Here is a 124,765-nt window from a genome sequence, read left to right on the forward strand (position 1 = left end):
CACAGAAGTGCCTTGGGTCACTTCTGTGGTGTGGGTTCGATCCCTGGCCCAGGAACTTCTGCATGCCGTGGGTGTAGGCAAAAAAAAAAAAAAAAAAAACCCAAAAACAAAAAACAAAGGGTGGGGGGAGGAACAAAATAATACTAGCCTCTCAATAAATGTGAGTTTTCCCCACTTCCTCCCTCCCTCCTTCCTAACAGCAGTGCAAAATCTGCTCATAGAGAAATGTAAATTTATTTATCCTTCAAAAATAATTTGTGAAATAGAAATAAAAATTCATTGTTCAAGTTCATGAATAAAGAAGTTTAAAATGGGGAGTTCCCATCATCATGTATCGGAAACAAATCCGACTAGGAACCATGAGGTTTCGGGTTTGATCCCTGGCCTCGCTCAGTGGGTTAAGGATCCGGCATTGCCGTGAGCTGTGGTGTAGGTCGCAGATGTGGCTCGGAACCAGAGTTGCTGCAGCTGTGGCATAGGTCAGCAGCTGTAGCTCCGATTCGACCCCTAGCCTGGGAACTTCCACATGCCGTGGGTGCTGCCCTGAAAAGACAAAAAAAAAAAAAAAAAGTTTAAAACGAGTTGAATACACAAGACACAAGGTGATATTTTCATTTACCCACGTTGCCATTCTGTGAATGTCTATTTAAAATCAAATTATCAAATACTTGAGAATATAACATACATAAAACACTCTCAATATACTTATACTATATAATTATATATTTATGTAACCACAGTATATAACCAGAAAACTTGTTTGTTCATCTCCAGTGAGCGATATTGTCACTCTAGTTAAGCGGGACATATGTATCAGTTTGGCTGGACCAACACAGTCTCTTCTGGGAGGCAAATCTACTGGGAAAATCAAAGTATCAGAGTATTCTCCAGTGAACATAAAGCCAGAACACAAGGCATTAGTTATGTAATCCCCGTGCACCCAGTGCCTGCAATGGGTATCTGCGACTGGTTATCAGAAAACTAGACACGGCCTCTCACATCTCAGGATGACGCTGTTTTTAACTATGGGTGGTAGACTCTGGCACTCAGCTTGTTTCTGCTCCTGCGGCTAAATTGTCCTCTCTCTACTCTTGTGTTGCCTTCAATTGAGGATCTGAAACTATCTTGTGAAGAGTGAAGTATAGATTCTGAAGCAGAAGAAATGTCCAATGGGACACGCAGTTTTCCACATTCTGGTGTGGAATCTGTCCTCAAGAATCTGGAATCTGTGGAATCTGTCCATGATTCTTGAGGAGAGTCCTGAACATGGGAAGTAACCCCCCAGCAGAAGTCTGACGTTGGGCTGAGCATTCTGCTCAGAAATATAAACCTGGTGACTAGCAACACTGCCTCCAGAGCTAAAGTTTCCCTAAAATCTCGATTCAGTCTGTCCTCTACCTGAAAGTTACTTCTTTGTTCTTAGAAGTTGTTTATAATTTTCATTCAAGAACTGGCTCCCAGGTGATGAAATCCTATTACATGTGCAGTTGAAACTTTTCTTTGCCTCATCTTGGAGGCAAGGCTGAAAGAGTTGGGCAAACACGGGAACAATTTTGAGCTGTTGGTGGAGTCAGACCCCATTTGGGAAGGATGCAGGTTATCCCCTGATAAGAATGGAATTATGGCATTTTCTCACCCATATGCACTGTGCATGTGTGTGTGTGTGTGTGTGTCTGTGTGTGTTAGCACAGGCCATAAGGAAGTATGATGGGTGTGAGGCAGGGACTTGGACAGGTGGTTGGGCTTTGGGTTTGAAGAGAAACTACTCATGATAGCAGCTGTTAATCAATGTTTTATAAACCAGTGGCCCACAGTCCTGTTGAGGGCCACAAAAATGTTTGATTTGGCCATGCTGTGATTTAAAAGGAGGAGAAGAGGACTCAGGTGTCAGTATTGAAAAATAAGCTTTCACTTAAAAATATGTCCCAGACTTCTCTTACAAAATTAGATCTGGCAAAGCAGTGTTTGTTCACACAGGTGGACAACCGGTTGGCTCTGAACAGCAGCTTCTCCCTTTAAATGGGGCATGTGCTAGCTAGTTTACCGCCACTCTCACATTGCCTGTTATTTCCTGATATTGCAGCCAAATGTCCTGGCCATTTTTCTAACACCACACAGCTTTCACACGTTTCCATTACCAGACAGAACTCTGTGGACTTTTGAGTTTTCTTTTTTCTTTCTTTTTTCTCTTTCTGCTTTTTAGGACCGTGAGTGCGCATATGGAATTTCACAGGCCAGGGGTCCAGTCGGAGCTGCGGACAGCCACAGCAACACCAAATCCAAGCCATGTCTGTGACCTGTGCCACAGCTCACGGCAACCCCAGATCCTTAACCTACTGAGTGAGACCAGGGATCGAACCTGCATCCTCATGGATACTAGTTGGCTTCGTTACCACTGAGCCACATTGGGAACTCCCAACATTTGAGTTTTCAATTGCTCTGCCACCCAGGCCTTGAAAGGGTCCTAGCAGGGTATTAGCCATCTTATGGGGAATTACAAGAATGGTATCTCCTCCAAGGAACTAGGCAGTTATAGGCAGAGCGGTGGTCTGATCAGCATCTCTAGCAGCAAAAGTAACAAACACCCTCTTGGCCAGTAGGATGGGGAGGCTGCAGGGAGGGACCAGATTGCAGCAAAGCTCCTAGCCACATGCAAGGCAATGTCTTGGAAACTCTCTAAGCAGTGTGATAGATACACAGGTAAGATAGACAATCTGGGAAGTGGATAGACAGTCTTTCCTGTAATTATGTAGACACAAAAATAAAAGAGAACCTCAATTTGTAATGACAAGCTGCTAAAGCTGGAGACACGGGTTATACAAGTTCTTGGGGCAGGGGGTCACCTCTCAATTACCTCTTCACATTTACCTACAACCACTTTCTCACTTGTTTTTCATTCTGTTTTAACTTCCCAGGAAGTTGTGTTGGCAGGCTTTGGGCTTAAATAGAACAGAAATCAAGCAGTTTTCTTTGGAGTCAGTAAGTAAGGAAAAAGATAAAAACAGTGATGTGTTTTAATGGCTGCAGAGAGAGTATCATTGATTCAGATGCGAGTCACACCTTCTCACAGAAGAACATATCTTAAACCTTATACTTTCCTCCGTTGTCGTGAATGTTTGATTAGCATGAACATTTTGCACACATGCGTAGTGGAACTGTATAAAAGTGAGTTGTATATATGAAGGAGTTGAAAGTATATGTCTGTGTGGTTGTATTTGGGTTTGGAAGGATCTGCTGCCCTGAGATTGAAGACTGAGAATTTTGACAGGAGAAGAAATAATTGGGATTGGATATGACATGGTAGTAGGGTGGATGCCTTCTGTTTGGAAGGAACTGCAAAATCATAAGAGGGGAAGACTTTGTCTTGTGGCACAGTGGGTTAAGAATCTGACGTTGTCACTGCAGTGTCTTAGGTGGCTGCTGGGACACAGGTTCAGTCCCTGGAACAGGAATGTCCACATACTGTAGGCTAGGTGAAATAAGAACAAAGATAAGAAAAAGAGTGAAGCTCCAACTGAGTTTCATTATCCAAGGAGATGTGGTATTTTAGTTTTTTTGGAGAATCGCTAGAGAATCACTGTCAACTCAAGCTGTTTGATGTCATACAGACTATGAAGTATCAGAAAAAAACAAGAGACGGTATTGAGGCTTCCCATGTTGGGTTATTTTTAACAAATCCATTCTACTTATGCTAATAATTTTATTTCACTTTATAGTTATGAAAGTACCTATACAAAATGTCCACTGATTATAAATTTTGTATAATCCATGTGGTATGTTGTAAATGAAAGTGAAGCAAATTCAGAGAAATAAGTGCTTTTATAAGTATAAACAGAGATAGATAGGAAATGGCTGGATAATAGGAAATGTCCATGTGCAACCTTACAAAATGTTGTATTGTCAAATCGCTCCCCAAATGTAGTTTACCAGTTTACACTCCTGTTGGCAGTATGAGCGAGTGCCTGTGTCCACCCATGGTTATTTCTGTCACTCTGTCTCAAGGACCTAGCACAATGCTAAACACATAATAGGAATGTAAGTGATGTTTGATGAATGAATGAATGAGGACCACAATTTGTTTACCATTGAGACAGTTCAAAATACAGGTGTAGCACCAGCTCCATCTAAAGGCAAGTAGGCATAGACCCAGCCTTACAAAAGCATCTGCTCAGAGAAACAAAGGAGAGCACACTACCCAGAAAGAATAGTGGCAAGGAAACAATTGAATTCCAGGTGAGGGAAATGTAACCGAAGGAGTTCCCGTCGTGGCTCGGTGGTTAACAAATCCAACTAGGAACCATGAGGTTGCGGGTTCAATCCCTGGCCTTGCTCAGTGGGTTAAGGATCTGGCATTGCCCTGAGCTGTGGTGTAGGTCACAGATGCAGCTCGGATCCCACGTTGCTGTGGCTCTGGTGTAGGCCGGTGGCTACAGTTCTGATTCAACCCCTAGCCTAGGAACCTCCATATGCCGCAGGATTGGCCCTAGAAAAGGTAGAAAGAAAAAGAAAAAAAAAATGTAACCAAAGATGGATAAGGCATTCAGGAGGGCAGTCTGCCAGCAGGCGGTAGGCACAGTCCCAGGCAGCAGTCTGACTATCCTAGCAAATCCTTATTGTAGAAACCTTAACTCCGAAGGCTAGACCCCAGTTTCTGGAAGGCAGTATCAGAGAAACTATTTTATGGGGAGAAAGATAGTAGTCAGTGCAAAGAACTTTAAGGAGGATGGGGCATTGAGTGGAAACCAGAGAAAATCCCAGAGCTAGAAATCAGAGCAGGTCTTCAGACCATCTGTGCTTTAATCTCAGCCCGACCCACAGTGTTCATAGATGTCAGTATGTTTTGAGCTGTAGTTCAGGATCTGTGGTGTCAATCCTGAAATAGACTTTTTTCCCTGCTGATAATTCACCCTACCCTGACCACTCCTCAATGATAGCCATCATCTGTATTTCATTCCTTTCTCTGTCTGGTCTGTCCTGCTCTGTAACTCAGTCATTTGCTCCTGGTTGCCACCCTTTAATACCAAACTATGGCTTCCCAGTATTAGCTCAGTCCTCTAATATGATTATTCCAAGGTAATCTGCTAGTGTTGACTGTCCTCCTCACTGCTTTTATTGTTTATTGAATATTTCTCTATCATCTTTCTATAGAACTCACTTCAGGAAGGACCATTTCCCAATACAGTGGAGAGGGAGGAGGAAATGAAATGATGACCAGATATTGGGAACACAATAAGTACAGCGATGAGGAGTTCTAAATTTATTTAAAGGTGTTAGTGAAAGAATACCTATAGTAGTGGCTTGACAGTCATTAACTCCAACAGTGCTAGGTGTATGTATTCCAAAGGAGTGGCACACGGTGTCAGGAAGTCAGCACACAGTCAGGGCACATCATGAGGGGGAACAATGCAGATGGTAACATGGTCCCCAGTCTTCCATCTTTATCCCATGTTTCCTATAATAAGGATATAACATAATAATGTTCTGTGTGGTCCCCTAGTGTCCCTATATGCTGAAGAGATAGGACTAAATTTTATTCATTAATCTGATCATATTAATTTTGAATGTGATGCTTAAAAATTTCAAAGGATGAGCAATGGAGAACCATATTTAATAAATACATAAATATCAGTTAATTTAGGGAGAAATTTTACTTATTTCTGGAAACACTGCTGATTAAGCTTAGGGGTTTGGACATCAGCTATAATCAGAAATAGATAGTATAGTGTGAGACTGGATGCTGTGAACTATTTCATGAATTTCCCTAAAGGAATTGTTTTTGGAATATTGACAAATGAAATATTCTTTACCTTCACTCCTTTTCTGGCACTCATAGGGCATATCTGAAGTACTGGACAAGTATTTGTGCCACCAACACAGTGTAACACATCTCAAACATTAAGTACCTGGAATGCATAATTAAACTGAGAGTCTCTGATCAGCCCTGTTCTACAAAATCCAAGCTTATACAAGCTACCAAGCAGTAGGTACTATTTGGGATTCAGGTCTCAGTCTCCCCTCAGTCTGTGGAATCTGTGAGCTACCATGAGGTCCTATCGTAAGTGTCTCTTTAGGAGGCTACTTCTCTTATCCTTTTCATTGCTGAGATTATCCACTGAATGAATGGAACAGAACCTGGAACACACCAAGCTACTGATTCAGTCATTTATTCATGCAACAAATATTTATTCTTAGAAATGTTTCTAATGTGGGGTGAAAAAATTATGGTCTCCGGAAGAGACAGTTTGGGGGGTGGGGGACGTGCTTGGGCTGTGGGATGGAAATTCTGTGAAATCAGATTGTTATGATCATTATACAACTACAGATGTGATAAATTCATTTGAGTAATAATAATAAAAAAAAGAAATATTTCTAATGCAGAGACCTAACACGACAGTTTTGTGCTTTAAACCAGTCTCCTAAAACTTTACATGCAAGCCTGTGGATATACAGCTCTATCTTTCTATTGAGAGGAGAATGTATATTCTTCTTAGGACTAGAATATTTTGTAACCATTGCCCCTGGATATCGCAGAAATTATTTGAGGAAGGGAAAGAAGAAATATGAGGAGGGGGAAGTGAGAAAAAGAAGGAGGAAAAGAAGAAAGAGGAGGAAACTTTAATCCAATGATATTTTGACATCTTCCTATTTATTTTCTATACAGTCTGGGTTTTTTTGTTTGTTTGTTTTGCTTTGTTTTTGTTTTTGTTTTTTTCCTAGGAGTGCTAGGAAACCCAAGCATTCCAGTTTGGTTTTTTTTTCCCCCATCTTCTCAAATTTTTCTAATGTATAACTTTAGAGATTATGCAAAGAAATAGTGGAAAAACTGAAAAAAGAAAAAGCAAGATAATTTGAGGTTATCCATTACCACAGGAGCCCAGAAGGGCCCTTAGATACACTTGGTATACAGGCCTGGAATGGTAATCTGACCTTGGCAGCTAAGTGTCGGTTGCTGCCAGAGGCACAGGCATTGCGGGGTAATAACAATGGGTAAAATTAAATAAGGGCATGCCACAAAAACAAATGGGTAAAATTAAATAAGGGCATTGCCAAAAAACAAAGACAAAACAAACAAACAAAACTCCTGCCACTTAACAAAAAAACTCCTTCCTGATACAAAAATTTACAATATCCTTCAAAAAAACAACAACAACAACAACAACAACAAAACCCTTAAAAAATTTCACCAAGAAATAGGTGAGCTAGAAAAACATCCCAGGATAGTTTCAACCTACTAAAAAAGGAGTAGGATAAATGTTAATAATTACAGTCCATGGCAAAATGTCTTTTGCTCTCAAATGAAGCACAGCTAGGAACCAGGTAAATCATTAATAAGTCTTGTCCAAGGAAAAAAAAAAAGCAATTCAAGTCTCTTTCACTTGAAAACTCTCTCTCACCTATCCTGCATGATTTACTCATCAATTTACATCCTTATCTGGATTTCAAATAATTTGATATCTTTTATTTCCACTGGAAAGAGATATATATTAAAATTTTATGCCTTGCCCCCTCCCACTTTTTTTAAAAAGCAGTATAGCAATATTTTTAATGGATTAATTGCCAGGTGGTCCTGACACATCTTCTTGTGTATACACAAGCTCTCATTAGGCATGACAAATGCATAATAATCTGTAGAAACTAACTTTGGCAAATATTGCAATGTGTGGCATATGCCTTTACAGGAAACTTGCCTCGTACAGCACATATGCAATGAGCGACTTGGTCTTAAGTACTATGGGTACATATATTGTGCTATTTCTCCTGAAAAATGATTTGAAAATATTCATTTATATCAAACAACAAAGGCTTGTATCCAGAGAAATATGTCATAGTAAATTATGCGTTAGAAATATTTGCCATCATGTAGGCTGGCAGCTACAGCTCCGATTCAGCCTCTAGCCTGAGAACCTCCATATGCTGCCTGCAGCCCTAAAAGAAACAAAAATAAAAATATTTTAAAAAGAAAATTGGAGTTTCTATAAATATTGCAAATCAGAGTGGCAGACTTTTTCTATATTAATATCTCTCATCTGGGGTGGGAGGGGAAGCCTTAACCATCTATCTGAGTGCTGCAAAGAAGGCACTACTTCACTTTTAGTGGAGACAATGAAACCTGCTTCATCCAGATGACCACTTGGAGAGGTTTTTATAAAAGGATGCTGTTTAAGCATCTGAGACAATCAGAAATAGAAAAATCAAATTGACTGATTCCTAATGAAAAGTTGAGATATTGCCAAGCAAGCTTGCTTTTCTTAAAAGAAAATGCGTTCCCCTACTTCTATAAATGGCATTTAGGGAATAAGTTTAGCAAATAAGTCCCCTAAACCTTGGAGGTGATAGCCAGCCTCTAGTTTTCCATTTCTAGTATTAAATTCTTCATCCTAAAAACCATGCAAATGTTCACAGTTTGTTGGTTGAATAATAGAAGATTGAGAGGAAATCCTTCCACCTATTTTTACGACTCCTCAATTCTAGAATTATTGTCTCTCCACAAGGACAGACTTGTGGTTGCCAGGGAGGTGGGGATGGGGAAGGGATGGAGTAGGAGATTGGGTTAGCAGATGTGAGTTCTTATTACACAGAGGGCATAAACAACAAGGTCCTACTGTACAGCACAGAGAACTATATTCAATGTCCTATGATAAGTCATAATGGAAAAGAATGTCGAAAAAAGAATATATACATATATATATATATATAAAGAGTGTATATATACCCCAACATGTGGCATATGCCTTTACAGGCAACTGAGTCACTTTGCTGTACAGCAGGAATTAATTCGTACAACAATGTAAATCAGTTATACTTCATTTTTAAAAACAGTGCAAAATAGAGTTCTTATCTCTTTAACCTCTTCTTTCTACATGACGTCAAGGCCAAATGCTTTCCACCTGGAGGTCTCTTTTAATATCCTCATAATCCTCTTATTCTGATCTTAGGATGGGAAGGAAGAAGACAGAACCCATGGTGACATAACTTTATTGCAACTCAAAAGTAGAAAGGTAGTTAAGTCAAGAAGAATCTTGCCCTCAGATGTACCTTGCAAAGAGGCAGGGGTGTGGAACACAGAAAAAAGCCTCACCCATGGTCAGTGAAGCTGATGAGTACACGCTCGGCAGCTCAGGAGCCTTTGTCGCCAAATCTGCCCTGACACCTATAGCAATTGCACCATGTCAAAAAGGATTATTTCACTGTCGTAATTTATTAAGGACCAGCCTTGTTATGAGACAGTGTAGGCTTGGGCTTTTATTGAGGTGTAATATTTATCTTATGTAATTTAAAAGTAACATTTCACAAATTTGTGTCATCCTTAGCAGAGGCTATGCTAATTTTCCCTGATGCTTCCAAATTTAGCATTTTTACAGTGGAAACAAGCACTAGGCTTGCTTGCATTTTTCTTTGGAGTGTTTGTATTTTTTTTTTTGTCTTTTTGCTATTTCTTTGGGCCGCTCCCGCGGCATATGGAGGTTCCCAGGCTAGGGGTCGAATCGGAGCTGTAGCCACTGGCCTACGCCAGAGCCACAGCAACTGGTGATCCACGCCGTGTCTGCGAGCTATACCACAGCTCACGGCAACGCTGGATCGTTAACCCACTGAGCAAGGGCAGGGACCGAACCCGCAACCTCATGGTTCCTAGTCGGATTCGTTAACCACTGTGCCACGACGGGAACTCCTGTATTTTTTTAATTATTATTTTGATATTATTTAAATCTGAGAGTTCCCGTTGTGGCTCAGTGGTTAACGAATCCAACTAGGAACCATGAGGTAGCAGATTCAATCCCTGGATTTGCTCAGTGGGTTAAGGATCCAGTGTTGCCGTGAGCTGTGGTGTAGGTCGCAGACGCAACTCGGATCCTGCGTTGCTGTGGCTGTGGTGTAGGCTACAACTCTGATTAGACCCCTAGCCTGGGAACCTCCACATGCCATGGGTGCAGCCATAGAAAAGACAAAAAGACCAAAAACAAACCCCCAAAAATCTGAAAAAATCAAATCCCAAATTAATAGAGAGAGAAAACAAAAATACTGCACAGTAATATAACAGTGGATATTTCTACATCACATCTAGATTATTTTTTAACTTCTTTTTGATGATCAGTATTGTTCAAAGTTTCTACAATGAACACTTATTTACTATTTCTAGGTTAAGAACAAACACAAATTTTTTTTCCTCCAAATAACATGATTATGTCATATCAAGTGATTTTTCTTCCATTTTATTCTTTCTATTTTAATGTATTTTTCAAATGTTTATAATAAACAAGAAAAAGTAATAGTTATTTTATTTCTAAGAAGACCTTGGTGATGAAATTTTTGGTTTTTTTAGCCTGAGTGCTGGGAGTACATAAAGATGGACTCTGTGACAAGAGCACAATAAACAGGCCTAAGTACACCATTTAAAAACGATGAATTAAGAGGAGTTCCATTGTGGCTCAACGGTAATGACCCTGACAAGTATCCATCAGGATATGGGTTCCATACCTGGCCTAGATCAGTGGGCTAAGGATCCCGTGTTACCATGAGCTGTGTGTAGGTCGAAGATGCAGCTCAGATCTGGTGTTGCTGTGGCTGTGGTGTAGGCCAGCAGCTATAGCTCCAATTTGACCCCTAGCCCAGGAACCTCCATATGCTGCAGGTACAGCCCTTAAAAGAAAAAAGAAAAGAAGATGATGAGCTAATGAAAGCAAAAGTATTATCATACTAATATAGAAGGATGTTCTGGGTCCAGGCAAGTAAGCTTCTGGCAATTCACCAATTCTACTACTACAGGGAGCTGTCACCCAAGTGCCAGCCTCCACCTGGCCAGAAAGATAGACAGCTTGAAAGCATGCGATATGAAAAGGGAAGCCCAGCTTATTCCCAGTATCAAGGGCTGTTCCATGAAATGTCTGATCACTTATATAATGTTAATGTGAGTTAGAAATTAAGATAAAGGGCCCAGAAATGACTTAAGGAAATTTGCAACTCCTATGTAATCAGAATGTGCAAATCACTTCATCTCCTGACCAAATAATTTATTCATTAGTAAAGTCAAGGAGCTCCCATTGTGGCTCAGTGGAAACAAATCTGACTAGCATCCATGAGGACGCAGGTTCGATCCCTGGCCTCCCTCAGTGGTTTAAGGATCTGGGTTGCCGTAAGCTGTAGTGTAGGTTGAAGATGCTACTTGGATCCTGCGTTGCTGTGGCTGTGGTATAGGCCAGCAGCTACAGCTCCGATTCAGCTCGTAGCCTGGGAATTTCCATATGCCATAGGTGTAGCCCTAAAAAGACAAAAAAAAAAAAAAAGAAACTATTTTTTTTAAAAAAAGTAGAGTTGATATCTTTCTCAATTCTAATAATCTATGGTGTGTGTTGTTTCATAATTGATTTTACATATATGCAGGAAATTCCTTTCTTCTAATTTCATTCTGGGAAATATTTGACTAAAGTGAAAATAGAGAAATAAATTATTGATGTCTAGTTATCATCATATAAAGACATAATAAAGCAAATACCAGATTTAGCTGTGATTCTTTTTTTTTTTTTTTCTTTTTAGGGCCACACTGTGGCAATATGGGAGTTCCCAGGCTAGGGGTCAAATCAGAACACCAGCTGCCACAGCCATAGCAATGCCAGATCCACGCCACTTCTGTGAACCATGCCACAGCTCGTGGCAACACCGAATCCTTAACCTACTGAGCGAGGCCAGGGATTGAACCTGCATCGCCATGGACACTGTGTTGGGTTCTTAACCCAGTGAGCCACAGCCGGAACTCTAAGCTGTGGTTCTTAAAGGAAAAATTATTTAATGTCCACCCAAAATACTTCATGATGTTCTTTTGAGGAAAAACCCTAAAGTAGGTAGCATGCAGCTAAGGCAACAACCCTGACAAATCTCTTTAATTTTGTTCTGAAGTGCCAAGCCAGTAGCATTATGTTGATGTAACCTTCAAACTTTGCCCCTTGATGCCATCATGAAAAATAAACATTTTGACAATGTGGTCATCTGTGTAACTTCCCTAGGAGTTTGCCTACTCATCTTACCACTCACTTAAACAGTTGTGAAACTGTTGATGTGTGTAGTTATTTTTTTAAAAGCCTCAAGAGAGTAATTATAACGTAAGGGTGGATGGATGCATATAATTTGGGATTTTAACTCAGAGATCCTTATCTAGAAACTCCCTGACAATGAAACTTTGTCAGAGAGACAAATGCTTATATATATATATATATATATATATATATATATATATAAGCATATATATATATATATATGAGACTACAATGCCTGGAAAAAAAAGGGTGTAGTCACCCCCAAAAGAAGCGGGTGGTGCTTTGGTTACAAAGCCCCGGGGCGGATGTCGAAAACAGGTGTTTCTCTTCAGCTTTCTTCACTTTTCTTATAATCTTCTAAATGCTGTGCAAACACATTCACAGTAATCTCTGGAATCTTTAACCTCCCTGGGAATGAAATTGAGAAATTAACAGTTTCTCATTTTCGATAGGCAAAGAAATCTTATTAAGAAGAGGCAGTCATTTTTCAGTGGCTTCACAAACCATTCCCTTCTTACCTGGAAAGGGCTTCTTAGATGGTGTGTGAGCTTTTGTACTCGTTTAGCTAAACTGATCAGTTGAAGGTTGCTGTATGATTTAGACATCTTGTCTCCTGCCATTGGACAATGCCGTTGACTCATTTTGTTGCCAAAAGCAAGTCCTTATGCCTGACGCACAGTGAGGCCAGGTAAACCAAAACATCAGAGCTTGGAGCAGAGAGAGGATTGTGCAAGGAGAATGGGTGGCTTCTGCCCAGAAGACCTGAACTCTCCTTTTGTTTTCGGGGAAGACTTTTTATAAGCAAAGTTGGGGGGAAAGGCTGCAGAGTATGTGACCTTCATGCGATTGGTTGGTGGTGGGGTGACAGGGTGGTGATCCAGGGATCTCCATCATCAGCCTGCTGGTTGCAACCAGTCTGGGGTCTCAGCATGCAGTTACCATCCTCCACCCCAGCAGAGACCTTAGTTCCTGTAGAACTCAGAAATATTTCTATTTATATTCCTCGAGTAGGAACTAGGACTCTGCTTTCCTACTGCTCTGCTGTTTCTTAACTTCTTTTCCTTTGTTTCTGCATTCCCTCATTTTCCTGATTAGAAAATGTTTGAATCTGCACTTTGGAACTCAGGGAAGGTCTAGGAGATTGAAATCTTTTTCTTGCAAACAAGAAACTGGGGGTGATGCTGGGGCATGAGGGGACATGGCAAAGCTTTGGTATCCACCATGAAACCCTCACGTGAGTTGTTACTCCTAGGTTGAGCAAGTTTTAAAACTAGTAACATGGAGAGGAAATGTCAAAAATGTGAGTCTGAAACCAAGCAGGACCTCGTGGAGCCCTCCTGGGTACAAAAGACTTTCTGTGCCCCCCACTTCTAGTTTATAGCAAAAAGGATTCAATCTCCTAGACCTTTCCTGAGTTCCAAAAGGCACAATCAAACAGTTGCTAATCAGGAAAGAGAGGGAATGCAGAGACAAAGAAAAAGCAGTCAAAAAACCATAGTGCAGGAGTTCCCTGGTAGTCGAGCTGATGAGGATTTAGTATTGTCACTGCTGTGGTTTGGGTTTGATCCCTGGCCTAGAGAACTTCTGCATGCCTTGGGCACAACCGAAAGAGGTGGGGAAATAGTGCAGCCATGGGGCACAGTCCTGGTTCCTCCGCTAGGAATACACATAATAATATATCTTTGAGTTCTTTAGGAACTACGGCCCTGACCAGGGTGGAGGATGGTAACTTTAGGCTGAGCACAGGAGTCCTGGAACAGCCCTGTTACCTCACTACCAACCAATCAGAAGAAATTCACACACCTTGCAGCCCTGCCCCTAAATTTTCCCTATAAAACCTTTCCTGAAAACCATAGGAGAGTTCAGGTCTTTTGAGCACAAGCTGCCCATTCCCCTTGCTTGGCCCTGCAATAAACCTTTCTCTGCCCCAAACTCTGACATTTCACATTGTTTGGGCTCACTGTGGGCCTGGCATATGAACTTGGGTTTAGTAACAGATTTTTCTGTTATAGTCATAGTTTATATATGTAGTAGTTGTATGTGCTAGACATTGTTCTAGGTTCTTTAGATATGTTAACTCAAACTTCAAAATAACTCTCTGAGGAAGGTTCTATTATTATCCCCATTGAGCAAACAAATGTTAAAGAACTATTCATAGGTCTTGCACCCAGTAAACTAAAAACCTGGTTTGGAACCCAGGTAATTTGGATTAAAAGTCTATTCTCTTAACCACTATGCCATTTCACTGGATTATAACAGTATCTTTACATATCTAGGTTGTCGTGATGGTATGATTTATAATAAGAAATACATATTTGGTCTTCATCCCCAGACTTGGTACAGAGCTTTTAAAACCCTAAGAATTTCCTCAGTGGCTAGAGCAAAAACAAACAAACAAAAAAACCTGTCTTTTGTTATGTTAATCAGTGACTTTTAAACTACCCCTAGATCTTCCAAGGATGGAGTCTAGTTGCCAGGGGAACCCACCACAGGATTAGAGGGTTAGATGCTTTTGTCCTACCTCCTGCCTTCCAGGGTGGGGAGAGGGGCCGGAAATTGAGTTTAGTCATCCAAGGCTAGTGATCATTCATGCCTCTGTAATGAATCCTTAAAAAAAACCCAAAAGGAAAGGGTTGGAAGAACTTCCAGGTTGCTGAACCAAAACATTTCCACATGCCACCATGCCAGGTACCAAACTCCAGGACATCAGGAGTTACTTTGAATCTCTTCTTCTGGCTGTTGATTTATATTTTTAAAACAATCCTTTATAATAAACTGGCGATCTAGCGAGTAAATTCATTTTCTGGGTTCTGTAAGCTGATCTAGCAAGTCAATCGAACCCAAGGGGGCATGGGAACTTCTTATTTATAGGCAGTCAGTCAGAAGCACAGGGGCAACCTGGATTTGGAATTGGCATCTGAAATGGAGGACAGGCTTGTGGGACTAAGCTCATAACTTGTGGAATCTGATGCTATCTCTGGGTAGATGGTATCAGGACTGAACTGAATTGCAGGACGTCCAGCTGGTGATAGGAACTTGCTTGGTGGTGTGGGGAAAATTCTGCACACAGTGGAGTTGAGTAAAGAATAATAGCCCTACTAAAGAATTGACTGTTCACTCCTTGAGGGTGTGAGCTGTAACTTACTTATCCTTCTAGCTTCACTGCTGAGTACAGAGATCACTGCTATGATACAGATTTTGTTTAAATGAATTGCAAACTCTTTAAAGACTAAAATCTTTGTTCTTTTCATACTCATAGTATACAGTGTACTTGGAGTGCTCTACACACTAGGAATGACAAAAAAAAAAGGAATAAATTTATCTCCTTATGAATGGGATACATTTTAAAGGGAAGGGTGGCAAGTGTCGTGAAATATAAAATATGTGTGGAATTTATTTCTAGAGAAACTGTTAAAGATGAAAAAGTCAGCAAATCTGACTCCCTTTCAAAAATTTGATTCTTCTTTCTCCTCAAACTTTCTAATAATTCACTTCCCTTAAAATCAGATTTCTATCATGTTATGCACTGACTAAAGTTTTTCCCTTGGAGTTCTTAACCACTCACGTCTTAGATGAGCAATTCTGAGCCTCATGTTCTCCTTGGTCCTGAAGCTGTTCCTTCAGTAAAACAGCTGCAGGTAACACATAAGTCCCACCCATGGGACTCACTAAAAGTCCCTTCCCCTCCACAGATTTTTTTTTTCCCAGTCACTTCCATGACTTCCCAACACCTCCCTTCATCCCATCCCAAAGCCTGGGGATCCCTAAGACTACTTCTTATCTTCCCCTGGCTTGTTGCTGGTTTTTATCCTGTTTTGAAGAGCTAATTCTTCATTTCCATTTTGCTATCTGTCAACTGGAAGAAAATGCCCAACCTAAAAGTTGAGAATTATGTTTTATTTAGGGACATTACTGAGGACTATAGCCTCAGACTGCTCTAAGGAAACTGCTCCAAAGAGGCAAAGGAGGAGCCAGGATATCTAGAAGTTTTTGCTGGGGAAAAAAATAAAGGGGTCAAACATCAAGACTACTGCTAATCATAAAAAAAGGCAACTCAAGTTAATGATGTTAGAGCCTTTCTATATATGGGAAGATGCAAGAATCCAGGTTCATTGAAACTGTTCCTTTGCTATGTATCTTAACTCTCTAGGGTCAGTATCCTGTTTTACTCCATCCTGAATTACCCTCAGGGTGCACTGTTGGGGGCAGTTCCAGGGGCCAATGGCTTTGATGGAAGGTAATATTCATTCTTTACTGGAATGGCAGGTGACATTCTTTGTCCACAGTGTCTATTTCTTCACTGGCAATTCTATCTACACTTGGAAAGTACTCTGCTATATTCCAAGACATTCAAGAATCCCCTTTAATATGATCCCCGTTCTTTTCCAACATTCCAACAGAAAAAAAATTCAGACTGTACAAGGATTACTTATTACTATCTACATATTTTTTTAATGTGCTCACAAAATTTCTTCTGTATTGTACTTTTTCCCCCTTGCAGGGTGCAGCAGCTTTAATGGGGGATCTCAGTTCCCAGACCAGAGGTCACACCTGGGCCCCAGAAGTGAAAATGCTGAATCCTAAGCACTGGACCTCCAGGGAACTCCATGTATTATATCTTTCAATCTGACAGCTACTGTCTTTGCCATTTCAAAATCTAAGTGACCTGACAAAGCCACAATCCAAAGTTAGTCTGGCAGCTCCCTTCAGCAGCTCTCTTCCAAATGTTGATTCAGGAAAGTTCCACTCTCAGAATCCTTTGCTTACAGACTTGGACCAGTGGAGAGCGTGCATAAACAATTATGAAGGGCAGCTTAAGGAGCCTGGTCTCCAAGTAGCACAAAGGGCTTCTGTCCACATTCTATAATTAAGCAAAAAGGTATTTATTTGGGATCAAAGGATTGCAATTCAGGAAACACAGACACACAGAGTCCGGTAGCAACCCTGTGTCCATAGGGAGGAAAAGTCAGGATTTTTTAAAGGCAAAGAAGGGAGGTTTGCATTACAAAGAATTTTAAGAAGCGCTGAAGGCAGAAGCTAGTGTTGGCTAAACATGACTGAGTGCTAAGGCTGTACCTAGAGAGGGAAAAATCTGTTATTGTGACAAGTCACATGCATTCTTGCAGAGTCTTTGGAATATTTGTGGTTTGGCCCAGTTCAAAAATGCCTTACTATGTAAATTTACCTCCTTACTGGACTCCTAGCTCCATTGGAAAATCCCTTGAGGAGTTCTCACTGTGACTCAGTGTTAATGAACCTGACTAGTATTAATGAGAATGCGGGTTCAATTGCTGGCCTCGCTCGGTGGGTTAAGGATCTGGCATTGCCATGAGCTGTGGTGTAGGTTGCAGACATGGCTTAGATTTGGCATTGCTGTGACTGTGGCATAGGGCAGAGGCCTGCAGCTGCAGCTCCAATTCCACCCCTAGCCTGGGAACTTCCGTATGATGTGGGTACGACTCTAAAAAAAAAAAAAAAATCTTGAAATAAGTGAGTCCATTTTGTTTCACATTTCACAAGTCATATGGCTTCAGTCTAGATGATCTAACCACAAGAGACAATTTGAACTATAGCGCTCCCATAGTCCCAAGAGGAGGAAATAAGATTAGTGAGCATGTAGTCAGTGTCTGCTGCAGTCCTCCATTCTGGCCACTCATTATCTGCTTTAGTCATCCTCCCACACATGAAGTACCTTTACCCCCATCACTAACCTAGAATCTTTCATCACTAACTGCATTATGTCACAATCCAGGCTCTCCAGTGGACATGTAGTCCTTCTTATCTAATTAAGATGTGATGCCCCGGGCTCTGGAGACCTGTGAATTAAAAAGACAAGTAAGTGATCTACACTCAAACACCTTTGTAGTTACAATGGTGGAGTAGGGAATAAGATAACCACAACGAATTTTCCATTCAAAAGGAGAATAAGAAATAGCAGTCATGGTTTGAACATATTTTGTGTTTTTGGGTTTTTTTGTGTGTGTTTTATATTCTTTTTGGTTCCATTTTTTAAAGTGTTATTGAAGTAAAGTTGATTTACAATGTTGTCATAATTTCTGCTATACAACAAAGTATTCAGTGATACACATAGACATGCCTATTCTTTTTCAGATTTCTTCCCCATATAGGTCATCAGAGAATATTAAGTTGAGCTCCCTGTGCTATATAGCAGGTCCCTATTGACCATCCATCCCATATATAATAGTGTGCACATGCCAGTCCCAAACCCCCAATCCGTCTCTCTCCCCCCACTGCCCAACCTTCCCCTTTGGTAATCATAAATTTGCTTTCAAAGTCTGTTTCTGTTTTGTAAATAAGTTCATTTGTATCATTTTTTAAAAGATTCCTCCTATAAGTGATACACAATGTTTGTCTTTCTCTGTTGGACTTACTTCACTTAGTATGATAATCTCTAGGTCCATCCATGTTGCTGCAAATGGCATTGTTTCATTCTTTTTTATGGCTTAGTAATATTCCATTGTATACATGTACCATATCTTTATCCATTCCCCTGTCAGTGAAAATATAGGTTGCTTCCATGTCTTGGTTATTGAAAATAAACATTGGGGTGCATGTATCTTTTTGAATTGTGGTTTTCTCTGGACATATGCCCAGAAATAGGATTGCTGGACCATTTGGCCATTCTATTTTTAGTTTTTTGAGGAACATCCATACTGTTTTCCACAGTGATCGTACCAATTTACATTCCCACTAACAGGGTAGGAGAGTTCCCCTTTCTTCATACCCTCTCCAGCATTTGTTGTTTGTAGACTTTTTGATGATGACCATTCTGACTGGTGTGAAGTGATGGCTCATTATACTTTTGATCTGAATTTCTCTAATAAAAAGATGCTCAAAGATGTTGAGCATCTTTTCCTTTTTTGCCATCTGTATGTTTTCTTTGGAGAAACGTCTATTTAGAGCTTTTGCCATTTCATTTCATTTCATTTATTTTTATTTTTATTTTTATTTTTTTACTTTTCAGGGCTGCACCTGAAGCATACGGAAGTTCCCAGGCTAGGGGTTGAATTGGAGCTGCTGCTTATGGTCTACACCACAGCCACAGCAATGTGGGATCCAAGCCACATCTATGACCTACACCACAGCCCACAGCAATGCTGGATCCCTAACCCACTGAGTGAGGCCAGGAATTGGACCCGCATCTTCACGAATACTAGTTGGGTTAGTTACTGGTGAACCACAGCAAAAACTCCCTCTTGGAGTTCCTGTCGTGGCTCAGTGGTTAACAAATCTGACTAAGAACAATGAGGTTGCAGGTTCAATCCCTGGCCTGCTCAGTGGGTTAAGGATCTGGCATTGCCATGAGCTGTGGTATAGGTTGAAGACACGGCTCGGATCCCATGTTGCTGTGGTTCTGGCATAGGCCAGTGGCTATAGCTCTGATTAGACCCCTAGCCTGGGAACTTCCATATGTTGTGGGAGTGGCCTTAGAAAAGGCAAAAAGACCAAAAAAAAAAACAAACAAACAAAAAAAGAACTCCCTCTTTTGCCCTTTTTTTGATTGTGTTGTTTGCTTTTTTAATATTGAGTGGCATGAGTTTTTTGTATATTTTGGAGATTAATCCTTGTTGGTCTCTTTGTTTCCCCCATTCTGTGGGTTGTCCTTTCATTTTCTTTTTAATTGTTTCCTTTGCTGTTAACAAGCTTTTAAATTTAATTAGGTCCCATTTGTTTATTTTCATTTTTATTTTTATGACCCTAAGAAGTGGATCCAAAATTATATTGCTGCAGTTTGTGTCAAAGAGTATTTTGCCTATGTTTTCCTCTAAGAATTTTACAGAATACAATCTTACATTTAGGTCATTAACCCATCTTGAGTTTTTTTAATATGGTGTTAGAGTTTTCTAATTTCACTCTTTTACATGTAGCGCTCCAGTTTTACATAAGTGCTCTACTTATTGAAAATTCTGTCTTTTCTCCATTGTATAGTCTTATCTCCTTGGTTATAGATTAATTGACCATAGATGTGTGGGTTTATTTCTGGTCTTCTATAGTGTTCCACTGATCTATATTTCTGTTATTGTTCCAGTACCATACTGTTTTGGTGATTATAGCTTTGTAGTATAGTCGCAGGGAGCCTGATTCATCTAGCTCCATTTTTCTTTCTCAGGACTACATTGGCTATTAAAAATCTTCTGTGTTTCCATACAAATTAAAAAAAATTGTTCTAGTTCTGTAAAAAATATCATTGGTAATTTCATAGAGATTGCACTAGAGCTGTAGATTGTCTTGGGGGTATGGTCATTTTGACAATATTGATTCTTCAAATCCAAGAATATGGCATATCTTTCTATCTGTTGGTATCATCTACCATTTCTTTCATCAGCATCTTATAGATTTCAGAGTACAGGTCTTTTGCCTCCTTAGGTGAGCTTATTCCTAGGTATTTTACTCTCTTTGATATGATGGTTAATGGGATTATTTCCATAATTTCTCTTTCTGATCTTTCATTGTTAGTATATAGAAATGCAAGATGGAGTTCCCGTCATGGCGCAGCGGAAACAAATCCGACTAGGAACCATGAGTTTGTGGGTTTGATCTCTGGCCCCGCTCAGTGGGTTAAGAATCTGGCGTTGCTGTGAGCTGTAGTGTAGGTCTCAGATGTGGCTCGGATCTGGCATTGCCATTGCTCTGGCATAGGCCAGCAGCAACAGCTCCGATTAGACCCCTATCCTGGGAAACTCCATATGCCACATGTGCAGCCCTAAAAGGACAAAAGACAAAAAAAAAAAAAAAAGAAAAGAAAAAAGAAAAAAAAAGAAACACAAGAGATTTCTGTGTATTAATTTTGTATCCTGAAACAATGGGAAGTTCCTGAGCCAGGGATTGAACCCATGCCCCAGCAATGACCTGAGCCACAGTAGTAGCACTGCTGGATTCTCAACCCACTGAGCAAATAAAGACCTCCAGTATGAGCCTATTTTGAAACCTCATTGGGCAGAAATGGCCCTTCGGGCAGGGGCAGTGTTTAATTAGGCTGTGATTATGTTCCCTGGGAAGAACTCCATTTTATAATGCTCTCAACTTCTGTAAGGCTCCTCCTCATTCGTTATTCTCCTTGACTGAGAATAGGCAGTTCCAGGGCTTACAGGCAGAGGGGCAAAGAGGAATCCGAGGGTGCTGGGGCCTCAGCAAACAGGGGTAGTGGGGAACTCCTGGACCCAGATGGAGGTGGGGCCCCTAATACTGAAAGTAGGAGGTCGAAGGGTCCCAGGGTCTGAATGCAGGTAATTACAGCCCGTATCATGGGTGGAGGAATCTGAGACCCACAAAGGCCAGAATGTCCAGGAAGTCTGTAGCCCCCCTACAGACTGTAGCCCATGATGACAGAGGCTCCCTTGTTCCTGGGCTTCTTCCAGGTCTGAGAGGTTCACACTTAAGGCCTCCTCTGGGTCCTTCTGCACCTGCAGCTCCTTCTGCCTTTGCAGCTCCTCCTCAGGGACTGAAGCTCTGCCACTGCAGCCCCATCTGTGGGCATGGCCCAGGGCAGAGAGGCAGGCCCAAGAGTCTCTCAGCCCTTGCTCTTCCCTACACCTAAGATATGGGAGCCTGGATTTCTGACCTCATATGTACAATACCATTTTTAGCCAATAACCTTTGATGAATATTAGCAGACATAACTTCAAAGCTACAAAAATACAGTATATGTGGATGTTTCTATAGTTTCTCTCAAACTACTGAAGCTATAGTTCCTAATCTAGCAGAAGGATCACCTGTATTCATATAGAGTTATGTCAAACAACTTTAGGGGATAAAAAGGTAAACAAAATTTTTAAATGTTTATTTTCGGAGTTCCTGTCATGGCACAGTGGAAACAAATCTGACTAGGAACCCTGAGGTTGCGGGTTCGATCCCTGGCCTCCTTTAGTGGGTTAAGGATCTGGCATTGCCGTGAGCTGTGGTGTACATCACAGACACAGCTCGGATCTGGCGTTGCTGTGGCTGTGGTGTAGGCCAGCAGCTACAGCTCCGATTAGACCCCTAGCCTGGGAACCTCCATATGCTTCAGGTGCGGCCCTGAAAAGACAAAAAAAAAAAAAAAAGTTTATTTTCTATTGCCCATAGAGATTTTGGAATTTCAGATGTTTCATTAAAAAAAAATTACCTTTCTACATTATGATGTAGAAGAACTGTGGATCTCTGAAGAGTATTTCCTCCTTTAGAGAATAACAAAGGAAATGTCTCTCCAGGGTTCCATTAGTAATTAACATTCACTGAGTTGAATGATTGATCTTCTGAAAGAAAATACCATATGTCACTCCTAGTTACCTGCTTACTGTGGCAGTAAACCAGGGAATTTGTGTCTTAGCCTATCTCATAGGAATGGATCAAAATCAGAAGGGGTGGGGGAGAGTTTACATGTGGCTCAGTGGTAATGAAACCGACTAGTATCCAACAGGACATGGGTTTGATCTCTGGCCTCATTCAGTGGGTTAAGGATCCGGCATTGCCTCGAGCTGTGATGTAGGTCACAGACTTGGCTTAGATCTGGTGTTGTTGTGGCTGTGGCGTAGGCTGCAGCTCCAATTCAACCCATAACCTGGGAACTTCCATATGTCACAAGTGCAGCCCTAGAAAAGAAAAAAAAAAAAAATCAGAAGGAGAGGGACCAAGTCTCACAAATTCTACTTCTTTGGGGAACAAATGGTAAGAAACAGTAACAACAATCAGCAACCAGAAGGCCGATGCTAAGAAAAATAAGCAGGACTATATAATTGCAACACAGTCAGATCCCAAAGGGTTAGCTCATTCATCTGTCTTTAGATTTCAAAATTCTAATTTTTCCAACAGCCAAATCATTTTGAAATGCAGATGTATAAAAACTTACATGAAATAACTAGAAAGAGTAAGCACAGCTATAATGAAAACAGAGAGGAAAGCAACATCACCATCTATTTATAGAGTGAATATAAACAACTTATCATAATTATCAATTCCCTTAAGTAATCTTTCTGAACCTATTCATTCTCAGTTCAAATAGTCAAAGAAATAAGTAATCTAACCTTCATTAGTTAGAAGATGAAAAAAACAGATGACAGCTGAAATGTAATCATCAACTCTGAGTGATAGGATAAGGATTTTTCTTTCTCAAATGGTAACATCTGTCCTTCCTCACCTTAAACACACACACACACACACACACACACACACACACACACACTTCTTTTCAAATTTTTCAGAAGCACTTCAATCAGCAGCAAAGACCTTCTTCAGACTCCCTGAAATGTAAAGTTGGCATTTTGTCACATGACAGACATTCGCTACGCCATCGATTAAGGAGCAGTCAGAGATCCTAAAATACATAAACACATCGAATGTAGTGAAATGTTCTACGTGGAAGTACAATATCTTTTCTTTTTTCTGCACCCACGGCATGTGGAAGTTCCTAGGCCAGGGACTGAACCTGCGCCACAGTAGTGACCCCAGCAGCAGCAATGACAATGCTAGATCCTTAACCCACTGGGCTGAAAGGGAACTATAATATTCTCTTAATATTCACATTCAACAGTTAATAAAATATTATATCAGGCATTTCCTTTAATAGGATTGTATACTCTCTTGCCTTCTTTTTCTTTTGTGATTGTTCAAAGGAAGCAAGACAATAAGAATCTAAAGCAGAGAGTAAGCACAACACATAATTTTGAGAGGCACTGAGTTCCAAAGATATTCCTCATTTGAGGTCATGAGTAATAATTAAAGACAAGATGATAGCTTCAATTGAATTAATTTCTAATGATAACACATTAAAATCTGTGAATGTGGAGTCCCTGTCTTGGCACAGTGGAAACGAATCCGACTAGGAACCATGAGGTTGCGGGTTTGATCCCTGGCCTCGCTCAGTGGGTTAAGGATCCGGCATTGCCGTGAGCTGTGTTGTGGGTCACAGATGCAGCTCGGATCCAGCATTGCTGTGGCTCTGGTATAGGCCTGAGGCTACAGCTCTGATTAGACCCCTAGCCTGGGAACCTCCATATGCCATGGGTGCGGCCCTGAAAAGACAAAAATAAAACAAGGTAAAATAAAATCTATGAGTTGTGTGCTTTTTAAAAATTCTTGTTTGGTCTGGTTAGTTCATTTGGCTTCCTTTAAAGATGCTGTTGGTTTACTTTCTTTTCCTAGTATGTGTGTTCCTCCTACTTTGTTATTTTTCCTTGTGTCCCTGAGAATCCAGAGTAACACCCAGATGATTTAATAACCAAATGTCATGGATGCCAGCTAATCCTAATAGAAGGCTGAACACTTTGGAACAGACAGATGCCCACTATAACTACCCCATGTGGGCTCAATGTGAGTGTCAGCTTAATTTGGGACTACCTGGTACCTTTGCTGGTTATACATACCATCATATCCTGATTAATAGCCCCAGCTTGCAGAGTTCTTGTACCAAAAATATCTTGTCCGAGTGATCCAATTCTAATTTTGATTTGTTCTAAATTGCTTGGCAAAGTATTTTCTAAATTTTCTCCCTGCAACAACTAAGGACAATTCATTACTTTTGTAAAAATTATACAAATTTTTTTTTTTTTTTGGTTGTGCCCATGGAAAGTTCTCTGGCCAGGGATTATTGAACCAGAGCCACAGAAGGAACCCAAGTCACAGCAGGGACAATACTGTGTCCTAGAGTCCTTACCTACTAGGCCACCAGGGAATTCCCACAGTTAAGATTTTTAAGGTCATAAATTATTTAAAATGTTAAGAAGAAACGCTTTGAAGAAAAGGCCTGTAGTTATGAATATTCTGTTTATCACCCAGCATGGGTTTTTAATTTCCAAATTAGATGACCTGACACAATATCAAATTATAGTCATAGATTATTTTACATAGAGTTTTTATTTATATCAAAATTTAACAGAACGGTGGTGAGGTTTATTCAGTGCTGTACCATTTACTGTTCTCTTTAAATATTTGGCTCTAGCACTCGTGTCCTGAATTTTCTTGCTTTCAATTAACCTATCTTGCCACTAGATGGAGAGTAATGACAGTGTATGGCCTTGTAAACACAGCTATTAAAGATAATTGTTTAAGTATAATGCATATGTATGAATGTCTTGGATTAATCTGGTGAGAAAGTAATATTCTAGTTTCAAAGGTGAATTTAGAACAAGTTCTTTCCCCTCTAAATCACTAAGTATGAATAAAACAAACTTTGTCTTTAATGCCTTCTCTAAATCTCCCTATGCTTATTTTGGGAAGAAAAGAGAAGCTCTTTATCCTCAAGAATAGTATACAAATCAATCAATCAATCTCTTAACATTTCAGACGGGGTGCTCTACATGCTGCCTGCCAGAAGAAAAAGATGTGGGAACTACTGGGAACTCATCAACCCACATTAAGTCAGAGAGGGCTAGTGACTCCACCAGTGGATTCCAGTGATGGAGTGATAGCTGTACATTTGGACCTTTCAGACTCCCTGAGCCAGAGAGCTCTTCCTCACAGAGCTGTTTTTCCATGGCTCTCACTGTGGATGGCAAGAAATTCAGAGCTTGGATCCATGTTCATATAACCCACAGATCTCATAAAATTATGCTGATAAATATTCAGAGACTTACAATTCAAGTCTAGTATTTGCACCTAAATTAAAGTAGTTGCATCATAATCAAGTTACATAATCTTACTTCTAAGTTAAGGCCTACAGGGTTCAACTAAGTTCCACTTTGAAGACAGTCACAGAAGATAATTTCCTTGGCATTCTCTTGAAAGACCTAAAGAGGATGCTTAACCTACCACACAGGGCTATAGTAAGGGGTCACTAGGTCTTAAAGTTATTTATTCAACTAGTAGTGATTATATGTGGATGAAGAAAATAAATGTTTCCTATCCTTCAAGATAATGTATGACTGCATGATTGAGAATACTGGGGAAATGTAGTCTAAGGACTTGATTGTATTTCTCCTATAGCGGGAATTAAAACGTTCAAACATACTAGCACAAGAAATTTGAAGTTTTTAAAATGATGTGTCATTTCCTTTTCAAAAGGACAGACAAATGCATTAACCATGACTGACAAAATGGAACAAGGACGACTGGAAAGAATAGAAAGGAAATAAGAAGAAAAAAAATAAAATTTAAAGAATGACTAATTCTAACACAATGTTCTCTTTGCATTCCAGTCCACTTGTAATATTCTTTCTGTGCCTTTGAGGTTGGAAAATAAAAACTACATTTCCCAGATGCCCCAGCTGTTAGGGTTGCCAATAGGTTTGGGTTCTACCTGTCAGGAACCTGAGATCAGTGAGCACGGACTGCAGTGGAGCTCGGTTTTGATGCTGAGAACCTAGGAGGAATCTGTATTGTTCTGGCCGCTGCACCCTCGCGGTTTGACGACTTCCTAGCGGCGAGGATGCTGCTTTGGGAGTGAGGGTTGGCAGTGTGATTCTGGCGAGTGGAAGTCGTTCCCGGAAGCTCCGTAGCGCCTGCCATTACCAAGAGTTAAGCCATCTAATGCCCGGTAATAAATTCCTTCCTGCTTGAGCTAGATAGAGTCGTGTGCAACTGAACCTTAGCATAGCCAATGGCTTTTTCATACGATGGAATGCGACACGGCAATTTAAAAATCGCATTGTCGAAATTAATATTTCATGATATAGGAGTAAATTCTGTAATTATTTTTACTGGCTCAGTTTTTCACTGACGTATATACCACAGTCAGTTATGCTGAAAACTATTTTCTTAAAGGGCCTCTGTATCTTTAAGAACAAACAACTGAACACGTGAGTAGTTCAACGTGCTAGTAGGGAAAATTAAAAATGATTTCTTAACACAGCACTCAAAAAGATTTCCCTTCTGCTTTTCAGCTAAGCTATGATTCTGTCGCTCTACTACCCAGTTTCCCTCAAAAGCCTTAGTTTTTAAGTATAATCCAGTTTTCTACTGAAGTAGTCTGCCCTGTATTATTCAAAAAATTTGGCTCAAACCCACCTAAATGGTAGAATTCCTGCATTCCTCTGGGTTTCAATTACTCAGCCAACTCTTGTAAAGAGTTAGGAGTGGGAAGGTGGCTTTGATTTTTTTTTTTTTTTCTGGAGCAATTAGTGATTTTCTGCTTTTCCCTCAGATGAGTTACATTAATTGAACAAGGAGGTGGCTCTAAATACACTGTCAGCCTATGTAGCAAACCAAAATCTATGGCTTTAAATGCCAAGATTACCAAATCAAAACCTAAGAACAGTCCATTATAAACAGCTAATTGAGCCTTAAACTGTAGCCAATCAATAATGTTCTTAATTTGTGCTCAGCCTTCTCTGTAAGTCTTGCCGGAGCTCCTGGGGGTGGAGCACTCCTAATGACTTCTGCTTTGGCACTTCCCATGTGATTTGAGTTTTGCTGAAATAAACTCTTAAAATGTTTAATATGCTTTAGTTTATCTTTGAACAGAAGATAAAAAAAAAACTGGTCAATTTTAATTTTTTTTTTTGACTTCCATTCACAAGACTTCTAAATCATCCCATTTTCACTTGAAAACACTTCTGTAAGCCTGAGAACCTACCCATATGTTCTGTGTATGTGCCTTCCTCATAGGGTGACTGTGAAGAGTCAGTGAGATAACGTATGCAATTAAATTTTAGCATTTAAGAATGTAAGGCCTGGAGTTCCCATTGTGGCACAGCAGAAACGTCCCACTAGGAACCATGAGGTTATGGTTCCTGGCCTCGCTCAGTGGGTTAATGATCTGGCATTGCCGTGAACTGTGATATAGGTTGCAGATGCTCGGCTTGGATCCTGTGTTGCTGTGGCTGTGGTGTAGACCAGCATCTGTAGCTCCGATTCGATCCCTAGCCTGGGAACCTCCATATGCCTTGCTTCGGCTTTAAAAAAAAAAAAAAAAAGGCAAAAAAAAAAGAAGAATGTAAGGCCCGAGGGGTATGTAAGTGGTGAAGAAATGGACCCAAACTGAATTTACCTTTTTTTTTTTTTTTTAACAATCCTGATTCTTCTTCTATATTCCTTATCTCTCTGTTAATGACATTTTTTCATATGCTCGTCAAAAGCAGATATTATTTCCTTCCCTGGACTAGTTATACTTTTGGTTCTTTTAAATTAAGCAATGAGAAGAAAATTTGAAAGCACCAATAATGGTAGCACATTCTACCCAGGGATTTAATAAGTAAGTAAGTGGAAAGTGTAAAATAAAGTGATAGTAGGTAACACAATAATCTGCCTTATTCCTAGGTAGTAGAGTCAGTTAGAACCCTTCCGTCTTTGGAAGCAATTGTCTGCCTAGTCATGCCCCAGGAACACAGCCACTTATTGTGGCCAAAACTCTATGTCCTACTCCTCTTCCTTTTAAAAAATAAAGCTGTGATAAAACTGCTACCAATAATAACAGCAATACCTTCCCTTTTATTGGGAGGGGGAGCACACGACATGCAGAAGTTCCTAGGCCAGGGATTGAACCCAAACCACAGCAGCAACCAGCAACCGAGCTGGTGCAATGATGTGGCCAGATCCTTAACCCATGATGCCATGAGGGAATTCCCAATAATTTCTATTTTTTATTTTAATTTAATTGTATTATTTTATTTTTGTCTTTTTAGGGCCGCACCTGCGGTATATGGAAGTTCCCAGGTTAGGGTTTGAATTGGAGCTGAAGCCACTGGCCTACACCACAGCCACAGCAATATGGGATCTGAGCCATGTCTGCGACCTGCACCACAGCTCATGGCAATGCTCACAGCAACACCGGATCCTTAACCACTGAGCAGGACCAGGGATCAAATCTCATGGATACTAGTCAGGTTTGTTACTGCTGAGCCACAACAGGAACGCCTATAATTTCCATCTTTATTTTTTAATTTTTATTTATTTATTTTGTCTTTTTAGGGTTGCACTCGAGGTGTATGGTTCCAGGCTAGGGGTCGAATTGGAGCTGTAGCTGCTGGCCTACAGCACAGCCGCAGCAACACAGGATCCGAGCCAAGTCTGCAACCTATACCACAGCTCTGTCTGATCCTTAACCCACTGAGCAAAGCCAGGGATTGAACCTGTGTCCTCATGGATGCTAGTCAGATTCATTTCCATTGAGCCTCATGTCGGGAACTCCAATAATTTCCATTTTTAAAGTACTTACTGCTATGTTTCAGATGCTACGTGTGCTTTACTTGCTGAATCTCTATGGTAACTCTCTGAGGCAGGTACTCTGATTCCCACATACCCTCAGATTAGGACACAGAGTAGAAAGAGGATAATTTGACCAATGGCTCCTAAGTGGCAGAGTCTGGATTAGAACAGAGAGCCGGATTCCAGAGTTCTCAGAGGAGAAAATGTATGGAATTAGGCTCAACACAAACCAAATTACTAGATGCATAGAGAAGCTGATAGAGTTATCATATTCGAATGGTCCAATCATGTAATTCCCTTCAATTGCTTAAGATGTCTGTTAAAATGGTAGGTCCCCAGGCTTATAGCAAGCCCTTGAATCTGATTTCTGGCTTCAAGACAGGAATCTTCATATTCAGTAGATTTTCCTTTTGACTCTTATGCATGGGTTAGTTTGAGAACTCCAGACCAAGAGGATCAAATTCGAATTCCTTATTTTGGCGCATAAACCGGTGTCTTGGACAGTGCCTGGCATGTAGTAAAGGTATAGTTAATGCTTGTGAAAGAAAACCCAAGCAGCAAGAAAGGGAAGACCTTGAGGGAGTAGGTCAATTTAAGTAAGTTTTGGATCAAATTAAGGTGTAGGGTGGAAATAAGGACGATAGATGAGATTTCTTACAGAAAACTCAGCACCTATTAATTCCAGCCTTCAGTCTGTTTCCCGCCTTGTTTTTCTTTCTCTAAAAGGTTAGGTAGCTCTTGAAAAACAAATGGCAATCATTGACTAAGAGTAAATGTGACTACTCAGCTTTGAAATGCCTTTCATTCGTTCCCTCTTTTTATGACACCTTTCTCTGCTTGCCCTGTCCCTGAATTGGTCACTCTGGTCAAATGAATCAGTTTAAATGGAAGCATCAATGATAGGAGCACAGCCTGTGTTGACGTCCTAGTCGCATATGCACAGAAGTTGTGGCTTCGCATCTGTGTTCCAGTCAGCCCACAACATTTCTAAAATGTTCCTGGAAATTTGGTCTGAAAGCTGTTTCAGAAAGTCTGGCACAATTTAAGTACAAACTTACCCAAGCAAAAAGTTTCTTAATGATTGTAAGACTTTATTATTATTATTATTATTATTATTATTATTATTATTATTATTATTATTATTTTAGCATAGTTTTAAGAGTAAAAGCGGGAGAAAGGTGTAGAGATTTCCTGTGCAAACCCCACACCCTGCCCACGGGCGCAGCCTTTTTATCAGGATTCTCCACCAGAGGGTGCATTACCTTATACTCGAGGAACCTGTCTTGACACATCATAATCATCCAAAGGCCACAGTTTACCTAAGGTGAACTTTTGGTGTTGTGCATTCTTTGTGTTTGGACAAGTGTACAATGCCATGTATCCATCATTACAGTATCCTACGGAGTTCTTTCACTGCCCTAAAAATCCTTGGAATTCTTTCACTGCCCTAAAAATTCTCGTGATCCACCTCTTCATCCTTTCCCCACCCTCAACTCCCGACAACCACTGATCTTTTTACTCCCTCTATAGTTTTCTTTTCCGGAATGTCCTGTATTTGGGATCACACATTATGGAGCCTTTTTGGATTAGCTTCTTTTAGTGACTAAGATGCATTTAAGACTCCCCCGTATTTTTTCATGCTTAATAGCTCATTTCTATATAGTGCTGATTAATAGCTCATTTCTATATAGTGCTATATAGTTCATTGTCTGGATGTGCCATAGTTTATATATCCATTTACCTGCTGAGGAGTATCTTGGTTGCTTTCAAATTTTGGCAATTATAAATAAATCTACTATTAACATCCATATGCAGGTGTTTCTGTGGGCATAAATTCTCAGCTCCTTTGGGTAAAATCTGAAGGTGTGATTGCTGGATCCTATAGTAAGGGTGTATGTTTAATTTTGTAAGAAATAGCCAAACTACCTTCCAATGGCTGTGCCATTCTGCATTGTCACCAGTGTTAAAAGACAAACTGAGGTATACTAAAATTTTTAGGAGTTTATTTGAGCAAAATGGGATTCAAACTGGAAGCAGTTATGAGCACTGTGCCGACAGTATCAAGGGAAGAACTTTATATAGGAAAGCATAGAAGTGAAGAAAGGAAAATATTTGACTGGCTACAGCTTGAAGCCTGTTTGGCTGTTTGTGATGGGTTGTCCTTAGCAGTTTGATTTCATAACCTTGAGGTATTTACAGGCTTAGGTTTTGGTTTTCTTACATCAGCTGCCATGGAATTAAAGCTGTCTCACTGTAATGGCCTCCTTCTTTAATTAATTTCATAGATGGTTAAGGCTATCTGTCTAAGTCTGAGATAAAAGTGCACCTATGTCTCAGAAAGAATTGCAGCTGAAAACTAGAATGCTGTAAGACAACCAAGTTGGGTGCTTTCCTTTTCAGCTTTCCCTTTGCATCTCTTTTCGGGAAGATCAGTCTTGCCTGCTACTCATTCCACATTATGGTGGAAAGGCGATTAGCTCAGATATTCATGAGTTAGTCATAGCTTCAATCACACAAAGAAAGTGATTCTTGGTCTTTTTTTTTTTTTTTTTTTTCTTAGCTGCACCCATGACACGTTCCCAGGCCAGAGATTGAATCCCGGCCACAGCAGTTGCAACACCAAATCCTTAACTGCTTGGCCACTAGGGAACTCCAATTCTTGGTCTTAATTCATGTCTAAATTCTACATTACTCTCATTAGCTGTGGTCAGGGGAGACTATAATGGTATACAAATATGACTACTGGGAGCTGTGTAGCTGAGGGCAGTGGTGTGCTGGAACTGGCTCATAATGACTTGTGAGAGCCATTGTGAGATTTTCAGAAATTATGCCAGCTGGTCGTTAAATACAGGGATTATTAAAAATTAGGTTATATTAAGTTATAGTTAAGTAAATTATATTAAAAACAAAAGCAATAATTTTGAAAACTCACCACTTCCTAATTTTCTCAACTAAAGTTCAGTATTATTTATGTTCTTGAGGTTATTTACATTTATATCTGTTGCCGTCTATATGGTAAAAATACTAAACACTAAGTGTACCACACACTTCTCAACTTTGTTCAGTCATATGATGTCACATTGGTAGCTTGAAATAGGTCATGATGGGAGTATTTATGCCACAGAAATTTGCAAACACTACAAAAAGGTTTTTCCTTCTGGGGAGCAGGTGGTTAAACATCTAACAGCTCACCACCAATTAAAGGAGTCAAAATGCCTTTTACACTACTCTCTACTATCTCTACTGCATTAGAAAATAAGGTCTTTCAAACTAACTATAACGTTATTGATAATGATACAGTTGCTTCCTCTACAATTTTTAAAATATCTTTTAAAATTGAGATGTAGCTGATATACAGTATTATATCAGGTATACAACACAATGATTACAAGTTGCAATTTTTAAAAGTTATATTCCATTAACAGTTATTATAAAATATAGGCTAGGGGAGTTCCCATCGTGGCGCAGTGGTTAACGAATCCGACTAGGAACCATGAGGTTGCGGGTTCGGTCTCTGCCCTTGCTCAGTGGGTTAACGATCTGGCGTTGCCGTGAGCTGTGGTGTAGGTTGCAGACGCGGCTCGGATCCCACGTTGCTGTGGCTCTGGCGTCGGCCGGTGGCTACAGCTCTGATTAGACCCCTAGCCTGGGAACCTCCATATGCCGCGGGAGCAGCCCAAGAAATGGCAAAAAGACAAAAATAAATAAATAAATAAATAAATAAAATAAAATAAAATAAAATACTGGCCATATCACCACAATATATCCTTGCAGCTTATTTGATACAAAATAGTTTGTTTCTCTTAATTCCCCACCCCTGTATTGCCCTTTCATCCTCCTGCTCCCCACTGGTAACCACTAGTTAGTTCTTTATATCTGTGTCTGCTTCTTTTTTGTTATAGTCACTAGTTTGTTATATTCTTTAGATTCTACATATAAATTATATCATACAGTATTTGTCTTTCTCTGTATAACTTATTTCACTTAGCATCCATGTTGCTGCAAAATTTCCTTCTTTTTTATGGCTAATATTCCTGTGTGTGTGTGTGTGTGTGTGTGTGTGTACCACATCTTCTTCATCCATTCATCCATATCTTAGCAATTGTTGTAAATAATGTTGCTATTTTGTGAGCCCCACGAGAAGTCCACTGCTATGAATATTAGGGTGCATGTATCTTTTTGAATTTGGGTTTTTGTTTTTTTAGATTTACACCCACCAGTGGAATTGCTAAGTAGTAGTTCTATTTTTAGGGTTTTTTTTGTTTTGTTTTGTTTTGTTTTTTGTTTTGCTTTTTAGGGCCACACCCACAGCATATGGAGGTTCCCAGGTTAGGGCTCAAATTGGAGCTGTAGCCGCCAGCCTACACCATAGCCACAGCAATGCCAGATCCGAGCTGCATCTGTGACCTACACCACAGCTCGTGGCAATGCTGGATCCTTAACCCACTGAGTGAGGCCAGGGATCAAACCCACATCCTCATGGATTTTGGATCCATGGATCTGCTGCTCCGCAATGGAACTCCCTATTTTTAGTTTTTTGAGCTACTTCCATACTATTTGACATCTCACCAGCCATGTATGAGAGTTCCCTTTGCTCCATAGAAACGCTTTGTGGTGAATTATTTTATTTTGGCACTCAAATTATATGCATCTCAATTTTGGTTCAAAAAATAGGATGGTGGTTTTCAAGGTAAGTTACTGCTAAGAGATAACTGTGAGTTTGGATAGCTAGATAGCAGCTCAGATATCCATTTTCACAAGTAACCACAAGGAGAATAGTAAGCGTCATGGGACTATGGATCAGGCAGTGGTTACCTGAGTCAGGCTGGATGATGTCAAAAAAGAGAGATGTACAAATAAATACATAGTTTTCCTTTCTATAAGATGTACATACTTATAGGGCATTGATTAAAATTAAATTCTATTAAAGAAAAGTAGAAAAACATGTCATGGTTGCAAAGCATGTTGGACGCAGCAATTCCCAGCCTTTTAGGCAGGTGCCACCGAAATAAACAACTGGAAGATGACTTGGGACACAACAGCTTTAATTGTTTCACAAGTTTTGCTGACTTAAAAACAGCACAAGCAAATATGTCCCAGAAGTGGGAATTTCTTATTTCCTTCTCCAGCAGTCAATCTAGCATTATGATGAGTTAGTTTTTATTGATTTTTGAATACCCTTTATGCTGCTAAGAGCATACTGTATTCTGCTCTTGATTCTAAGGCTTTCTAAAAGAAATTTATGGCCTCTAGCTTCTCTTTCTGTTTCTCTCTTTTTCTGTCTACCTTAATTTTTTTTTTAATTGAGACATGATTGACATAAACATTGCATTAGTTTTAGGTATACAGCATAATGATTTTATATATGCATACATTGTGAAGCAGTTGTCACAATTAGTTAACCTCCATCACCACATATAGATACAAATTTTTTACTTGTTATGAAAACTCTTAAGCTTTAGTCTCAGCAACTTTCAAATATATAATACAATATTATTAAATACAGTCACCATCTGTATATCATATACCCATGGCTTATTCACTTTATAACTGGAAATTTGTACTTTTTGATGTCCTTCACCCATTTCACCCACTCCACCTTCCCCCACGTCATATTCATGAGCTCGGTATTTTTGTTTGGTTTGGTTTTTTTTTTCTTTTCTTTTCTTTTTTTTTTAGATTCCACATGTAAGTGAGAACATATGGTATTTGTCTTTCTTTGATTTATGTCACTTAGCACAATGCCCTCAAGGTCCGTCCATGTTGTTGCAAATGGCAAAATTTCCTTCTTTCTTTTTTTCTTTTTCTTTTTTCTTTTTTTCTTTTTTTTTTTTTTTGGCCACACCTGCCACATGTGGAAGTTCCTGGGCCAGGGATCAAACCCACAGCAGTGACAGCGTTGGATCTTTAACTGGCCATGCCACAAGGGAACTCCCATTTTCTTCTTTTTTACATGACATTTTCTTTATCCATTCATCCATTGATGGGCACCATAATGCATAATGGAATGAACTTGGGAGTGCAGGTATTATTTCAAAATGATGCTTTTATTTCCTGTGGCTAAGTACCCAGAAGTGAAATTGCTGGACTCTATGGACTATTTTTAACTTTTTAAGGAACTTCTTTATTGTTTTCCATAGCGGCTGCATCAATTTACATTCCCACCAACACTGCACAGGGGTTCCCTTTCTCTACATCCTCTCCAAACACATGCCATTTCTTGTCTTTTCAATAGTAGTCATTCTAACAGATTTGAGGCGTCTCTTGGTGGTTTTGACTTGCTTTACCCCAATGATTAGTGACATTGTGTATTTTTCATGTATCTCTTGGCCAATTGTCTATCCTCTTTTGGAAAAAAAAAGTCTCTTCAGTGCTTCTGTCCATTTTTAATTGGAATGTTTGAGGGTTTTTTTGCTATTGACTTTTGTGAGTTTTTAAAACATATTTTGAATACTAAGCCCTTATCAGATATGATTTTCCCATTCCATAGGTTACCTTTTAATTTTGTTGATGGTTTTCTATGCTGTACAGGTTTTTTTAGTTTAATGTAGTCCCATTTGCTTGTTTTTGCTTTTGTTGCCAAATCCAAAAAATCATTGTCAATACCAGTGTCAAGAAGCTCATCCATGGAGTTCCCGTTTTGGCTCAGAAGATTAAGAACCTGACATAATGTCCCTGAGGGTGTTCAATTCCTGGCCTCACTCAGTGGGTTAAGGATCTGGCATTGCCACAATCTTCGGTGTTGCTGTGGCTGTGGTGTAGCCAGCAGCTGTAGCTCTGATTCACCCCCTAGCCTGGGAACCTCCATATGCTGCAGGTGTGGCCCTAAAGAAAAAAATATATGTTTTCCCCTAGGAGTTGTGTGGTTTAGGTCTTACATCAAATTTTTAATCAATTTTGAGTAGATTTTTTTTTTTTGGTTGCAACTGTGGCACATGCAAGTTCCCAAGCCAGGGATGGAACTGGCACCGCAGTTGCAGCCTGCAGCATAGTTACAATGATGCTGGATCCTTAACCCACTGAACCACATAGCTTCCAATCCTGAGTTGATCTCTGTGTATTGTGCAAGATGGGATCAGGTTTCATTCTTTTGCATGTGGAAGTCCAGTTTTCCCAATACCATGTATTGAAGAGACTATCTTTTCCCACTTTATTTATTTTATTTTAATTTTTAAAGTTTTTTTTTTGTCTTTTTAGGGCCGCACCCGTGGCATATGGAGGTTCAGAGAACAGCATCCAGATGGCCAGGCAGCTCCAGCTGGGCTCAATAAACCTCTGATAAGCTGAGCAGTCTGACATGGGAATAGACGGGGAGAGGGAAATGGAAAGCGGTGTGGGCAGGATATATACCATCCCTGCTGGAAGCAGAGTCTGAGCACTGATCTGACTGTCCCCACGACCTGAGACACCAGGTCCTACCACCTGGTGGGTGCCTTCTTGGGCCAAGGGAAAAGGGTAGGAAGAAAGTTTCCAGCTGCTGAAGATAGCTAAGTTTTTATCCATCCAAAGAGGGAGAAGGGAACATTCTTAGAGCACCATAGGGCATATTCTTTGGACTTCTCTGATCTGGAGGACTGAGCTGGTTTCACACCCTGATTGACAGATTTAACTCTGTAGAAACATGGGTTTCTAGGTTTTGGTTCTTCATCGGTCTAGCCCTACACCGGTCATGTGAGGCTCTTCGTGCCTCAGGTTCCCTTTATCTTTTTTAAGCTTGTGCCATTCACAGCACTTGCTACTGATTTTGTAGAGCTTCCAGAATCCTCCTCCTCAACTGTGCTCTAGATTTGTCAGCCTGGATTCCAGTACAGACCCCCCAGAACAGCAGGAGAGTAAGAATGACACTGAAACACCTCCATTCTGGTACCTAGGGGCTGCCCCTGGGTTCTGCAGGACCTCACTCCAAATATAGTCACATTATGAGTTCAAGCTTCAGTAGATGAGTTTTAGGGAGACACAGTCCTGTCCAGAGTCCTACCCTCAGCCAGAGTGAGCAAATGAAGGTTGGAGTTACTAGAACTCAGATAGTGTAATTGCACAGACAGTGTGGACTGCTAGGAACCGGGGCCCTGGGTAGGACAGAGCCAGTCTCTGGTAACCCTGCATAGGGGTTGTCAGGAAAAGAAATGTTCAACTCTTCTCTACTCTCAAGTCTTCTGTTTGTGCCTTTCATTGCCTGCCATGAAAAATGGATCAGGGCAGCCAGAGAGATCCAGCACACCCCTGTGCCAAGATGCCACCAGGAGAGGAGAAAGAGAAGAGGAAAAGAAGGAAAACCCTGAAATACTAAGCATTTACTCAAAAGAAACTTACCTCCTCGGTAAAATAAATAGAACAGTAAAGTCTCGTGGGCATGGTTTGAGTGAAGTAAAATGCAGGCAGAATTCAGAACAGACTGGGCTCAGAGTCAGTACTCAGTAAATGTCTGCTATCAACGTAAAAGTTTAACTTACGTAAAAAGTGAGCAGAACAAGTTTGAAATTCCAGAATTCTTTAAATATCCCAAAAGCAGATAAGTCTTTAATTAATTAATTAATTGTCTTTTTAGGGTCACATCCTCAGCATATGGAGGCTCCCAGGCTGGAGGTCGAATCAGAGCTGTAGCTGCTGGCCTACACCACAGCCACAGCAACGCCAGATCTCCAATTTTATTGGAGTAGAGTTGATGTTAGAGTTGATGGAGTTGAGTTAATGTATTAGTTTCAGGTGTATGGCAAAGTGAATCAGTCATACATATAAATATATCCATTCTTTTTTCCCATATAGGTTATTACAAACTACTGAGAAGATTTTCCTGTGCTAAACAGCAGGTTCTTGTTAATCATCTGTTTTATATAGCAGTATATATTACTCCCACCCTCCCAGTTTTTCCCTCCCCCCAACAGTTTCACCTCTGGTAGTCATAAGATTGCTTTTTAAGATTGTTGTGGTTTTTAAAGTTCTCTTGTATCATTTTTTATTAGATTCCTCATATAAATGATACATATTTTTCTTTCTTTGTCTGACTTAACTCAGTATGATAATCTCTAGGTCCATCCATGTTGCTGCAAATGACATTTCATTCTTTTTTATGGCTGAATGATATTCCACTGTATATATATACCACATCTTCTTTATCCATTTCTCTGTCGACTGATATTTAGGTTGCTTCCATGTCTTGGTTATTGTAAATAGTGCTGCAATGAACGTTAGGGTGCATGTATCTTTTTGAATTATGTTCTTCTGTGGATGTATGCTCAGGAGTGAGATTGCTGGATCCTTTGGTAGTTCTATATTTAGTTTTTTAAGGAACCTCCATACTGTCCTCCATAGTGGTTGCACCAGTTTATATTCCCACCAAGAGTGTAGTAAGGTTACTTTTTCTCCACACCCTCCTCGACATTTATTGTTATTGTTATTCAACATTTTTGATGATGGCCATTTTGACAGATGTGAGGTGATATTATAGTTTTGACTTGCATCTCTCTAATAATTAGTGATGTTGAGCATCTTTTCATGTATGTTTTGGCCATCTGTCTGTCTTCTTTGGAGAAATGTCTGCTTAGATCTTCTGCCCATTTTTACTACATTTTTGGGGTTTTTTTGATATTGAACTGTGAGTTGTTTGTATATTTTGGAGATTAATCCCTTGTCAATGCTTCATTTGCAAAGATTTTCTCCCATTATGTGGGTTATCTTTTCTTTTTTTTTTTTATGGTTTCCTTTGCTGTTCAAAAGCTTTTAAGTTTAATTAGGTTCCGTTGGGGTTTTTCATTCGTTTATTTTTTTTGTTTTCATTATTCTAGGAGGTGGATCAAACAAGATATTGCTGTGATTTATGTCAAAGAATGTTTTTTCTATGTTTTCCTTTAGAAGTTTTATAGTATCTCACCTTATGTTTAGGTCCTTAATACATTTTGAGTTTATTTTTGTGTATGTTGTCAGATAATGTTCTAATTTCATTCTTTTCCATGTAGCTGTCCAGTTTTCCCAGCACCACTTTATGAAGAGATTGTCTTTCCTCCATGTTTGTTCTTGCCTCCAAGAACATGTTTATCTTGTTGACAGACATAGATTAGTCAACCACTGGTGCTAGGTTTCTTTCTGGGCTTTATTCCTGTTGCACTGATCTATGTTTCTGTTTTTGTGCTGGTACCTGGTTTCAAATCAAAAGATTAACATATTTCCAATTTAAAAAAATACCCCTAAAATATTTAAATATTCCTTTTTTGTTGTTGTTCTTTTTTAGGGCTGCACCTGCAGCTTATGGAAGTCCCCAGTCTAGGGTCGAATCAAAGCCATATCCACCAGCCTATATCACAGACACAACAATGCCAGATCCGAGCCACATCCACAACCTACACCGAAGTTGAGCCCCAATCCACTGAGTGAGGCCAGGGATCAAATCTGCATCCTCATGGATACTAGTCAGGTTCTTAACCTTTGGATCCACAATAGAAACTCCCTAAATATTCCTATTTTGATTGAGTTTTTGAATTAAAAATATAACTGCTGTTTTTATAGACGCTTGTTAAATCTAACCCAGAAGCTGGTTGTGAAGTTTAATTGAGATTATATATGTGAAAAAGAAGTTCTAGGTAAACAAGCTAGTATGTGTTGGTTATTTTAAGACTACGTAATATCCTAAATTGCTCAGGCAGGAGTTCAGTGCTACATCGAGGAATCTGCTAGATTACACTCAACAGTTCAGCACTGTTTATGTGATATATTTAATGTAAGTTTTCCTCATTTCTGGGAAGTTCTGGAAGAGCTTGAGGCAAGTCCAATACCAGAAATGACCCAGTCTTATTAGGAGCCAAACATGCATTCACTCGGATTCTAGAAGGTGGTGCAGAATACATATTTAAATATTTTTAATGATTCCTATCAAGATATCTTAAGTCTTTATAACCTGTTTTAAGTGGGTTAAGGAAGTTCCCTTCTCTAAGGCTCTCCTTCAGACTCTCTTTTCTAGCCTTCTGTTCTCCTCAGAATTTTGAGCCCTTTGGCCTCTTTATCTCTAGTGAGCCCAGAGAGACGCACTTGCCTTCGAAAAGCCTAAGTCCTTCACAGATCTTTTTTCAGAGTGGAGCAGCTACAGTAAAAATGAGTCCTTTTTAACTTTATTGTTTCCCCAGCTCTATTGAGGTCTAATTGACAAATAGAAATTATATATATTTAAGGTGTACAATGAGATGTACATTGTGAAATGATTCCCACAATCACGTTAATATACACATCCATGGGAGTTCCCATCATGGCGCAGTAGAAATGAATCCAACTAGGAGCCGTGATGTTGAGGGTTTGATCCCTGGCCTCACTCGGTGGGTTAAGGATCTGGCGTTGCTGTGAGCTGTGGTGTAGGTTGCAGACGTGGCTCAGATCCTGCATCTCTGTGACTGTGGTGTAGGCCGGCAGCTGTAGCTCTGATTGGACCCCTAACCTGGGAACCTCCATGTGGCGAGGATGTGGAAAAAGAAAATACACATCCATCACTTCGCAGAGTTATAGTTACCTTTTTTATTTTATTATTATTATTATCATCATCAGTGTGGTGGGAACTCTGAAGATCTCATCTCCAAACAAGTCTCCAGCACATATACGATACAGTACTATTAACTATAGTTATTATGCTGTACTTTAGATCCTAGAACTTAGGCATCTTGTAACTGAAAGTTTATAGCTGTCCTAGTATTGAATTCTGTTATCATGGTAAACCTCTTGATGTGTTATTTGATAAAGATGCCTCAGCCTTACCAGGCATGGGTGAAGATGAGAAAGTATACAGTGTCTGGAGCAGCAAATCAGGTCCGACCACATTAGCCCACACTGTGCTTTACAGAGGCCCTCGGGCAGGCAGTGAATAGAAGGGAGGCTGGGATGTGAAGCAAACTAGGATTTGTGTATCTGAGGTCCAGGTAAGCATTTTATTTTATTTTATTTTTTATTTTTTTTGTCTTTTGTTGTTGTTGTTGTTGCTATTTCTTGGGCCACTCCCGCGGCATATGGAGGTTCCCAGGCTAGGGGTCCAATCAGAGCTGTAGCCACTGGCCTACGCCAGAGCCACAGCAACGCGGGATCCGAGCCGCTTCTGCAACCTACACCACAGCTCACGGCAACACCAGATCCTTAACCCACTGAGTGAGGGCAGGGACCGAACCCGCCACCTCATGGTTCCTAGTCGGATTCGTTAACCACTGCGCCAAGACGGGAACTCCCAGGTAAGCATTTTAATTAAAGGATACAGTGTCCTAGCTCCTGCTCTCCTCTCACCTACACACACTTGGTTAAAAATAGAAACTGTTAAGTCTGCACCTAGCTCTTCAGAATGAGCAGAACGAGGCCCCTAGTAGAGAAGGCCAGGAGGCAAAGACCATAGGAGGCTCAGTTTCTTTACTGCTTTGAGCAACTATTTTAAACACAACTGCATGATGCAGTGATGAGTTCTATTTAAAAATGTGCTTAGAGAGTTCCTGTTGTGGCTTAATGGGTTCCAAACCTGACTAGTATCCATGAAGATGCGGGTTTGATCCCCGGCCTTGCTCAGTAGTTAAAAAACCCCAGATGCCCCTCAAATCTGGCAGCTGCTGCTCTGATTCAACCCCTAGCTGGGAACTTCCATATACTGCAGGTGTGGCCCTAAAAAGAAAAAAAGGTGCATAAAATTCTTCAGGTGTAATTTTTAAAAATGAAATATTTCAAAGACATAAAGACAGTAATGTAATCCTCATGTGTTCACTAGAGTTATCCTTTGCCACGTCTTTCAGATCTGCCTTGCCTTGTGTTTGTTTTATTTTGTTTTTCATTTGTTTCTTCTTTCCTTGCTTTTTTTTTTTTTTCTTTCTTTCTGGGCTTTGGTTTTAATCTCTGTTTAAGTAGGTCCCAATTAGAGTTTACTTTGGGCTGAAGTCCTTTTTCTTATGGTGTGGCTTGCTGGTGTCTTCCTGGATATCTGGAGTGTCATGAGGTACAAATGAAATCTTCCCCAGAAGAACTAGATCTCTAAAGTTCCCTCCCACCGCTCCTCCTCCAGCTTTTCCTCCTCTAGGAGCTCCATTCTGATAGTAACCTCACAGAAACTGAAAGCTGGTATCAGTCCTTTCATGATTCTCTCTCACATATATATCTGGGCACTTTCTTGCACCTAAATTATTAATTTCAGTTCACAATTCATTACCAATTTAAAAGGAACATCCTCCCTTTAGAAGCTGTACTGTATTTTTAAAATGATATTTTGATGATCCTTGAGGTCTAAAGAGAATTTTTGGCTATATGTTTCTATTTTATTCATCTTTACTGAGGAAATCCTATGCATCTGTAGATGGCTAAGCTAAAAGTCATCTGGTGCAACATAGTCTGGTGAAGTTCACCAACAATTGATAAAACAAATCATCTTCCCTAAACTGTAGAAACAATAAAAGTAACAGTAGCTCCAGCTCATTGAACATTTAACTGCCCTTTTCTAACCATTTTAAACATTATAGCAACTCTTTGAAAATGACTTCTAAGTTTTCATTCATAAAGGCACTAAAGATTAGAGGTTAATTTCTCTAAGATCTCCTGCTAGTGAATGGCAGAGCCAGAACCTGTACCAGCTCATTATGACTGCAAAACCTGTGGTTTTAATAACTGCACAATACTTTACTTGAATGGACCAGTGTTCCACAGATCTAGAGTTCAATTCGTTAAAACCCCTATAACTTTTCCTTGGTATTAACATGACTGAAATAAAACCAGCCTATTTAAACAGTTATGCTTTTCTTCTCATATAACTCTATTTTAGTAGCAAGTATTTAAAAATAGAATTCTCCCATCCAAGTACTAACCAGGCCCGAACCTGCTTAGCTTCTGAGATCAGAGAAGATTGGGCGTGTTCAGGGTGGTATGGCTATAGACTACATAACAGAATTCTAATTGCCTTAAAGATTATTTCCAGTTACTTCGTATTAGGGAAAATGACATTTGGATATTTCAGTTTATTGAATGGTTTCTCTTGCTCTGACTTACTTTAAAATTATTGAAGAAAATCTCAATTATTAAAAAAATTAGAGAGGAGAGTATGTTTTTCCATGAATGCATCACCTGTCTTCAGCTCATGAGTAGATTTGTTTCATACATGATACCACCCCAATCCTGCTACCCTATGCAAGTTTATTTTGAAACATGTCCCAGATACCATGCCTTTTCATCTGTAGATATTTTAGTGTACATTGAAATTATAAGAATTCTTTTTTAAACACAACTTAACTAAAAATATTAATAGCAGTTCCTTCAAAATCATCATTCATGTAGTATTGTTAAGTGTGCTGATACAGATACGCATGTGTATGTTTGTGTGTGTGCAAGTATATCCATGTATTCAGATCAGGATCTAAATAAGGCCCATGGAAATAGTTTCAGAGGGCTGCTGTAACAAAGTACCAGAAAGATGGTGGCTTAAAACAACAAAATTTATCTCCAAGTTCTGGAGGCTCGAAGTCTGAACTCAGGATGCTTCTGGGCTGTATTCCTCTGGAAACCTGTACCAAAGACTCTTCATTTGCCTTTCCTAGCTTCTGGTTTTTGCCTGTAACCCTTGGAGTTCCTTAGCTGCATCCCTCCATTTGTCCCATTTGTCCCATGGCCAAATCTTCCATGAGCTTCTGTCTCTGTGTCTCTTCTCTTCTTTTAAGGACACCAGTCATATGGGATTAAGGGCCCACACTTCTCCACTCTAAGCTGATCTTAATTAGTTACATATGAAATAAGCCTGTATCTAAATAAGGTTGCATTCGGAGTTCCCTTCATGGCTCAGTGGTTACCGAACCCAACTAGGGTCCATGAGGATGCCGGTTTCATCCCTGGCCTCGCTAAGTGGGTTAAGGATCCGGCAGCTGCAGCTTTGATTCGACCCCAAGCCTGGGAACCTCCATATGCTGTGGGTGTGGCCCTAAAAAGCAAAAAATAAGTAAATTCTGAGGTACTGCAGGTTAGGTCTTCAACATATTATTTTTGGGAACATCATTCAACTCATAACATCCATGTGCCATGATTGGGTTTAATCACTATGTTCAATCATTAATATTTTTAATATCTCATAAATTTAATGTATAGATTACATCTCTGTTTTCTTTCCTCCTTCATTGCAACTTATTTTTGAAGACAGCTGCTTGTTTGTCCTATGGTTTCCTATTGTTTGGACTTTGCTAATGGCATTTATGTGGGATTGCTCAACATCGTCCCTTGTGCTCCGCCTGTGCCCTAGAGCATGATTTCTCAGCACAACAGCATTGGCATCTGGGTCTGATAGTTCTCTGTTACCATTAGGGGTGAGGGTGGGAGGCTTTCCTTGTCCTTTTAGGTTGTTTAACACCATCCTTGGCCTCTACCCACTCTATTCTAGGAGCATACTCTTCCTTGGGGTAACTACAAATTTCTCAAACATTGCCAGATGTTCCTAGGGGCAGAATAATTCCCTGATTGAGAAGCCCTGACAGAAGTCTTTAGAAGATCCAGGTTTAATTTTTTTGGCAAGATTACTTCATTCATAATGAAATGTAAGATAGTGTACTTCCCCTAGGAGGCATGTAACATCTGATGGCTTTTCTGCTAATACAGATTAGCAGCCATTAATAACCATTGTCTTGATCTGCATGTTTTGTTAATGGTTATAAAATGATGATGTCTTACTTCTATCATTGCTTCACCCTGGCCCCATATTAGCTGGAATACTTCCCTAAAGAGAAACTTTCCTTCATCAATTACTTGCTTGGTAACTGTGAGATACAGTTCTATTTGGAAAGGCAGGACACATGATTTCTCTTTGCTTATTAGTTTTCAAAATAATGAACAGGTTCCCTAGCATCACTCAAATGGGATTGGTGCATTTTTTGAACTATTGTGAATTTAAAGATTTAACCATATTTGATATGTTTCACTCCAATGTAATTTTATCTTGTTACACAAAATGTCTCATATTTCGATAGGACCCTATCATTCTCTGATTGCTGCTTTCAGCTATGTAATATGACAAGATGTTCTAGGCTCATATTGTATATTCCCTTTATTAATACTCCCTAAGACTCAGGACTGCGTCTCCTCTACTTCTCACTCTACATAACTTTCTTGGTGCAATAGAATCCAACCACCATTTTTTTTTTCTGAATCTACACACTTGATTATATATATATATATTTACGCACACACTTTAATGTTGGTCAAGGATAAGGCAATTGAGAGAGATGGTGGAGGAAATGTCATATTGGAAAGTGTATGCTCTGATTAAAGGCATTAAGCTTTAATAAAAGCACACAAACACATTTTTTTTTTTGTCTTTTCTAGGGCTGCTCCCGTGGCATATGGAAGTTCCCAGGCTAGGCGTCCAATCGGAGCTGTGGCCACTGTTGAACCTACACCAGAGCCACAGCAACGCAGGATCCAAGCTGCGTCTGCAGCCTACCCCACAGCTCATGGCAACGCTGGATCCTTAACCCACTGGGCAAGGGCAGGGACCGAACCTGCAACCTCATGGTTCCTATTCAGATTTGTTAACCACTGTGCCACGACAGGAACTCCACACAAACACTTCTGATTCAAGGAAAGTCTTAGCGAAGCAGGCACCCATTTGCAACCTGTGCTATATGACCTAGCCCTGACCTGATTTTATATTGAATATTTTGAAAAATATATTTCAGAGATTCCAGATTTTGTTGTCTTTCTCTGAGGAGTGCTGATCTCCTTGAACTTGCACATTTTAAATGTGTGGGTCTGTAGAAAGCCTGCGCTGTTTTCCATTCCCACCCTCCAGCGGCCTCAACTTTGCAATTCTGTCTCCCTGCAGATCTTGTACCACGATGTTTTAGGCTGGGTCCTGACCTGGCCCTTACTCAGATTCGACTTGTTCCTCAAACATTACCTCACCACTTCCTCTTGCACTCGCACTCGCTGGCTTGTGGCAACTCATTGGTGCTCTCCTTAGATCCTTGACCATGCCCAGGCCTCTTTCTCCCTCAGAGCCTTTGATCCTGCTGTTGTCAGCCTGGATGACTCAGTCTCAACTTCACCTCCTCAGAGATGATTTAGTTTTTCTATGCAAAAAGCCTCCACCTGTTCCTTCCACCTTGCCCTATTAGCCTCTTATTTCTTTCATAGAATTCATCATAACTTTTAATTGGCTTACTTATGCTTTGTCTCCCTCACTAGAGCACAAACTTGAACTCCCTGAAGAGAAACTGGGATCAATACCATATATGTTTTTTAACCTTGGCACCTATTACAACATTTGGGGCAAAATTTATTAAGTATTAGTTGACTGAAATAATGAGTAGAACACATATAATGCTTTTCTTTTCTTTCTTTTTTCTTTTTTGTCTTTTTAGGGCCACACCTGTGGCATATGGAAATTCCCAAGCTAGGGGATCCAAGCTGTGTCTGTGACCCACACCACAGCTCACCGCAATGCTGGATCCATAACCTACATATCGAGGCCAGGGATTGAACCTGTGTATTCATGGATAGTAGTCAGATTTGTTTCTGCTGAGCTCCAGTCTAATGCTTTTCTTGATTCAGCTTCTTCTCACATAACCATTGAGTATGAACCCGAATTGAACCATGGGCAGTGCGGCCACCCAGGACTTTTTTTTACATGAAAACCATTCTTTTGCCCACCACCCTTCCCCCTTCTACCTAGGCTAAGAGGCTTTTAGAGCTCAACTAGGCTTTATTTTCCCTTCTACAGAAAGCTTTCCTTTACTCTGTATTCCTCACTGGTCTGAGTAACATGCACCTAAGGGTTCCAATAACTTCTCAGCTTACTCTACATAAGGCAGTGTCATGAAGTGGGCGGTGGCTGCCTCCAAATTGCCTGGATTAGAGCTATGCTCCTTACTACCACTTATCATTTGGGTACTTTAATTTCATATTACTTTACTTTCCTTATCAGTAATAGAGCTAGGAATATACTAGCTAAAAAAAATGGCAGTTTTGGAGGATGAAGTCAGATCATATAGGTCATGTGCTCAGACCTGTCACAGAGTAAGAACACACATTTTTTAGCTATTATTTTTACACACTAATTGCCTGTTATCTTGTCTCCGCCCTATACATATTGAAAATTCCTTAAAGGCAAAAATATTGTTCTATTCACTCTTGATTCCCAAACATCCAATACATAGGAGGATTTTAGATTTACTGAATTGATTTCCTTTCTCCCTTCAAACCCTCCAAATGACTCCAAATAACTGTTTATTCATCTCTGTTTATGTTTTCACGCTGCTTAATTCATCCCGTTGCCTTCAGTTTGGTTTCTATGTTAAAAGGGCAATCAAGGACCAAGACATTGTAGACTACTTGTTTTTCTCTAAACTTATCATTAGTGTGTGTGCATATATATATTTATATATATATAACAAAATTACTTTTTTTTCCTTCAAATTTTCTTTTCCTCGTAAAACTCGGTTATGGAGCAGTGAAGCAAAACTACATTTTTTATTCCTTTGGACAATGAACTTTAAGCAAGTTTCCTCTCAGATCTTTTTGTATTTTTGCCTTTTCTAGGGCTGCTCCTGTGGCATATGGAGGTTCCTAGGCTAGGGGTCTAATCGGAGCTGTAGCCATTGGCCTACGCCAGAGCCACAGCAACGTGGGATCCGAGCCGCGTCTGCGACCTACACCACAGCTCACAGCAACGCTGGATCGTTAACCCACTGAGTAAGGGCAGAGATCGAACCCACAACCTCATGGTTCCTAGTTAGATTCGTTAACCACTGCGCCACGAGGGGAACTCCTTTCCTCTCAGATCTTTACATATCATCTAAAGTAATTTTTGGTCCCTTCCCTAGTTTTAATATCTAAATAGTATGTTTATATCAACTCTTTCCCAGGACCTTGATAAACGTTTAAATCAAATTTATTGTGTGAATTTACAAAGCTATATTAAAATACAATGTAATTCCTTTCCCCAATTAAAAACAAAACTGGTAGGGTTTTGTGACAAGTGAACTGGTTGCACTCTGCGCCGCGTCTGGAGCACCAAATAAGAAAGTACATCTGGTACCCGGAGCAGAAAGTAGTGGCTACAAAAGGACCCGCCCAGACTTGTCCTAAATAGGTCTCCGATTTCCAGAACTGAATCAGCTGTCAGCCAAAGCAATAGGAAGCATCTTTGGATAGACATTTCGGGTGAGAAAACTAAGCCACTTGGGAGCAAGCAGCGCAGCTGGACGCCGAAAAACTAAGTAGAGAGACTTCACCGCTGGAAACAAAACTCTTTGCAGGGACTTCCGCCCTACAGGGGGCGGGGCGACGTGATGACGTTACCTCACGTTCCCTTCCCGCCCCTCTCCGCACTGTGACGTTCCCAGGGAGGAACGAAGCGTAAACAGCGCAGGGCATTTCGGGAGCGGGATTGTTTCACGCAGGAAGCAGGCTCCATTTTAGCGCCGCCCGCCATCGCCATCTGTTTCCCTTCCCTCCCCCTGACCCCTCCCGTCCCCAAGCCCCAACGGGAATCCTGGGCCTAGGACCCGAGACGCCGGAGTGAAAGGAGAGAAGGGGGAAAGGGAGAAAGGGAAGAAGCGGGGAGAAAGGGCGAGTCAGGAAGGGTAGAGTGGCGGAGACTAAGGTGCGAAGCGTGCAGCCCAGCGGACGGACTGACGGACGCGCCTGTGCATCTGCTGCCGCGGCTGCGGCGCCCGCGCGAGTCGCGTCGAAGCGGCGGCGGTGGCGGCTGCGGCGGTGGCAGCAGCGGAAACAAGAGGGGAGCAATGGCGGCCGACAGCCGAGAGGAGAAAGGTTAGTGCAGAGCAAGGTGACGGGCGGAGGCGGGGCTCGGGAGTAGGTCGACGGAGCTGGGGTCGTCGTTGTGGGTTGGGGGTGGGGAGGTTAGCTTGCCCCGCGCGGGGCCGGTCTCCCCTTCGAGACGTTTGGACTCATTGGAAAAGACCAGGCCTGCCCTTTCCCCTTTCGTCCTCAATCTCTATATGACCTAACACTTCATCTAGCCATGGGTTTTTCTTTGATCCTAATTCTCTTTACTTAACGTTTGTCTGTTCTGGGCGCGGCTGAGACTAGGCCTGTTTTGAGTTTCAGGCCCTTAGGTTTATTTCCTGGTAGTATTATGCGGATGTAATGCGTATTTTCAGAACAGCCTTATTTGTTAGGCTAAATTTCGAAAACCCTTAGTGCTACAATTAATGATGGTAGTTTAGTAAGCAAGCATCTTTAAGAAGTGGTATAGGTTAGGTTATTAATCTCGAGAAATGTCTACCAATAAATTAACTTATGCCCGTTCTTGTTAACTAGGCAAAATGGCAAGAATGGCCTCTTTGGTTCCTCAAATGCTTATTTTGGAAAACATGTTTGGAAAGATGATTATGTGACTTAGGCCAGGCCAAGCCAAAAAAAAAAAAAAAAATCCTAGCCACTGTTCTGATAGACACATGTTGTGCGTACCCCCCCGAGGTACAATCAGAAACAAATGGATGTAATTCATAGAGAGTCGGAGGGATACAATTACTTTAAAATATGGGAAGAACTGATGTTGCCAGAATGGAATGTCATGTCTTTTGAAATACCGACTTCCCAGGCCCTAGAAATGTTAAAAGTAGATCCCCATCAATACATGGCTGAAAGGTGGTTTAGACTGGATCCTGCAAGGTTTTTAACAACCCTGTGGTGGTAGTTTTGGAAAGGAAATAGTTGATAAAAATATGGCCAGCTGCTGTCCTGTATTTCACAGATATACTCTTTTGTGTTGATAATTAATTTTAGGTGGTGATTTGTTAAAAGGGCTAGAGTAACATTAAATTGGACTTAAGAAGAGTCTCCAGTGAACTGCTCCAGGATTGGAACAAGCTCAGGAAATGGAGTGGACAGGAATGTATTTAAGATACTGCTCCTGTCTGAAGGCAGCACAATGATTAGGTTATAATAGTTTAATTTTCTTTCCTTAAACGAATCCTAGAGATACTCCCTCCCGCTTTGATAAATCCAGAAGGAATATGAAAATAGGATTGCATGGTGTTAGTGGAAAAAAAAAGAAGTGCTTTTAATTAGTGAAGTAGTGTTAAATAGATGACTTGTGAATTCAGTCAACACTGTATTGTGTTAGAGTGTAACAGATTGTGAGCTGTGTGGTTGGGAGTGGGTGATGGTGGTTGTGGGTGAGATGAACTAGATAGAAAATGAATAAAGCTCAGTGCTTCTCAAGAATTAATTATCTGTTAACCATGAACATAGTTGTGAGTCAGTTGTAGGGTAGACACGGTAATGTACAAGGAGGAAGAAAAGTAGGTGATGTTTTTAAAAATTTGTTTTAGGAGTTCCCTGGTGGCTCAATGGGTTAGAGATCCGCTGTGGTTACTGCTGTGGAGGATTTGATTCCTAGCCCTGGAGCTGCCACATGCCATGGGCATGGCCAAAAAAGATGAAATAAATAAAAAATAAAAATTTTGTTCTAGAAATGGATTTAGTGATGAAAATGTAGTCTATATATGTAAACTTTGTAACTACTATTAGTAAATAGTAATGCCACTATTAGCAATCCTTAGGATAAATTGTTCAATCTTTGAAAGACCTCACATTTATGTAGTTTTTAAAAAACTTAATTTCCACAATTAAGCTTTTTTATTTCAAAATTTATGATATAATTGCTTATCTTAATAGTTTAAGATTGTCTCCAGTTTACTGGAAAAGCCAGCAGATGCAATCTTACTGTAATTGCTTATTTAATTTTGGAATGGGAAGGTTTCTAGAATAAACCAGTTTGCAAATGAGACAGGCCTAGGGTATCTCACTTACCTGATATTTGTCAAACAGCTAGAATAATAGCTGGAATTAGAGTTAGTACTTGACTCTTTATTCCCATGTTGAACAGGAAAAGTGGAAAGCTAAATACTTATTGTCAACAGTTATTTTATATAAAACATTAGGTAATTATAAAAATAAGCCCTGTAAGAATTTTGGACATGTCACAAAACTTAGATTCCCTTCTTTTTTTTTTGTCTTTTTTTTGTTGTTGCTATTTCTTGGGCCGCTCCCGCAGCATATGGAGGTTCCTAGGCTAGGGGTTGAATCGGAGCTGCAGCCACCGGCCTACACCAGAGCCACAGCAACGCGGGATCCGAGCCGCGTCTGCAACCTACACCAGAGCTCACGGCAACGCGAGATCGTTAACCCACTGAGCAAGGGCAGGGACCGAACCCGCAACCTCATGGTTCCTAGTCGGATTCGTTAACCACTGCGCCACGGCGGGAACTCCAGATTCCCTTCTTAAAAGCGTCCATAAATGGTATAAGATCTTGATATGAAATGAGTTTAAGTTGCAGAAGTTTGCTATAAATCACAGAACAGTTAAAAAACTTTCAGTTACAAAATCCTTGGATTATTGGGCATTAGCTGTGTAATAAGCAGATGTTATCATCTATAAATGCTCATGTAATACCCATACTTAGAAGCTGAAACCTATAGCTGGAGAAATTGCCAGCTCCCTATGATTCCCTTGGTGAATCTTTGTCCAAAAAATGGATTTGGAAGATGTTGAAATGTTAGTGGTGTTAACTAATATTAAATACCATTTTTCTTTGAGGAAAATACATGTTTTCTATTATAAACACCTTTATACATTTTATTTCTTAAGCTCTAATAAAGTTCTCACTGAAGAACAGTTGTACAAGTTTAATATACCTAAAATGTGGATAATAAGTTACCACTTTGAAGAGTAATATGTTTTCTGCATTACCAGACTGGAAGCTCCTTAAGGGCAGGAGTGTGTCTAGTTTACCAGGTTCTTGGTGTACAATGATTGTGTCTTGGTGCCTTGAGTAAATGATTTAGAAGGTTGTAAATCATTAACTCAAGTTTGGACTTCATTAATAACTGATTGGTTATGTGATATTTGCTATTGATGTCCAAAACTAAGAATTTCTTTTTTTTTTAAATTTAGCAACATTTATTTATTTATTTATTTTGATAGTAGGAAAATGTAACATACTTTTCTCAGTAATTGACAGAACAAGCAAACAAAAAAAGTATAAACACAGAGAAGGACTGAAAACTAGGATTGACAAATTTGACCTAATTGGAAATTATAGAACGTTGTACTCAACATTTCAGAATACACATTCTTATACATATCTTTTCTCATACAGTGGAACATTTACCAAAATAGAATATTTTCTAGACCATAAGGTGAGTCTTAACAAATTTCAAAGGAATGAAATAATACCAAGAATGTTTTCTGACTTCAGTGGGATTAAGCTAAAATCAATGATAGAAAACTTCCAAATGTGTTAAAATTAAGCAGTACATTTCTGAATAACCTGTGGGTCAAATTAGAAAAAAATACATCTCACAAACCATATCATTGAACAAGAGAAGCTGGACACAAGAGTACCTTCCATACTGACTAGCTTCAATTATTTAAGGTTCCCAAACATCTCTAGTGATAAAGGGCAGAATAATTTTCTGCTACCTTTTCCTGGAGGATTATCTGGAGGGAGGCACTAGGAAGATGGTGACAGTCTAGATGATGATCTTTGTGTGTTTCATGGGTGTATCACTTTGTAACATATCACTGAGCTTACACTTAAAACATGTACATCTTATTATTTGTAGTTCAATATGAATGTTTACCAAAAGGAAGCAATTCACTTTTAAGGGAACTTCTCTTTAACCTATCTCCATTTCTACCCATTCCCTACCATGGTTTCAGTTAATTCCTCTGTATCACATCCTGTAATTCTGCTTCTAACGTGAGTACCAGTCCTGAATATCAAAACTAAGAATTTCTCAGTTTAATATATTTACACACATTCAGGCAAGGGCATATAAGTAGGTACACATGATTATATATACACATACGTATGTACATACATACTGATGCCCTCATTATAGTAAGTTCTTACGGTTAGATTGATTTGGTACACTTAGGTTAGGCCTTTATAAAGCATAAAGTATATATTTGATATTGTAGTATATTGTTTCACCCATAATGGAAGTAGGATAAAAAATTAGAAATGCTCGCCTTAGACTTGAATTTTTGGAAGACAGGAAATTGGGATGGGATGGGAAGGGAAATGCAAGTCTCTGCACTTAATTTAGAGGAATGACAGTTTTGAGTGACAGAAAAGTAACTAAGAGACTGGTCTAATGTGAAGTGCAACTGAAAGGGGGGCGCCAGGAAATCTTGCTGTATTGCCAAATCCCGCTAAGACTGTATTAAATGAATTAAATTAAAAAGTATAAATTACTTTGGTGCCCTGCGTTGGAAAACAAAATGCGTAGTATATTTAAGCACCTAGTTTTTGTTTTGTTTTGTTTTGTTTTTTCTTTTAAATATTTCAGGTCCTGACCTGATGCTGGATCCTGAAATAAATAGTACTTTGTATCTTCTGACCCAGAAGCTTCTAGGGTTAAAAAAATGAACTGTGTCTCAGATAAAGGTTAATTTTCTATACTGATATCCCTGGAGTAAAGGTTTGTGGCCTTCCTGGGCCAGGAATTTCAACATTAAAGTGTAATTCTGGGATATGGAAAGAAAGATCACTAAATTTGGATTCAGAGCTCTGAGATTTTAGTCACATTACTTTAATTCTTTAGGCTTCATTTTGGAATACTTGTTCAGTGCATAACCTTCTAAAGGTTAAACTATTTTGAAGCCAGTTAGATTTTAACATTCCCATGTTTATCTTATTCAAACAAAAATGCCCCAATCAAGCAACACAAGACTTGTTAATTTTAGCATAGTTTTGAAAAGCTCTAAAAACTTTATTTTTAATTTCCTTGTTTTGCTTCCTGTGCCCATGGATCTGTACCTTTATCCCAAAACTCAGTTTGCTAACAATAAATAGTTTGTGACAATGACTAAGATTGTGTTCACTTCATCAGTGATGAAGTCCATAAACATAATTGTATATTGTGAATGAAAAATATTCACAGATGATTGCATTTTCATGGGGGAATCAAACTAGCAGCAGTCTGCTTTGTTTTGTTTTTAATTGAGGTAGCATTTAAAAGACAATTCCAAATAAAAATCTGAATTTGAGAATCTTTTTGAAAATTCATTAGATCTGACATGATCCTAGCATTCTGTCAAGGCATTTAATCCCCTGGAGTTGAGAAGCCTTGTCCCCCTTAGTATTTCTAGTCTTTCACAAAGTATGGTATGTATTAAAACTGGAGTTTGGTATCCTGTGCCTCCATGTCTTGTACTGAACCTTAAATTTATTTGCAGTTATTTAACATCAGTGTTGTTCAGCAGTTGCAGGTTTATATGCATTCTAGAGTTAGGCAGATCAAGTACTCGTTCAATACAGTGGGTAATGGTGAGTATTAGGTTATAAAGAATAAGAGTAAGCATGGTCTATGTTCAGGCAATGTTAGGAAGTACACTGATATATGGGGCATAAACCCAGATTATCTCATGCAAAACGTTGACATAAATTACCTGCTTTTTGTCTTAAGACCTTTAGGACTGCTCCAGCTGATGGTTTGCAGATGAAAGTCTGGATCTGTAATGATCAAATAGTCTTTTTTTTTTTTTTCCTTTTTTAAAATGTAGGGTCTGGATTATTATGTTAAATCCTTGAAGTTTTCAAAAACAAAGCATCCAGGAGCTAGATTCATCCTGCAGGCTGTTAGTATATAACTTTGGATGGATTTGAATTTTAGCTGTAAATGGAAATATTGTTTTGTTTTCTTGTGTTGCATTTGAGCTAACTTGTTGCATTGATAAAGTGAAAAAATTCGTTTGTTGTGGCATCTAAGATAACATTTTTCTGGGTTTTAAAAGGATTTTAAAAGACTGTATAGTTCTTTATATAGACTATGAAGTTATTTGACTCAGAAATACTGCATTCAGCTTATTTTTGTAGTTAGTACATGAAATGTGTTCATAGAATTCTTCTGAATCTGGCGTTTGCTAACCTTTGCTCATTTTATCGACAGTGTTCTTAAGGTGCTGCTGTCAGACTGCTGTGCAGAAACTGGATATATACATATTGCTATGCAGAATAATAATATTAAAGTTTAGGGTAAAGAGAGTGATTTAAGACAGTAGTTTACTAAGAAAATCACGCTAAAGATCCAATGGATGTTACTCTCTTAAACAGATGATTATTTCTTTCCAAAAAGGCTATGCCATTGATGATTGTCTTTAATAGTGGTAGCTTCTGAGACTACTAAAATAATCCTTCCTTTATAACTAATTCATTCTAAATGGAAAAAATGAATTAAACTCCATACAAAGTATATTTTTTCTATAAAACCTATGAATGAGGTTGTCGGAGGAAGCAGCTTGTTAGCTTTATCACCCAATACTATGAAATTTCTTTTTGGCCACAGCGTGCACAGCCTCATAATGAGATCTCAGTTCCCAGTCTAGGGATTGAACCCTGGCTGCAGTGGTGAAAGTGCCAAGTCCTAACCGCTAGACCACCAGGGAACTCCCCAAACTCTTACCTCTACATTTTGGTTTTTAAGAACACATTTTACATTTATAATTAAAATCCTTAAGTTTAAAGAAAACGAAGCAGGTGATGGTAGTTTTGAAAACATCGACATTTCTCCCAACAGTAAGTGCAGTCCATGGTTTGGTTCCTCTGAACTTGAGTAGACTTTTAGTGATTGTCTCTGAGTAAAATACTGTGGTGGTATTGCTGAGCTTCTGCCTGGCTCTGTGTATGTTGGGCTGAGTATCTGTAGAACCTTAAATCACCATGTAAGAGGTCTGTCTACCTTGAAGCTCTCATGAGTCCCTGTAGAAAGGACTGTCCTAAGGAGAGCCCCAGCTGTCTTGAGTCTTTCTGACCAAGGCATACAAGCCTTCGGATGATTCTAGCTAGTGCTTGCTGTAGCCCCATGAGAGACCCTAGTTGAACCTCAGAACCATAAGCAATAATAATAAATGATTGTATTAAGTCACCAAGTTTTGGTGTAGCATATATTTATAGCAGTAGATATTCGGAACATTTATATATTTGTCTTATTGAGAAAAGAGGGTTTTATGTTCTGGACCAGATTTTGTGTATCACGTGGCCTAGTCATTAATAAAAGGTTTGTGGCAGACAGGGTTTGTTAGAATCTGATAGTGATTGGGAAAGCTTATAGATTGAAAAGCTCATCAGGAAGGTCAATTAACTGCCTTCCTGTTCCTTCCCCAAACACTGATCTTTTTAATTAAAATGCCTCTTATCAGAGACTGAGAAACAAGATCTCAGACTAGGACTTTGCCTAGGATACCTACCTCTTAATGATGACCTGCGTTTTCTTCCAAATACTAATCTCTTTCTCTTGCGTATAATACCTCACCAAATGTATGGGTAGTTTCAGTGGTGGAGAGGAGTAATTTAAAACATGATCTTTTATATCAGGGTTGGCAAGTATTTTGTGAAGGGTCAGATAGAAAATAATATTTTAGACTTCGTGGGCCACATAAGGTGTTTGTCAAATATTCTTTCCTTTTTTTAAAAAAAAAAAAAACACAACCTTTAAAATGCAGAAACCATTCATTCTTAATTTGCCAAAAATAGGCCATGGGCTGAGTTTGTCCTGCAGGTCTTAGTTTGCCAATATTGTGATTAAAACCACTGTTAGGTTATTGATGTCATGGATTAGAATACGGGTAAAAAATTGTAGCTCATTGAGTGGGGCTATTATGGTTGGTCTTAAGTAATTTAGGTGCTCTAGTTGTGTTAAGACAGTTTTCTGGTGCATTTATGTGAGATTAATCTGCTCAAGCATGGCACCTTTCAGGGACACTTTGCAATCTTGTTTTCTTATACTTTGTTTCAAGGTGGTTTTAATGTTCCCCATCAAATTTAACCCTAGATTTAGAAAGCGTGAACTCTGGACAGGTGAATTTGCTCAACTTGAACTTCTGAGCCTTTATTTCTTTATCTGCAAAGAGTTGGATATAAGACATACTTTTTGTGTGTCATATATGATATGTATGAAAGTGATAAAATGTTAGAAAGGTAAGCATTGGTTAATATTTTAAAAATGTGTAGATGCTTTCTAAAACTGCAACCATCTTTGAATTGGACTAATTATTTGTTAAAGCCGTTAAAGACAATAATACCTTTTTTTTAGGGGAAACCGTGATTTAAACATGTCTGGAATATAAATTGATTTAATTAGCCTGCATAGTCCTTTCATTTTATATTAGATTAGCATGTATAAAAGTGTATCATTTCATGTGAATGCTCAAACTTTTGGGTGTATATTTCTAATTAAGAACTATTGATTTCATGAAAAGATGTGTGTAGCACTGTATTTACTTAATTGCCTATTTTGCTGTGATTTTTTTTTTTTTCTTTTGGTTCTGCAAATGTATTTGATTTTTCAAGGTTATTGGACCCACCTTTTTACTGAATAGAAAGCTTTCATCCATGAATCATTAAATATCTGAGAAACTTGGATTTTAAAAAAATCAAATGATATTTTTTAATTTATTTAAATATAACATCCAGAAATGCCACTGTGCCAGATCTTGAGGGAATTTCCTCAGTGAAAACATGAACCCAGAAGATAAGAGAAGCCTTTATTTGTTGACAAATCTTGATTTTCAATAACATTTTAAAAAATAAGTAAAAATGAAAACAGTCTGTATAGTATATATTCATTTTAGAAAAATGGGAAAGTACAGCAGAGCATTCTTGCTGCCCAGAGAAATCAGGTTACTGTGCTATTCCACATGTATGTAATTTTCAGATGTTCTGAAGTAGCAGCTGTGACTCCCAAGTCCCAAGGAAGGTGCACTGTTAGCTTTTCTTTATCCTGTGTAGGAACCTTGCTTTCTTATTCTGCCTACATTGTCTGTTTTAATTCTCGTCAGTCACAGATTTCTCTCATCTTTGGGGAAATTTGAATCCCATCTAACCTATAACCCCTGCTATACTTTGAGTGAGTTTTGCTTTGGGGCTGGAGCCATATGTAAAATTGTCCGGTCTCATCGGTACCTCTCTCTGGGTACATTTGGAAACGTTCTTTTGATTCCAGGATGTTTAGTGTTTGAAACATTTACCGTTAGCTAGTGCCTTATTTAAAAACAAACACAACACAACAGTTTAAAGTAGTAAATACACATTAGTATGTATTTCTGAAATTTCTTTTGTCTTCTTGGTAGGGAGTGGGGAAGGGGATGGGGTGATAAAACTGGGTTCTAAGTTTTCATGAACATTGAATATATAAATTATAGTTAGTAGTTCCCTTGTTTGAACAAATTGTACATTTATAGTCCATACCAGCAACTTCAAATGTTTTTGATTGTGTAGTCCAGCTGTAATTTTCTTCTTTTAACTTAACTTTGGCATTGTTTCAAACAGGATAGCTGTAAGAATAGCACAAAGAATTCTTTTGCTTTTCAACTACATTCCACAAATGTTAACATTTTACTACATTTGTCTTTCTCTCCAATTCTCTTTCTCCCTCTTTCTATATATTCTCTGTCTCAGTATATGTATGTAGATATATGCAGGTAGACATATTTTTTTTTCCTAAGCCATTTTGTCATTTGTGTACATGTTGCTTCTTTGCCCCTAAATACTATTAACATATTTCCTAAAAAGTAGGATGCTCTTTTTCTTAACTATAGTACTGCCAGAGTCAGGAAATTAACATTGCTACTCGTAATCTATAGACCTAATTCAGATTTCACTAGTTTTTCCACTTATGTCCCAGATGTTGTACTATATTTAGTTATTTTTATTTTTATTTTTTTGTCTTTTTGGGGCCACACCCACAGCATATGGAAGTTCCCAGGCTAGGGGTCGAATCAGAGCTGTAGCTGCCGGCCTACACCACAGCCACCCCAGATATGAGCCGCACCTGCAGCCTACACCACAGCTCCATGGCAATGCGGGATCCTTGACTCACCAAGAGAGGCCAGGGATCATACCTGTGTCCTCATGGATGCTAGTCAGGTTGGTTAGCCTGAGCCACAATGGGAACTCCCTGTATTTAGTTATCTCCTTTAATTTGAAGTTATTTCCTTAGTGTTTGTATTTCATAACATTGACATTTTTTGGATGCCCCTTAATTTGGGTTTGTTTCCTTATGTATAGGTTCAGATTTTGCAGTTTGCATGGGCATATCATGGAATTGCTCTATTCATAGTGTATCACATAGGGGGTCCATGATGTTGATTTGACCCGTTAGTGGAGAGTTAACTTGATTACTTGGTTAAGCTGGAGTCTGCCAGATTTCTCCACTGTAAAATGGTAATCAATAAGTATTTTGCCCAGAGTTCACAATCTTTGATGAATGTATGTTTATTTAAAAGTTATGCACATGTCTTTTTATGCTAACTTATTGTGCACATTCTAAAGCAGTTACAAAAATTAGAAATTAAAGGATGAGATAAAAATACAGAAGTTCTCACCTTTTTTTTTTTTTTTGGTACCCCATTGTATCGTTTTATACCCTGTGGGGAATATACTTCTGGTTTATAGATTAGAGCTCTGTATCATATCCTTTACCTTGTATGATTTTATAGGAATTATTCTTGTCTTGATCCTGAAGTAAAAGCTCCTTGAAGGTTATGGTCTCATATTTCTGTAGTTTTGACATAGTAAGTACTCAAAAATAAATGCTTGACAATAATGGTTTTTCCCTATTACTTTTAATTTTCTTGCTTTCAGATGGAGAACTTAATGTTCTAGATGATATTTTGACTGAAGTACCGGAACAGGATGATGAACTATATAATCCAGAGAGTGAACAAGATAAAAATGAGAAAAAGGGTATGTAAGATTTATTTTTGTTAAAAATAGCAATGTAAATAGCAGTTTAATTTCTTAGAGTCTTTGCTTTTGTACTTATTCTTTATGGCACTTAACACCAAAAGCACAATCATAACAAACAGTGGTACCCAATTCCATATAAATAAGAGTAATATATTTTTTTTAAAGGTTTGAAATGTCTCAAATAAATGATTTTATTCCAGTGCTTGAAAGCTGTATTTTCTTTATGATTAACTTTGGAGTAAAAATACTTCAGAGGACATTTTAAAGAAATGAGGCTTTTTTCCTCCGATAGATTTACCTGTTAAACTTTGTTGAAATAAGTCAAATACTCAAACTCTCTTATATATATATTTTTTTAATTTTATTCTTAAGGATCAAAAAGAAAAAGTGACCGAATGGAGTCTACTGACACAAAGCGACAAAAGCCTTCTGTTCATTCAAGACAGTTGATTTCTAAGCCACTGAGCTCATCAGTTAGCAATAACAAAAGAATGGCTAGTACAAAAGGAAAGTCAGTCACAGAGTATAAAAATGAGGAGTATCAAAGATCTGAAAGAAACAAGCGTATAGAAGCTGATCGGAAGATTCGTCTGTCAAGCAGTGCCTCCAGAGAACCTTATAAGAGTCAACCTGAAAAAACTTGTCTGCGGAAAAGGGATTCTGAAAGGAGGGTCAAATCCCCTACACCAGATGGTTCTGAGGTAGTAAATACTATTACAGATATAAGACAGAAAGCAATTCTTTTTTGAGGCTAGAACTATTTATTCACTCTGACCTTGTCTGTTATATGACTGCTGATTCCCTTTTTCTTTAAACATCAGAGAATTGGGCTTGAAGTGGATAGACGTGCAAGCAGATCCAGCCAGTCTTCTAAGGAAGAAGTGAACTCTGAAGAATATGGCTCTGATCATGAGACTGGCAGCAGTGGTTCTTCTGATGAGCAAGGCAACAACACGGAGAATGAGGAGGAAGGGGTAGAAGATGTGGAGGAAGATGAAGAGGTAGAAGAAGATGCAGAAGAAGATGAAGAAGTGGATGAAGATGGAGAGGAGGAGGAGGAGGAAGAGGAGGAGGAGGAGGAGGAAGAGGAGGAGGAAGAGGAGGAGGAGGAGGAGGAAGAAGAATATGAACAGGATGAGAGAGACCAGAAGGAAGAGGGAAATGATTATGATACTCGAAGTGAGGCTAGCGACTCTGATTCTGAGTCTGTTTCCTTCACGGATGGGTCTGTCAGATCTGGTTCAGGCACAGATGGATCAGGTACTGACTTTTATATGTAAAGGTTTGTCTTTTTTTTTTCCAATTGACCTAACTTTTTTTCTTGAACATGCTTAAATTGAATTATAAAATTTTTGAGGCAGTGGGGGAATGTTAATAAGACTGCCCTATGATTTTTTTTTTTTGACATGGTATGCTTTTGAGTATTATAAATGCATTTGAATAAGGTTTTCATATCTTAGTAAAAGTGTTTCCCAGCTACAAATTGTATTATAAATGTATGTTAGTCTAATTTTAATTTCTCTTTAAGGAAATGTATTTGAGGTTTTAATGTTATTCTTAGATTTCCATACTAAACAACAGCTTATTTGAACACTGATGTACTTGAAGTATATTCATGTGGAACCTGTCTTCTAGGTGTTAACAATATTTTCATGTTAAATGCCTCTAGATTTCCATCGTGTGGCAACAAAAATCAAAACAACTTACTTTCAGAGTTTCTTGTGGCACAGCAATTTCAGGATCCAGCATTGAACTGCAGCACATGGGTTCAATCCCTGGCCTGGGAACGTCCACATGTGGCCAAAACAAACAAAAACAACTTATTTTTATCTTGGGAGCATAGCTTTTCTTTCAGTTCTATACCCGTGGGTTGACTGACTGGGTCGGGGTCTCTAGAGGGCTGGGTGTGAAGGTACAAGATGAAAAATAAGAGCATAAAATTCTTGGAGGGGCTGGGTAGGAGCCATCTTGGGTCATTCTTTCAGTACTACATGCCCTGCCACTTTATTTCTATCTGCCCCTGAGACTTTTTGTTTTCTTTTTGTCTTTTTGTCTTTTTAGGGCTGTGCTTGCAGCACATGGAGGTTCCCAGGCTAGGGGTCTAATCAGAGCTGTAGCTGCTGGCCTACACCACAGCAACAGCAACGCCAGGTTGAAGCTGAGTTTACCACCTATGCATCTCCTGGCAACACTGGATCCTTAACCCACTGAGCAAGGCCAGGGATCGAACCTGCAACCTCATGGTTCCTCGGATTCATTTCTGCTGCACCATGGCGGGAACTCCTGCCCCTGAGATTTAAATATAGAAATGCTGAGTAGTTACAGTTAACTAGGTGGAGGAGCCCTCTTTTGGGGAGAAATTCAGATGGATAGAGCAAGGAGAGACCCCAGGCCACTATGTGATTATACTCTCATGGCTGTCTAATGAAAGATGCAGCCAGAGGAGTTCTCGTCAAGGCTCAGTGGTTAGCTAACCCGGCTAGTATCCATGAGGACACAGGTTCGATTGTTGGCCTTGCCCAGTGGGTTAAGTATCCAGCGTTGCCATGAGCTGTGGTGTAGATTCCAGACATGGCTCAGATCTAGTGTGGCTGTGGCTGTGGTGTAGGCCTGCAGCTGCAGCTTCAGTTCGACCCCTAGCCTGGGAACCTCCATATGCCGCAGGGCAGCCCTAAAATGACCAAAAAAAAAAAAAAAATAGGCCAAGTGTACTAAACATTGAGATAAAGATCCTGTTCTTGATAGTTAGAATTTCATTATTATAGAATTTTACCGTTTTAGTTGTGCATTGTTAGTAAATCACATTCTTGATAATGTGTATGATAGAGCAAATGGCCAAGTATTTTCTAATTGGCGGCTGAAGTTTTTTTTAGCTTTTTGTTCCCTAAAGTTCTAGGTTTGAGAGTTTAGACAAGTTTTTTTTTGTTTTTTTTTCTCATTGTGTGTGTGTGCGTGTGTGTGTTTTGCTACCCTGCATTGTGTGGAGTGCCTGGGCCAGGGATCAAATCCAAGCCACAGCTGCAACCTGCATTGCAACTCCAGATCCTTAACCCACTTTGCAGGGCCAGGGATCATACCTGTGTCCCAGTGCTCCAGAGACATTGCCCATCCCTTTGTGCCATTGCAGGAATTCCTAGACAGGTTTTTGAAATAGGTTAAAAAGTTAAACCAATAGATAAGTCGTTGGGTTTGATATAAAAATTGTGGAATCTTTAATTCTACTCTCCCATCATACTTTTTGCAAACTAATAGGATATACCTTTTATAGTTTATGATAATAGAGAATAAAAATTGCAATGTTGGTATTATGAGTGAATATTCACTTATCGTGGAGAATATGTGAAACCTGAAAAGAGTATGAAACATTTTATTATAGGAATTTTCCTTTTGGTCTCCATGTTAGAAACAATATTTCTTACACTCAAATGTTTGAATAAGTCAAACAAGGGAGACCTATATATATAGGTAGAGTCTGAAATAATCTGTATTTTTAATAAGCTCCTAGATACTGAAACTTATCAAGTTACTTTGTTTTTGTGGATAAGACATTTCAGCTTGAATGGTAGCCAATAGTTTTATAAAACCTGAATTTTTAAACTGTTAAGAGATTTATAGTTTTAAAAGAGATACCTGGAACACTTTCTTCCCTTATTAAAGAAAAATTTGTGGCTTTTCCTTAAAAGAGCTCTTATGTGGAACATGTATGTATGTATGTATGTATTTATTTTTGCATTTTAGGGCTGTACCCATGGCACATGGAAGTTCCCAGGCTAGGGGTTGAATCGGAGCTGTAGCTGCTGCCCTGCACCACAGCCACAGTTATGTGGGATCCAAGCTGCGTCTGCGACCTACACTATAGCTCACGGCAACACCCGATCCTTAACTCACTGAGCAAGGCCAGGATCAAACCCGAGTCCTCATGGATACTAGTCGGATTCGTTTTCACTGCACCACAACAGGAACTCCCTGGAACATGTTTTAGAAACTGTATTTAGTATATAGGACATTACTATTTTTTTAAATCATGGATTAGTTTTTTTATGATAGTGTATGAAAGGAAAATGGGGTGGATCTGGAACTCCTTCATTAAGAGATCTCAGTTTTTAAATACAGAAGATCATGGTTTATTTTCTTATAGATTTTCTAGATTTCGGTTTATTTTACCTCAGAATTTTAGTAACTTCCTTACAAAAGTGACAAACTTTGGTGGTGATTACAGGTTTATTTGATAAATGATTTTCTTGTTTTTTTGACTGGAGAATGATAGAGGAGATTATAAACTTAAGAGTAACGGAAGTTATTTATACAAAAGAAAAAATCCTTTGGGATTTTTCATATGATGCTCTGTTTGACATTACATAAAAATAGTTGGGCAAGATCTTCTGCTTCTATTATTTTTCCTGCATCATCTTAGTGAGAGATCCTTTTAGTAGTTAAAACCATGAAGTATTATTTTTAAATAACAATAAGAGATGCACTATCCTTTATCAGTTTATAATGCTTAGATTCCTAACTATTCAAATAGGAAAAATTGAAAAATAATTTAAAAAATTTTTAAAGTTTTATTTTTCTGATCTCTTTCATGTGCTTGTCATACTGATTCAGTGAATTTAGTTCCTTTTGTGTACCAGACACTATATAAGAATGTGGTTCAGTAACAGACATGGATGAGAAAGAAATTTGTGATTTGACAAAACCTCCAATTGTTTTATCTGTTTTTTAATACTAAAAGGCTTCAGTCTGTTCTCTTGAAGTCTTACAGTTTGCCCTGAGGGAAAGGATTTTAAAACTTGAAAGTTAGGTATCATTATTCAAAGCCAACAAGCCTGGAAACAAATGCTTTTCTCTACAGCTAGTTATTTGAATATCATTATGCCTCCAAGGTTACTAACTTTAAGTGGGCTTGGCTTTGTAATTGTGCCAGTATTTATACAGAAAGATAAATAGGCTGCTTTGCCCTTCCTTTTTACCCTAAGTTAGGAAAGGCAGCATCATTTACCAGTTTATTGTCAAGATCTATTTGGAGAAGCAATTAGTAGTAAATTACAAAGGAAAAGAAAACCTTAAAAGGAACTTATGTCCTTGGAGTTTTCCATCTTTAACCTAGTAGACCTAGAATCCCCTTTCAAAAATAGTTGTAAAGGAGTTCCCGTCGTGGCGCCGAGGTTAACGAATCCAACTAGGAACCATGAGGTTGCGGGTTTGATTCCTGGCCTTGCTCAATGGGTTAAGGATCTGGCATTGCCGTGAGTTGTGTGGGTCGCAGACGCGGCTCAGATCCTGTGTTGCTGTGGCTCTGGTGTAGGCCGTTGGCTACAGCTCTGCTTAGACCCCTAGTCTGGGAACCTCCATATGCTGTGGGACTGGCCCAAGAAAAGGCAAAAAGACAAAAAAACATAGTAGTAAAATATCTTTTCTGTTCTTTTAATAAGAATAGAGCTCATTGCTTGTACTTTAAAGTTAGAAACTAGGTCCTGCCACCTAGAAACTATAGGAGTTTGGCCAAGTTGCCTAACCACTTCTCTAAGTTGAAATTTTATTTTTTGGCACATGAGAATAATGGTATTATGTAACTCATGAGTGGTTTTTGTTTTGTTTTGTTTTTAAATGAGGATTAAGGGAAATTATTTAAGGTTTTTAAGATAAGAGTTTGTATGCAAGATCATTGATCTTTTTCAGCATTCTTTTATTTTTATAAAAATAAGTATATGCATTTTCTCCCGTCATACTCTTTTTGGCTGAAAAGTTAAGGTATTTATAGTGGTATAGTTAAAATACAAATAAACAGACTGGAGAGCCTGATGCCATGTTAGGCTCTCATTTATATGCTTAGAAAGTTCCAAATTAAGCATGAAATTGTTCTTATATGACAGGTAATGCAACCCTTTTCTGTCTCCTGTTTTATAGAAACACATACACTATCATTGAGATTTTAGAGGGGTTTTTTTTTTTTTTTGGTCTTGTCTTTTTTTTAGGGCCATACCCACGGCATATGGAGGTTCCCAGGCTAGGGGTCTAATCGGAACTCTTGCTGCTGGCCTATGCCACAGCCATAGCCACAGCAGTGTGGGATCCGAGCCATGTCTGTGACCTACACCACAGCTCATGGCAACACTGGATCCTTAACCCTCTGAGTGAGGCCAGGGATCGAACCCGCAACTTCATGGTTCCTAGTCGGATTTGTTTCCACTGTGCCTTGATGGGATCTCCTAGAGATAATTTTAAATTGATTTTGAAGTAAGCAGTAATTCAAGAAGGAAGTGGTTAAGAAGAATGGAATTGAAGATACAAAAGTAAGCAGTGGCAACCAGGAGGGAGTAACTAATTTACTGTAGTGTATTTTTTTTTTTTTTTTAAAGCAGTTGAAAAGCTTTGGGTTCTGGGATTCTATCAAACATCTAAGATAGATTCAGAGTTGGAATTGTAATGAAGAATGATAGTATACTTTTTAAAAAGAGGACTTAAACAATAGTACCCGTTGCATAGAAGGGAACACCATAAATTTAACTGAAAGAAAAGTTGAATTTACTTTGCTGAATTTTTTTCTTTTAAGGCTTTATTCAGTACCACCTTTATATATAGGATAAGTGGTCCTTAATTATGGCCATGTGTTTTTTCCTTATTGTTTCATGATCATACCTGCAGCATGTGGAGGTTCCTGGGCTAGGGGTTGAACTGGAGCTGCGGAGGCCACAAGCCACCGAAATACCGGATCTGAGCTGCATCTGCAACCTTTGCTGTAGCTTGCATCAGCAGTGCATCCTTAACCCACTGAGTGAGGCCAGATATTGAAGCCACATCCCTACAGATGCAGCTTCAGGTCCTTAACCTGCCAAGCCACAACAGGAACTCCTGGCCATGTGTTTTTATTTCATTAAAATTGGTGGGAGAAATAACACAATATCCTTAGTTTTTGAACAGTGTCTTTGAATTGGAACACCTTCTGAGGAAATTGAGGGGTACGGAGAGATTAGTAAGAACTATTACTTAGGAATTATGCAGAATCCAGACACATGACATACATTCTTTTTAATTACCAGTACCTATGTTGTAATGTTTTTAAAACCTTGTTTTAATTCTTTTGTAGATGAGAAAAAGAAGGAAAGGAAGAGAGCTAGAGGCATATCTCCTATAATTTTTGATAGAAGTGGGAGCTCTGCATCAGAGTCATATGCAGGTATTCTCACTTTGATTTGTGATCACATCTGAATGATTCTAACGTAATCTGCTGTAAAAAGTGTGTGGAGGCTGTAGTTTAGCGTGAACTTGTTCATTAGTATTGATTTCTGGCATGTTCAGTGTAATAATTCCAAAGGAAACTAAGCTTTTTCTTATTATTTTAATCCTGTTCTGTTACTGCTTAAGTGGAATTTCACTTTTTTTTCTTGGAAGATGATGATTCAGTGACTAGTTTTCTGAGTGAGAAACTGTTCAAATATTTTTTAAAAAATCCAAACAATCCAAAAAAGCAAAACACTCGTACACATTGAGAAGTATTTTTTTTTGTGTGTGTGGGTGCGCCAGGAAGAATAATTTGTCTTGAATGAGAACTTTATGTGACAAGACTGTAGAAATTTTGTCTTATCTCTATTAAAGCTCAATCTGAACAAATGTACTTTGGCTAAATACAGGTTCAGAAAAGAAGCATGAGAAATTATCATCTTCCGTTCGTGCTGTCCGAAAAGGTATCATTTAAATTTGAAATTGTTTTCATTGCATGCTGCCTAAAGTCATTTTTTTGCCCTATTGGTTCTCCATTAATATTTGATTTTAATGTAGTAATGTTCTGATATATTACATTAAAGGAAAAAAATTAATAATGTAGTCTTACATACAAGTCCATGCTCACTTCTTACTGCATATCTTTTCTCTCATTTTTTTAATGGCCGCACCTGGCCCAGGTATTGAATCCAAGCCTTAACCGTGGCAACTGAATCCTTAACCCACTGGGCCAGGCAGGATTCAAAACTGCACTTCCACAGTGACCCAAGCTGCTGCAGTCAGGTCTTTACTGCGCCATAGCAGGAACTCCTATGTATCTTTTAGAACAGTAGCAAACATCTTAGGATATTTTACCAGTTTTTGGATAGAGTGAGTGGTATATATATATACTTTTAATAACAATGGTTTTAGCAATTTTTAAAGATGAATCTGATTAAAATTTGAAGTATATAACCATTTTTACATTTAAAAGATGAATCTGATATATCAGAACATCACTATATTAGGTTTACCTTCTTGGAAAATGCTGGTGTCTTTTCTTAGCTTTGCTTTATTATGTGTTGTGGCTTAGCTCTCCAGGTTGAATGGGTGATTATGAATTTTAAAAGTTTAGCTGGGTTGTGGAGGGCTAATTTCAGTTAGTACAGCGGATATCCCTCTGTGTGTTAATGGCCTGGGGTTAATCAATTTGGATTTCTTTTTTTCAGATCAAACCAGTAAACTCAAATATGTCCTACAGGATGCAAGATTTTTTCTCATAAAGAGTAACAACCATGAGAATGTGTCCCTTGCCAAAGCTAAGGTATTAGCATCAATTCTGTTGAAATTACCCTAAACTTAAAAATTTTAAATGTGAAGGTGTACTTAAGTATCCCTTGGGTACATGAGATTTTGTAATTTTCATTAAAGCTTTAAAGATCCATAGCCCATCTCCTATGTGGGGTCTGCTTTTTTGACTAGTTAGGCAACCTAATAGTAATATGAGTTTTCTTTTAAATCTTTTTAAAAGGATGAATTTAGAAATAAAATTATTAAATATTTGAAGAATGTGTATAAATATACATTGTACTACAAGAGATGTGCTTCTTTGGATTTTTGTGTTTCTATATTCAATTGCTAACTTACTATACTAACACTTTTTAAAGAGTTTCTTTGGTTAACTAGTTTTTGTTTTATATTGCTGCTTGTTTTATACTTTGAGATTTTCTTGAAAAGAAATCATTCTTTTTTTTTGGGGGGGGGTCTTTTTAGGGCTGCACCCACAACATATGGAGGTTCCCAGGCTAGGGGTTGAATCAGCTGTAGCTGCTAGCCTATGCCACAGCCATAGCAATGTGGGATCTAAGCCGTGTCTTCGACCTTCAACGCCAGATCCCCAACTCTCTGAGTGAGCCCAGGGATCAAACCTGTGGATACTAGCCGGGTTCGTTTAACCACTGAGCCATGATGGGAACTCCAAGACATCATTCTTTTATGGAAAGTTTATTTTACTTTTAGAAGTAAAATCATCTGAATTTAGAAAAAAAAAAAAAAAGAGTAGGCTTAAAGGCCCACCCTAGGCTTTAAAAAAGGGATATATGCCCAGTTGCCGTAGGATGTTGTTAAGATTTTCTTTTTATGTTTTTGCTCTAAAAATACATCTACTTTTTATACCAGCTGTTTTACTATATTTGGTTTAAATTAATTTCTACTGACTTGGAGAAAGTTAAAATTAAAGCATTTTGAAACTGTGTTTGTCAATATTAATGGTCCTATACTTCTAATTTAAGGATTACCCATGAAATTTTACAGATGGCAGGAATAATACACCAAATAACTATCTAGTGAAAAGTTTATTCAGTTCTTCAGCTGGAGTAGATTTAGGCAAAAGTAATTAAGTACTTAGTGTGAATGAGATGTAGTATGTATCAGCATTTCAAACTGAATGAGAACTTCTGGCTTACTTTACCATTTCAGTATCTTTCATGAACAAAGAATTGATTAAAATGCTCTGGAAATTAATAACTGTGTTGCAGCTCTACATAAAACACAGGCCTCTTTAGTCGAACTATTAATACATGAAAATTTGAACTTAAGTAGAAGAAAATATATGCTGCAGTTTCACAGAAAGCCTTCACTTATGGATTTACTAACATAATAATAATTTTTAATTATTTGATTAGGCAGGCATAGTCTTTTAAGAAAATGTATATATTGTGAGTAACCTTCAAACAAAATGTTTTTGCCATAGTAAATAGTTCTGATAGTAAAATAATTGTACATTGCTGTTTTTATTATATGAAACTCTAGCCCATATGATACGATCAACTCGTCAATGTGTTTACTCATTGTTTTAATGATTTTGTTAAGGTTGATAATTTCATATTTCTCCTGAGATTTTGATTATCTCATTATTTGCACAGCTGAAAAATGAGACCTTTATTCATTATAGCTTATTGGTAGTATTGGTCTTTTGCAAATATAATTGGAAACGTAAAAGATTTGTATTAATTTCAATCTGATTTTTACTTCATTTATATAGGGTGTATGGTCTACACTGCCAGTAAATGAGAAGAAATTAAATGCTGCATTCAGATCTGCAAGGAGTGTTATCTTAATATTTTCTGTAAGAGAGAGTGGAAAATTTCAAGGTAAGAATAAAAATAATTTGGACATATAAAAACATTAATTATATTTGCATCTATTTATTATGTTGTGATTTATTCTCTTAGGATTTGCAAGACTTTCTTCAGAATCACATCATGGAGGATCTCCTATCCATTGGGTACTTCCAGCAGGAATGAATGCTAAGATGCTGGGAGGTGTCTTTAAAATTGACTGGATTTGCAGGTAGATTACACACTTCAGTGTAGATAATTAAAATTACCCTTGTTTTGAATGGGCTAGTTGAGAAGAATGTTACAACTCCAAGTTAGTTAGTTTCAATTTATTATTCTGATTATTCCCCCTTTTTTTGGTCTCATTCCTAGCCTGATTAGAATCCATAAAGTTTATTCAACAAATGTTAAAAGTAAAATTAGCAGTAATATGCTTGGATTGTCCATTTACCATCTTTATAATCTAATATGGGATGCATAGATAAGGCAAAGATTTACTTAGTTAAGAGTTTTATGTACTTTATTTGTTCTCTGTGTTAGTGATGTGGCAGTAAATTTATGAATCAGCCAATTTCTTGGATTGTTATTTAGCACTTGTTTTTATTTAGTGATTTAACATGTCATTTTATTACTGTGGAATGGGGAAATAGTCGCTCTGACTTGGCTAATAATGTTTTGGAGGTGATTAGTTGTTAAACAAGCATTGCTTTTTTAAGAAAGTTATTTAGCAAATCACATTAGTTGTCATTGTGCTTTTTTGAAACTGTAGTATAAGATTTAAATGTTTGTTAGAAAAATAGACTTATTTTGAACTCTGCATTACTTACCATTGTTTTTTTTCTTACTGTGCAATCATTATTTCCTTATTGAGTGATGATTGTACATAAAAATGATTAAAAGGTCAGTTCAGGGAGTTCCTGTTGTGGCGCAGTGGAAACAAACACTGCTAGTAACCATGAGGTTTCGGGTTTGATCCCTGGCCTCGCTCAGTGGGTTAAGGATCTGGCATTGGCTGTGGCTGTGGTGTAGGCCGGCAGCTTTATGTCCAGTCTGACCCCTAGCTTGGAAACCTCTATATGCCAAGGGTGAGTCCCTAAGAAGAAGAAGAAAAAAAAAAGGTCAGTGTAGGTGATACAAACAAATTAAAACACTTGAGAAAATGGATAGTCTCTTGTGGAGAACTGCAAAGTAGTGCAGGAGGCAGATAGCTTTTATGGGATAAATAGTAAAGAACAAGGAAGAAATGAATAAGAAAATAACTGATTGGATGGGGCCAAATAGTCAGCCTTGTTTGGGATGGGGAGGCCCAGAGTTGGCCTGGTGTTTGGGAATTGGCTGACTGGATATATTGCTTTTCTGCTCAAGTGGAGCATTTACAGGGACGTGAAAGTTACTGGTTTGCTGAATTTTCAGGCACCTTGGGCAGAAGTGGCTCCATCTTGGCCCTAGGAAGTTATTTCAACAACATGAAAAGCTGTTGATTTAAGTGAACTTTGGCATGTGCAAATTTGCTTACTACCTGTAAAATTGATTTTAGTTAAATAAGAATTACCTGAAAGGGACCATATGGATTTTTTTTGTGTCATAAGTTGGCTTATGTAGATTTTGATGAAGATGGAGGAATTGGATAAGACAGAAAAATGCTATTCATGTTCAGGAAGGCAGACTAGTGCAAAGAATAAGCCGTGGAATCAGAAACCATAGGGTGGGAGTAGGGTATGTGGGGGGCTAAGGAGCCACCTATTCTATAAAGCACATTGTAAAGAGAAGAACAAAAGGCAAAGATGAATAGTAATGTGGGCCAGTCTGAGGAGTTCAGCTTTTACTGTGGGGCAGTGAGGAACTGTGAACGTATATGGGCAGTGAGATAGTGGAGATGGTATATTAAGTTGTTGTTTAATAAAGTAGCAAGAAGCTATATGCATATAAATCTATCAGGTATTTATCCCATCATTACTTTCTATGGGGATGAGAAGCAATCTGAATTCTTCCGTATAGGAAATTGGTTAAGTTAGGGTTTGTCACTTAAATGTAATCTGCAAAAATAATTGTCCATGTAATAACGTGGAAAAATAACACAAAGAGTACAGTTATAGTGTTAGAATGCAGCCTTAGAGTGCTGAGACCATAGATGATATTCCCATATTCCACCCAACCTAGGGTTTTTAAATATAAATTTATAGTTCTTTAGAAATTAAAGTTATAGTTCAGTTAAAATGAAATAAAATTAAAGTTACAACATTTAAGAATCCGATGATAGCTTATAGGGAAGACAGGGTACCAGTTATTTCTTAGTAGAGATAGACATTTTTATTTATATTTTTTGGATGGATAATGGCCAGAGGAGAGGTTTGTTAATAAGTCTGTGGTTTTATGAATAGAAACATTAATGTCACTGGAGCAATATTTGGAGATGATTTCTTAGGGATTGAAAAAAGATATTTACCCAATTTTAGATTGGTGGTAGCAAATTGTGTTTTGAATGTAACTTGTTTTATTAACCTTTATTTTCAAATTATTGTTAAGGAAATTTGTTTCTTAATTTTAGAAGATAGGTTTAATTTATTCACAAATTATTGTCTTCACTTTCTTCTTCACTGACTTACTGGCTATTATACCAACTTATTTGAAGTATAACAGAAGCGGTACAAACCCAAATAGTCCATCCTGCTAATATTTTGTGCAAAATTTGGGGTAGTTATGCTTTTTTATTATTTTTAAGTAAGTTTTAGGTTTATCTTAAAATAATATTAAGTTTTAAAAACTAATTTTATTTTTTAATACTCATAAGTTTGTTCAAGAGTTATTTTTCTATACTTAAAAGAAATCTGACGGGGCACAGGATATTTATTACATTATTTCTTTGGTTAAGTCACTTGAACTAAGTTTTCTGTATGAAAGGAGAATTGCATTTGACTCTCTGTTTTAATTACGTGTGAATAGACGGTGCATGGTAGCATATAGGAGAAGGGAGCATAAAAAGTGATTCCAGGTTGCCACCATGAGTTAGATCAGAAGAAAGCTAAAATCTGTAATAGGTCAAAATTAAATCTTCTGACTATATTTTATATTCACCCCTGTCATATTCATTCCGAGTAACTTATTTCTCTTTTCTTTCAGGGTTTCTCTATTATTCCTTTTATTTTTAATGTCTAGACCACTATCCAGTACATAAGAACCTCTGTACCGTTTCATATTCTTTTGTTAAATTTGTGCCATTTACTAAGGTCCTTAAATCAGAGAATCACTTCCATGTCACCTAGAGTACTCACAGTAAAGATATCATCTTTATAGCCTGCTTTATTACATGTCTGCTCGAAGACTAACTGAAGATGCCTGTTCTATAATTGTGATGACCCTTGACGTGCAATTTTTCTTATTAATCTGAGCCCTCTTTTGCCTAAAGCCTCATAGTTTTCTGATACTCGGGCTGGGATTAACTAATTTATCAGAACAGTAGGCAAATGTCTCTAGAATCTAGTTAGAACCACTACCACAGAAGAATCTTAACCACAAGTGATTCACACCAGCTTGACATACACTTTTATTTTGGACCTAGGGTTTTCCATTTGTGATATTTAAATAACAGTGGTAACTGTGCAATAATTTATAACCTTCCTGTACTTTGGTAGTTGTAGGTTATGTATTCTTCTCCTATAACCCTTTTTAACTGGCAATTTAGAGGAAAAAGCTAAGAAACTATTAAAATACAAAGAGTTTTTGAAGTTCATGTTGTGGCCCAGTGGTAATGAGCCTGACTCATATCCATGAGGATATGGGTTCTATCCCTGGCCTCGCTCAGTGGGTTAAGGACCTGGCGTTACCTTGAGCTGCAGTGTAGTTTGCAGAAGTGGCTCAGACCTGGTGTTACTGTGGCTGTGGTGTAGGCAGGCATCTACAGCTCCTATTCGACCCCCAGCTTGGGAACTCCACATGCCACGTGTGCAGCCCTAAAAAACAACGAAACAAAACAAAACAACAGAAGATGTGAATCCGGGAAAGCAGCCCTGAACCAAGGGGACACTACTTTCTTTTGTACTAACTGCCTGGTTTAAGGCTCATTTCTTTGTTGATCAGTTATTAAAAATACAGTTTTGGAGTTCCTATCATGGCACAACGGAAACGAATCTGACTAGGAACCATGAGGTTATGGGTTTGATCCCTGGCCTCGCTTAGTAGGTTAAGGATCCGGCGTTGCTGTGAGCTATGGTGTTAGCTCTAAGATGTGGCTCTGATCCCGAATTGCTGTGACTGTGGGTGTAGGCCGTCAGCTATAGCTCTGATTCAACCCCTAGGCTGGGACCCCATGTGCTGAGGGTGCAGCCCTAAAAAGCAAAATAAAATAAAAACATAATTTTTTTTTTGTTCGCAGAAGCAGGAAATATGCTAAATATTTGATATGTCAGTTTTTTGACAAACTACTTAAGTATGAAGAAAGTAGTGCTATCCTTGTTTAGAAGATGAAAAAATTCAAACCTAGAGAAGTTGAGAGAGAGCTAGGATTTAAACCCCAAATTGCCTTGGTTTCCAAGCTCATGTTCTTAAGCATACTTTTTAGGGTTTTTTGAGAACACGGAGAATGTGGAAAGGGTACATCGCAGAAGGGGGCTCCTTTGTAGGGAATAAGTTTTGCTAGTCTCAAATTTTAGTCACCTTTAAATCATGATTAACATATGAATTTGCTACTTAAGTAATATAAAGGATTCTGCAAAAGAATGTAATGATCTTATTTTGTATTTAGGCGTGAATTACCCTTCACTAAGTCAGCTCATCTCACCAATCCTTGGAATGAACATAAGCCAGTAAAGATTGGACGTGATGGACAGGTTTGTTGTTTCAACTGATTATCTAAAAAACGCATATTTAATCAGCCCTTTTAGAAATCTTTATTGAGAGACATTTTAAAACCATTTTAAATAGAATTTTTGGGAGGAGTTCCCGTCAATATGCAGCAGAAACAAATCTGACTAGAAACCATGAGGTTGTGGGTTCGATCCCTGGCCTCGCTCAGTGATTTAAGTATCTGGAGTTGCCTGAGCTGTGGTGTAGGTCACAGATGTGGCTCGGATCTGGCGTGGCTGTGGCTGTGGCTGTGGCTACAGCTCCGATTGGACCACTAGCCTGGGCATCTCCATATGCTGCAGGTGCCCTAAAAAGACAAAAAAAAAAAAAAGAATTTGTGGGAAAGATTAAAGGAAAATGTTATTTGGAGCTTGTGATTACTGTGATTATGACTGATGAATATGACCTTTATTAATGTTGAAAAATAAATAGCTTTACATGGTACTTCATTGATAAAAAATTGAAGGAAAAATGTTTGAAGATAATTGGCCTGACTTTAAATGGGTTTTCATTATATTATTACTGTTTTTTAACACATTCTGAACTTTGTATAATACATTTTAGAAATGCCATTTAACATCTTTGCTGAAGTTTTCTGAATATAAGGAAGCTTTATGAAAATTAGATAAGTATAAGGTTTACAAGTTTGCAAAATAAAATTAAAATATTAAAAGACTACAGTGATTTCAAATAAACCTGTGATGCTTACAGTTTTTACATGTAATTTTGAACCAGGTTTTTGTTGTTCATTAGTGAAGATGTGGATAATTGAAAATAAAACTTAAAAAGCTCATAGATTAGTCTGCCCTTGTAGTTAATACTATGTATTTCAGTGCATTTAGATTTCATAATTATGAAAGTTGTTGACCTACACTAACATGATTTTGCTCCACTGTGTTAGGATGGATGCCTTTATCTTGATACTTCTATATTTTGTACAAAGAAATATTCCTTTGTTGCCGAGGGTGATTGTCACAGAGTTTTTTTGTAGATCACTTTGGAGATTGTACGCTATAAGGTTTTTATCCTTACCTAAGTTAAATACATCAAACACTTTTGAAAGTTTAAGAAAACCTTTCAAGGAAGTTTATTGGTATCTCATGATCATCAGCCTTGGGAAGGAAGCCTCCAAGTCAGTCTGGTTTTGTTCTTGTACATCAAGAAAACACAAGTCTACTGAAAGGTTCTCCGTTTTTTCATCTTGTAAATTACTACTTTCCTGTTCTAGGAAATTGAACTTGAATGTGGAACCCAGCTTTGTCTTCTATTTCCCCCTGATGAAAGTATTGACTTGTATCAGGTCATTCATAAAATGCGTCATAAGAGAAGAATGCATTCTCAGCCCCGATCAAGAGGACGTCCATCCCGTCGAGAACCAGTCCGGGATGTGGGAAGGTTAGAAACGTTCTTTGGACTGATAATAGGCACATGTATCAGAATAACATGATGGAGGAGTGATTCGTCAAAAGTTTGTCCTGCGGTAAAGAAGAAAGAGAAAATCCTCAAATCAAGCTGCATGGACTAGTTTGTGGCTTCATTGAGGATTTCACATGGTCACCTTGGTCTCACTGATTTTTCAAGAGGAAAATGGGGATCTTTCCTTATGCAGAAAAAATGATTTGCTAAAGAGCGATAACCAGTTTAGATTAGATATTTGATAATACAATGTATACCGTTGAAACGAGGTAGGCCTTTGTTGCTAAGAACAGGCTAGAAAGGAGGAAGAGGAGGAAGTCTTTATTTGCAAAAATTGTTAATATTTTGTAAAAAGCCTTTTCTTTCAGGTGTGTCTCTGGATAAGCCTTATCAGATATGGGACTTGTATAAAGGATCACTAATATCTTTTCAGAAGATGACGCCTCATTTAGAGGATAAAATATTTTAAATAATTTTGATATTCAAGAGGAGCATTATTGGGACTGTTTCAGATTTTACCATCGTGATGTGTTAACCCCATTGTCAAATATTGTCTAACATGTACCCAGTGAATTCACACATCTTGCTGAGCTTCTGAAAACAATAGGTTCTTTCCAAAGGGGATCAAGTGGCCCTGGGAGACCCGGCAACAAACCAAAAAGAAGGGCTGTTGCTGTGTCTGTTTACAACTTTTCCAGATGCTGGCAGTACCTGTGGACTTAAAGTGTTTTTAGAGGATCGCCATGGTTATTGATCACTACTTTATGAACTAAACAGCATTTTCCAGGAAAAGGGGGTTTAACTTGTTACAGAATTGGAGAAGTCTTTGCAAAGGACTGATTAAGCCCTTCTACCCAACACCTTCCCCTGTATAGATTTGCATTCAGCTAAATCTAAAATATTCTGCTAAAGACTTTGGATATATGGTTGATGGGATGAAACCTTTGGTTAAGTTTCCTTTTGGTGGAAACATCCTGTGGTAGGTACAGATAATCCAACAAGAGTCCCCATTTCTTTGAGCTTAAGAAGGACAATGTCAAGTAGGTAGGAGGAAACCTGGCAGAGCCCCATTACTTTTGGCTTAAAAGGACTGAGCACCAAGATGGCTTTTGAAGTTTTAAGCTAAGCGATTTCCAGTGCAATACAGTACATACAAGTGAAGTTTTTACCTCAGTTTTGCAATGGACTGTAAACTTTACTTATTACACCACCACACCTTCTCTCAAGCCTGCCAGGGCCTCCATATTTGTATGTGGCTTACAGCTTAAAGTCAGTAGTTGGACTACTTTATGAACTGTTACTATCATGTTTTATACCGGTCGTAAATGCACTTCCCAAACTACAAGAAAGCGGTATGTTTATTTTTTAAACCAGCTTTTAATTTTCTTAGTGTTGATATTGTAGATGCAACTGTTTTTATTCTGTTGGGGGGGGGGCTTGGGTTTATTATTGCAGCTTTGCAGTTTGAGTGAACTTGTGTTGCAAAAGTTAATGAAAGCAGTTGATAATCAGAGAAATAGTTGGAAAACTAGTGATGCCAGGCTGGAGTTTTTGACATTAAGGGTAAAAAGATATATTTATTACCTTTAAGACTTGGATTTTTTATTTTCTTTTGTATAGCTCTTTATTAAATGCTAAGTAAAATGACATGTATTTAATGATGCGTTTACATTAGCCATCGAGATTTATGAAAAATAATAAAGAGCAGCCCTCTGCAGATAGTAAAGTTTCACCTTCTAAAGAATACACTTTGAGGAGTCCCCTTGTGGTGCAGCAAGTTAAGGATCCGGCATTGTCACTGCTATGGCGTAGGTTCGATCCCTGGCCCAGGAACTTCCACATGCCGTGAGTGCGGCCACAGAAAAAGAATATACTTTGAATTCATTTTATGAACTCTGTTAAAACTGTCCCATTACTGGCCAGTTTTATTTTAAGGCATTCTCTTAATTCTTAAATGTTACTAACTTTAGAAATTAGTTTTTTAAAGTATTAAGATTTTTCAGAACTTTCCTGTAAAGTCAGTTTTAATAGTATCAAATTTTCTGTATGGACATGTGAAAAGTATAATTTTGTGTAAAGCAGAAGCCAGACATTTAAGAAATTCTTAATTTTCTTCAGATTTAGCCTAAAATGACATCAATAACTTTTAACTATGTAGATTTTAGAGTTACCTAATATCTAATAATGAGAAAGTTTTTAACTCTGTTTCACCTGAGTGAAGACTTTATTTGGGAAAGTTTTAATTGTTAAGCTGGATATTTACATTAGTTGGAGGGCAGTTCATTTACTTATGTTTAGGTTACTAAAAGGTGATTAACTTATTTTGAGCAGATTACTCTTTGCAAATGTCTCACCATAGCGTGAAGATGACAGAGAATATCTTACTTCCAGCAATACATCTAAGGATTGGTTTATAGTGATTAATTTGAGGAAGGTAAATTTAAGAGATTTTAAGATATTTGCTCACCAAAAATTAGGGTGTTATTTTAAAGGAAATATTCTTTGTATTGATTTCTGTCAGAAACTCTTGCTTTGCTGTTTGTTCTCCAGCAGTTTTTGGTTTAATTTCTAATGTGTCTAATTTGTGTAGGCGTCGACCAGAAGAGTATGATATTCATAACAGCAGAAAGAAACCAAGGATTGACTATGCCCCTGAGTTTCATCAGAGACCAGGTTAATATTTTATAATCCTGCAGATATTTGACTTATTATTAAAAACAGCAACAACACAAAAACTTCTGTCATGATCCTATAGTTTTAAAAGTGAGAAAACTTTGCAGATGCGACTCCTTAAACCTTAGGAAGTTATTATTAAATCTCACTTAGTAATTATTCCTCTACTTTGTTAAGGTTGTTTATTCCAGGGTGATTCATTCTCATATTCTGTTAATTACCTGAAATTGCTAATTTATAATTATTGCAGAAATGGAAACTGCACATGTGTTTTAAGGTAAAATGTAGTTAGGGAAGGCAATGATCTCATACTCTTATTTTTTTAGATAATGTATTTTATGTGGTATATAGCTCTAATACCTTGAATTTCTAATTGAAATTACACTATATTTTTCTAAATAAAAGTATCTTTGATGTCATATTTTTAGAAAGGAATGGGAAATACTTGGTTTGTAATCTAGAAGCAGCTTTTCAGTTAGTCTTTCCCTTACTGGAATTGAAAAAGGCAAACTATTTAAGAGAAGATATTTATTCAAAACAGTCAGTGATACACTTTTAAAAATTAGGCAGTTTGGAAATTGGTGTTAGTGAGTAAGCATTACAGCTCTATTAGGTGACAAGTAGCTTTGATAAGCCTTATTCTTCAAAACGGGATATTCTGGAGAGTAAAATTAATTTTTCCCCAGTAATTTGGCCACTCAGATTTGCTTACATTTTAATTTGCTGAGTCCTTATTAAAAGAAAGATGGAGAATATTTCTCTTATTACCATGGTCCGTCCTTTCAAAATGTGTATTTCTTCATTTTTGCAACTTTTCTGTAACTTTTTCTCTCCTAAAGTTTACATTTTTTAAAAACTATCTGTGGTTGATTTAGCAAGACTTAGATGTACACTCAAGGTGGAAGGAAAACATTTGTTTTTAAGGTAGTCCTGTTACAGTGTTCTCAAGATTAATTCCTCTGCCCTGCCCTCCTTACGGTGCAGCATGAAGACGTTTCTGTCTAGCAAGAATTGGGGTGTGGATTTAGAAGATCCATATGAAAACCTCTTTAGAAGTTTATAATTCTGTGATATCAGCAAGTTAATTAGTTACTTCTGCAATTATTATGTAATCTGAGAAGAAAATCTGAAAATGGAGTAGTACAATAATAGCATCATTTAATAGCATCACTATTATTTCATGGGAAGAATTCAAATGAGTGGTAAGGAAGGTTTAATTATAATGCCATAATAAAAAATATAAATTTGATATACTAAAATGCTTGATGTTTGAACAGGGTATTTAAAGGATCCACGATACCAGGAAGTAGATAGGTAAGTTGGGTTCACTCTTGCTTAGTTTTGAATTACATTCTTGGAACTAGTTTATGAATTACCTGAATTTAGTTTCACAAATCTTATTCCCAACAGACGATTTTCAGGAGTTCGCCGAGATGTGTTTTTAAATGGGGTAAGCATTTTATTTTTTATATTTAATGTGCATAAAATCAGTATCTGATTTATTTTGTGGTTTTAGGTTTTTTATTTATTGATCAATATTATCATCTTTCATTTTAGTCCTACAATGATTATGTGAGGGAATTTCATAACATGGGACCGCCACCACCTTGGCAAGGAATGGTTTGTATTTTTCTATTTTTGGAAGTTATTTAATTTTATTTTCAGTTCCGTACATTTTAAGTGCTTACTTGGATAGAATATGATTGTTAGAGTTAAGAGGCTTAAAATCTTTGGTGATAAAGAACTATGTGCTCTTTAAAGATTAATGAATGGTTTGTATTAATAACACAGGCTTATTAATTGCTAGGTGTTAGTTGTAGTGGCTAGTAGTGCAAACTCTTCAAATACCTCCTCTTCTCAACTCTGACCTTTGGAGAAGTTTCATAATAAATTTTTTTCTAAGTTTTCCTTAACTGTAAAACTCGATGAGCATGCATCCATTCTTTGGCTCATCAGACTAATGTTTAGCATTTGCTGTTTGCAAGGCACTGCACTTGCGCTGGGCATACATAGGTGAATAAGTTATACGTTGGTCCTATCCTTATATGGCTTATAATTTAATGGAATAATGTCAGCCTCATAAGATTGTCAAGAAACTGAATTTACAAAATACATGTAAAGTTGAGCATAGTGCTTGACCATAATACTCAGTAAATACTCTGTAAAATAAGCTTAATTTAAAACCCTGTTTCTGGAGTTCCCGTCATGGCGCAGTGGTTAACGAATCCGACTAGGAACCATGAGGTTGCGGGTTCGGTCCCTGCCCTTGCTCAGTGAGTTAACGATCCGGCGTTGCCGTGAGCTGTGGTGTAGGTTGCAGACGCGGCTCGGATCCCGCGTTGCTGTGGCTCTGGCGTAGGCCAGTGGCTACAGCTCCGATTGGACCCCTAGCCTGGGAACCTCCATATGCCTCGGGAGCGGCCCAAAGAAATAGCAAAAAGACCAAAAAATAAATAAATAAATAAAACCCTGTTTCTGAAGTTTAATTTTTTTTCCTTTTTTTTAAGAAAACTGGATTCTTCTTAGAGTATATTTCTTCTTAGAGTATATTTTAAGGTATTGAGAATAGCTGAAGCAGTCCTTAGAAATAAAAGACTTGCAAGTTTAAGTAGTTTTTATTGTTTCTTTCAAACTTTTTTTTTTTTTTTTTTTTTTTGCTGTTTAGGGCCGCACTTGCGGCATATGGAGGTTCCCAGGCTAGGGGTTGAATCAGCCTATATACCATAGCCACAGCAATGTGCAATCTGAGCCGCATCTGCGACCTACACCACAGCTCACGGCAACGCCAGGTCCTTAACCCACTGAGCAAGGACAGGGATTGAACCTGCGTCCTCATGGATGCTAGTCAGATTCCTTAACCACTGGGCCATGATGGGAACTCCTACACTTTCAGATTTTAAATGCTGCCTTTAATGTAGCCATTTCATCTGACTTTGTTTCAGTTAAGGTACTGTAGATGAAGTAAAATATGTATGTATGTTTGATAATATTGTCTTGACACTAACTAGGGAGAAAAGTGCCTTTTGTTTTCCCTTCCTTATAATGACATTTAAAAGTTCAAAAGCTCCTGGAGGTTTTTTCTTTTTCTTTTTAGGCCCACACCCATGGCATATGGAAGTTCCCAGGCTAGGAGTTGAATTGGAGCTGCAGCGGCTTGCCTTCGCCACAGCAGCCAGATCCAAGCTATATCTGCAGCTTGCACCGCAGCTCATGGCAGTGCTGGATCCTAACCCACTGAGAGGGGCCAGGGATCGAACCCACATCCTCATGGATACTAGCTGGGTTTGTTACCACAGAGCCACAACGGGAACTCCCTGGAGGTTTGTTTTGTTTTTGGTTTTGTTTTGTTTTGTTTTAGAATAGATTTGTGCATAGTGGTTAAGATGATTGAGTTTAACACAAGAATGCCTGATTTTATGTCTTAACTTCCACCCCTTTTCTAGCAGTGTTAACTATTTGGTGCCTTAGTTTCCCCTTTTGTAAACTATCTGTAGGATTGCTAGAGAATTAAATGAGATATGTGAAAAGCTTAGTACAGTGCCTGGTTTATAATAAATCACTGTGTAGTAAGGGCTTGCTCTTTCTGTTAGTATTTAAATGGTATGTTATAAAAGCTAAAATGTTAATTCTTAGAAAATGTGTAGAGAGTTGTTACATATTTTCAACAAGCAAATATAGAGGGTATTTTGAAGAATCCTAATGCCATCAAAGCAAATATCTAGTACAGATTAAGTTATTTGTTTGGTATGCGTGGTTTTGATAGGGATTTCTAAGAATGACTTGTTTACAAGGGTGTTTGATAGAGGCTTATGGAAGTAATTTTCTTTTTCAGACTCCTTATCCTGGAATGGAACAACCTCCACATCACCCTTACTATCAGCACCATGCTCCACCCCCTCAAGCTCACCCCCCCTACTCAGGACATCACCCCGTCCCACACGAAGCAAGATACAGAGATAAGCGTGTAGTAAGTGCATAGGGAGGCCAGAGTGGGAGAGAACTACTTAGAGTTCTGCAGATCATTTAAACGTGGGGCATACCAGATTATGTTGAGTTCTAGATTCTTAAGTATTTAAAACCTTTTCTTTTATTAAAAATGGCTAATCCCTTTGATGATTTAGGTAAACTGTATTTGATTTTGAGATTTCTGGGTCTTTAGTATAGTAGTTGAACTGAGTTTCTTTATTAAATGACATACACACAGGTGTGCTGGGCCACATAAACATCCTTTTATCTTGTCACATGATGAACAGAGCAGTAGTTTCCTAGCCTATCTTTGAGATACTGTCATCTGTCATTTATTTCCTTATTCTCAAAGATACTAGTCCTTCAAAATAAAGTCATACAAGGACCTTTAATCACTGAAACAATTTGAGAATCTTAATTTACTAATAGGCTTTAATTTAGTAGGTTTTGTTTTTTGTTTTATTTTTTTCTAGTTATGGAAGAAGAAATATTCAGCCTATGTATGATGAAATGTCAGTTGACGAGATAGGTTTTGGTGTTTTTAAAAATGCCTTTTGTAAATGATCACATTATTTTCAAAAAGGAAAGTTTTTCTAAGATTCTTTTACAAAATATAGTTGTCCTTTTTAATAAGTTCTGTTTCATGCACCTTTATATAGTACCTTTTTGCTTTGTATATATATTTATGCTTGTGTAGTATTCACATATTTATTATGTATGAAAAGAAGTGTGGGATTGTTTTTGGACCTTATATTCTATATACTGAAGCTGAATTGAAGAGACCAAGTTCAGTTAGTAAAGATGAGTTAGTTGAGAGCTAAGAACGGGGGTCAAACCTACAAGTAGCCACAATGACAACCTTGTACCACAATTAGTGGTTGTTTTACCCTTCATTGTCCTCCTTTAACCTTTCGTGTATTATTAGCTCTGTGTAGAATAGAATTCACAATCTTGCTGCAGTATGTATTTTCTTAAGATGCTACCAAATTCTGTAAATTTTTTGTCATTAACAGTAGAGTCAGGAATGGGAGTAATTCCTAATTTCACCATAAGAGGGCAGAGTTGGTTTGGTTTAGTTGTTAGACTCAAAGGAGGAAAAATAAGTAGGGTTCACCTATTCTAGAAAAGCATTGATGACATTTAGCACAGTTGGCAGCATGTATTCATGATGTATTGATCATATAGTTAGTGGCAATCATTAGGTGATTATTTTGGCCTAAATCTTATTACAGGTATTGGAGGGAGAAATCCTTAAAGTTAAGTAGAGAATTGACTGTGTGAAGTTCATTTTTAACAAGATGTAGGTGTCTAATTAGTAAGACATCAAAATCCTTTGTCTAAATGTCCAAATTATATTCTAGAAATTAATACATTAGTGATTTCTCTAGACTCGTTCTCTTTATCAGAAAATAATTAAAGGGACTCATTCCATTTGGTTTTTGACATACACTTTACCCATTTCTTACCTTTTCTAGCATGATTATGATATGAGGGTGGATGATTTCCTTCGTCGAACACAAGCTGTTGTCAGTGGTCGGAGAAGTAGACCCCGTGAAAGAGATCGGGAGCGAGAGCGAGACCGCCCTAGAGATAACAGAAGAGACAGAGAGCGAGATAGAGGACGTGATAGAGAAAGAGAAAGAGAGCGATTATGTGATCGGGACAGAGACCGGGGGGAGCGAGGTCGATATAGAAGATAATGCGCTTTTGGAAGCACTGATTGTTTAAAGATAAAAATCTTGTATTTTTTCTTTTTGTGTGTGTTTACAAGTAGTAAATTTATTTCAACTGTCTACTTAAAAGTTCATTGTGTAGAAGGATTTATTATGACCTTCTTTGTTCCAAGCATGCAGTATAATAAGAACTGGAAAAACTCAAATCCTCCAGAGATGCACAGTTGACAGTTTGAGTTGACACTTCTATTGGGGCAGAATGGAAGAGTCCAAGAATGTAGATACTGATTCAGTCTCCATAAATGTTCATCTTCCTAGAGCGTGTTCATCCTAGAGTTATTTTTTGTTTGTTTTCCTTCTTTTGGATCTTGACTGATGACTGCCATGATATTTTGCTTTGAGGTGTTTCTAAATGTAGTTACACACGGTTCAGTAAAAATAATGCTGCTATCAAGTATGCAAATATTGAAGTATGATGGTTTGACTGTATGGCAGTGTTCAAACTCTTGGTTTTTCCCCTTCCCTCTTTTTTTTTTTAATCTTAAAAAAAGTCACTTTTTATTTTTCTTCTGTCTTCAATGATGAGAGCAATATTAAGAAGACATTGGTATCTAATTTTTAATCTTTTTAAATAAAAATTCCTATGTTCAGTAGCATGGTTGATGGTATTATTTAGCTTTCCCTTCCAAACTGTATACATTGGCTTGGAATGTTCACAGCAGCGCGTGTGTGGCAGCGGAAGATAATTCTCATATTCTACATTGCTACTGTTTTGTATAAAATAAATTGGTAAAGATTGACACTTATCTGTTGTATTTCTTTTCTTGTCTGGATGCAGGTTTGTTTTCTTATATATTAGTGGACATAAAAGAATGCTTTTTGTTTAGGAATTATGGGAACTCCATTTACCTGTTTTTGCATGTTTATTAAAAATGATTAATCTAGGTCAATTATATTAAAATTATATTTTATTTCTAATGTAAAAGAACTAATGATACACAGGGAAGTTACATTGATATTCTGGTTAAATTTCAAATTTATTCATTTGATAACATTTTTGAATCTACTCGGGGTACAGGATTGTTTTCTTCTTTCAAATTTTCTGTTGTTTTAATCTTTGCTAATTTAGCTACTTTAGGTGTTTTCTATTTTACTTTTATAAAGTAGACTCTAGGAGTTACTGTTGTCATTCATTGGGTTACTAACCTGACTAGTGCCCATGAGGATGCAGGTTTGATCCTTGCCTCGCCCAGTGGGTTGCTGTGGCTCTGGTGTAGGCCGGTAGCTGCAGTTCTGATTTGACCCGTAGCCTGGGAATTTGCATATGCCATAGGTGTGGCCCTAAAAAAGCAAAAAAAAAAAAAAAGTACACTCTAAAATTTAACCCTCTTAAAGTTACTAATTTTAAGTTAATCACCATGCTTTCTCAATCTTTTATGCAAATTGTATGTAGTTTATGAAAGATTTTTGTATTTCCTTTTGAGTTATCCTATAGTTTGGTCTTTATTATGTAGAATATTTAAACATTCAGGATATTTGAGCACATATTTTGTCTTCATTCATTGTCATATTTATAATTGTGTTCGATACCAAATTATAAATACAGTTTTATACTCAGGTCTTTTTTTGCATTTTAGGGCCATTATCTGCAGCATGTGGAAGTTCCCAGGCTAGGGGTGGAATCGGAGCTGTAGCTGCCAGCCTAAGCCGTAACCACAGCCTCAGCCACATGTGGTCCAAGCCATGTCCGTGACCTACACCACAGCTCTTGGCAACGCTGGATCCCTGACCCACTGAGCGAGGATAGGGATCAAACCCACATCCTCATGGATACAAGTTAGATTCGTTTCTACTGCACCACACTGGGAACACCTATACTCAGTCTTAACACAAGAATTTGAAATATGTGCAGTATGGTGGAAACTATGTTAAGAAACCCAAGTTCTAGTTTCAGCATTGCCTTTTAATGCATGTTGTCACATAGAACTGTCATCACTCACTTAGAATATTTTGTCATCACAGGTATAGCTTCCTTCTGTTCCTGATATATTTTTACCATCCTGTTTAGAACGCCTTGGTCACACTTCTGAAGGACATAGATCCTACTTTGTCATACCATTAAAAATTAAGATCCTAGAATTTCCTGACCCCAAGGTAAGGATGACTGACATATGGGTCATTTTATTCCGATTTATAAAATTTTGAATTGGGTAGAAAACATCCCAAATGTAATTTGTCGTACATAATGAAATGTACACATTTATTACGTGTATGTTGAAGCACATGTGACTTAAAGTTACTTGTAGTAGGAGTAGGAATTTTAGAGCATAACAAAGCCACAGTGGTCTGTCTGGACCATGAGCCATCGAATTTTTTTTTCCTTTTCATATTTTTCATTCTTAAACTTTGTGTTTCCCTTTCAGCTTCTTCTCTATGTCGTAAACTTGCCTGTGGCATCTCAAAGACTCTTCAATCTGACAAATGATATTCAGGGTATAACAGGTCAGAAAACTTCCAGATAATGGCTTCCACTGAACTCACTCATAGGAACTTAGTTTTTGAATTCCATGGCTGCAGTTAGCCTCATGGAGTTTTCAGGGGACTCAGTGATTTCGGAATGTGAGCTCAGTATTTTTGGTTGGAAATACATAACTAATTGGCAAATAACTGGCTTATAAAATGCAAAAATTCCAACTATCCACTTCATCTGTAGTTGTTTAAGAGTGGATAAGAATTTTGGTGTTTTTTAATGGGAACTCCTATTTAAAGTATTTCTTTGACAATGGGAGTAACTGTTTTTTCCTCAGAGTTTTTAACGAGTCTAAGTTAAATGTTGGGGTAAGTTTTAAGCTCCAAATGCTCAATTTGTTTTTTATTTTTGTGTTTTCAAAAAAATTTAAATGCACATAAAAATCTACTGTATATAAACTTCCTTTTTGGGATTTTGGATAAATTTAAATCCCCATTTGTGATGTTACTCATTTCAAAAATCACAAACCCATATTCTGTTTTGTAGAATACTTGTGCAAGAACTGGGGTTCTTCTCATACTTTGTAAGCAGACATCTTTAGAAATGTGCTATAGCAGTTGTCTTTCATCACTGCAGTCATACAGCTTGGTAGAGAATTTGGTAGATTTACTGACTCCGTAAATTCTAAGTAATAGTTATAGTGACTTTTACTAATTTCCTAAATAGCTTCCATGTATCCTTTTTATCCCTCCTAATAGTTCTTCAGCTATCACTCAAGTATCCCACCCTTCCAGAACTTGTGGTTCTGGAATTGCTGGCCCGGCCTTCAGAGTGGGCTTAATTGGCCTGGGTTATCCCATTTGCTTGGGAACTCCTAAATCAGGGCATGGCTTTCCTTTTGCTGGGACTTGCCTTAAAACTAGGCAGTTTACCATACTTAGGCTGATGATGTAACATGGGAGGTTTTTTTTGCTAGAAAAGGCCATCTGCTCTTAGTGTCACTGAAATAGATGCTTTTTCACCTCAGGGGACTGAACTATGGGAATGTGAAGGCTGGAACTGTTAGTTATTTTGCCAGCTTTGGAGAACTGGTTTGAGTTTAAATCCCACGAGCAATAGGACAACCCAGTCTATCTTGCATCATAGAATATGGTAGAACATTCTGTAATCTTTGAGGGGCTTTTCTACTTCACTGGGCCTTAAACCAAAGAGGATTTAAGTATAGTCAAGGATTTACAGAAACGGAAAGATCACTGGGAAGAGGTTATAGATCTGAGTTAAGCAGTGAGCGAGTGAGGGTATAGAATCAATAGAGACCAATGTCATAAAAACAAGTGTACTTCTCAGGAAGGAGTGACAAGGTGGTTTGCATCAGACCCAAGTGCTGATATGAGAAAAGATGCTCAGAGCACATTGGAGTTGCATAGTGAAAATCTGGTAAAGGGTGAAAAGAGAAAGGGGAAGAACTTGAGTGATGTCACATTGAACATCCTCTGTGGTGGGTGCTTCTGACTTTATTGCTAGCATGCAATACAGTCAGGCTCAACTGTTTAAACTCAATAAACTCTTCTGAGAGGAAGAAGAGTTTATTTCTTCTGCATTTGGGAATTTGCTTCCTAGTGCAGTCTGGCAAAATAGTCCAGATACGATGGTGATTAGGAATGAAGGGGAAAACAAAATATTGTTTAAAAAACAGTTACAAATTTTTAATTTATTTTAGTTTTTTAATTGACGCATAATTGAAATGTAGCATATTCATCTCAGGTGTATAGCGTGATTACGTATTTGCTTATATGGTGAAACCACTACAATAAGTCTAGTTAACATCCATCACCTTACATAGTTATAACTTTTGTTTCTAGCGAGGGGGACTTTTAAGCTTACTCTCAGCAACTTTGAAATATGCAGTATTTCCACCATGTTGCATGTTAGGTCTCCATGATGTGTTCATTTTGTAACTGCAGGTTTGTACCTTTTTAACCCTTTCACCCATTTTGCTCACCCCTCCACTTTTGGTAACTACCAACCTATTTTCTATATTTTCGAACTTTATAAAATTTTTACTTTGAATTTCTCTTTTAGAGTCCATATTTAGGGGACATCATACAATATTTGTTTTTCTCTGCCTTTTAGCATAATGCCTTCAAGTTCCATCCATGTCAAAAAGTAGCAAGATTTCATTCTTATTTAAAATGGCTGAATAAGTAAGCCAGTTATAATGGAAAAATAAATAAATAAAAATCTTTATTATAAAAAATAAAAAAGGCTGAATAATCATTGTGACTATACGCCACTTTTACTTCATTCAGACATTAATGGACATTTAGGCAATTGAAAATTTGAAACGAACATGGAAATGCATATATCTAGTGTTTTCATACTCTTTGGGTAAGTCTCCAGAAGTGAAATTGCTGGGTTGTATGGTAGTTCATTTTTTTTTTTTTTTGTCTTGCTTTTTCCGTGGCATGGGGAGATTCCCAGGCTAGGGGTCTAATCGGAGCTGTAGCCGCTGGCCTACACCAGAGCCACAGCAGTGCTGGATCTGAGCTGCGTCTGCGACCTACACCACAGCTTATGGCAATGCCAGATCCTTAACCTGCTGAGCAAGGCTAGGGATTGAACCTGCAACCTCATGGTTCCTCGTCAGATTCATTAACCACTGAGCCACAATGGGAACTCCCGGTCGTTTTAGTTTTTAATTGAGGAAGCTTCATGCTATTCCCCATAATGACTACCAACTTATAGTCTCACCAGCAGTGCAGAAAGGTTCTCTCTTCACATCCTTGTCAATGCTTGTTATTTCTTGTCTTTGTGATAATAGCCATTCTAACAGATGTGAGGGGATATTTCTCTGTTTCTATTTGTATTTTCGTGATTAGTGATGAGCACTTTTTCATACACCTATTGGCTATCCGAGGGTCTTTGGAATATGAGTATTCAGATCTTTTGCTCTTTTTTTTTTTGCTATTTCTTGGGCCGCTCCCGCGGCATGTGGAGGTTCCCAGGCTAGGGGTTGAATTGGAGCTGCAGCCACCGGCCTACGCCAGAGCCACAGCAACGCAGGATCCGAGCCGCGTCTGCAACCTATACCACAGCTCACGGCAACGCCGGATCGTTAACCCACTGAGCAAGGGCAGGGACCGAACCCGCAACCTCATGGTTCCTAGTCGGATTTGTTAACCGCTGCGCCACGACGGGAACTCCTGCTGTTTTTTTCACTGGAGTTTTTGGGTTTTGTTCTTTTGTGTTGCTATTGAGTTGTTTGAGTTTTTATGTATTTTGGATATTAACACCTTGTCAAATGTAATTTTCAAATATTTTCATCCATTCTGTAGGTTGCCTTTTTGTTTTGTAGATGGCTTCCTTTTACTGTCCAGAAGTATGTTCGTTTGATGTACAGGCATACCCTGGAGAGATTGATTGCACGTTCAGTTCCAGACCACTGCACTAAGCAAATACCTGAATAAAACTGGTCTTAATGAGTTTTTTGGTTTGCTAATGCTTATAAGTACCCAGAAGTGAAATTGCTGGACTATATGGTAGTTCTACTTTTATATTTTTTGTGGAACCATATTGTTTTTCATAGTGACTACCAATTTGCAGCAAGGTTCTCTTTTCTCCACATCTTTGTCAGTGGTTGTTATTTCTTGTCTTTGTGATCATGTTTACACTATGTTATAGTCTAGTAAGTCTTAAAAAAGTAGTATGACTACTTTAATTAAAAGACACTTGCTAAGAAATGCTAACCATCATCTGACAATGCAAGGTTGCCCCCAGCCTTCAAATCTGTAAAAAGTGCAGTATTGGTGAAGCACAGTAAAGGGAAGTACAATAAAACAAGGTTGCTTGTGGTCCAAAATAAACTCATTTTGCTCTTAATTGACTCTGCTTTTAGAATCAGATGCAAAAAGACATCACAAAGACTTATGTTAAGGAGCTTATTGCCTGTTTTTCTTCCTCTGGGAGTTTATTATTTCAGGTTCTTAAGTCTAATTTATTTTGACTTAACTTTATGGTATAAGATGTCCAGTTTCTTTTTCATGTGCCTGTCTCATTTTCCTAGTGCCGTTTATTAAGGAGACTGCCCTATTCCCATTGTATATTTTTTGACTCTTTTGTTGTAAATTAATTGACCATGTATGTGTGGGTTTATTTCTCAGCTTTTTATTTTATTCCATTGATCTATGTGTCTTTTTATGCCAGTACCACACTGCATTCATTACTATAGATTTGTAGGATAGTTTAAAATCAGGGTGTGTGAGGCCTCTAGGTTTGTTCTTTTTTCTCAAAATTGCTTTGGTTATATTGGGGGTCTTTTGTGATTTCATACAAATTTTAGGGTTGTCCCATTACTGTGAAAAAATACTGTTGGAATTTTGATAGGAACTGCATTAAATCTGTAGATCACTATGGTGGTGTTATGGACATTTTAACAGTATTATTTCTTCCAATCCGTTATCACAAGATAACCTTCCCACTTATTTGTCGTCTTCAATTTCTTTCATCGGTGTCTTGTAGTGTTCAGTGTACAAATCTTTCACCTTGGTTAAGTTAATTGCTAGGTATTTTCTTTTTCATGCAGTTATATAAATGGTTTTTTTAAATTTCTCTTTCTGATAGTTTGTTATTAGTGTATTGAAATGTAACAGGTTTTTGTATGTTCATTTTATATCCTACACTTCCTGAATTTATTAGTTCTAACAGTTCCTGAGAGTGTCTCTTTAGGTCTTTTGAAGTGTCCCAGACCAGAAGCCTACCTCTCAGGCCAAAGCTCCAGGACAAACAAATAGACCTTTTTCTCGGAAAGACTGGGGGTGTTTCTGTCTACTGTCTGTTCCGTGCCATGCACTGGTAGTTTGCCAAGAACTGTCTCTCTGATTGTTACAGCGCCATCTGACCCAGGAGTGCAAGCCCCCGGGCCTTCAGGGACTGGCAATCAAGTGGTGTCCCCTAGGTGGCAGTCACAAAAATCAGGACTCCAGCAGAGGGAGAGCATGAAGGTAGCACTTGTTCAGAAGAAAGAGGAAAGAGAAAAAATGGTGAAAATGGTCCCTGAAGATTAACCAAGAAAGCGTAGGTAGTATGTTATCAGTTATCAGTTTGATTTATTCCAGGCTTTTTTCTTTGTTTATATATAATCATTTGCATGCATTGTGTGAAATTATTATTTTAGAGAATATTTCTTCAAATAGCTTTTTTCCACTTAACAATATAAAATGAACATACTTCTGAGGTAGAGCATATGAATGGCTCCATCTTTTCTAATGTATGGAAGTACCAAAATATCTTTATCCATTCACTTATTCCTGGATAATTGGATAACTCTTAAATGTTGCTATTACAGCTGTGCTATATTGAGTATTCTCTTACATATATCTTAACACTTAAACTATTTTCCATTAAATAGGGATCTTAAAATTATATGGTTTAGTCACTTTACATTTTGATAGCTATTCTCAAATCATGCTGCAAATAGTTTTACAATTTGCTTAAACAGTCTATGGGACTTGTCCATTTACTATATATTCTTCTCAGCACTGGGAAGTATAGTGCTCTTAAATTCCTGCAATCCTGTCAGACTCTTTCACTGTCATATTGATTTTTACTTTCTCAATTTATTTATAAATGTGAGCATCTGTGCAAAAATTTATGGAACATTTATATTTCTTTTCCTAGAAATGGCCTTTTCCTATTCTCTGCTTATAGCTGAGTTTACCATTTTATTATACTTTATACATATGAATACTATATGTAGGAAAGTTAATGTGATATGTATTATGGATATTTTCAGCTAAGGATAGGTTGTCTTTTTATTCTGTTTATGGTATCTTCCTCCATATGCAAGTTTAAATCTTTCATATGGGAGTTCCCTGGTGGTTAGGATTAGCTGCTTGCACAGCTGCAGCCCAGGTTCAATCCCTGGTCTGGGAGCTGAGGTCCCACATCAGGCTGCTGCTGCTCACTGTAGCCAAAAAACAAAAACAAAAAAAAACAAAACCAAAAAACAAACTGTGATTGTTTTGGAGTTCCCTGGTGGCCTAGTAGTAAGGATCTGATGTTGTCACTGCTGTGCCATGCTTTCAATCCCTGGCCTGGGAACTTCTACATGCTGTGGGCATGGTCACATAAATAAATAAATCTTTCATACAGTTGAACATGTAAATTATTTATGGATTCTTAATTTTATACTGTTTTCAAAGTTTCTGAAAAGTGTGTATATTTTTAAAATTTAGAAGTTTTTTTTATGTTTAAATCTTTAATCTGCCATTTATAATATGGCATGGGGTCTCATGATACGGTTGTCCCAACACCATTTATAATTGCTTAATCATGTCTGAATGATTTTTCAAAGCCCCTATCATCACACACTGAGTTTCTATATATACCTGGGTCTGCTTTGGAGTCTAGAGTGTTCATTGATCTGCTTATCTGTGTCATCTTGCACCAGGGCAACAGTGTTTTTTTTAATAACTGTGATCCACTCTAGTATATATTTTTCACTTCCAATTTTTTTATTTTTGTGAACTTATTTGTATATTTATTTATTTATTTTTGGCCTCACCTGTGGCATGTGGAAGTTCCTGGCCAGGGATCAAACCTGTGCCACAGCAGTAACATGAACAGCTGCAGTGACAATGCCAGATCTTTAGCTCACTGCACCACAGGGAACTCCATTTTTTGCATTTAATATTTCATATTAAAATATAACATTTTTGTGCCTTTTAAAAATATTTTCAGGATTTTGAAGTAAATGCATTGAGATCATAGAACTATTTGGAGAGAATGATTTAACTATTGAGGTTATCCATCTAAGTGTACATTTTTTTCTTTTTTTCATGCAAGTAAATTTTTATTTTTTTTCTTCAAATATGTATTACATATTTCTTGTTAAGATTATTTTATTTTATTAAGTTTTCTGTTGCTATTGTGTTTTCTTTTGGCTGCACCTGTGGAAGTTATTAGGCGAGGGATTGAACCTATGCTGCACTGGATCCTTAACCCATTGCACCACAGGAGAACTTCCAAATTTGACAATATTTTGTTTGATTTTTTTTCCTGACACTTTGGAAATCTATTGACTTAAAATTTTTATTTTGTCTTTTTAGGGCTGTACCCTCAGCATTCGGAGGTTCCCAGGCTAGGGGTGCAGTCGGAGCTGAAGCCATTGGCTATACCACAACCATAGCAACATGGGAGCCAAGCCACGTCTGCCACCCACACCACAGCTCATGGCAACACCAGATCCCCAACCCACTGAGCAAGGCCAGGGGTTGAATCCACGTTCTCGTGGATACTAGTTGCGTTCATTAACCTCTGAGCCATGACGGGAACTCGGGGTCTCCAATATGATGCTTCCAATTCGACACTTGGGAAATCTATTGACTTCCATGATTGCTGTGGCTAGGTCTTCCAAAACTATGTTGAATAAAAGTGGTAAGAGTGGACATCCTTGTCTTGTTTCTAGTCTTAGCCAAAATGATTTTCAGCTTTTCATCACTGAGTATGATGTTATTAGTGGGTTTTTCATATATGGCCTTGATTATGTTGAGATAGGCTCCCTCTCTGCCCACTTTCTGGAGGGTTTTTATAAATGGATGTTGAATTTTGTCTAAAGCTTTTTCTGCATCTGAGATGATCATATGATTTTTATTCCTGTTTGTTAATGTGTATCATACCAGTTGTCCTGCACATATTGAAAAGTCACTACATCCTTGGGATTAATCCCACTTGATCACAATGAATGATTCTTTTAGTATATTATTGGATTTGGTTTCCTGTTATCTTGTTGTGTCTGTGTTCATCAGTGATAATGGCCTTTCATTTTCTTTTTTTTTTTTTTGTGGTGTCTTTGGTTTTGGCATTGGGGTGATGGTGGCCTCATAGTATGAGTTTGGAAGTGATTCTTCTGATGCAGTATTTTGGAATCGTTTCAGAAGGGTATGTGTTAACTCTTTAAATGTTTGATAGAATTTGCCTATGAAGTCTGGTCATGGACTTTCTGTTGGGAGTTTTTATTTTTCGTATTTTTTATTTTATTTCATTTTATTTCTTTTGTTTTTTAGGGCCGCACCCAGGCTAGAGGTCCAGTTGAAGCTGTAGCTGCTGGCATACACCACAGTCACAGCCACAGCGGTGCAGGATCTGAGCCACATCTGTGACCTACACCACAGCTCATGGCAACACTGGATCCTTAACCCACTGAATGAGGCCAGGGATCCAGGGATCGAACCCGTGTCCTCATGGATGCTAGTCGGGTTTGTTAACTGCTGAGCCATGATGGGAACTCCTATTTGTTACCTTTATGGCCCCACCCACAGCATGTGGGAGTTCCTTGGCCACAGCTGCTACCCACACCCAGCTACACCAATGCCAGATTCTTCAACCACTGCAACAGGCCAAGAATCAAACCCACACCTCTGCTGTTACCCAGGTTGCCGCAGTCAGATTCTTAACCCACTCTGCCACAGTGTGAACTCCAAAACTTTATTTTTTAAAGTTCTCATTTGTTCACTGTGTTCGTTCTGGTCATGAGTTTTTGTGATTATTTTATGTTGACCTTACCCTGACATTTTATTAGCCTTCCTTGAATATTTGCTGATTGTTGGTTGTCTGTTCATATTTAAGAATGAGGCAGTAGGTCCAAGAGCTCACTGAGAACCCTTTGTACCTGTGAAGGATTGGTTAACTGTCTGGCTTTGACTTATGTGCTGAGTATGTATTACTAGACATTGCCTAAGGGCCCCACACATTTGAGAATGAGAAAAGCTTTACTTTGATGTGGTACATCAACTTCAGTTACTCTATTTCACCCTTGATAATTTCAGTTTCTTTAGAGAAGGACTTTGATTTAGGGGAAGGCGGTATTGAGGGTAAGTAGGATGTAGTCACCACAGTGTAAGGTTCTAGCATCTAGTTTTTCTGTTCTCTCACTGAATTTTTCTGCTTCAGCATCCAATCCAGGTTCATATGCTGCATTTAGTTGTCATATTTCTTCTTAGTCTCTTTTTTTGGTTTGTTTTTTGTTTTTTGTCTTTTTTGGGCTGTACCCGCAGCATATGGAGGTTCCCAGGCTAGGGGTCCAATCAGAGCTGTAGCTGCCAGCCTACACCAGAGCCACAGCAATGCCAGATCCGAGCCCCATCTGCGACCTATACCACAGCTCATGGCAATGCCGGATCCCCAACCCACTGAGCCAGGCCAGGGATCGAATCCACAACCTCATGGTTCCTAGTCGGATTCATTTCTGCTGCACCACGACAGGAACTCCTCCTTAGTCTCTCTTTAAATCTGAGATAATCTTTTGGTCTTGTTTGGGTTTGGGTTTGGGGTTTTTTTTGGTCTTAATTTTGACACTTTTGATGAGTTCTTGCCCAGTTCTTTTATAAGACGACCCTCAATTTACGTTTGCTTGATATTTACTTACGATTCAATTCTAATTATGCATTTTTGGCAATAATACTGCTGAAGTGATGTGAACTTCTTAGTACATCATTTTCAGGAGATATAAGATGTTAATGTATCTCGTTAATGGTGATTCTATCTTTGATCACTTGGTTAAGATGATGTCTACAGGTGTTCCTATACTGTAAAGTTAGGATTTTTTTTTTTTTTTTTGTCTTTTTAGGGTCACACCTGCAGCATATAGAAGTTCCCAGGCTAGGGGTCAAATCGGAACTGCAGCTGCCAGCCTACACCACAGCCACATCAGCGTGGGATCCGAGGTGTCTGGAACCTACACCACACAGCTCATGGCAACGCTGGATCCTTAACCTACTGAGCAAGGCCAGGGATCAAACCCATGTCCTCATGGATACTAGTCGGGTTCATTAACCACTGAGCCACAACAGGAACTCCTGTGATGTTATGATTTTTAAAATTTAAAATGAAACACGTATATATACATATACATAAAAAAATCTCCAGTACTAACTAAATGAAAGTTGATGTAATACTACTAATTTCAAACAAGTAAAATAAAAACGGAAAGTATGAAATGTGATACATTTCTATGAATAAAAATAATACACTGAGCAGTAGTACCTAAAAAAATTGTGAGGTTTTAATATACCCTCAGATAGAGCAAACAAAAAGTAGTATGAAAGTTGATTGTTTTGGCAACGAAAATAAGAGGATTCATTTATTGAATCCTGGAGCTCCATAGAGAGTATATACATATGTTTTAAGAGCACACTCATGGAATATTTTATAAAATTGACCTTAGGGAGTTCCCGTTGTGGCACAGCGGAAACAAATCCGACTAGGAGCAACGAGGTTGCGGGTTCGATCCCTGGCCTCGCTCAGTGGGTTAAGGATCCGGCGTTGCTGTGAGCTGTGGTGCAGGCCAGTGGCTGCAGCTCCGAGTGGACCCCTAGCCTGGGAACCTCCATATGCCATGGTTTCGGCCCTAAAAAGACAAAAGACAAATAAAATAAAATTGACCTTAGGCAAGGTCACAAATGAAATCTCAACAAATTCTGAAGTATTTATGTGAAAGATCTGACTATATAGCACAATAAAATTTTAAAAATATTTAAAAGAATGTTTCATCCTCAAGCATACACATTTAAGAGTGCCATTTAGTGTAGTCATGGACTGAGCTGATTATGAATGACTCAACCCTTTGCCACTTCTGTTTCAGTTGCGTGTATGTACCAAGGAAAAGACAATGTAGAACTACATATATAGCCAAGTATGAAACCAAGAAAAGATAACCATGAATTTTTAACATAAGAGGAAATTCCATGAAAAGATGCTAGTAAGAACCATAAAACATGGCTTTGGGGAGGAACTTTTAAAAGATGAGCACCTTAACAACAGGGATCAAAATTTACTTTATCTGTAGAATGCAGTGACTTTAGGCCAACAAAAAATTAAATTTAAATGGAACTGGTCATCCCCCTAAGCTGCAGTACAGGCCCAATCCAAAAGCCGTTTTGAAGGGGTGCTTTTACAGTACAGGACATGTGGAATGTTTGCAGAGATTAACACCTATTGAAGATAAATTCATGAAAATCAGGAAATAACCAATTATACAAAATAGGATGATTTTGTACCCAAGAATTGTAGATAGAGGAAAAAATACTAGGATGAGATTTTTATTATTTTTTTGTCTTTGTTTTTATGGGGCCACACCCGTGGCATATGGAGGTTTCCAGGCTACAGGTTGAATCGGAGCTGTTGCTGCCGGCCTACACCAGAGCCACAGCAATGCCAGATCCGAGCAGCATCTGCGACCTACACCACAGCTCACAGCAACGCTGGATCTTTAAGCCACTGAGGGAGGCCAGGGATCGAACCTGCAACCTCATGGTTCCTAGTTGGATTCGTTTCCGCTGCACCACAGTGGGAACTCCCAGGATGAGATTTTTAAAGTAATTAGGTTTTTTTTTTTTTTAATGATTTTTGTTTTTTCCATCATAGCTGGTTTATAAGGTAAGCATGTTTACAGATAAAACATTCTGACATACATCTTGACAATATTTTCTTAGGTCAATCTCTGAAGACAGTAGAAATAAAAGCAAAAATGAAGGAGACCTAATCAAACTTGTAAACTTTTACACAGTGAAGGAAACCATAATCAAAACAAAGAGACTGTCTATGAATGGTAAGAAAATATTTGCAAATGATGCAACTAACAAGGGCTTAATTTCTAAAATATACAAACAGCTCATAGAACTTAACAACAACAAAACCCCCAAACAACCGAGTCAAAAAATAGGCAAAAGTCCTAAATGGACATTTTTCCAAAGAAGACATAGACATAGACAAAAAGCACATGAAAAGATGCTCAACATAGACAGTTATTAGAAAAGTGCAAAAAAAAATTAGAACGAAATATCACCTCACACCAGGCAGAATGGCCATCATTTAAAATTCTATGAATAATAAATGCTGGAGGGGGTGTGGAGAAAAGGCAACCCTCCTACACTGTTGGTGGGAATGTCAATTGGTGTAGCCATTATGGAAAACAGTATGGAGGTTTCTTTAATAACAAATTATGATCCAGTAGTCCCACTGCTAGGCACTTAACTGGAAAAGACAACTAATTAAAAAAATATATGCACCACCCCAATGTTCATAGTAGCACTATTTACAATAGCAAAGATTTGGAAGCAAAATTAGTTTCCATCAACAGATTAATGGATAAAGACCCTTGTTTGGCCAAGGGTCTCTGAAATTATGGAAAGTGAAACCACAGATAAGAAAGGACAGCTGTACTTAGATCGACACAAAAATGTGTCTACAGCATACTTACACAGAGTAGTATGCCTTTTAGAGAGGTCGTAACTTTGCTCACTCTTGTATCATTCTTAAGGAGCTGGCTTAAAGTGGAGGATATAGAAGTACTTAACTAATACATGCTAAACAAAGGAATTAATGAAATGAAACGAATACGATAGCTTCCTTATGGTTGCACTCCCCTCCTCCAGTTCCTCAACCTTCCAGGCCATCCTCTTCCATTCATTCACTCATCTGTTTATTAATATGTTGATGCCATTAATGCCATTAGAGTAATCTTTCTAATATGCACATGCGATGCCATTTTCCAGCCCCAAATTCTTTAATGGCTGAATATAAGCTCCAGGATAAATGCTAGCAGCTATAATGGGGCACTTAATACTTTTTTTTTCCATTTTTTTTATTACTCAAATGAATTTATCACGTCTGTAGTTGTATAGTGATCATAACAACCTGATTTCACAGGATTTCCATGCCACAGCCCGGGCACATACCCCCACCGCCCAAACTGTCTCCTCCAGAGACCATAAGTTTTTCAATGTCTGTGAGTCAGCATCTGTTCTGCAAAGAAGTTCAGTCTGTCCTTTTTTCAGATTCCACATGTCAGTGAAAACATTTGATGTTGGTGTCTCATTGTATGGCTAACTTCACTTAGCATGATAGTTTCTAGGTCCATCCATGTTGCAAAAAATGCTGGTATTTCGTTCTTTTTAATGGTTGAGTAATAATCCATTGTGTATATATACCACATCTTCTGGATCCACTCCTCTGTTGATGGGCATTTAGGTTGTGTCCATGTCTTGGCTATTGTAAATAGTGCTGCAATGAACATTGGAGTATATGTGTCTTTGCGAGTTGTGGTTTTCTCTGGATAGATGCCCAGGAGTGGGCTTGCTGGATCAAATGGTAGTTCTATGTTTAGTGTTCTGAGGAATCCCCATACTGCTTTCCACAGGGGTTGCACCAATTTACAATCCCACCAACAGTGTACTAGTGTTCCTTTTTCTCCACACCCTCTCCAGCACTACAGACTTTTGGATGATGGCCATTCTGGCTAGTGTAAGGTGGTACCTCAGAGTGGTTTTGATTTGCATCTCTCTAATAATGAGTGATGTTGAACATCTTTTCATGTGTTTCTTGGCCATCTGTATGTCTTGTTTGGAGAACTGTCTGTTTAGATCTTCTGCCCATTTTTTGATGGGGTTGTTTGTTTTTTTGGTATGGAGCTGCGGAAGTTGTTTATAAATTTTGGAGATCAATCCCTTGTCAGTCGATTCACTTGCAAAGATTTTCTCCCATTCTGTGGGTTGTCTTTTTGTGTTGTTTAGGGTTTCCTTTGCTGTGCAGAAACTTTGAAGTTTGAGTAGGTCCCATTTGTTTATTTTTGTTTTTGTTAATACTCTGATAGGTGGATCTGAGAAGATGTTGCTGTCGTTTATGCCAGAGAGTGTTTGGCCTATGTTTTCCCCTAGGAGTTTGATAGTGTCTGGTCTTATATGTAGGTCTTTAATCCATTTGGAGTTTATTTTTGTGTATGGTGTTAGGGAGTGTTCTAATTTCATTTTTTTCCATGTGGCTGCCCAGTTTTTCCCAGCACCACTTATTGAACAAGCTGTCCTTTCTCCATTATATATTCTTGCCTCCTTTGTCATAGATGAGTTGGCTGTAGGTGCATGGGTTGAATTCTGGGCTTTCTATCCTGTTCCACTGATCTATATTTCTGTCTTTGTGCCAGTACCATGCAGTTTTGACGACTGTTGTTTTGTAGTATTGAGGAGCCTGATTCCTCCAGCTCCATTTTTCTTTTTCAGGATGTCTTTGGCTATTCTGGGTCTTTTGTGCTTCCAAACAAACTTTAAAATATTTTGTTCGAGTTCTGTGAAAAAGGTCCTTGGTAATTTGATAGGGATTGCATTGAATCTGTAGATTGCCTTAGGTCATATAGTCATTTTGATAATATTAACTCTTCCAATCCATGGGCATGGTATATCTTTCCATCTATTTGTATCATCTTCGATTTTTTTTCATCAGTGGCTTGTAGTTTTCAGAGTATAGGTCTTTTGTTTCTTTAGGTAGGTTTATTTTATTCTTTTGGATGTGATGGCAAATGGGATTGCTTCCCTAATTTCCTTTTCTGCTTTTTCATTGTCAGTATATAGATACGCTGTCGATTTCTGTGTATTGATTTTCTATCCTGCGACTTTGTCAAATTCGTGGATGAGCTCTAACAGTTTTCTGGTAGAGTCTTTAGGATTGTCTAGGTATAGTATCATGTCTAGGACTTCCAGAACTATGTTGAAGAGTAGTGGCGAGAGTGGACATCCTTGTCTTGTTCCTGATCTCAGCGGGAATTCTTTCAGCTTTTCACCATTGAGAATGATGTTCGCTGTGGGTTTGTCGTATATGGCCTTTATCATATTGAGGTAGGTTCCCGTTATGCCCACTTTCTGAAGGGTTTTTATCAGAAATGGGTGTTGGATTTTGTCAAAGGCTTTTTCCATGTCTATTGAGAGGATCATATGGTTTTTATTCTTCAGTTTGTTAATGAGGTGCAAAACACTGATGGATTTGTGGATATTGAAGAACCCTTGCATCCCTGGGATAAATCCCACTTGATCATGATGTACAATCCTTTTAATGTATTGTTGGATGCAGTTTGCTAGTATTTTGTTGAGGATTTTTGCATCAATGTTCATCAGTGAAATTGGCCTGTAGTTTTCTTCTTTTGTGGAGTCTTTGTCTGGTTTTGGTACCAGGGTGATGGTGGCCTCATAGAATGAGTTTGGGAGTATCCCTTCCTCTGCAATTTTTTGAAACAGTTTCAGAAGGAGAGGTGTTAGCTCTTCTCTCAATGTTTGATAGAATTCACCTGTGAAGCCATCTGGTCCTGGACCTTTGTTTGTTGGAAGTTTTTTAATCACAGTTTCAATTTCAGTTCTTGTGATGGGTCCATTCATCTTTTCTATTTCATCTTGGTTTAGTCTTGGAAGATTGTATTTTTCTAAGAATTTCTCCACTTCTTCTGGGTTTTCCATTTTATTGGCATATAGTTGCATATAGTAGTCTCTTAGGATCCTTTGTATTTCTGTGATGTCCGTTGTTAATTCTCCTTTTTCATGGCTAATTTTATTGATTTGAGTCCTCTCTCTTTTTTTCTTGATAAGTCTGGCTAGGGGTTTATCAATTTTGTTGATCTTTTCAAAGAACCAGCTTTTCGTTTCATTGATCTTTTCTATGGTTTTCTTTGTTTTCGATGTACACACATCATATATATATTGAAGTAAGACAGATACTGTGATATCACTTATATAGGGAATCTAAACTATGATGCAAATGAGTCTATATACAAAATTGAAACATCACAAACAGAAAACTCATGGTTACCAAAGGGGAAGCGGGTAGAGGGATAAATTAAGAGTTTGGGGTTAGCCTATGCCAACTATTTAGGATGGATAAACAACAGTGCCCTACTGTGTTGCATCGGGAACTATATTCAATATCTTATAATAAACTATATGATGGAAAAAATATAAAGAATAGATATATATGTATAAGTGAAACACTTTGCTGTACACCAAAAGCTAACACAACTTTCCATTAAAAATTTAAAAGTATTTGAAGTATTTTAAAATGTTCATTGATGAAAGAGCATTTAACTAGGATGGCCTGGGGTGGGAAGGTTGAATATAAAAGGAGCCATTTAGAAATTCTAGAAATCAGAAATACATTCACTGATTATATGAAATAAAGTGAAACAGTGGATAGAATGATCAACTCTAGAGAGAATTTGTGAATTTTATGTTTTCCTGACTGAATCTTTACTGACCGAGACCCCTAGACCAACAAGCTCTAGGGATTTTCTGTAAACTGATTATGGAGTATGTATTATTTGCTGGTATCTTACATCAGAGCTCACCTGATGATCTGCGATGCTTTTGAAGCTCTCTTGTTTCTAATTGTTTTCCTGGCCTTACCCATCCTGTGCTGCACTGCAGTGTTTGCAATCTGATTCAATGTGTTTGCCTCAGTTTTTCTTTCATTCCGCCTTGGCTCTTGCAACCTGCATGTCCTCATTATGATTGATCAACCCAGCTCCAAAGCTCATCTTCTCTGACCTTGATTTTCTGATTAGTTTTTACCAATTTATCTGACTTTCATGGATCTTGGTTTTTTGCCAGTCACTCGCAGCTACTGTCATCCATGATTCTGGGATTCTTGATTTTTTTTTTTAGCAAATGACATATTGACCTTTTGTACCTTCTCTAAACCAAAGAAGTCAATAGAAAAACACCACAGTGGAAAAAGAGCACAGTACATGCAAAGAAGAGCCTGGAATGGACCAAAAAAACCCAGAAAAACAAAATGACGGTCAATCATATTAATAATTAGAGATTTGACAGTTAATGAAATACTGTATTTCTACACATATTGTGGATTGCGAGACTTAATATTCATCACAGAAAGGGCACCAAATAAATAACTGGTTATTCTAGCGCTGGCTTAATGAATGTTTGCACAGATTGGTGATGGATGCAGAGAGGGACGTCACATGTGGGCCTGTAGGTAAGAAAATTTTTCCTTCTCTCCTAGGTTCATTAGTTGATGTAAGAATTAAACTGACATAAAAATAGATTAATAAGAAAATTAGTTTTGTACATATGGATCCCATAAAAATACAAGACTCTAAGAAGTAACCAAAGCAGGCCCCTTTTATACCTTTTAGACAAACAATATATTTATGCAAAAATGACATGATAAAAAATTTGGGCTTTGGGAAGCAAATTCATGAAGAAATAATGAGGTTTGTTTATATGACATTGTTAATCTATCTTTTATATAAGTGTGTATTTTTCAATCCCAATCATTAATTTAATCCCCCCCAACATTTCCCCTTTGGTAACCATAAGTTTGGTTTTGAAAACTGAGCCTGTTTCTGTTTTGTAAGTTCTTTTGTATCATTTTTATTAGACTGCACATATTGGTGCTCTCATATGATATTTGTCTTTCTCTAATTTAGTATGATAATCTCTAGGTCCATCCATGTGCTGCAAATGGCATTCTTTCTTTTTTTTCTTTTTAGGGCCACAGCCGTGGCACATGGAGGTTCCCAGGCTAGGGGTTTAATTGGAGCTGCAGCCACAGGCCTACGCCAGAGCCACAGCAACACTGGATCTGAGCCACGTCTGTGACCCACACCACAACTCGTGGCAATGCCAGACCCTTAACCCACTGAGTGAGACCAGGGATCGAACCTGCAACCTCATGCTTCCTAGTTGGATTCCTTTCCACTGCACCATGACGGGAACTCTTATTTCTTTTTATGGTTAAGTAATAATCCCTTGCATGTATGTATCACGTCTTCTTTATCCAGTCCTCTGTTAATGGACATTTGAGTCGATTCCATGTCTAGGCTATCGTAAATAGTGCAGCAGTAAGTACTGGGGTGCACATATCTTTTTTGTTTTCCTCCTTTTTTTTTTAGGGCCGGCATAGCATATGGAAGTTCCCAGCTAGGGGTTGAATTGTAGCTGTAGCTGCCAGCCTACCACAGCCACAGCAACTTGAGATCCAAGCTCCATCTGTGACCTAGGCCACAGCTCACGGTAATGCCAGATCCTTCACTTTTAGTCTGTGTCTTTTGCCTCAAAGTGAGTCTCTTGTAGGCAGCATATTGAAAGATCTTGTTTTTTGATCCAATCAACCACTTTTTCTTTTGGTTGGAATTATTCTATCTGCTAGATCGATTATAATCTCTAGGTCAATTCTGTGACATTTAGTCTTCTATTCATTGCTTCAAGAGTGCTTTTTATCTCAGGGGTAGAATTAGCTGTTTTTATTTGGGTCTTCTTTTTATTTTGTATTTTCTTGTTAAAATGATCTGTGGTTAGATCAATTCTCTTTCCTAATTCAGTTAGTATTTTTATTACCAATGTTTTGACTTCATTGTTTCATAGACTAATTATCTTTATTTCATGATCTTTTCCAGGGGTTTTCTCTTGCTCTTTTCTTTGGGAATAGATCCTCTGCATTTTCATTTTATTTAACTTGCTCTGTCTCTACAAATGTAGTGAGTTACCTATTTTGGTCCTGAAGCAGTGTTATTATGTGGAAGTATCTCTATGTAGCTGTTATTCAGTACCTTTGGTGGGAGGGTTGGGTTTGATATGGAGGCCAGTCACATTTCCTTAGGGTGTGCTGGCCACTATAATCTTGGTAGAAGCTGTGGCTGGCGATGGAAGAGCCAGAGCTTGTGCAGGGAGGAAGGCGAGACTTCCACTCTTCTCAGTGGTCATCTCTGCCCTGTCAGGGCTGGTGTCTGTTCACAAGGTGCTGGAGCAGAAAGATGAGGGTCCAGCTTGAGCTGGCTCTGTTCCCTTTAAGTGTGTGTTTTTCCTTCTTCCTGCTCTGGATGCTTTTCCCCAAAAGAGAGGCAGCTGAAGCAAGTGGGGCTCATGTGCTTTTAGAGGTCTGAGGCTCTGCCTGTGTAGACATCACCACTAAGTAGGGCTTATGTGCTTTCAGAGGTCTGAGGCTATGCCTTTGTAGACATCACACTTTTTACATAGCTTTAGGTAGCACGCCAGTTAGGACCATTCAGAATTTCAGAAACAAAATTTACGTGAAAGAATGTTTTGGGTTCATGAAGGTTCTGAACTCTAAAAGCATATACAGAACAAAGGACTTGCCTAAATACTTAGCTAAGCATCTTGACCAAACTTTAATTGACTTCCACCTGCAGTAGGTTGTAGCTTATGTCCCTAAAGATGACCTCCCAGCCTCCATGCTGAGTTTTTGCTGAAGAAAATGTGATCGTGCCAAACCATAAAATGTACATTGTCTAACCCACCTTGTCAAACCATTTTTAGTAATTTTTCCACTTTTTCTGTAGTATTCCATTTCTACATAGCTCCCTTGTCCCATTTTTGTCCCCCCCACTCACTTCCTCCTAGTTTCTTTTTTTCCTTATCTGTTTTCCCTTTAAAAACCTCGGTGACTTTTGTCTTAGTTGGAGTTGACCTTCAGTTTATACTGGAATCTTTCTCTACCCTTATTCTGGCTGTTTGAATAAAATTTGTCTTATACCCTTTCATAGGTATCTGGTTCTCTTTTTACTTGACAAGTACACGTACTTGCATTTTTCATGCAGAAGATGTTTCTGAAGAGTGTTTATCAAAAAATGTACAGGATTATTTCCATTCTTAGGATTGAATGGATTAACTAACACAATATGTTTAACCAAGAGTAAAATCTTTGGGTACATCAGGAAGGCACAGTTCTTGTTAAATGTGAAGGAAAATCTTTTGTTTTCATGCCAAAATTTTTATTTAATTAAAATTTTTTTACTATAGTTGATCTACAATGTTCTGTTAATTTCTGAAGGAAAATCTAATCTTATGTCACCATGATTGAATTAAATGTAGTAATCTACCTTTTATGCCTTACTGGCTTTGGATCTCAAACTTTATTCCCTCTTTTTCTTCTTTTCTATCGTAACAAAACTTTGATAGCAAAACAAGAAACATTTTATAGCAAGGAAAATGACAGTCGCCACACAGGCCAGCAGGAACGCAATCACATCCAGAGAGTGGTACTGGTACCAGGTGAAGTTGTGGGCTGCTGGCCACAGGTGCTTTGCTTCTTTGTGGTGCATGACAAACTCGATCCAGAAGACTGCTCGGTCCAGGGGTTTCATGGGCTGATCATATTGAATGGTTGATAACCACATAAAATTCTCTTTATACCTGAAGGAAAAGCAAATAGAAATCGATTTGTAGAATGAACTAGAAAAGATAAATACATGAAATTTTCATGCAGATGGTAAAAATGAGTGCCACAAAGAGTGGAAAATTATTTTCCTCAGAGATGATTATAGAGGTCTTAAGCTTATAGGCTAGAATGTGTTTAATAAATAGGACTTCAAACTCTGAAGAAAAGAGAGAATATGGTAAGTATTTGTAGGTTAAAGAATGGAATGAGGAGTTCCCGTCGTGGTGCAGTGGTTAACGAATCCGACTAGGAACCATGAGGTTGCAGGTTCGGTCCCTGCCCTTGCTCAGTGGGTTAAGTGTCCGGCGTTGCCGTGAGCTGTGGTGTAGGTTGCAGACGCGGCTCGGATCCCGCGTTGCTGTGGGTCTGGCGTAGGCTGGTGGCTATAGCTCCGATTGGACCCTAGCCTGGGAACCTCCACATGCCGCGGGAGCGGCCCAAGAAATAGCAAAAAGACAAAAAAAAAAAAAAGAATGGAATGAGTTAAGTCACAAAAGCAAAAAACAAAACAATATATGTTTTAAGTGTTCAAAGCTTGAGTTACTCAGCAAGGAATTGTAAAGAGACTGGTAGGCAAATTTTAAAATACTATCCTAATCCAGAGATAGGAGGTAAATCCATGATGAGGTTCAGAGACATGTCTAGGCAGGTTTGATCAGGAGTTGGTGTTAACCTTATATTAGTGAAGTAGTGGTTAAAAGTGTGGAAGTAGATTGCCTTGGTTTGAATCCTGACTCTGACACTTATCGTATTGTCTGCTTCTTTATTCTCTGTTCCTCAGTTTTACATTATTAAATAGAACGGATAGGAATAATGCCTTACCTGATTCTTTTGAGAAATAGTATGTTGATTCTTAGAAGTATTCCTAGCATATATTGACTCTCAGTAAATGTGTGCTAGTATTGTTGCTTTTTCTTGTTAGTAGCTTTAGAATTTGAACTCTGCTTAACATTTCACTTTCAGGTATTGTAGTTACATTTGTTTCTATTGTAGAAATGATGATGGACTAGCAGACAAGGAAGAAGGAAGAATAGAGATATGGCTCATGGACTCCAAATCACAAAGTGCTGAGGCATGGCACTGTGGCAATAACAGTGAGGTAACTTATTCCTCTGTTCTGTAAAATCACAGGGGAAGCACTGGGCTTTTGAGAGGAGGGCAGTAATCTGGAAACATTTTTGTAGTACAGTAGACTTTGCTGAAGAAGTTACTTAATATATGAAAAGGACTTAGTACAAAGAGTAGCATATTGCAAATGTTCAGTATATATTAGCTAATAAATTATCTTCATTTTTTTTTAATCTTTTTTTTTTTTTAAGGTCTGCACCTGCGGCATATGGAAGTTCCCAGGCTAGGGGTCAAAGGAGCAACAGCTGCTGGCCTACACTACAGCCACAGCAACACTTGATCCAAGCCATGACTGCAACCTACACCACAGCTCATGGCAATGCCAGGATCCGTAACCCCCTGAGTGAGGCTCAGGATGGAGCCTGCGTCCTCATAGATAGTAGTTAGGTTCGTTAACACTGAGCCACAACTGAGCCACAACGGCAACTCCAAATTATTTTCATTTTTTTGACAGCAGCTTTACATCATTTAAAAAAATGTATAAAACTAGAGAGATATACTTTTACATAAAACCACCAAATGAAAGATATATTTTTTAGAAGAAATTGTTCTTCTTATGGTGCTCATTTAGAATAATAGTTGTGCTAAAAAAGACACCCCTTTATTTTATTTTAGGCCACACCTGCATCATGTGCAAGTTCCCAGTCAGGGACTGAACCTGTGCCGCAGCTTGGCCCTGCATCACAGCTGCAGCAACACCGCATTGTTAACCCCTTGTGCCACAAGAGAACTTCCAAATGACACTACTTTTAAAACACCCAAATGTCCATTGTGCTGTCACTACCAATATATTCTCAAAATATTTTCTTTCTAAAGTCATTGCGAAACAAAAGGGGAAAAATATTTATCATAGTTATGATATTAATGGTAATGTATTACTGAAATTCACTTATATCCTGAAGTGATTTGGAAATGAAATGTTTCTGGTTTCAGAAAATTTGGCTTTTTAGTAGGATATTCCAACATATCTTCAAAGTTAATTACTTTTAGATTTTACATTCTTCCAAATAAGACAAAACCAGGCACAACCAAAAGAACTAAAAATGTACCTACATTTAAGTGGTATCTACATAGTTGTAACTGTGTAAATTAGAAAATTCTAATTGTTTACCATTTATCAATGATGAGGTCTACCGGAGGCCAGCTCTGGCGGCCAGGGAGTATACATCCCGATAGGAGAGGGACACGGTGTCGGCGAATGTACAGTTACGGAGACAGCCTCTTTGTCCCTTCTTTCAGGGCGCTGGACTGCTCAAATTTTATTAGCATAAGTGGTTGATTATATAGACAGTTTTTTAGTACAGATTACATCATAGTGTTAAAAGTACATTGGTTAACTCTTAGGCTTTGTTTTTTGATCACATGGTACAGTAGCAATACATCACATTTTAAAATCTTCAACTTAACTAAATTTAATGAGTACAATTCAAGGACAAACAGGTGTAGCATATCATGTGGGAAAGAGGAGACTCAGCACAAACCATCTCATGGCCGGCCAATTCCCACAACCTGAAGAGGCCGCAAACATAACAATTTTTGTCTTCAGACTAGTGTCTATCTTTAAAGCGTCCTTGGCAGGGAAACAGTATGAGAAAATACAAATCAACTTAGCTAGCTACTGCTAAAAGTTTTTAAAATCAAGGACAAAACTCACAGCTGGGTTTCTTTTGATCAAGAATAATATATGTCTAACTTCTACAAACCTCATTAAAATCCTAACTCTAAAGACTACTGTAACTAGTTAGTAGATAAACACTATATATTAATTAAGTTGGATATGAATAGGGGAAAGTCCTTCAGGATGAAATTCTTATCATATTATTGTTGTAACTTTGTTAAATCACAAATCATCACAGGAAAATAAGAATGGAAAATAAGAATAATAAGCACTTAATCAGGAAAGACTGAGGAAAACTGAATAACAAATAAAACAACAGGAAAGACTAGGTCACCGGAGAAACAATCCATGTTCTCCAGCACAAACATGGAAATTGTTTTCCCAGGAAAGCCCCAGTTCTTCCCCATCAACATCAAAATGAGAGCTGTGTAACCTGAGGCCTGCCCTCGGCTTGTATCGTACAGGCAGGCTTTCATCCTAACCAGAGGCCCACCTTCAGCATGTACCATTCAGGTGAGCTCCCATTCTTGGTTAGGAACTTGCCTTCAGGTTTTTCTGCCATCAGGCAAGGTCCTTTTTTTGACTCTCTGCATCTTCTCGGCTCCCCGCAGAGGTGAAAATATTAGCATAGAAAACTTGGGAATTATTAAATGTAATGAGAATTTGAGATTGATTATGACATGGTTGTTTACTGGAAATAATCCATTTGAAAATTTAGACTTTTGAGGAGTTGTCTTGCTGAAGGAAAGTCTTAACTGTGTGGATGGGTATTCTTATAACATTCATGGTTCCACACTTTAACTTTGTTCCCAATGCATCCTCTTAATCCTTCTGTTACCATTTCAGTGACTTCTCATTCTAATCATTAGTTCTTTCAAAATTTCTCCATTGTCCTTAAACCTCTGACAATCCTTTCCCCTAAAACCACTGGAAAATACTTAATGCCACCCTCACAATAGGTTATTGTTGACTGTTTTCAAAATGTTGAGCAAATCTTACTTCTTGTGTTTATATCAAGGCTCATTGCTGCCTCCCTGGTCTTCATATGAAAACTTCTTTATAAATAGCATCGATAAAAAAATTATACACACACACACACACACACATACACACACACTCATGAAGGATTATTTGTGACTTGCTTCAAGGCATTGACCAAATCTGTTCTTGGCATTGTTTCCAGGTCCAATCTGACAGCTGCTCCCTTGGCTGTCATGTGAGCAATGTATTATCAGGCTGATCACCAAACAGAGGAATGCCCACCATAGGTATCCCATGGTAGATGGCCTCATAAATGCCATTGTTGCCACCATGAGTTATGAAAGCTTTGGTTTTTGGATGACCTAGGATTGAGTGAATTTCAAGAAAAGTATTAATTTTAAAGTCTTAGAAATGAAATGAGCAATAAGTATTAAAAGACTCTGAAAGAAGCAGCATCTTATAGATATCAGACAATTATGTACTTGAAACTGCATTTAAATTTCTTTCAGAAATCAGAGCGAGAAACCCCTAAATCTGCTGGAGAGGTCACTGAAGACTTCATGAAAGAAGTTCTGTGTCACTTGAACTTCACAAATGAATTCAAGTTTGGCAAGTGAACAACTTGAAAGAACATTCCAGGTAGAAGAAACCGTATGTGCAAAAAAAAAGGGGGGGGGAGGGTAGGAGGGGCATGTCAGAAATAAATTCTCTTAGAGAAGTAGGGAAGTCCTTTAGTCTGGTAGGAAGGATGTCAGGCAGTAGGAAGGATGTCAGGCAGCAGGAAGGATAAAGGTAGTGGGGCTGGAAACAGGAAGGAAAAGCTACATTGTATCATGAAATGCATAATTGCTTCAAGAAAAAGATTGTGGATTTTTTTCAGTATAGAAAATACAGAGTCCGTGGACTCTCTCTAACAAAAAGAGGAGCTGTTACTTTTTAATAGCCTTTAAAACATCCCTACAGGGAGAAAAGTTAGGTGTAAGGCAAGAATTCAGAAACAGAACAACAATCCCCAAAGTTATTCAGAGTAAGAAGTAGTTACAGCTAAAATGAAGATATTGGATTCTGGCCATAAGGGACATGACTGTACATAATAAAATATCAACTGCTCTATTTCCTTCCTTCCTTCCTTCCTTCCTTCCTTCCTTCCTTCCTTCCTTCCTTCCTTCCTTCCTTCCTTCCTTCTTTCTTTCTTTCTTTCTTTCTTTCTTTCTTTCTTTCTTTCTTTTTCTTTCTTTCTTTCTTTCTTTCTTTCTTTCTTTCTTTCTTTCTTTCTTTCTTTCTTTCTTTCTTTCTTTCTTTCTTTCTTCTTTCTTTTCTTCCTTCCTTTCTTTCTTTCTTTCTTTCTTTTTTTACCTAGAGCTGGAAATAACAATGAATGTATAAAGTTTTCTTTTTATGTGTTTCAATAATAAATGCCCAATGAATTTATTTCCTGAAGTATTATCACTCTGATCAGCTGTTACTCATGTTTTCAGTATTTATTCTTCCACGTCTTACCAAGAAGGTCGTTCTGGGGGATCCACTTATACAGCTGAGTATTGGGTCCTAAGTATCTGGTTTCTTGCCATCATATTTCCACAGAACCTGTTAGGGTAAAGAAAATAGCTTATTCCACATGTTGGACTTCAGGGTTTTAACATTAGAGTTCCAAAGAGATTAGAAGACCTCTGGTGAAATGTCTTCCATATGACAGATAAAGAAACAAGGGCAAGAGGTCTAAAGTAATGATAACTACTAATGCACTAACATCTATAGGAATAACCACATTTTATATACTTATTGTTATGTTCAATCAGGTATGGACTGCAATCATGACATATCACAGATGATGACGTAAACAAATGAGATTTTCAATGACAAATTCAAATTTTTAAGAAATTGTTCGATGGTCTTGATTCTAGTGCAAACGGGCTGTGGCAAATTGTTAATAACCCCTGTACTTTGTTTTGCTTTATATACTAGCTCTCATTTTCAAATAAGATATTTAATGGCTTACTTTTTTTTAACTATTATAGAAGGTAGTTAAGTTATATCCACTTATTAATATACCTTGTTTTTTAGTTTTACATCTTTTTCTTTACCAAATGAAAATGCATGCACCACCACTTAGGAGAAATAAATATTTCTGCTTATTTATAATTTATTAATAATAAGTTAATTAATGCTGCCTAGAGAGTATAACTTCTTAGACTACAAATTGTTAGGCACTATTTCCAAGAAAAATGACAATTGGTAATTTTTGACATGAATCCAGAGTATTACCACTATTATTGGGCATGGAAATTGTTTAAATTTAGAAAAGAAGAGCCTGTTGATAACTTATAAGTGTCGATAGTGCTGTTGAAAAGTTTCAAAATAGTGATGCTAATATTTATTTAACTGGCCCTAAACACTTCAACCATGAAGCACAAAGCATTGACAGCATTGATTAATGTGGTTTCTATGCACAGTACCAAAATAAGTTACTAACTTTGGAATTCCTAAATAATTTGCATAAACCAGATTGTAATTTACAAGTGTTTAACTTTTATTTGCTATGAAGTAATTTTAGGTTTCTAGCCAAAAAATAAATAAATAAATAAAATAGCATAGGTGGTTAGGAGAATAATAACAATACCAGATTGTAAGCTAAAAAGTAGTTTGTAAATATCCAAAGACCCCAGGTGTATTTTGCATATTAGAAAATAAGTTTCTGCCATATTTTACGGAGAAGGAGGCAGCTGAACCATTTCCATGCTCCTCTTCTTTTTATTGTTCCTTCTTCCTCAATGAGGAGGGGTACTCCGATAGGTTAGAAGCAGAGTTCATTTAGGGCCAGACTTTACAGTGCACAGGGTTCACACTAAGGGCAAGACCCCATCTTCATCTTTTCTTTTATCTTCCTGCTTCAGACTTTGGCAGGACCCAGTCAACCAGGGCAGGCTGATGTTTCTGTTTCTTTAAATCACTGCGGCTGCAGGGTACCTAGAGGCAGCTCAGTGAGCCCTGGCCATCCTTTCTCTGAACAGCAGCCTGGAAACCACACTGAATGGGTCTCTTCTAAAATTTAGGAGAAGTAAAATGTGGCAGGATTACCTAGAAAGTATGAACTGCATGTCGTATTCCAGACTTTCATCAGTATTGCTTAACATTACTGTACAAGTTCACCTACTGTTAAAATTTAGCTCCTGAGAACATCTCTATGTGTACCATGTCCTTAGGAGTCCTTCAAGGAAAAGGAGCAAATGACAAGGTAGAATTTAGTGATTTCTTTTCCTGTCCACAATCTCATTATAATACCAAAATTCACACTGCATCTCCTAAATAAATTTCTTTTTGATTACAATGTTAATCCAGAACTATTGTGGACCACACACTCTCTGTATGGTTATAAGACCTGCCAGGTTAATTTTGGTTTTTAAATATATCTGAGATACTTTGGAGCTATCATAATACTTTGTACTTCTTGCAGAAAATTTCTGTAAACAGACATTTTATAGAGATTAACATACTCATTAAATCATTGTCTACTATTAAGTTATTTTTATCTACCTTTTGTGGAATCTGGGTAAGGGCTGATGCAATTGTATTGGTTCTTTCTTCTGTCAGGTTAATGACTATTGACCCAAAGAAAATACCACAATGACATTTTCTCCAGATCTCTGGACAAACTCTTCCATTTCCTGTGAAAAATACTTGCTCAGTGACCAAAAAAAGTGGAAAGGATTGCTACGAATAAGATAAAATCTGATATTATTTTATCTGGAATTGAGTAGTGCTATTTTTGAAATAGTGTGATAAACTACATAGAATATTAAATTTATCTGTCTCAATCATTCCCAAGTGTACAAGTGAAAGTGTTAACTATATTCACATTGTGCACCAATCTCTGGGATTTTTCATGTGGTAAAACTAGAAATTTATGTCCATTTAAGACTCAGTTTTCCTCTTTCCACAGGCCCTGGCAACCTTCATTCTACTCTGTGTTTCCTCAAATTTGACTAGTCTGGGTACCTCATGTAAGTTGAATTATACAGTATTTTAGTCTTTTGGTGACTGACTTATTTTGTTTAGCATAAGTTTCATCCACAGTGCAACATGTGCTTGCAACTTCCTTTTAAAAGCTGAATATTATTTCATCGTTTGTAGAAATCTCATTTTGTTTGTTGCTTTACCTGTTGATGAGCTATCGGGTTGCCTCAACCTCTTGACTCATGAATAGTGCTTTTAGGAATATGGTGTACAAATATCTCATTGGGAACCTAATTTCATTTTTTTTTGGGGGGGGGGGATATGTACCCAGAAGAGGAATTGCTGGACTACATGGTAATTCTATTTTTATTTTTTGAGGAAATGCCATATTGTTTTCAGTCATGGCTGTTCTAAACAGACCTCACCCCTGTGGTCCTTGGAAAGGTGATTGAAGTCTGATCTAATGTCAGTTTCTTCTGCTGTCTGTATTTGTGCAAGTGTGTGTGTGTGTGTGTGTGTGTATTAATAAGAAATGAGATAGAGCCAGTACACAGTAGTGAGGAGAAGGTACTGTTAAACAGTGTTACAACTCAGAATCATCATCAGTTAACGCTGTTAATTTTTAAGTAAATTCTTGGAGAGTGGCCATGTAGGATTTAACTCACCTTGAATTCTTGATTATTACAGTTCTACTGAAGTGTTTGTTTACTCCAGCCAGACTTTCTGGAAAATTACTTTAGTCATTAGTATTTCATTTCCCTGACTATGAGGAAACACCAAGGAAAAATTGTAGTTCAGATGATTTTATTTCTATCATTCTCTCAGGTCTGTAATCCTTATACTTTAAACTTTGTCCAAATTTCCTAAACTCTCTGTCTAAATCACTGCTCGCTGATATTGAGGAGTCTTAGTATTGCTGTCTGGAATTTCTGTGGAACAGTCTTATTTACAACCTAGTAATATACTTGTGCTTTTTCATCTTTGAGTGACCATATTGCTGCATTTGTTTGCATAAGACTTCTTTAGCCCTGAATTGATGTCGCAGTAGGATGTGAATGTGTAACTGGCTGTGAGGGGCCCTTACCTTCACCTCACTGAGTCCCCCAGAAGGGCTGTCCCGCAGGGGGAGACGTACACCACAACTTTCTGCAGCAGAGGTCACCTTTTTGAACAATGCATTTCAAACTAAAGAAAGCTCCTTGGTGAAGCTGTATTTTTTGCCTGGAATTGTTTCAGAATTATTCTGTCTTGTGGTCCCAGATCCTTACCAATTAGAAAGAATGTTGCCACTTTGCATACTAGAATAAGTCCACATTGCTTAATGTGTAAGGAAAATATAGAGGAGTAAAAATTTCCTGGATACAGTATACCCATCTCTCTTTTTTAAATTTGTTTCTTTCTTCATTTTAAAATTCATTATTCTTTTCTGTCTGGAAAATATGACCCAATGCTTTCATCATAAATTATATACTTTCCTGTCCTAATTATAGTCTTAATTTTTTTTCCAAACTATTTTTAACAGAAAAAAAGAGGAAATCTTTTTTTTCAAAATTTAACTTTGCTGATTATGTTTTGTATAGAATGTTCTTCAAAATTATAATTTTACTAATGATATCAGTCTCAATATTAAGGTCATTGTATTTTCCTATGATTTACATGGTACCTTCAGGTAATTGTGTGTATTTCCAGGGACCTTAGCTACATTTAAACTTACTTGTTTTTCTTTTTTTTTATTATTAAAGTATAGTTGATTTACAGTGTTTCTTCAATTTCTGTTGTACAGAAAAGTGACCCAATCACACAGTTCCCTGTGCTATACAGTAGGACCCCACTGCCCATCCATTCCAAATGTTACAGTTTGCTGTAAACTTGTTTTTGGTGTCTTCGTTTGTTTTTTTCTCATTGGCTTGCTTCCCAAAGCTGCTTTATCTTTCTTGTGGAAAATTGATCCCTGCAGTATTATTGTAATACATCCTCTCTTACAATTAGTCACTAACACTATGTGGTTATTATAATTCTCTGAAATCCTTATGAAAATAATGTGAGCTCATGGCAAGAAAATATGAATAAGTATGAAAAATTATAAAAAAATAAGATTTACCTATAATCTTTATCCATGCATATCCTTAGTTTAAAATTTGTATGCTTTTTTAAAAAGTTGAAATACATTTGATGTATAACATAATGTAGTTTAAAGTTTATGATGTGTTTTGATACATTTATATATTATAATACAATTGCTGTTTTAATGATGGTTTGTACCTCTGCAATGTCATATGATTATCATTTCTGTTTTTGTGGTTGCAATTATTTAGATCTAGTCTTTTAGCAAGTTTGATGATTACGAAATAATATTATTGTCTCTATTCACTATACAGTACCTTAGATCTCTATGATTTATTTACTATGAGATTCATGTTTATACATCTCTTTTATTCTCCCAGCCCCTGGTAACACCATATTACTCAATGTTTTTATAAGTTTGATTTTTTAGATTCCATGTATAAGGGATATCAAATAGCATTTGTCTTTATCTGTCTTTTAAAAAAAATAAACAAACTTGACCCCCTTTAGCTAGACTAAGCAAAAAAAAAAGTTTTGAATTAATAAAATTAGAAATGAAAGTGGAGACATTTAAGCTAATAGTACAGAAATACATAGGCTCATAAGAGATTTCTATGAAGAATTATATGCTAATGAATTTCATAACCAAGAAAAATCGATAAATTTCTAGAAATACACTTCTTCCTAATACTGAATCAGGAAGAAATAGAAAATCTGAACAGTCATAATCAGTAAACATAATGAATCAGTAATTTAAAAACCTCCCTACACAGAAAACTCTAGGACAAGATGGCCTCACTGATGAATTCTATGAAACATTTAAAGAATAATTAAAGAGTTCCCAGTGTGGCTCAGTGGGTTACCAACCCGACCAGTATCCGTGAGGATGCAGGTTTGATCCCTGCCCTCTCTCAGTGGGTTAAGGATCTGTCATTGCCATGAGCTGTGGTGTAGGTTGCAGAAGCTGCTCGGTTGCTGCCTTGCTGTGGCTGTGGCATATTCTGGCAGTTGCAGCTCCAATTTAACCCCTATCCTGGGAACTTCCATATGCTGCATCTGAAGCCCCTCTGAAAAAAAACAGAAAAACCACAAAAATAAAACAAAAAAGAATAACTAATGCAAGTCTTTCCAAAGCTCTACCAAGAAATTTGAAAAGGAGGAAGAAAACATTTCCAAATTTTGTCTGCAAGGCAAACATTACCCTGGTATTAAATAGATCAGAACATTTCAAGATAAGAAAACTATAGGGAACATCCAGGATGAACATAGGTGCAAAAATATCAGCAAGCCAAATTCAAGAACACATTAAATTGCTTATATGCCATGACCAAGTGGGATTTATCCCTGGGATGCAAGGATAGATTAACATAATCATATCAGTCAATGTAATACATGGCATTGACAGACAAAATAACTTGATCATCTCAATAGATGTAGAAAAGCATTTGACAAAATATCATAACCTTTCCTGATAAAACCTTCAACATACTGGGAATATAAGGAACATATCTCAGCGTATTGGTTATTGAAGAAACATACCTCAGTAATAAAAGTCATATACGACAAACCCAAAGTTAAATTATACTCAACAGTGAAAATTTGGAAACTTTTTCTTAGAGATCAAGAACAAGACATGGAGCCCACTCATTCAATATAGAACAAGACATGGAGCCCACTCATTCAATATAGAACTAGAAACTTAGCCAGAACAACTCGGCAATACAAAGAAGTAAGATATCTAATTCAAAAAGGAAGAAGTGACATTTATTGCAGATTACAGAGTTTTTTTAGATGAAAAACCCCAGCAATTCAACTAAAAAAATGAGCCAGTCAACAAATTTGGTAAAGTTGCAGAATATAAAATGACCAGATAGAAATCAGCTTAATTTCTATATACTAGTAAGGAAACATCTGAAAAAAAAGCTTTCCCATTCACAATAGCATCAAAACAATAAAATAATTAATTAAATAAATTTCACCAATGAAGTGAAAGAGTTATCTAGTGATAACTACAAGACTTTATTGAGAGAAATAGAATAAAATGCAAATAAATGGAAAGGCATCTTGTGTTCATGGATCAGAAGTATTAATATTGTTAAAATGTCCACACTATCCAAAGTGAAATACATCACGCCTTTCAATTTCAAGTTATACTATAAGGCTGTAGTATTTAAACAATATAGAATTAGCCTAAAAAAAGACATATACACCAATGGAACAGAATACAGGGTTATTCATAATTAAATCCCGGCATATATAGTCAACTAATATTCTACAAGTGAGGCAAGAATACCCAGTGAGGAAAGAATAGTCTCTTCTTTCTCCTCTGAGAAAACTAGATAAATACATGCAAAAAATGAAATGAGACTCCTATCTTACATCTTTCACAAAAATTAACTCAAAATGGATCTAGGAGTCAAACATTAGACCATAAACCACAACACTCCTAAAAGAAAATGTAGGGAACAAGCTCCTTAACACTGGTCTTTAAAATGATTGTTTTTTTGTTTTTTTGGTTTTTTTGGATATAACGTAGCAACTACAACCAAAGAAAACACCAATAAGTGGGGCTAAATCAAAGTTAAAAGTTTCTGTACAGCAAAAGAAACAATAAACAAGGGAAAAATTGCAACCTACAGAATGGGAGAAAAAAATTTACAGACCATATAATGAATGAAAGATTAATATCTAAATATATATAGAACGTATACAACCAAACAAAATTTAATTAAAAATGGGTAGACGAACAAAATAGCACTTTTCCAAAGATGACATCCAAATGGCTAACAGGTATATGACAAGATGTTCAACATCAATAATCATCAGAAAAATGCAAATCAAAACCACAGAGATATCATCTCACACCTGTTGGTAAGGCTACCATCCAGAACAAGAGATAAGTGTTGGCAAGAATGTGAAGAAAAGGGAGTCCTTGTGTGCTGTCAGTGGGAACATAAATTGGTTCAGCCTCTATGGAAAACAAAATGAAGGTTCCTAAGAAAATTACACTAGATCTACTACATGATTTAGCAATTCCTCTTCTAGGTATATGCCCAAAGAAAATAACAAGGAGAGCAATTCCCTTTCTTGCAGAATTATACGCAGTAGCCAAGGGGAACATCCTAAGTGCCCATCCATTGATGAATGCATAAGGAAGGTCTGAGATGCACACAACATACACACACACACACACACACACACACACACACACACACACACACACACACACACACACACACACATTGGAAGATTAGTCATCCATGAGAGAGAAGGAAATTCTGCCATATTAGACACATGGATGGACTGTGAGGATATGCTAAAATTTGTGCTTTCATTTTCTTCTTTATTCTACTCCTATAATTAAATACACATTATGACATATATTTTGGAAATTATAATCCTAACTTGTATTCTTATGCTCTTACTATATTTGTTATTTTCACCTTGTTTCATGTAATTTAGCTTCGTGTAATTTAGCATTCATTGATAATATGATTGGAATGGTGTGATGTGCACATTTATACATTATTTAATCATGGCCTAAGTTTGGATATTTAAATTACTTCCAATGTTGACATTTATGAATTCTCCAAATATTGTTTTTGCACAACTTGATTATTTTTCTCAGTAGAGTTTTATAGCAGTATATTATGAAGCCAAAGGCTATAAAAGCATTTTAAAATTCTCGAGTTCCCGTCATGGCTCAGCAGAAATGAACCTGACTAGTATTCCTGATGATGAAGTTTCAATCCCTGGCCTCACTCAGTGGGTTAAGGATCTAGTGTCACAGTGAGCTGTGGTGTAGGTCACAGATGTGGCTCTGATCTGGTCTTGCTGTGGCGGTGGTGTAGGCCAGAATTGTGTTGATGTTAATCCAGTGACTGTGTTCCAGTGGCCACACCAGCACCTTTCCACACCTCCCAGAGCTAAAGTAGCAAGTCAGCGGTAGCAGCAAAAGTGAGAGCCATTTCAGAGACATCTTGTTCATGTGCAAAAATTACTGTATCCTTTTGCCATTTCTCAAGCTTATATCCAAGGAAAACTCAATCAGGAAGTTAAAATATAACTCCCACACCTCAAGTAAACACATTCCATGAAGAGCCAGCACCTGTAGAAAGCAGATGAAAGGGCGAAGTGTAGAATACTTAATGATTATACAGCAAGTTTAATACTGTTTTGTCAATGCTATCACCCATCTAAGTCAATGTCCTTGCATGTGGAAGTCAAACATTTTGTAAGAGGTGAGACTTGAGGAACAACAGTGGCAAGTAAGAGTCTCTTGTATCTGCAGTCTCTTTGACCCATAATTAGAAATAAGGTGACATCAGCAAGATGGAGGGTTAGGAGGTCTGCACTCTTGTATCCTCAACAAAAACAAACAAAAACCAATAAATGCATGACTATAAACCAATGAAAACTATCTTGAGAGAACATTGGACTACAATGAAGCAGCAGAAGAAACCCTGCAGAGTGCAACTGAGGATGGCCATGTAGAAAGCATAGGGAAATTTTACCTACCTCACTCCATCCTCCAGTTCAGAGGAACTTGGCACCAGCAGGGATCCCTCAGAAAATTTTACCACACAGGCAGTAGGAGAGCAGGAAAACCTCAGCAAGCCTGACTACCATAGATGTTTTCAGCTTTTGCTGCTTAGGACTTCCACACTTTTCACCAACACTGATTCCAGATGACGGAGCTGCCTAGAGACCCTGCTTTTGTCTCTCTCAAGGCTGGAGCTGTTGCTCTGGTGAGACCTGACCCTTGGGGCCTCTGTTTTTATCACCTTATTTCCCTGGTTGGAATGCTAAAAAACCTTACCATCTTTGGGACCAGAGCTTTTGCTCTGTGCCCTGCCCTCAGATCCTATATGCTTTGTCTTGCCATAACTGGGGCCATGCTGCTCTTGCTTGCTACATCACCTTGTGTACCTAGTTGTGGCTTTGATTGGTCCTTACCTAGGCTGAGTTCCTAGTGCTCTACATCCCATCCCTGAGTTCTAAGCCTCAGCTTTAACATATTATTGCTTTTCCCACAGTGCTGCTACTTTGTACCTTACTGTGGGTCTTATATCTGGGCCTTGACCCCTCATTAGCGAGACCACACCACTGTTTCTCTACACCCCACTCCATGGGTTCTGACATGTGGCTTTAATAGGCCATCCCTGGGAACATTATGCTGCTACTCTGTGACTTTCTCTGGAGCCAGAGGTGGGTTCTTTGACCCACCATCCCCAAGCTGTACTCCTGTAAGTGCCTGTCCCCTGAACCCAAGCCATTGCTGCACCTTGTCATCTCAGGGTCTGAAGCACTGCTACATCCTGCCCCTACCTCCTGCAAGTCACTGAGGCAAACCACAGAGACAGACCCAAATTCCATGGGAAATATGAACATGATTGCAACTGAGACATTGGTATACTGTTCCAGCAAGTACACTTGCTCCTAGGGTAAAAAAAATGTAGTAGTTCCACATGAGCCTGATCCCAAGACATGGCTATACTGCCACTCTGTGTGCCAATGCATTGGACCTGGTGCCAAGATGTATCTTTTCAGATACAGCTATCTACCATTGGCCAAAAAAGAACTTCAGGAACAGGTCTCTGGCGACTTCATTGCCAATGATGCCAAGATCCTTAGTCACTACTTTTACCAGCCAGACCTCTATAACATTGGTTACTGAAAGCCCCTACAGTCTGCACAGATAACTGATCCTACAGAAGTGGAGATTAACAAATTTCCAGAAAACAATTCCAAGTGATTATGTAAGGAATCTCAGTGAGATTTAGGAGGACAGAAATAAATCAAGTCAGTAAAAATGATTCATGAACAACATAAGTTAAAAAATTAATTTTAAAAGCAACTATGCAAAAATTTTGGAGCTGAAGAATACAATGAATACATTCAATAGAGAGCTTTAACAAGAAGCTCAATTAAGCAGAAGAAAGAATCTACTTATAGTACATTTCTTCATACTGTTCAGTTAGGGAAGAAAAAAGAGTGAAAAAGGAGAAAATATCTGTGAAATGTGGTATATTGTTAAGGACACAAGGTTCACATTATGGGAATCCCAGAAGGAGAAGAGTAAAAAGAAAGAAAGCCTATTAAAAAAATTAATGAATGAAAATTTCCCAAATCTGCAGAGAGAGGTGGCCATCCAATACATGAAATTCAAATATCCCCAAACAGGAAACAGAGACTTCAGTCTTACACGGCACACACAAAATCTCATGTGTAACAAGACCAAGGGCAAAAGCAATAACTTCATGGGAGTTTGAACCAGACCTACCTGCTTGTCTTTGGAGGGTTTCCTGGGGAAGCAGCAGGCAGCTGTGTCTTACTCTGGAGACATCAGTAAGGTGGTGGACATATTGGGGAGTATTAATCTGTATGAGTTCTCACTGGAGGCTGACATCTAGCATGGGCCATTAATGCCAAGCCCTAGCTGCACCAAATAGCCAGTAGGCTCTAGTGCTGGGATGCTCACGCCAAATAGCCAAATGGTAAGGAACACAGCCCCACCCATTGGCAGAGAGGCTGCCCAAAGTCTTCCTAACCCCACAGCCACTTCTACACACTCCCCTGACAAGGTCTTGCCCCCAGAGGGCCAGAACACAGCTCCACCCACCAGTGGTCAGGCACCAGTCCCCCCAAACGGGAAGCTTGCACAAGCCTCTAGACTAGCCTCTCCCACCAGGGAACAAACACTAGAAGCAAGAAAATTATGATCCTTCAGTCTTTGGAACTGAGTCCACAAACACAGGTCAGACTCTACCTTGGGACCAGCTGGTTGCAGACCCTTGAGCGATGCAAAGGGAGTGTACTGCTAGGACATATGAGACATTCCCTACAGAGGGCCACTTCTTCAAGATTGAGAAACAGATTTTCACATACATAAAAACACAAATAGAATTTTAGACACAATGAAATGGCAAAGGAATATGTTCTAGACAGAGGAACTAAATAAAACTCCAGAATAAGTAAGTGGAGATAGAAAATCTACCCTAGAAAGAGTTCAGAGTAATGATTGCAAAGGGAAAAAATTGTAACAGAGTGAGAAGTTAGAAGTTATTTTTAACAGAAAATATAAAGAAAAACAGAACAGAGTTGAATAACTGAAGTGAAAATACATGGAAGGGATCTAAAGAAGAATAAATGGAACAGAAGAACAGAAAAATGAGTTAGAATACAGAGTGGTGGAAATCACTGTCATGATACAAAATAAAGAAAAAAAAGAATTGAGGAAAGTTCAAGAGACAACTGGACAATATCAAGCACACTGATATTCATATTGTAGTGGTCCTAGAAGGAGTTGTGGTGGGGGGAGTGGAGAAAGGAAGAATGAAAGGAGCCAAGAATGTATATGAAGAGATAATAGTTGAAAACTTTGCTAACCTGGGAGGGGATATAGTCCTCCAATCCAGAAAATGCAGAGAGTCTCATACATGATTAACTCAAAGAGAAACATGAGACACACTGTAATCAAATGAAAAAAATTAAAAATAATGAGAAAACACGAAGAGCAATAAGGGAAAAGCAACAAATAACATACAAGGGAATCCCTATAAGGTTATCAGCTGATTTTCCAGCAGAAACTCTGCAGGCCAGAGAAAGTGGCACCATATGTTTAAAGTGAAGAAACAGAGACCTACAACCAAGGATACTCTAGCCAGCAAGGCTGTCATTCAGATTTGACAGAAAATCACTAGCTTTACAGACAAGTAAAAGCTTAATGAATTCAGCTCAACCAAATCAGTTTTATAACAAATGCTAATGGAAATTCTCTAAGTGAAAAAGAATAGGCCAAAAACTAGGAAAAAAAATTTAAAAATTGGAAAGGTCACTAGCAAAGGA

General features: G+C 38.1%; 1 protein-coding gene and 2 pseudogenes across 5 annotated transcripts; 1 reads left to right on the top strand and 2 right to left on the bottom strand.

The window, feature by feature from the left end:
• Positions 1 to 9,272: 9,272 nt before the first annotated feature.
• On the bottom strand, positions 9,273 to 9,371 carry LOC125110411 (uncharacterized; annotated as a pseudogene).
• Positions 9,372 to 26,356: 16,985 nt separating this feature from the next.
• On the top strand, positions 26,357 to 85,501 carry YTHDC1 (YTH N6-methyladenosine RNA binding protein C1). 5 transcript variants are annotated; one of them, XM_047798157.1, is made up of 17 exons: positions 26,357 to 26,499; positions 59,702 to 59,803; positions 60,179 to 60,507; positions 60,628 to 61,066; positions 66,894 to 66,983; positions 67,438 to 67,491; positions 68,236 to 68,330; positions 70,050 to 70,158; positions 70,240 to 70,357; positions 74,867 to 74,951; positions 76,196 to 76,362; positions 78,974 to 79,056; positions 80,334 to 80,370; positions 80,443 to 80,506; positions 80,614 to 80,676; positions 82,889 to 83,023; positions 84,498 to 85,501. In XM_047798157.1, exons 1-17 carry the CDS (start codon positions 26,493 to 26,495, stop codon positions 84,720 to 84,722), a joined length of 2,202 nt encoding a protein of 733 aa, XP_047654113.1. In that variant the 5' UTR covers positions 26,357 to 26,492; the 3' UTR covers positions 84,723 to 85,501. The 5 variants fall into 5 exon arrangements, with proteins under 5 accessions (XP_047654113.1, XP_047654112.1, XP_047654115.1 ...); XM_047798156.1 differs by lacking the exon at positions 26,357 to 26,499 and adding an exon at positions 48,442 to 48,857; XM_047798158.1 differs by lacking the exon at positions 26,357 to 26,499 and adding an exon at positions 48,443 to 48,857 and having other exon boundaries at positions 80,467 to 80,506.
• A 21,310-nt stretch (positions 85,502 to 106,811) lies between these two features.
• LOC125137433 (UDP-glucuronosyltransferase 2B31-like) lies at positions 106,812 to 120,896 on the bottom strand (annotated as a pseudogene).
• Positions 120,897 to 124,765: the final 3,869 nt, after the last annotated feature.

Source organism: Phacochoerus africanus, chromosome 10 (genome assembly GCF_016906955.1).
Source record: "Phacochoerus africanus isolate WHEZ1 chromosome 10, ROS_Pafr_v1, whole genome shotgun sequence".
In the NCBI taxonomy this organism is placed as follows: domain Eukaryota; kingdom Metazoa; phylum Chordata; class Mammalia; order Artiodactyla; family Suidae; genus Phacochoerus; species Phacochoerus africanus.

Excerpts from the sequence above, each read along its gene's own strand:
- YTHDC1 (XM_047798156.1), top strand. The coding sequence starts at position 48,830 with ATGGCGGCCGACAGCCGAGAGGAGAAAG. Across the intron at positions 79,057-80,333 it reads TGAGTTTCATCAGAGACCAG|GGTATTTAAAGGATCCACGA; the intron begins GTTAATATTTTA and ends ATGTTTGAACAG. Across the intron at positions 80,371-80,442 it reads CGATACCAGGAAGTAGATAG|TTTCACAAATCTTATTCCCA; the intron begins GTAAGTTGGGTT and ends ACCTGAATTTAG.